The 140,155-nt window shown below is 44.8% G+C and overlaps 1 protein-coding gene across 4 annotated transcripts; it reads left to right on the plus strand.

Annotated features, from left to right (window-relative positions):
* Nucleotides 1–5,900: 5,900 nt before the first annotated feature.
* On the plus strand, nucleotides 5,901–103,644 carry GRB2 (growth factor receptor bound protein 2). 4 transcript variants are annotated; one of them, XM_040330762.1, is made up of 7 exons: nucleotides 5,901–5,998; nucleotides 78,878–79,129; nucleotides 82,961–83,058; nucleotides 97,554–97,610; nucleotides 99,595–99,717; nucleotides 102,644–102,812; nucleotides 103,070–103,644. In XM_040330762.1, the coding sequence occupies exons 2-7, from the start codon at nucleotides 79,052–79,054 to the stop codon at nucleotides 103,253–103,255; spliced, it is 711 nt and encodes a 236-aa protein (XP_040186696.1). In that variant the 5' UTR covers nucleotides 5,901–5,998; nucleotides 78,878–79,051; the 3' UTR covers nucleotides 103,256–103,644. The 4 variants fall into 4 exon arrangements, with proteins under 4 accessions (XP_040186696.1, XP_040186695.1, XP_040186697.1 ...); XM_040330761.1 differs by having other exon boundaries at nucleotides 5,902–5,998; nucleotides 102,644–102,848; XM_040330763.1 differs by lacking the exon at nucleotides 97,554–97,610 and having other exon boundaries at nucleotides 5,902–5,998; nucleotides 102,644–102,848.
* Nucleotides 103,645–140,155: the final 36,511 nt, after the last annotated feature.

Genomic DNA, 140,155 nt, shown 5'->3' on the forward strand with positions numbered 1-140,155 from the left:
GAATAACATGTCATAATTACCCGGAGCACTGTCATATTCTTGGAGAGGTTATGGTTCTGCGGTATGGTGCCTGCCCTCCATGCGCCACACTCTGGGTTCAACCCCCGGACGGTCCATGGGGCCCAGCGTCACTTGACGTGGCCATCTCTCCCCCATTTTAAACCTCAAATCTACCCTTTTTTTTTTTTTTGCCCAAATTCACAATACTTCCACAAAATACTACTAAATCACACCTTTTCACAACAAAAATACGCACAACAACAATTCGCACGCTCGGGCCACGTGGCTCACAAACAAAATTCACCTCCTTTTTTTACACCCAAATACACCTTTCTTTTAGTGCTATTGGATCATTTATTTTTTTGCGCTATAAAAAAACATGCTATAAAACTGCACTCATTACTGTCTAAATGTGACTGGCAGGGAAGGGGTTCACACCAGGGGGTTAAATATGTTGCCTAGTGAGTGATTTTATCTGTAGGGGGAGGGGACTCACAAGGGGAGGAGACCCATGTCTGTTCCTCTGTAGTACTGGGAACACATATCCGTGTCTCCTCACCTCACAGGACTGTGGATGTATCCATGGTCCTGCCGTCATTGTGGGCAATGGCAGGTGGGTGCCCGGCGGACATCGCGCCCGCCGGACACCGGGTCCCGAGCGATGCCGCGCCCACCCCCCCAGGCGGCCGGGAAGCCCAGGGAGATGCCATCTGTGGACGTCATATGACAATGGGCGGGTAGGAAAGTGCCTAAAAGAGGTGGTGACATGTCGACAAAAAAAAAAAGAAGGGGGGGGGGGCATACTCCATGGACCACAGGGTAATTTTTCTGCAATCGCCTTTCTTTGTCTCCTATCTACCTGTCACCTGCCCTCTGAAGAGCGATCACTTTTCAGAGGGCCAGCAAGGTCTGGTGTCGGTGCAAGCGTAGATGGGTTTTTCAGAGGCCTTTTCCACATGTTTGTATCCATGACTTATAGTTAGGGTGACCACATTTCCAAACTGCCATACAGGGACACCCCCCCCCCCTTTCTAAAAAAAAGATAACCTTTTATAAAAAAACATTGTGCCCCCCCCCCCCCCATGGTTTTTACCGGTTCATCCTGGGACCTGTAGTTCTTCACTAGTTGGGGGGGTCGCATCTTCAGCTCTGAGGGGTTCATGGTGGGACCTGTAGTCCTTCACTTTTGGGGGTCACATTCCCCCCAAAAGTGAAGGATTACGAGTCCCAGCATGAACTCCTAAAATACAAAGATGTGACCCCCCCCCCCCCAATTTGAAGGACTACAACACCCAGCATGAAACCCCTGAGATCTAAGGGTGTGATCTCATAGATTTCACAGGTGTATGCTGGGACCTGTAGTTCTTCACTCTTTGGGGGGCAGGGGGTCTCACATCTTCAGCTGGGGGGGGGGGGGGGTCATGCTGGAACCTGTAGTCCTTAACTTTGGGGAGGTCACACCCCCCTAAAGTAAAGGACTATAAATCCCAGCATGAACCGATGATATCTAAAGATGTGACCCCCATCCCCCTAAATTTTGAATCTCCCAGCATGAACCCATGAGATCTAAGGGTGTGACCCCATAGATTTCACAGATCTATGCTGGGACCTGTAGTTCTTCACTAGTTTGGGGGGGTGTTACATCTTAAGCTCTGAGGGGTTGATGCTGGGACCTGTGTCAGTTTCATTCCGGGACACTGTATTGTCCCAGAGTGAAGGTGCCCGGGACAGACCTGCAGAATGCGGGACTGTCCCGGGCAATCCGGGACACGTGGTCACCCTAGGCCTGCTGTGCTGATAATCAATGTCCTGATTATCAACACAGACCCCCCCCCCCCCCTAAAAGGGAGAGCCGCAGATCAACTCTCCCTGTCAGCGTAAACGGAGGAAAGCCGGTAAATGGCACTTCCTGGTTCACGCGATGATCAGCTGTGATTGGTCACAGCTGATCATGTGGTAAGAAGCCTCTGTCAGAGGCTCCATACCACGATTGGAGTAACACACCGCACCTCCGTTCGCCACACTGCGCGCCCCTCGCCGTCTCTGTTATCCTGTTCGCGTCATATGACTAGGGTGACCACATTTACAAACTGCCATTCAGGGACACCCCCCCTTCCTAAAAAAAGATAACTTTTTATAAAAAAAAAATTGTGACCCCCCCTCCATGGTTTTTACCGGTACGTCCTGGGACCTGTAGTTCTTCACTAGTTTTTATTTTAATTCTGCACTGATTGTCTTTGAAATTACCCCTGCCCCCTATTAAATCCAATCTGGGGACAAAACCAGGGACAGACTTGGTCCGGGGACAGTGTCCTCAATCAGGGGACTGTCCCCTGAAACTGGGGATGTCTGCTCACCCTACTATGTATACATAAAACAGACTCGCTGTAGAATAACATGTCATAATTACCCGGAGCACTGTCATATTCTTGGAGAGGTTATGGTTCTGCGGTATGGTGCCTGCCCTCCATGCGCCACACTCTGGGTTCAACCCCCGGACGGTCCATGGGGCCCAGCGTCACTTGACGTGGCCATCTCTCCCCCATTTTAAACCTCAAATCTACCCTTTTTTTTTTTTTTGCCCAAATTCACAATACTTCCACAAAATACTACTAAATCACACCTTTTCACAACAAAAATACGCACAACAACAATTCGCACGCTCGGGCCACGTGGCTCACAAACAAAATTCACCTCCTTTTTTTACACCCAAATACACCTTTCTTTTAGTGCTATTGGATCATTTATTTTTTTGCGCTATAAAAAAACATGCTATAAAACTGCACTCATTACTGTCTAAATGTGACTGGCAGGGAAGGGGTTCACACCAGGGGGTTAAATATGTTGCCTAGTGAGTGATTTTATCTGTAGGGGGAGGGGACTCACAAGGGGAGGAGACCCATGTCTGTTCCTCTGTAGTACTGGGAACACATATCCGTGTCTCCTCACCTCACAGGACTGTGGATGTATCCATGGTCCTGCCGTCATTGTGGGCAATGGCAGGTGGGTGCCCGGCGGACATCGCGCCCGCCGGACACCGGGTCCAGAGCGATGCCGCGCCCACCCCCCCAGGCGGCCGGGAAGCCCAGGGAGATGCCATCTGTGGACGTCATATGACAATGGGCGGGTAGGAAAGTGCCTAAAAGAGGTGGTGACATGTCGACAAAAAAAAAAAGAAGGGGGGGGGGCATACTCCATGGACCACAGGGTAATTTTTCTGCAATCGCCTTTCTTTGTCTCCTATCTACCTGTCACCTGCCCTCTGAAGAGCGATCACTTTTCAGAGGGCCAGCAAGGTCTGGTGTCGGTGCAAGCGTAGATGGGTTTTTCAGAGGCCTTTTCCACATGTTTGTATCCATGACTTATAGTTAGGGTGACCACATTTCCAAACTGCCATACAGGGACACCCCCCCCCTTTCTAAAAAAAAGATAACCTTTTATAAAAAAACATTGTGACCCCCCCCCCCCCCATGGTTTTTACCGGTTCATCCTGGGACCTGTAGTTCTTCACTAGTTGGGGGGGGTCGCATCTTCAGCTCTGAGGGGTTCATGGTGGGACCTGTAGTCCTTCACTTTTGGGGGTCACATTCCCCCCAAAAGTGAAGGATTACGAGTCCCAGCATGAACTCCTAAAATACAAAGATGTGACCCCCCCCCCCCCCAATTTGAAGGACTACAACACCCAGCATGAAACCCCTGAGATCTAAGGGTGTGATCTCATAGATTTCACAGGTGTATGCTGGGACCTGTAGTTCTTCACTCTTTGGGGGGCAGGGGGTCTCACATCTTCAGCTCTGGGGGGGGGGGGTCATGCTGGAACCTGTAGTCCTTAACTTTGGGGAGGTCACACCCCCCTAAAGTAAAGGACTATAAATCCCAGCATGAACCGATGATATCTAAAGATGTGACCCCCATCCCCCTCAATTTTGAATCTCCCAGCATGAACCCATGAGATCTAAGGGTGTGACCCCATAGATTTCACAGATCTATGCTGGGACCTGTAGTTCTTCACTAGTTTGGGGGGGTGTTACATCTTAAGCTCTGAGGGGTTGATGCTGGGACCTGTGTCAGTTTCATTCCGGGACACTGTATTGTCCCAGAGTGAAGGTGCCCGGGACAGACCTGCAGAATGCGGGACTGTCCCGGGCAATCCGGGACACGTGGTCACCCTAGGCCTGCTGTGCTGATAATCAATGTCCTGATTATCAACACAGACCCCCCCCCCCCCCTAAAAGGGAGAGCCGCAGATCAACTCTCCCTGTCAGCGTAAACGGAGGAAAGCCGGTAAATGGCACTTCCTGGTTCACGCGATGATCAGCTGTGATTGGTCACAGCTGATCATGTGGTAAGAAGCCTCTGTCAGAGGCTCCATACCACGATTGGAGTAACACACCGCACCTCCGTTCGCCACACTGCGCGCCCCTCGCCGTCTCTGTTATCCTGTTCGCGTCATATGACTAGGGTGACCACATTTACAAACTGCCATTCAGGGACACCCCCCCCCCCTTCCTAAAAAAAGATAACTTTTTATAAAAAAAAAATTGTGACCCCCCCCCCCCCCTCCATGGTTTTTACCGGTACGTCCTGGGACCTGTAGTTCTTCACTAGTTTTTATTTTAATTCTGCACTGATTGTCTTTGAAATTACCCCTGCCCCCTATTAAATCCAATCTGGGGACAAAACCAGGGACAGACTTGGTCCGGGGACAGTGTCCTCAATCAGGGGACTGTCCCCTGAAACTGGGGATGTCTGCTCACCCTACTATGTATACATAAAACAGACTCGCTGTAGAATAACATGTCATAATTACCCGGAGCACTGTCATATTCTTGGAGAGGTTATGGTTCTGCGGTATGGTGCCTGCCCTCCATGCGCCACACTCTGGGTTCAACCCCCGGACGGTCCATGGGGCCCAGCGTCACTTGACGTGGCCATCTCTCCCCCATTTTAAACCTCAAATCTACCCTTTTTTTTTTTTTTGCCCAAATTCACAATACTTCCACAAAATACTACTAAATCACACCTTTTCACAACAAAAATACGCACAACAACAATTCGCACGCTCGGGCCACGTGGCTCACAAACAAAATTCACCTCCTTTTTTTACACCCAAATACACCTTTCTTTTAGTGCTATTGGATCATTTATTTTTTTGCGCTATAAAAAAACATGCTATAAAACTGCACTCATTACTGTCTAAATGTGACTGGCAGGGAAGGGGTTCACACCAGGGGGTTAAATATGTTGCCTAGTGAGTGATTTTATCTGTAGGGGGAGGGGACTCACAAGGGGAGGAGACCCATGTCTGTTCCTCTGTAGTACTGGGAACACATATCCGTGTCTCCTCACCTCACAGGACTGTGGATGTATCCATGGTCCTGCCGTCAAAAAGTTATCTTCCTAAAAAAAGATAACTTTTTATAAAAAAAAAATTGTGACCCCCCCTCCATGGTTTTTACCGGTACGTCCTGGGACCTGTAGTTCTTCACTAGTTTTTATTTTAATTCTGCACTGATTGTCTTTGAAATTACCCCTGCCCCCTATTAAATCCAATCTGGGGACAAAACCAGGGACAGACTTGGTCCGGGGACAGTGTCCTCAATCAGGGGACTGTCCCCTGAAACTGGGAATGTCTGGTCACCTTATCTTAGAGGCCTGTCTCATTTACATCCCTTGTGTGTTCTTATGTGACAATGTGATAAATGAAGTTCAGGGATTGAGCATAACATTGTAGATTACATATTTCCCTCACACCCATAATAGATAATGGTGTGATGAATGGACGGAGATCAGGGTCTATATACGAAGTGCCAATCTTGCCCACACATAACATGGCCGCACATCGGCTTCATTCCCCGACCCCTAACGCAATGACGCCATACGCTGCTACGGCCGCGGGATCTGACGTCGCCCCGGAAGTCTCGCGGGAGGATCTGCCCCGGGGCGGAGCGGAAGCGGGCAGAAAGAAGAGAAGGGAGAGGCGGCTCCGCGGAGAACGGTAAGGCCGGTAGCGGGACGGTACCTCCCGGGGTTGGTAGTTGTGGGTGGTGAGGGTGAGGAGAATTGGGGGGTACCATGGCGGAGGAGGAAGTGCTGAGTAGGCACGGCGGTGGTGTGTCAGTCTGGAGAACATCTGTTGGGTGGAGTTGGAGGGAGGGAGGGTGTGTGATGGGGGCAGATGTTCCCTATTGGGGAGAGATGATCAGAGCACATACATTGTACGGTGTCAGTGACTGGCCTCCATCACACTGTCCTAGTCATCTATGGAGGATGGACATTGATCAATCACTAAGACACAATACAGGGAGGGACCAGGGCTTTGCCCTACAAAGTCTGATCCCAAAAATATAATCAGTGATCAATGTATAGTCCAAGGATTATTAGATCACTATTTGTAGCGGAGTCCTGTCTTGTGTTACTATGACAATATCGCTGTGTGTTTCCCCATGTCCTGTGCACACTGACTCCTGAATGGGAGGGTGTGTGTCATTATAATCACCTGCTTCACTCTCTGTGTTCTGATCAGGAAAGTAGCAGGGTCTACATCCTTTTACACCAGGGATCTGTAGGAGTGCTGCATCGGGGTCCCTTATACATCACAGTCCCCCTTTTATACCAGGTTCCCCTATACATCACAGTCCCCTTTTATCCAGGGTCCCACATACATCAGTGTCCACTATACACCAGGGTCCCCTATACATCACAGCCCCCCTTTTATACCAGGGTCCCCTATACATCACAGCCCCCTTTTATACCAGGGTCCCCTATACATCACAGCCCCCTTTTATACCAGGTTCCCCTATACATCACAGCCCCCTTTTATACCAGGGTCCCCTATACATCACAGTCCCCCTTTTATACCAGGGTCCCCTATACATCACAGCCCCCCTTTTATACCAGGGTCCCCTATACATCACATCCCCCCCCTTTATACCAGGTTCCCCTATACATCACAGTCCCCCTTTTATACCAGGGTCCCCTATACATCACATCCCCCCTTTTATACTAGGGTCCCCTATATATCACAGCCCCCCTTTTATACCAGGGTCCCCTATATATCACAGCCCCCCTTTTATACCAGGGTCTCCTATACATCACAGCCCCCCTTTCTACGTCCAGTTGCCCAATAATCGGCTCCCCCTCTCCATTTATATTGGCAGCGGAAACCGTAGGCAGCCTCTGTTGACCTTAAAAGAGAAGTATGGGAATTACATTTTTTAAAAAATTTTATTATCATGCTTGCCTATTTGGATGCAGCATGAATCTCTCGAAGACTGCGAACTGAGCGATCAAACACTGCTGATCGCTAAGTTCTCAGAGCTCCAGGAGCAAAGAGCTGGTGACTGTCGTGTACCGATGTCTGCTCTGTACCCCCCCCCATGTGCGCTTACTGGAGCGCTGAGGGGGGCGGGAGCGGCTGGCTCAGGCTCTCAGTGGCTTGTAATGGCACTGTGCAGTAGGCTTGCTTTTGTAGGCTGACAACGGTAAGCCACAGCACAGCAACTGTATTTGTTCTGGCCACACCTTCTGCACCGCCCCTGACATATCTGGTGGTGATCACAATGAAAATGAGCCATGCACCCATGTCTGTGATGTGTGAACACAATGGTGGAGTGACATTTGCGGGAAACATGCTGTAAAAAAAGTTTTAACCACATCCCTAGGTTGAAGTGGCGATGTCTGAATGATGCCTGCAGGCTTCATTCAGATATCTTTGTTTTGAGCTGGCAATTCCCTGTAATGTAAAAGCTGCCCTAGCAGCTATTCAGCCGCTGGATTGCTCTTACAGGCAGGGGGGCTAGATTACCATAAAGATGTCCAGGGACCAGCCATCTGTATGACCCTGAAAGGCCAGATGCGATGTCATGAAGTCACTTCCCTCGATGGCAGATGTAGACACTGACAGTTTTTTTTTATCTCATGCTTTCAAGGTAGAGGGGGTCTTACTGACCCCAGATGTCTCCATAAAGAGGACTGGTCATGCCTTATTCCTATTACAGGGGATCTTTACATTTCCTGTAATAAGAATCAAAGTGTTTAAAAAATAGTAATTAAAGAGTATAAATTAATAATAAAAAAATATATATATATATTTTTTTAAAACCCTCCCATCCCCTCATAGGTTGCGTCTGCATATGTACACAGTGTTCGAACCATAGGTGAGGTATCAAATAAAATGGTGTCTTTTGCGCAAGCCAAAATGAATAAAGAGAAATCAAAACTAGGAAATGTGTTCAATCACATAGGGTGCTGCTCAAATCTAAATGCGTACAAACACTAACAAATAAATTGAAACAAGAAGAGCAGGTGATGAGCGCAATCCTAAATGCACTAAATTGTGAACAAAAAAGTATTATTATACCGAATCTAATAAAAGATATATAAGTGACACAACCGTGCCAAAACGAATACAAACCGTGGAGGAATATGCATAAAGTGGTCAAACCTAAATGAGTACTAAAACTTTATAAGTACTAACAACTAAAACAATCTGTGAAAAAACACAGAGTAATAAGTGTCCAATAGCAGTCAAGCCAGTGCTGCCAAATGCAACACACAAATGTTTCACAGGTAGGTCTTCTTAGATGGTGGGCTCACAGAGCGCTTACCTCCCCCTTGTAGGTCTAAAGCATGAAGTAACTGCAGCCAAACTTGATGGATCCTAGATGCTGCGGCGTCCTGGTATCTACAGTGTAACTTCTGGTCTCCAACAAAATGGAGGCTCGCCATGGAATGCAGGGATCAGCAGGGAGGAAACGGAAGAATAGAAGCTCCCATCGTGAAGTACGTTAAAATAGAGAATTTATTTAAAAAAACGAAAACTGCTTACAGGCATAAGTTTAAAAACGCGAGTCACGAAAAATCCGGTCGCAAGTCACTTCCGGTCACGTCTAGATGCGTTGCGTCACGTGACTTCATCAGGGGTCCGTCACGAACGTACCTCACCTGCACAAGACCTCCTCTTTAAAGCGGAGGTTCACACAAAAAGTGGGGAGGGGGGACAGATACCTGTCTGAGACAGGTATTTGCACCACTTCCGGGTTCTGACTCCTGCGGGGAGTCCAGCCTCGTGATGTCACACCCTCACTATCTTCTGGGAAACACTGTTCCCTGGAGAGAGCGGGGACCAGTGACGGTGTGCCGCGATCCTCGCACATGCGCAGTAGGGAATCGGACAGTGAAGCCACAAGGCTTCAAGACCTGATTCCCTCACCGAGGATGGCGGCCGGAACAGCCGAGGCACGAGCGATTGCTTAGCCTCGTCTGCTGACATCACAGGCGTGCTGGACAGGTAAGTGTCTATTTTTTTAAAATTCAGCAGCTGCCGTATTTGTAGCTGCTGGCTTTAAAAAAAAAAAAAAAATGGGTGGACCTCCGCTTTAACTTTAAACTGGTAACCTGTAAAAATGTTTAAAGTGTAGCCTATTTTTTTTTTTTCTCTTTATTTTGGGTATAAGGGGTTTATTCAGAAGCAGCAGTAGATGGCGATCTTTTTGGAAGGTTTACTAATTGAAAATGTTGGACGGATAGGTCTGACAGAGGAAACCTGTCATTATAAACACCCGAGCAGCAATTGCTTAACCTCCCTTAAATGGTATTTGTCTCTCAGGCATGTCGATCCGACGGCATCAATAATTTGAGAAGCTGACTTTCCAGATCTGTCTACTTGTTTTAGATCCATAGCTTAGAATGTGTTTAAAGAAAATGCAGGTGAAAGTACAGAAGATTGTTTCTTTTTTTTTTTTTTTTTTTTACTTGTAATGTGTTGAACAGTTTGACTACTCCAGGAAGAGTCAATTGCTGCCATGTCATAGCCACCGCCTCTTCTGGGAGTGTCTAATTATGGTCTGTGATGGCCTAGCTCCTTCACCCCTCCCCTCTCTTTCCTACATGAGCTTGATTGTAGCAGATGGGGAAGGAGAGAGAGAGAGAAAATATTATACAGCTAATGAGAAACCCTCTGTATCTCTGGTGGGGGCAATGATCAAGGCAGGGTTTGATAAATTTGCATGGAATCTAGGAGCCAGCTAAAAAAGTTATGAGCCAGAAAATGCGCCCCGTCCCGACAAGCTCGCGCTCAGAAGCGAACACATACGTGAGTAGCGCCCGCATATGTAAACGGTATTCAAACCACACATGTGAGGTATCGCCGCGATCGTTAGAGCGAGAGCAATAATTCTAGGCCCAGACCTCCTCTGTAACTGTAGAATTTTTTAAACGTCGCCTATGGAGATTTTAAAGGGTAAAAGTTTGTCGGCATTCCACGAGCAGACGCAATTTTGAAGCGTGACATGTTGGGTATCAATTTACTCGGCGTAACATTACTTTACTGTTGTCTTATTTTTTAATTAAAAAACTTGTATTTTTTCCCCAAAAAAGTGCGCTTGTAAGGCCGCTGCGCAAATACGGCGTGACAGAAAGTATTGCAACGATCGCCATTTTATTCGCTAGGGGGTTAGAATAAAAAATATATATAATGTTTGGGGGTTCTAATTAGAGGGAAGGAGATGGCAGTGAAAAATTACACATTACACATGCTGTTTTACTTGTAATGCCAACAGTCACCACCAGATGGCGCAGGTCACAAAAGGAAGCTTGGCACTTCACAAAGCCGCGGCCTCAATTACCGGCCGTCGCGATCGCGCGGCGGGGGCGCACGGCCTCAGGTTAAAGTGGTTGGACCAGGATTATGGTTGAAGTTACAACCGTGATATTATTGTTGATAGTATTGTACTTTTCAGCAGCCGATTTGGTAAAAGTGATCCGAGCAGCTATACAGCCGCTCAATCACTTTCACAGGTGGTAGAAGGGGGGTCCTTCCTGCGCTGCCTTTACTGGGGTTACCCATCCTATCAGGGAGCCCAGCACTGATGAAGACCACTCAGATCACATTCACTTAGAAGAGTGGAAGGGACCACAAGTTCCTGTCACTCTTCTCTGCCATCAGAAGCCGGAAACAACATATGATTTAGTCAGTTCCGATTTCAGCTTGTTTATTTACAAGCTGTTACTGGCTTCTACAGCATTTGATCCAACCGATCTCTGTTTGATCAGGTGCTCTGGAGGGCAGAGGAGAGATTTGTGGTCTAATAACTAGAGGTCGACCGATATATCGGCCAATATTTTGCCTTTTTGAAGATATCGGCATCGGCCGATTATTATCAAAAATAGGCCGATTATCTGTCCGCCTGCCCGCCCGCTTGCTCGCTCGATCACCCGCCACTGACTTTTTTTTTCTATTTTTAGTTTAGGAAGTCGGCAGCCGGTAACAGCCAATCGGCGGCCGCCGCTGCCGACATCCTCCACTGTAAAAAAATGTCCCCTGACGTGCTGCGTGCCATTGCCTCTGCCTACAAACCCCAGAATGCAGCGTGGGCCGGTAACTGCTGGCCCGCGCTGCATTCTGGGGTTTGTAGGTAGAGGCAGGGCACGCAGCACGTCAGGGGACGTTTTTTTTCAGAGTGGAGGATGTCGGCAGCGGCGGCCGCCGATTGGCTGTTACCGGCCCGCTCTGCATTCTGGAGATTGTAGGCAGAGGCGGGGCAGCACGTCAGGGCCAGGGACAAATGGAACTTTTTTGTGCTGGGCTAGGAGATGGAACGGAGCCTGGAGCGCTCCGCTGGTGGGCATTGATTAGGTGGCAATGAATAACATTGGGCTGTACTGGTGGGCACTGATGTGCTATGCACTGGTGGGCACTGATGTGATATGCACTGGTGGGCACTGATGTGATATGCACTGGTTGGCACTGATGTGATATGCACTGGTGGGCACTGATGTGATATGCACTGGTGGGCACTGATGTGATATGCACTGGTTGGCACTGATGTGATATGCACTGGTGGGCACTGATGTGATATGCACTGGTTGGCACTGATGTCATATGCACTGGTGAGGTGGCACTGGTGGGCACTGATAGTCTGCAATAATGAGGTGGCACTGGTGGGCACTGATGTGGAACTTATGGATACTGATAGGCTGCACCCCACCTCTCCAACCTAAACAATTATCTCCTCCCCACCTCTCCACCCTAGGTTTTTTGAGATAAAGGGAAAAAAAAAATCGGCCGCAAAATCGGCAATACATATCGGCCATCGGCCGCCCCGATTTCCAAATATCGGCATCGGCCAGAGTAAAACACATATCGGTCGACCTCTACTAATAACCCAGATCTCTTAGTGGACCTGTCATGGCCCATGCTATCACAAGGGATGTTCCCGCACGTATACGTAGACAGAAATTTGAACCACACATATAAAGTATGCTGAGACCAATAATTCTAGCACCAGCCCTCCTGTGTAACTGGTAACATGTAAAAGCTTTTAAAGCACTGCCTATGAATAATTTTAATGTATGTAGTTCAGGGCGCAACAAATGCCGGAAATTGTGTCCTGGCGCCTGGGCTTTTATCAGCCAATTCACTGTCTGCACCAGGCCTTTCTGCATTTCTGGGTAGGTGGCGCATGCCAATGATTCTTGGCTGGGACCCACCGATCGTCGGAGCGAGGGATAGAAGAGAGATCTGTGGTGTAAACAATTTTCACGCAATATATACTTATTGGGATTTTATTTTTTTGCCAAAGACATGCAGAATACATTTTGCCCAAAATTTATGAGGAATTTTTATTTATTTATTGGGATATGTTTTGTAGCAAAAAGTAACAATCATTGTTTTTTTTCTCAAAATTTACGCTCTTTTTTTTTTTTTTTTTTGCTTATTGCGCAAGAAAAAAAGAAAAAGCCCAGTGGTGATCAAATACTACCAAAAGGAAGTTCCTCTTTGTGTGAAAAATATGGTCTAAATTTAATTTGTGTACAGTATTGCATGATCGCACAATTGTCAGTTAAATTACAGCAGCGCTGTATAGCAAATCACAATTCCAATTGCGTGCGCAAGTTTAAAGCATGACACGTTTGGTATCTATTTACATGGTGAGATCGGGTCCATCTATGGGTATGCTGATCCTACTCAAGTTGATCCATCGATTGGCTTGGGTATAACCAGCCTGTTGAATTTTTTACATGCGATTACTGCCAGCACCAGCAATAACCATTGTGTTCTGCCGGCTGAGAAGTCCTGCCTGTTTTAACACCGTAAATGTCACACCACCAAACCACAACAATGTGCTTTGCATGTGGTTGCGGCACAGCCGCTATTCACTTGGATGAGTACTGCCCGCTGAACCCAACAGAAGGTTTATTTTTTAGGGCAGTTGCAAACCCTTGCAGGCACACCATGTGCACAACCCCCTTTGGCTGGTTGTAAAGGTTCCATTTTTTTTAAAATGAAAATAACAAACATGTCATACTTGCATGCTCTGTGCAAGGGTTTTGCACAGAGAGGCCCCACACCTCCTCTTCTGGGGTGCCCCACTGGCACTCCTGGCTCCTACCCCCACAGAGAGCCGCTTTCCATGGGGGCACCTGTGTGGGTGGGCTCCAAAGTCCCACTGCTGCGTCTATTGACACAAACACTGGGACTTGGCCCTGCTCCGTGTCACTGGATTTGAATGACAGCAGCAGGAGCCAATGGCTCCTGCTGCTATCAATTTATCCAATGAGGACAGAGACAGCGGCTCAAGCTGCTGGGCTTGTGCACATTGCTGAAACGGATGCGTTCAGGTAAGAAAGAGGTGGGGGGCTGCAGCAAAGAAGGGTTTTCACCTTACTGCTTAGAATGCATTAAGTGAAAAACCCTGAGACTTTACAATTCCTTTTTAAAGAGGATTTCCAGCCTGAGGGGAAAAAATAAATAAAAGTCAGCAGCTAAAAATACTGTAGCTTCTGACTTTTAATATAAAGACACTTGCATGTCCAGGTATCCCGCGATGTTGGCACCCTGAGACGATCTGTCCATCAGCTCCGGGGCGCCGGTATCTTCACTAAGGGAAACAGGCAGTGAAGCCTTGTGGCTTCACTGCCTGTTTACTGCTGCGCTTGGCAAATCACGCTGCACTTTCTGAATGTTCCCACTGTTTTCTGGGACCTGTGTGTCTCCCAGAAGGCAGCGCGGGGGGGGGGGGGGAGGAGGGGCCGGAAATGGCAAAGATCGCCGCACAACAAATGCGGTAATCTTATCTGGAAGTGGGAGCGAGTACCTGTTTTTGACGGGTATCCGATCCCCCTTTCGCCCTAAAAGGTGCCAAATGTTCCAGTGGAGGGAAGGGGTGGGGGAAGCAAACAAGCGGAGCTTTCTCTTTTGGGTGGAGCTCTGCTTTAAGGAGGGCATTCCGGAGGCTGTAAAAATACTGCATCTGTTTTTACAACCCGTGTAAACAAGCCCTTATTAATTCATAATGTTTGAAGCTTGAGGACCAGCATAACATCCATGTGAATAAAGGAGAAGTTTGGGATTAAAAGGCCCCCCAAAAAAACGACATGGGGTCCCCTCCATGCTGCAGCATGCCTGTTGTAGGATGGAGAACTGGGCGATCGCATGAACACCCCAATATTGTCAGGATGCTTCCTGAGCTTGGAGCGGCTCTGCCCCATTATATTGCCCGCTATCAGCTGACTAAGTGCATTTCTGTGACCCACAAGAGAAGTATGGCCAAACTTCTGTTTTCATCTTTGCCACATGCAATGTCAGCAAGTGCAGCTTCTGTTTCTTGTAGGAAATATTTCCTGTACCAGCAGTCTACCACACATTTCCAGCACGCAAGGAATTTCACTTAGCCAGTATAACCAGTGACTTCTGTCTGATACCCATGTCTTGGTAGTATCCTCAGTGGGGACCCAGACATTCTTCGCATTTTACACTTGTATTTGGCTGTCTGTGTCCCCATTAGAGGTGTCGCCTCACTTCCTGTAGTGAAGTGCACCCGTGCCCAAAGTATTGACTATTTCTGAACAAGTGGTAAAACCAAATAAAATAGGCTATCATTTACCTCTGTAACTAACTATAAGGAGAAAATATTTAGGTAACTGCAACAGCCGCTGCCACAACCGAGATATCCATCTTTCCTGTGAGCGGTCCTTTAAACGATGACGGTGGTCTCCGCGGTGGATTCGCCACAAGATCACTGTTATCGACGGTGGGAAAGGGGGCCCCTCCCACCGCTCTCCCACGCCCTCCGCCGCTTACCAGAGCCGTCGGCAGCGACGGATGCATTCGGGTCCTGCTCGGCTGGGATACGAGTGAGGGCAAGATGGCCCCCACCCGTCTCCATAGCCTAGCAGGGCGTAAGCGACGTCAAAACATCACTTCCGCCCATGCTTCTTAAAGGCATATTATCTTGTTGTAATTTTTTTCAAATGACAATTTTTTTTTTTTTTTGCATTTTAGTCTAAATATGAGATCTGAGGTCTTTTTGACCCCAGATCTCATATTTAAGAGGACCTGTCATGCTTTTTTCTATTACAAGGGATATTTACATTCCTTGTAATAGGAATAAAAGTGACCCATTTTTTTATTTATTTTTGTGTAAAAATAAATAAGAAAACAAAACATTTTTTTTTTTTTAAAGCGCCCCGTCCCGACATGCTCGCGTGCAGAAGCAATCGCATACGTGAGTAGCGCCCACATATGAAAACGCTGTTCAAACCACACAAGTGAGGAATCACCGCGATCGTTAGAGCGAGAGCAATAATTCTAGCCCTAGACCTCCTCTAGCTCAAAAGATGCAACCTTTAGAATTTTTTAAACTACGCCTAAGGAGATTTTAATGGGTAAAAGTTTGACACCATTCCACAAGCGGGCGCAATTTTGAAGAGTGACATGTTGGGTATCATTTTACTCGGCGTAACATTATCTTTCACAATGTAAAAAAAATTGGGCTAACTTTACTGTTGTCTTATTTTTTTATTTAAAAAAAGGGTTTTCTTCCCAAAAAAAAAGTGCGCTTGTAAGACCGCTGCGCAAATACGGTGTGACAAAAAGTATTGAAACGGCTGCCATTTTATTCTCTAGGGTGTTAAAAAAAAAATATATATAATGTTTGGGGGTTTAAAGTAATTTTCTAGCAAAAAAAACTGTTTTAATCTTGTAAACACCAAGTCTGAAAAACAGGCAAGGTCCTTAAAGCGGGAGTTCACCCATTTAAAAAAAAAAAAAAATTTCTCCCCTTAGCTTCCTGCTCGTTCGGTCTAGGGGAATTGGCTATTTGTATTAAAATATGAGCAGTACTTACCCGTTTTCGAGCTGCATCTTCTTCCGTCGCTTCCGGGTATGGGTCTTCGGGAGCGGGCGTTCCTTCTTGAGTGACAGCCTTCCGAGAGGCTTCCGACGGTCGCATCCGTCGCGTCACTCGTAGCCGAAAGAAGCCGAACGTCGGTGCGGCTCTATACTGCGCCTGCGCACCGACGTTCGGCTTCTTTCGGAAAATCGTGACGCGATGGATGCGACCGTCGGAAGCCTCTCGGAAGACGGTCAATCAAGAAGGAACGCCCATTCCCGAAGCCCATACCCGGAAGCGGCGGAGAGGATGCATCTCGTAAACGGGTAAGTACTGCACATATTTTAAAATAAATAGCCGATTCCCCTAGTAAAAACGAGCAGGAATCTAAGGGGGAAAAGTGCCCTCTAAGGGTGAACCCCCGCTTTAAGTGGTTAAAGTCACTGATCGCCGCCGTTAGTAGTATTAAAAAAAATGTAATTCCAGTACCATAGTTTGTTTTCTAACTCTCATGAAAACAAATCAATATACACTTAGGATTTTTTTTTTATCAAAAAACATGTAGCGAAATACATTCTGGGCAAAATTTATAGGTACATTTAGATTGTTTTTTATTATATATGTTTTATGGCAGAAAGGAAAAAAAGATTGATTGTTTTTTAAGATGTTTTGTCTTTTTTCCATTTACCGTATTTATCGGCGTATAACACGCACCCTAACTTTAAGAGGGAAGTTTCAGGAAAAAACTTTCCACATAACACTCAGGCACAGTTTACCCTCTATTTTCAGGGTAAAAAAAGTGAGTGCTATACGCCAATAAATACAGTATATTGCAAAAAAATAAATAAAAAAACCCAGTGGTGATCAAATACCACCAAAAGAAACCTCTATTTGTGTGAAAAAAGTGATATAAATTTTGTTTGGGTACAGCGTTGCATGACTGCACAATTACCAATAGTGCAGTGCGAATAGCAAAAAATGGCCTGGGGGTAAAATCTTTCGAAGCGCAAGTGGTTTAGGAGGAATATTTTTGTTTAAAGGTAATATTTAGCTGTAAGTGCCCCTTTTACATGGGATCTCTAGACTCTTTGCATGCATTCCTGGCATGTTGGTGAGCTTAGGAGGCAGCATCCAACCTCACTGGGCCGGATTCAGATAGGAGATACGACGGCGTATCTCTGAGTGCGGTCGGTCGTATCTATGCGCCTGATTCAGAGAATCAGTTACGCATAGATATCCCTAAGATCCGACAGGTGTAAGTGTCTTACACCGTCGTATCTTAGGCTGCATTTTCAGGCTGGCCGCTAGGTGACACTTCCGTATGTTTACGCGAGGAATATGCTAATTAGGTAGATACGGCGATTCAGAAACGTACGTTCGGCCGGCGCAATTTTTTACGTCGTTTGCGTTAATGCTTTTTTCGGCGTATAGTTACCCCTGCTATGTGAGGCGTAGCTAATGTTAAGTATGGCCGTCGTTCCCGCGCCGCGTTTTGAAATTTTACGTCGTTTGCGTAAGTCGTTCGCGAATAGGGCTGTACGTCATTTACGGTCACGTCGAATCCAATTCGTGCTTGCGGTGTACTTTAGAGCAATGCACACTGGGATATTTTACGGACGGCGCATGCGCCGTTCAAAAAAAACGTAATAAACGCGAGGTCAAGTAAAATTTAAATACAACACGCCTCCAACATCCCCATTTGAATTAGGCGGCCTTACGCCGCAACACATACGTTACGCCGCCGTAACTAAGGGCGCAAGTTCTTTCTGAATACAGAACTTGCGCTCAAATTTACAGCGGCGTAACGTATCTGAGATACGTTACGCCGGCAGATAGATACACAAATCTATCTGAATCCGGCCCACTGCCTGCAGGCTGAAAACTGTACTGAATGGTAGTCTTGTTTGGGGCCCTGTGTGTTCAGGCCAGGACGTATGCCCAGAATGCTGGTATCCTGCAAAGGGCCCAAACTGTATACATTGCTTAGCCTGACCCGCATATAATAGGATCTATTACATCTGATGAATCTGTTTAAAATATTTAATGTGGTTGGTGACTGCAAAACATGGACACAAACCGTGTCAGCCAGGTTAAAGCAATATAACAGCTAGCATTGTCAGGTCGGCAATAGCAAAGTATCTCAGGCAGGTAAATGGCAACCAATTTGTGCCAATTTCCCAAAATAAAGAGGAAATCTGATTGGCTCTTAAAGCACACTTTAAAAAAAAAAATGTAATTTTAAATCTCATATTTATCTCTCATTTTTACAGTTGCATATATACATTTCAAAACTATCGACCAGGAGTAGTCATCATCTATGAATTTCTTGTTGATATCTCTGATATATTTTACATATTCCTTCCTGGTACGTGCATGCCCAATGTCACAACATGATCATCAAGAGCACAATGTAATGTGGTGACTGCATTCGTTTCCTTTAATTTTGCGGCTAGGAATTGTTGTTAGCAAATAGAGATAACATTTCTGGATCAACAGGTATTATCTCTTATGTAAGCTACAACGTAGTAAAGATGAATACAGTATTGGGTTCTGTTCACACTACATCGACCTGAAAGTCACGTGACTTTGCCAGGCAACTTGAGTACTATTTTGAAGCATCTTTCTCTTGTGCGAGTATGCAGAGATGAAAGCATACAGGAAAATGTCATGCACTGCCTGGGTAATCTTCCTGTAATATCAGATCCAAATCGCATCAATATAGATGAGGATCTGATTTGGAGGCAACTTCCATTACAGTCTATGGGTACAAATCTGATAGAAATCGCCTTGAAGTAGTACAGGAACTTTTTCTACAGTTGGAGCGACTTTAGTAGTGCTTATTAAGATTGCTCTCGTTGACTAAAATGGAATTTCACATGTCGGGCTACTTGGGGGTCTCGGATCCCAAATTGCGGCAGTGTGAACTGAGCCTTAGTAGTGAAACCTATGTGGTAACCATGGCTCTCTCAATAGATAGGCGTTCGATACAGTTCCCCATAAACTTTCAAAATAAGGTCCGTTGGCATGGACAATAGGGTGAGTACTTGGATTGAAAACTGGCTACTGGGGGCGAGTCCAGAGTGTAGTGATAAATAGGGAGTACTCTAAATGGTCCGGTGTGGAAAGCGGGGTCCCCCAGGGTTCTGTCCTGGGACGAATCCTATTTAATTTATTAAATGACCTGGAGGATGGGGTAAACGGTTCAATCACTCTGCACATGCTCAGTTTGGTGTGTATTGCAAGAGAGTTTTTTTTTTTTCTTGGAAGAGTGCATGTGATCAGCACAGGGCCAATCGGCACTGTCCAGACAGAGGGCCAGGGGTCCTACAGCGTCAGGACAGTCAGAGTAGAATAAAAACTCTTCCTACAAGCTTTAACCAGACACTGATAGAAGTCACACGACTGCTATATACTGCGGATGAGAAAAGGTTCCCTCGGCAGAAAAAAACTCTCATCGAGCATTTTTTGTACACAGTTTAGAAGAGATTAAGATAGTTGGTTTTTCTGCCAGAAAGCTCCAATCAGAAATGCAAACCTGAAGGTTTTTTTTCTTCTGCTTCTAAACATGGAGCTTAAAATATTCCTGTAATCATCCTAATGTGCCTGGACACATAGGATAACATTGAGCTGCTTCTGTAGGCAGAACACAAAACTCCTGTAGAAGCAGCGATTTTTACCACTTTGCACCCGCGCTGTAGCCGAAAGACGGCTATAGTGCGGGCCTCCAGTGCTGGGAAGGGTGTCCATAGATGTCGTCCTGTAATTGTGCCGCCGCCGTGCCGCGCTCTGATCGTTGAGTCCTACTGACTCGGCTGATCACATAACAGGGTAAAAGCAGGGTACACAGCTGATCAGAAGTAAACAGAAGCCGGTTATTGGATTTTTTTTCTCCTCAAGATTAGCGTGAGGAGAAAAGAGTAAAGCCAATAAAGGCTTCTGTTACAGGGAGATCGGTACCAATCGGTGCCCACCAGTGCTGCTAAGCAGTGCCTCATCAGTGTCACCTACAGTGTTCATCCGTGCCGCCTGAGTGCCGGTGTCTTGCCGAAAAAAGCCCCCCGGCGGATTATGCCCCCCCCCCCCGTACTGCGCAGGCGCTTGCCTACGAAAATTGCCGAACACGTACCTCTAGACGGCGCCTGCGCACACTTCTGACATCCAGGCTCATTCCTTACCATTCCCGTGGACACGGTGGATGTTAAAAAAAGACCACTTACAGCGAGGTCCACACAAGCGCAGCATGTTCTGCTATTTTCGGAGGAAAGCGCCGCGCCTGCGCAGTACAGGGGGGGGGCATAATCCGCCGGGGGGGACACTCATCGGCAGAACACTGGCTCATCAACGCACATCAGTGAAAGAGAGCAAACCATGAAAAAAACAATTGTTTGGCGTTTTCTACATTTTCTGTCTTTTTTTTTGTTTCTTTAGCAAAAAATGAAAAAACCCAGTGGTGATTAAATACCACCAAACAAAATAAATTTCTGTGAAAAAAAGTAACAATTTTGTTGGGGTACAGTGCTGCGTGACCGCACAATTGTCATTCAAAGTGTGAGGGTGCTGAATATTGACCTGGGCAGGAAGGGGGTACAACTGCCGAGTAAGCAAGTGGTTAAGCCAGTGTGCATGGAGCCTAAATTAAAAAAGATAATTTGCTTTGGAAGGTTTTGTCATCTTCCCAACTGTTCTTCGTTGTGGGTATTAAGAAATGTAGACTATGCTGCTGTATGGTTATGAAGAGCTTATGTATCTAGTGAATAGTATTTAGAGAGCCGAATTGTTTCAGGACATGTTATTAACAATCCTTGTAGATAGTACAGAAATAATTCTCAGCTGTTGGCCGGATATGGTTTGCCATAGTGATATTTCAGAGATAATGGAGCACAGGAACATCATTCTGGATCTCCCTAATCACCTACATCAGTGACTGTCAGCTTATGAGCTAAAGGGGCCCCAACTGCTGTTCCTGACAGCACCAAAGGGCCATACATCATGTACAGTACATGTAATGCTTGAGAGGACCGCAGACCTAATAGAGGAAATGAGGGTCAGAGAGTGAGGACATGCTATATGTTTGGCTGCAGAAGACAATACGAGACTGGGAACATGTTACATGAGACTAATAGAAATCAATGCTAATACCCCAATCAATGTTCCCACTACAGCCTGCTGAAGTCTGAGGGCTGCATATCATATACCAAAGAGCTGCACGTTGGGCACCAGGGACCTACATGCACTGCAGCCAAGTGGTTAGGACATTTTGTATTCTTTGGTGAGGAGGCACACGCCCTGATTTGCCATAATGATGTGAGAGTAACCTGTAACCAAATGGTACCAACCAATAACATCACATAATAATGTGAGAATAAGCATAAAATAAAGAGACATTGGTTGTCTAATATACATTTTTTTTTTTTTACAGTGATATGTCATACACTTTTCCTCTATCATAGTTGCAGATATAAATTGTCCCGTGGCTGTCCCTGCTTATTTAGCTTGCAGGACGCCTAATCTCATAGTGTGTTATCTAAAGCTGATTGCATCTCCTCAGTAATAATTGATAAAGATGGCTTTGTGCATGTGGCTCAATACTGTCACATCTTTATTGAACATGTATAATAAAAAAGGGAAAACTTCCGTGTATTACTAGCCTCCAGATTCACCATTTGTTTTTATTCTTGCAATAGTTTTTATTTTTTATTTTATTGGATTTTCAAATAACAGATAAAGAAATGGGCACATGTATGGACCTCCAGTAATTTCTACTGTAACTTTATTGCTTTCAGAGCTTCCAGTGGATGTGGAAATGCTTGGATGGCTTAGATAGCTGACAGTTGTCTTAAAGGTTTGTTAACTCGCATGTCTAATGCCGCGCACACAAGACCGTTTTTTTATGACGAGAAAAATGCAAATTTTTTAATTGATCATTAAAAACGATCGTGTGTCGGCTCCAGAGCATTTTTCTCGACGAGAAGAATGGGCATTAAAAATTTAGAACCTGCTATTTTTTCCGCGTCGTTTTTCACGCCGTGTAGGCTTTAACGACGTGGAAAAAAATGTGCACGCTCAGAAGCAAGTTATGAGAAGAAAATTTGCTTAATTAGCCCAAAGGGTGGCGCCATCCGAATGGAACTTCCCCTTTATAGTGCCGTTGTACGTGTTGTACGTCACCGCGCTTTGCTCGAGCATTTTTTTTTTTCACGATCGTGTGTATGCAAGGCAGGCTTGACAAGAATCACGTCTATGACATGAAAAACGGTCGTGTGTACGCAGCATTAATTTATATTATCCACTCTGTCTTCTAATCATATGTGTGTGTGTGTGTGTTGTATAAAAAAAAAAAGCCGTATATACCTTATCTGTGAGCGCTGATTAGGGGTCACATGACGCGCCACATCTCTCATCACTCTGTCTGACAGATGCAGAGGGAGGAGCCGAGTTTCCCCGCTGATGTCAGTCTGGAGGGGAGGAGGAGAGAGCCGGCGCATCACGTGACCGCTGGTCAGCGCTCACAGATAAGGTATATACAGATTTTTTTTTTTTATAGAACACATTCACACAGGGGGCCATATCATAACTCAGAGTAGATTTTATAAAGTAAATCATGTTATTACAGGGGGGGGGGGGGCGCGGCAGCTTGTACGGGGAACTGTACAAGCTGCTAAGACAACCGTACTTCCACTTGGTCCAGAGGCAGCTGAAACTATGCGGTATGCTGGGAACTGTAGTTCTGTTCCCCCTATATACCATCACACACTGTAGTTCCATAGATGATTGGGATGCACTGCCCTAGACTGAACAAGCTTCAGATCTGGAATATATGACATTTTTTGTAAGCTCATCAGAGTTGAGCTTTAGGTTAAAAATGTTATGTTCGCTGATTGTATGCTAAACTTTTGCTTTTAACCTCAGGACTAGAGAGAGAGGATACTTGGATATCTATTCAGGTAAAACAAGTCTATTAGCCTTAATCAACCCAAACCAGGTTTTGAGAAAGCACTGTAAGGCTAGGTTCACACTGCTGGAATTCAACATCGCGGTAAAATCGCAGCCACGATTTTGCCGCGATTTCAGGGAATGCCAGTCTATAGAGCTGAATTTGCATCACACACGGATCAAAGTCGCACAGGACCCTTTTTCCCGCAGCTTAGATTCGCACTGATGTGAACTGCACTAATGGAAAATAATGTTATTTTAATGACTTGCGAATTTGAGAAATAGTGTGAACCAAGCCTTAGAGTGAAACGCATGAATGGTCCATCTATCCCCCACTATTTCATATGTGGTGCTTTTATGTTCTGTTGATTATACATTTTATACAATAAAGCTTTCATCTAAATTCCCAGAATCCGTAATTGTTTAAATGAGCTTGCAGCCTGTGTTGCATCGGAGAAGGAGTCGGATGTGGCAACTTACCTGCGGCAGTGACAATATACACAAGGCTATTAATCAAGTAGTAGCAAAGAGTAACTGATAATTTGCGCGAGCGCTTGTACTCGCACAAATGCTCCTGATACCTGGTTGGCGGGTAGAGTCAGTGGCCGGAGAGTAGGGGCGGAGTCAATGGCTGGAGAGTAGGGGCGGAATCAGTGGCTGGAGAGGGTGGGCGGAGAGCGAGTCCTATCAGTGCCCATAGGTGCCACCTATCAGTGTCAGCCACCTGTCAGTGCCACCTATTAGTGCCCATTAACGCCAGCCACCAGTCAGTGCCCATAAGTGCCGCCTATCAGTGCCAGCCACCAGTCAGTGCCCAAAAGTGCCGCCTATCAGTGCCAGCCACCAGTCAGTGCCCATAAGTGCCGCCTATCAGTGCCAGCCACCAGTCAGTGCCAGCCGCCTGTCAGTGCCACCTATCAGTCCCCATCTGTCAAACTGGAATTGGGGAAAAAAAAAGCATCGGCGAGTACTTGGGGGAAAAAAAGTATTGATACTTGTACTCGGTCTTAAAAAAGTGCTATCGGGACAACCCTGGTAATATTGTAAATTGTTACAGGATAGACTTGTAGACACACATGATAGTCACTTTAAAAAAAAGAACATGGTAACTATCACACAGGTTACCATTAATATAAAGCTACACCTCACGCTGGTGATGTCACTTAGTGTTTATTCAGCCAAGCTGGCTTCCTATGACAGCTCCTGACTGTTGGTCACACTCCTCTGACGAGTTTCGCCCTGATTGGCTTTATTCATAGAAATCCTATGAATATTTATGGTGTTTTATGGAGTGAGGATGAGCTCAATTTCGATTGGTGCATAAACACCAGAGCTTCAAGCGATGCTTATTCTTTCAAGCTTGTAGTATGTAGGCTACTCTTTGTATCGTCTCTCAGTCAGTGCGGTCTGCTTGGACCCTGTATTGGCTTTCAAATTCATATCAAAAGCTGATTAGACAGCAAATGGCAATTGAAAATTGCTGAGCTGATTTTTGCTTTCGATCTTAAGTACTCAAATTACTGATAGATGTAAGTGGACGTGTTTTTTGCCTTCTAGTGCTGGGATAATTTATTACAAGTGCAGTTATTCATATTTTAAAAAGCCCTAAGTGCAGCTGCTGGTTATGGAAATAAAATAACTTTTAGTGCTTACATTGTGGACCTAAAAATACAGGGGAACCGATATATTAGGGGCGATGTGCAAAGGAAAAAATGTCTCTATGATGCAGCCTGGCAATCGTAATTTAGTCAGTAGTAAATTCGCTATCAGAGCCTTGTGTGCGATCGTTTTGTTGTTTGCTCCTGCCAGTCGATCTGAGGATTTTTAACTTCCTTCAGCAAGGTTGCAATAATCACATGACATCACAGCAACATTGAGGCCAATTAGAAAAGTAGTTTTGGGTGCAGGCTCTGGCATCTTCACTGCTCCAAATTCTGGCTGCTCTGGTTTTGATAACAAATGCCCCCCCCCCCATGTTTTCTGAGCTGTGCAGTTGGCTAAGATCAAGCCAACAGATCATGGAGAACCCTAGATCTTGCTGCTGGGAGCCCTGTTGAGAAATACACTCAGTTGTGAAAGTCTGCATGCATTATTTTTAACTTCCAGAGTATTTTCAGTGAATTAAAACATTGGTTTTGCTTTAACGACCCCCCCCCCCCCCCCCAAAAAAATCCTCCTTTAGTATGGGTTGACACATATGCAGGGCAGGGAACACATGCCAATCACATGCGTTCTTGATCCGCAGACGAAACACACAGCTCTTATGCAGATGCATAGAGGTGCCATTAATTCCTAATGGCATCCCCACACATCAGAAAATGTGGTGTGTGTTTGGATGAGTTTATAAATAAAGGGATGGGTACTTTTCCCCTGTGTTTCCTGCAGGTACAGCAGCCCATTCAAACACGGCACGCAGGAGCCGCACATATGTGAACCTAGCCCAGACCCCTTCTTCCTCACCTATATAATCTGCGTTCAGGGCAGTGTGCAAGTCCCAGTATTTTCATATATACCTATAGAGCCGTGGCTTCAGCTAGCCTGTCATTGGGTTGTAGAGGTTGGCTGTATGATCCACCGGTCACTCCCAGGCAGAGAAATATGCCCAAAAGGACGCTGGATGGCCCCATTGCTGCTTTCTGCAAGAGGCTTCATTTGTTTCCATACCTCTTCCAGATCTATACCTTCTCCTGAAAGCCTGTTTTTATTGGTTGTACTGATCCCTCATTATTTCCTTATATTTTTCAGCTTTTTTTGCAGATTTCTTCTTCCCGTCTGCTTATATCTTATCCTAGCTTTAAGTGAACAGTGTCAAAGTTCCTCACTATGCAAATAAAGGGAAAATAAACCAACTTTGCATGCAGGAAGCAGAATTATCCAAGTGCAGCAGATTATTAAAGAGGTTATATTGTGCCAGTAGGTGACTGGGGTGAGCACATGTGATATCAGCAACAACCATTGACAGTGGATATAGAAAAGAATCGCCCCCCTTTAAAATAATCACATTTTGTTGCTTTAAAGCCCGAAACGAACACAGACACAGTTTTTGTTTTATCCAACTGTATTTAATAGTGCAGCTAATAACACCAACATATCAGAAAAAATTCAATTCAAAAGAAAAGTTGGAAAAAGGATCGCCCCTTTTGTCAGTATTTTGTTGAACCACCTTTTGCTTTAATTCCAGCCTTTAGTCTGTTGGGATATTTCTCTACTAACTTTGCAATATTTGCCCACTCTTCTTTGCAGAACTGCTCAAGTTCAGTTAAAAGAGAAGTATGGCTTCGATGCTACATCTGTCCCCCACCGCCTCTTTACTGAGAACCGAGCCACCGAACATCGCCGATGGCTCGGTTTTCACATCCCTAAGAGTAGAGCTGCTCATTGTCAGTCAGCGCCTCTCCTCTCTGCTTCTCTATGCTCATTGGAGAGCTGAGCTGCAGAGGGGCGGGGAGCAACCACCTCAGTGGCTCGCTGAGACTGCCATCAATCAAGCCAGCTGGCGGATCCTGACTTGGAAAGTCAGGATGACGTGCTGCCTCGACTGATGGCAGGGACGTCAGCGTAGAGTGGACTTCAAATCGCTCTCCGCTGAAAACGGGTCACAGGAGTCCAAAATGAATTGAACTCCTGTGACCCAGAGGAGAAGCCCAGCCTAAAAAGCTCAGACTGGACTTTGCCTTTAAATTTGATGGTGACCGTTTGTGGACTGCAGTTTTTAAGTCATTCCACAGATTTTCAATGGGATTTAAAGGGGTTGTAAAGGTTCGTTTTTTTATTTTCTAAATAGGTTACTTTAAGCTAATGCATTGTTGGTTCACTTACCTTTTCCTTCAATTTCCCTTCTAAATGTTTTTTTTCTTTGTGGTCAAATGGAAAAAAGGGGGGATAAATTGTGGTATGTCTATTTAGGTGGTAATGATGAGAAAGAAGAGTGTCTTATATAAAAGACACTTGAAAAGTTTACTTGAAAAAACAGGCAAAAGTCGCATTTCCCGACATGTTTCGCGGGTTCCGCTTCCTCAGGGGAAAACGACATCCATTTTTATAATTATAACTAAATAGAAAACATATTAAGATTAGCCATACAGGGTAAAACATTCACACCATATGGATACAATATTGTGTAGACAAAAGAAAAAACATTCTTAGTATAATATATTTGAAAAAAAGGGGGAGAAAAAAACATAGCAGGTGGTCCAAGTGCTCAACAAAGAAACAGCAAAGATGTGCTTACCTACAGGTGCCCGTAGAAATCGACACCTAACGACCCTCAAGGGCATGGGCTAGAGTGCGCAGACCCTCGGATGGAATCAAGGGAAATACCAAGGTGGGTCCCAACAGGACGCTCTATAGGGTTAATGCGTAAAATGGCGGATTAGGAGGTTAAAATAAGAAAAAAATTGTATAAAGAAGATGGAATTAAAAGGATGGAGGGAAAGCAGAAGCAGGAGGAAAGAAAACCTTTTAACAGTATCTATTAATATATGAATGGTTCCCATCAGGAGCCATATGTACAGTCTTTGGGACAATGTCTCAAAAAGATTGCTTACATATAAAGATACAATGAAAAAAATGATGAGGCAAAGAAGCAGTTGGTACGCTTATTCTAAACCTTCATCATCCTTGGGGCGCCGAGAACGAGAAAGAAATCGTTTGCGCACATACTAAAAGAAAAAAGTTGAAGTTTAATTATTAATTAGATGCCCCTTACCTCCTTAAGGGGCAAATAAAGCAATAGGAAATAAGAAATAAAATATAGAAAAGGGGTATGAAAAAAGTGATGACTGGGAAATAAAACATGAGAATTGAAAAAGAATTTTGTATAAAAAGCAAATGAAAAATCTGCTGGTATATAGCCATTATTTGTTTTCTTTGTCTGAATTTTTCACTTCCTCCTCAGTAAGCTGTTCTAAATGACTTTCCACCGCTCAAGTGATGGTGGAAAGCTTACTGAGGAGGAACAAGAAGTGAGAGATTCAAACAAAGAAAAAAAACATTTAGAAGGGAAATGGAAGGAAAAGGTAAGTGAACCAACAATGCACTAGCTTAAAGCGGGAGTTCACCCCCAAATCAACTTTCTGACATTAGTTCCAGCATACTGCTAACATCTGCAGTATGCTGTTTTTTTTGTTTTTTGTTCTGCTACTTATCGTTTTATGAGCCCTTGTTATCCGGCTCCGAGCGGGGAATCCTGCGGGGAGTAAGCGTTCCTAAGCGAAGAGGAGTTGATTGACGGTCGGCTAAAGCGCGTCACGGCTTCCGAAAATACCCGAAGTGACACTCGGGTGTTTACGGCGCCTGCGCAGTCAGCTCTACACGGCAGGCGCCGTTTAGTGCCGTAAACACCCGAGTGTCACTTCGGGTATTTTCGGAAGCCGTGACGCGCTTTAGCCGACCGTCAATCAACTCCTCTTCGCTTAGGAACGCCTACTCCCCGCAGGATTCCCCGCTCGGAGCCGGATAACAAGGGCTCATAAAACGATAAGTAGCAGAAAAAAAAAAAAAAACGCATACTGCAGATGTTGGCAGTATGCTGGAACTAATGTCAGAAAGTTGATTTGGGGGTGAACTCCCGCTTTAAAGGAGCCTATTTATAAAATAAAAGACGGACCTTTACAACCCCTTTTAAGTCTGGGCTCTGACTAGGCCATGCAAGGACATTCACCTTTTTTTTTCTTTCAACCCACTGTGTGGTAATTTTTGCTGTGTACTTTGGGTCATTATCCGTCAGTAGATGCGATAACATTTGCGCAAACCAATCAATATATGCTTATTAGGATTAATTTTTTTACCAAAAACATGTAGCAGAATACATATTGGCCTAAATTGATGAAGAAATTCGATTTTTTTTACTGGATATGTTTTATAGCATAAAGTAAGAAATATTGTTTCTTTTTGCAAAATTGTTGGTCTTTTTTTTATAGCGCAAAAAATAAAAACCACAGAGGCGATCAAATACCACCAAAAGACAGCTCTATTTGTGGGAAAAAGGACATCAATTTTATTTGGGTACAAAGTCACACAACTGCGCAATTGTCAGTTAAAGTGGTTGTAAACCCAACCACACAACTTGCACCTGCGGGTAAGCCTAGATTAAGGCTTAACCTACACGGTTAAGGAGATATTCGCAGAACACACTGCACCAATGTCTACAGCGCAGGCGTGCCGTAGATAACGGCGCAGGCGCACTGAGCATGCCGGTTTTCTAAATGGGAAAATGCCGGGACCCGAGCGCATGCGTGTGACATCATCGCGGCTCCGGCCAATCACAGAGCCGAGTGGAGATACCCGGAAGGCACTCGAGGAGAGATGGCGGTGGAGGGGAAGGAGTGGTGCTTGCATACTAGCTCATTATGCCCTTTTCTTGCTGGGTTTTTTTTTTTACAGAAAATTTTTTTTGGGGTTTCCTTCCTCTTTAAAGCAACACAGTGCTGTGTCGCAAAAAAAATGGCCTGGTCATGAAGGGGGGGGGGGGGGGGTGAACCTTCAGTCAGCAGCTACTAATCCCGTAGTAATAAACATACACTCGCCTGTCTAAGGGTCCAGCGTTGTTCTCGCATGGGCCGGTTTCTTCAACCGTCTTCGGTCCCCAGCACCAGCATGTTAACTGTGGGCAGTAAAAATTCTACTTCTGTCATAACATTCATGTGATTTTAGCTATAGACTGCTGTGAAGTAACAGGATACCTTGTAGTGCTTTATTTTTATATAATGTGATAATTTACACAGTGCTATGTCAACCCTTGCCCTCAAGGAACTTACAATCTAAGGTCCCTAACTCACATTCATACATACACATGTGGGAGGAAACCAGAGTACAAGGAGATAACCAAGACAACCACAGAGAGAACATGTAAACTCCATGCCGGTAGTGTTGTGGTCGGGATTCAAACTGACGATGCTTGTGCTGCCAGGCAGAAGTGCAAACCACTTAGCCACTGTGCTGCCCCACTTTTACACATTGTATACAGTGCAAGCAATCATTTGTTCATCCTTTCTCGGCATTGCGGAGTTGCATGCAGTGCGCCTGTTTTTATCTCTGAACATACACTAGAGCTCACCCACAGCTCTGATTTTGGCAGGTACGTAGGGACAGGGGCATGGACCAGGATGCAGACAGTGTGCTCGTGTGAATGTAGTAGTAAGGTCACATTCACACCTGTGAATGGACCCAACAGCGTTTACTGTTAGGCCCATATATATTTGGGCACTGGCCCAATTTTCATACTTTTGGCTCTGTATGCCACCAGAATAAAAAATGAATTTGAAGTGCAGACTTTCAGCTTTAATTTAAGGGGGTTGGACATAAATATCACATACAAATTTTAGGAACTGTGACTATTTTTATACACAGTCCCTTTATTTTCAGGGGCTCAAATGTAATTGGACAAATGAATATAATCATAAATAAAATGTTTATTTTTAATATTTTGTTGGGAATCCTTTGCTGGCAATGACTGCCTAAAGTCTGGAACCCATGGACATTACCAAAGACTGGGTTTCCGCCTTTCTGATGCTTTGCCAGGCTCTAACTGCAGCTGTCTTTAGTTCTTTGTTTGTGGGTCTTTCTGCCTTTAGTTTTGCCTTCAGCAAGTGAAATGCATGCTCAATTGGGCCATTGCAGAATATTCCACTTATTTTCCTTCAAAAGCTCATGGGTTGCTTTTGCAGTGTGTTTAGGATCATTGTCCATTTGTACTGTGAAGCGCCGTCCAATCAACTTTGCTGAATCTGGGATGACAGTATTAGGTAGATTCAGAAAGAGTTAGGCCGGCTTATCAGTAGATAAGCCGACCTAACTCAGAATCTACGCCGACTTATGTTTAAGTGTATTCTCAAACAGAGATAAGCTTAAACATATCTAAGATACGACGGCTTGCGCCGTCCTATCTTAGGTTGCAATATTGAGGCTGGCCGCTAGGTGGCGCTTCCATTGCGGTCGGCGTAGAATATGTAAATTAGTAGATACGCCGATTCACGAACGTACGCCCGGCCCCCGAAGTACATTTACGCCGTTTCCGTAAGGCATTATCAGGCCTAAAGTTATTCCATCTAATAGATGGAATAGTAATGTTAAAGTATGGCCGCCGTTCCCGCTTCGAAATTCAAAATGTTTACATCGTCTGCGTAAGTCGTCCGTGAATAGGGATTTACGTCCACGTCGAAATCAATAGGCCCGTGCGGCGTACTTAGCGGCAATGCACACTGGGAAATGTAGGCGCCGGCGCATGCGCAGTTAAAAAAAAAATGTCAAAAATGTAAGGTCAAGCCCCATTAACATAAAACACGGCCCCCTTACACACATTTGAATTAGGCGCCCTTACGCCCGCCCGCTTTAGGCTACGCCACCGTAACTTAGCAGGCAAGTACATTGTGAATCATGTACTTGCCTTGCTAACTTACGGCGGCGTAGCTTAAATGCCTTAAGCTACGCCGCCGCAAAGTTGCGGCAATGTATGTGAATCTACCTATATATCTCTAAACATTGCAGTTCATCTGGCTGCTACTGTCTTCTGTCACATCATCAATAAACACCAATGACCCAGTGCCAATGGAAGCCATGCATGCGCATGCCATCACACTGCCTCCACCAGGTTTTACAGATGATGTTGTCTGCTTTGGATCATGAGCTGTTCCAAGCCTTCTCCACACTTTTTCTTCCCGTCATTCTGGTACAGATTAATCTTTGTTTCATACATCCAAAGAATGCTTTTCCAGAACTGGTCTGGCTTTTTCAGATGTTTTTTTGGCAAAGTCTAATGTGGCTTTTCTATTCTTCAGGCTTATGAATAGTTTACACCTTGTGGTGAACCCTCTGTATTTGCTCTCGTGAAGTCTTCTCTTGATAGTAGACTTCTTGAGAATGATACGCCCACCTCCTGGAGAGTGTCCTTCACTTGTCTGGATGTTGTGAATGAGTTTTTCATTATCAATGAGAGGATCCTGTGACCATTTACCACTGTTGTCTTCTGTGGATGTCCAGGGCTTTTTATGTTGGTGAGCTCACCGGTGCATTCTTCTTTCCTCAGAATGTACCAAACTGTTGATTTGGCCACTCCTAATGTTGCTGCTATCTCTGATGGATTTCTTTCATTTTTGAAGCCTTACAATGGTCTGTTTCACTTGCATGGACGCTTAATATAGGTTCACAGCAATAGATTCTAAATGCAACTACCACACTTAGAATCAACTCCAGACCTTTTACCTGCTTTATTGATGAAGAAATAGTGAAGTAGTAGCACACAATTTGGCATGAAACAGCTTTTGATTCAATTGTCCAATTACTTTCAGTCCCTTGAGAGGGGGGTGGCTATTAAGAGCTGTAATTTCTAAACCCTTCCTCCGATTTGGATGTACATACCCTCAAATTAAACCTGCGAGTGGGCACTTTCAGCCCATATCCATTATATAACTATATCTTGAATATGTTTTGGTAAATAATACCTGAAAAAAAACTAAAATTGTACGTGTGTCTAAATATATATGACCTAACTGTACACGTGAGAACTCCAGTGGGGGGGTTCCCGATAATTAGTTGTGTTGGGCTATTGAAAGCAGTGGATGGCAGCTCCCACAGCCAACTTGTGCCTGCTCCTATACGGTTGCTATGTAACGATCTCCTGTGAATGATTGGCCCTGGACATGGACTGTCTGCAACCAATCCTTTGCATGTGATCACTGTATAGCATTTACATGCGAGCGGCTGTGATTAGCTGTGGGTGCCGGCAGCCTTACATTGCTTTCATTGGGGCTGCCTCCCACAGGTAATCGTTGGGAACTCCCACTGGAGTTTTTGCATATAAACGCTGTTGTGCCCATTTGCAGGTGTGACAATAATCTACACTCACCGGCCACTGTATTAGGTACACCTGTTTAATTGCTTGGTAACACAAATTGCTAATCGGCCAATTGCATGGCAGAAACTTGCTGCATTTAGACATCTAGACATGGTGAAGACGACTTGCTAAAGTTCAAACCGGGGGAAGAAATAAGATTTAGGCTTCTTTGAACGTGGTGGCATGGTTGTTGGTGCCAGATGAGCTTGTCTCTGTATTTGAAAAGCTGCTGATCTACTGGGATTTTCATGCACAACCATCTCCAGGGTTTACAGAGAATGGACAATAAAGAGAAAATATCCAGTGAGCAGTGGCTGTGTAGATGAAAATGCCTTGTCGATGTCAGAGGAGAATAGGCAGATTCGAGATGATAGGCAACAGTAACTCATATATCACTTGTTACAACCAAGGTATGTAGAATACCATCTCTGAATGCACAACACATCAAACCTTGAAGCAGATGGGCTACAGCAGCAGAAGACCACACCGGATGCCACTCCTGTTAGATAAGGAAGCTGAAGCTACAATTCGCACAGGCTCAGCAAAATTATACAATAGAAGATTGGAAAAACATTGTCTGGTCTGATGAGTCTCAATTTCAGCTGTGACATTCAGATGGAGGGTCAGAATTTGGTGTAAACAACATGAAAGCATGGATCCATCCTGCCTTGTATCAACGGTTCAGGCTGGTGGTGGTGTAATGGTGTGGGAGATATTTTCTTGGCACACTTTAGACCAATTAGTATCAGCTGAGCTTCATTTAAACGCCACGGCCTCCCTGAGTATTGTTGGTGACCATGTCCATCCCTTTATGACCACAGTGTGCCCATCTTCTGATGGCTCCTTCCAGCAGGATAATGCACCATGTCGCAAAGCTCCAATCATCTCACCACATGACAATGAGGTCCCTGTACTCCAATGGTCTCCATAGTCGCCAGATCTCATCCAATAGAGCACCTTTGGGATGTGGTGGAATGGGAGATTTGCATCTTGGATGTGCAGCCGACAAATCTGCAGCAACTGCGTGATGTTATCATGTCACTATGGACCAAAATGTTTCCAACACTTTGTTGAACCTATGCCACAAAGAATGAAGGCAACCTAGGAAGGTGTACCTAATAAAGTGGCCCGTGAGTGTATATAGAGAATTACTTTCTCCTTGTAATTTTCACTTCTTTTCAGCTGTAAAAACACTTCCTTTGCACCCTTTGTACACACACACCCTTTTTTCTGTGTGTGGGGGGCAAAACGTAGCTTTGCCATGCCTGTAGTGAAGACCCAGGAGTGGTTCTTAACCTTGTGCTGCTCTTTATAAGATCCACCTGTCTGCCTGTCCTGCTGACACCCAGCGTTACAGGAAAGCCTGGCACAGCTAAATGCTGGAGAAAACATGAGCGGTAACTAAAGAGTCAATGGCGTTTTTACAGTCCAGGAAGTAATTGCAAGAAAATAGTGATAAATATCTCCGAATGAGGAAATGCGTTTGCTCTGTCCGAATTGAGCCGTATTGCACAACCCTGAATGCTGGATAGACTTTCTTTGGAGCAAAGTAGAAAGTACCTAGTTGTTGTTCACAAAGGCTTTAAAGTGACACTAAACTCTGAATTTAAAACAACATTCTATTCAAGTCCATCTTCCTAACTTAGAAAAGTCCCTTTTATTGCTCTCAGCCTCCTCCAAATTCTGATGTGGCTTCCAGTGGTTAGAGGGTGGCTAGGTTCATTCTCCATGTTCCCACTGAATGTTTGCTCCCATTATGGGACTTGTACTGTGCATACAACACCACAACCGCGGTGCTTGTTCCAAACAAGTGGATGTGAGGGGGCAAAGGAGAAGTTTGGAAGCTCACAGGGGACATTAAGCACTTACCGATCACAATAAGTATATACCGTGTTTCCCCGAAAATAAGACCGGGTTTTATATTCATTTTTGGCTACAAAAATCACACTAGGGCTTATTTTCAGGGGATGTCTTATTTATTTACGGTATGTACAATAATCTACATTTATTCAAATACAGTCATGTCATCATGACGATCTTAGAGTGGTTGTAATCCCAAAAAGAAAATGTATCCTGATCCTTTAAAGCATGATAGCCAGCACAGTGACCGCCGTAGCTCTTCTTCTCCGCTCTGAGCACTGCAGAGGAAGGGAGCGCTGACGTTGAAGAGAAGATCTCCAGCCGGTCACGTGAGCGCCCAGCGGCACTGTTAGTAAGGTATTTTCCAAAACAAAGTTACAAAAAGGAGACACACTACACATTATATAATCTCTTTACAAAACGGATTACATGTTTTTACGACGACTTTAACTAGGGTTTATTTTTGGGGTAGGGCTTATATTGCAGCCATCCCCAAAAATAACGCTAGGGCTTATTTTTGGGGAAACAGGGTATACTTTGCAGTTTGCAAGTGGTTTACAGGAATTATGGCTGAAGCTGTCAGCCATACCGCGGTTTTTGTTTTGTACAGCTGGTGGCTGGCTTTCTATTGAAAGCGTTCCAAGCTGCTGTAGCGCTTTCAGAAACTGCGGGAAGGGACTCCCTCCGCTAGCCGTGTTTCCCGAGCTTTATCATTTCCACCGGCTCGACTGAGAAATTATCTGATAGAGCGACAGGCTGGTCACAGACGCAATAAAAGACTAGATCATCTTTGCTCACCTCTATGGCCGTGTACACACGGGCAAACATGTACGATGAAACCGGTCCGCCGGACCGTTTTCACCGCACATGTCTGCCCGGGGCTTTCTGTACGATGGCTGTACTAACCATCGTACAGAAATCCGCGCGTAAACAATATGCGGGGCGTGTTCGCGGTGTCGCCGCGGCGACGTGGGCGGCCCTGCCAGTTAAATGCTTCCACGCATGCGTCAAAGTCATTCGACGCATGCGAGGGATGGCGGGCGCTCGGACATGTATGGTAGGTCTGTACAGACGACCAAACATGTCCGAGCGGGCAGGATTCCAGCGGACTGTTTAAAACAAGTCCAGGAATATTTGCCCGCTGGGAAAAGGCCCGGCGGGCAAATGTTTTGCTGGAATCCTGCATGCTCGGGCCTACACACGACCGAACATGTCTGCTGAAACTGGCCCGCGGACCAGTTTCAGCAGACATGTTTGGTCGTGTGTACGGGGCCTATGGCATTGGAGGACTGGAGCAACATCATGACGTCACTTTCTGATCCAGGGTGGTAAGCAATGTATATTGTCTGCAGTTGATTTCGGAGAGGCAATGCTGTGTCAGAGCAATACAAACCTAAGTAGATATTCTGTGTCCAGTTTGATGCATCCAAAGGCTTAGAAAGCATTTTACATAAGTAATATTTAATGCAGTATTACCACAATACCCTTTTACTGCAGCTGCCAACTATGATTGCACAGAAGGTTTCAGCAACATGTTGTGTATGGAGAAAATGTCTGCAGAAAAACATGGCTTTCCTTTCCATGTGGTCACCTATTGGGAGCTGGGAAGCAATGAGGGCAGGATTGATGTTAGTCAAAGGCATCGAGTGGCTGATCATGCAGAGGAGATCTGTGACCTATACTAAATCTGAAATGGTCACTAAAGAGGACATCAACAGTAGCCTACATTTTACTGTCTTTTTCAAAGTTGAACAAAACAAAACATCCAGCTATTTATTTGATAAATGGGAATAATGTGGGCCCCTTTAAGGCAGCTGCTCTGTTAGATCTGCCTGTCAGATTTTCAGATGGGCCTAAACTGCAGCTTGGTGCCAATCAATGGGCAGGCAGATGTAAAAGGAAATGCGTTCATTTACATCTGATTACTTCTGAGTTCATCTAGGTCTGAAAAAAATAATATAGCGATGATGGATTGGCGGTAAAGGGATTTAAACGGACACATATGCATTTACATCCACCTGCCCATAGACCTAACAATTTTGTTAAAGTGGATGTAAAGCCACTCTCATCCTTTCTAAACTACTGCCATAGTGCTGATCTATAAGGATATAGATGCCTCCTGCATGTATCCTTACCTGTCAAATGTTTCCCCTCTGCCTGTTAGGGTTTCCCATTGAAGAATAAGGCCAGGACTCAGGAATTAGAACAGGGGCCTCCCCCAGAGGTTAGAAGGTGGATTCTCGGGGTCAAAGGTCATATGGACAAGTCCGGGAAAGCGTAAACTGCAGATTCTGTGGGTGGGTCTGTTGTCTGGAGCTCTGTGGGTGGAGTCATGATGTCAGTAGACTCCCCGCCCACCTCTACACTTCCCCTTGTCAGCATGCATTTTCTCCTGTGTATTTCCTTCACTGAACGTCTGCTATGATCACTAATAAGAATGAGCTCCTTCATGTTCGCAAAGCCCACGTGCAGAGCCCGCCAGGAAGTTGGCACTGCACTGCGCTAATCACAGGCAGTGAGACATTGTCCCGATGCACGGCTGCAGAGATCGGGAAATGTCTCACTGCCTGTGATTAGCGCAGCGCAGTGCCGACTTCCTGGCGGGCTCTGCATGTGGGCTGTGCAAACACGCCGGAGCTCATCCTTAATCACTAACATCCAGTCAAAACCCAGAAAAGTCACCACATGACTTCAGCATGCCCAACCATGCTGAGGTGTGGAGCAGCCAATCCTGTGAGAGCTGGAAAAAAAAGAGGGGATCTGAAGTACACAGAATGCCTGTCCCAGGCTCATGCATTAGATATGTAAATCCCCTTACCACTCACAGCAAGGGGGAAGAACTGACTACTATTTCTCTGTTGTCCATTTTTATCTCACTGAAAAAAAGATAAGAGGACTGCTCAGAGCTGGATTAACTCTTTGTGGCAAGACGGGACACAGATGACATGAAATCCTATACTGTACAAGGTACAAACCTTAAAGTGGTTGTAAACCCACTTTTTTGACTTTGGCCTACAGGTAAGCCTAAAATAAGGCTTACCTGTAGGTATAAAGAATATCTCCTAAACCTGTACGGTTTAGGAGATATTCCCCTCGCAATGCGCCGCTGATTGCAGCGGCGCATGCGCAGGGGGGATCCTCGGCTGAAGGGCCGGCCGGGCCGACCCATGCCGGAAAGGAAATCTCCCGCGCGCATGCGCGGGAGTGACGTCATCGCCGCTCAAGCCAATCAAAGCGCTGGAGCACCAATACCCGGAAGACACGCTCGGCGTGGACCGGGTAAGTTCCCTACCTCATTCCGAGGTAAGTATTTCATAATGAGCTAATATGCGGTGCATACTAGCTCATTATGACTTTTGCCTTGCAGGTAAAAAAAAAAATGTCAATGCGAGTTTACAACCGCTTTAATTTAAATGTTTTTTTTTTTCGGGTTTTCATCCACTTTAAGCTTCAGTGTTGCCCCATTCCATCCCATTCTGTTCCAATTCAGTAGGTGATCTGCTCACAGATTCTCTACAGACCAGAATGGACTGCATAAAGGTAAAAAACCTTCCGCCTTTCCAATTACGTTAAAGGATATTTCTTTTTTTTTTTGCTGAGTTCCCTTAAGAAAATATCCGGTTTTGCAATAAATACTGGCAAAAAAAAATATCCCAAAATTAAAATCTGTTCCCTGCAAAAGAAGTAGTATTGTACCAAGCGTGAAGATGTTTGATAGAGAGGTAGAAATAAGCAGAACAGTGATTTTCTAGAGATGATTATACATCATTCTTTTTCAGTTAGGTGATTGGGTTCACTCCACGTTTTTGCTATGCCTACCTTCACTTAAGTAATGTTGGCAGCAGCTCCATAAACTAGAAGCGCAGTGTAGCTTTTGCCAACTCTGACCTCGCTCCATGGATTTTTGCCATTGCATTCCCTCAGGAACTCTTAAAAGGGCAAGTCCACTCAAAAATGATCTTTCCGTTCTAGATTGGGTCTGGTAAACAGTGCGTGAGCCCATTTTTCCTGTTTACAGATGAAATAACTTTATAATGAGGTGCAAATGTAGGAGTAGCACTAGACCCGTCAGTCCTGGAATACTAATGGGTTGTTTTGCACAAGCCCAGTTTGTGTAGAAAATCTGCCAAATATATAATCTAAAGCTGAAAACCAAACAAAACAAATACTATCCAAATAGAAGGCCCATTTGGTGCCCTGTGTATATTTCGCCCAGGTCTGTGCAGTAATCCTGCATGAAACCACAACTTGACTTTTCCTCTGTGGGGAAGCTTCCAATAATAAAGACCGGTCACTGCTGTGTTCTCTCCTTGTGCACGGTGACTGGTCTTATATCCACCTCTCTGTAGATTTCTGCAAGCACCTAGTAGTACCGGTAGGTGGACCTGCTTGGTCCCTTCCACAGTTCTCACCATTCAGGCTACTTGGTATCGCAGTGATGGTATCACAGTAACATTTCAACGTATTATCATTGTTTGCAAATGGATTTGGTGCACACAAAGTGCTTTTTTATATGCTTTGGAGCTCTTGAAGAATGTATTTGAGGTTTTTTTTTTGTGCCTGAAGTTTGACTTTGAGCCCAGGTTTACACTTGTCTGCGGGAGTGAAACCGTGCGAGTTCAGCTGAACGCGCACGATTTTACTCCCGTTGGCAGTCCCGATTTCGGACGCGATTTAAGAGACATCTGTGCAGGTTTCTGCACAGATATCAATGTAAATCGCGGCCCGAAATCGCAAAAAGTAGTACAGGAACTACTTTTTGAAATCGGTGCGGCGTCGCACCAATAAGGACGGTGCCATTGCCGGCAAATGCCGTTGATTTGAGATGCGATTTGACATGTGAAATCGCATCTCAAATCGTACCCAGTGTGAACCTGGGCTGAAACAGACTTGTATGTAAAGCCGCGTTCACACGACCATTTTTCATGTCATGGGAAAAACAACGTTTTTCTCGACGTGATTCTTGTCAAGCCTGCCTTGAATACACACGATCGTGAAAAAAAAAATGCTCGCGCAAAGCGCGGTAACGTACGACGGCACTTTAAAGGGGAAGTTCCATTCAGATGGCTCCACCCTTTAAGCTGATTTTGCTGATTTTGTGTTAGTAAAAATTTGGTGAGAGACGATTCGCGCTTTTCAGTCTTTGTGCTTTTCTGTCTGTCACAGCGTGACGATTGTGCTATCTCCATTACAAACGGTAGTTTTACCAGAACGAGTGCTCCCGTCTCATAACTTGCTTCTGAGCATGTGCGTTTTTTTCGCCGTCGTTAAAGCCTACACACGACCGTTTTTCACGACGAGAAAAATTAGAGCATGTTCTAAATTTTTTTATTTTTCACGTCGAGAAAAATGCTCTGGAGCCTACCACACGATCGTTTTTAATGACCAATTAAAAAAATTGCATTTTTCACGTCAAAAAAAACGATCGTGTGTCCGCGGCATAAGATATAGAATTTAGGCCAATCTCTCAATTGGCAGACTTTAACCCAACAAAGAGGTGGGCAGATGCCATCACAATATCCACATCAGCCAATCAGAGAAAGCTTTGCATTCATTTATAAAAATACAAAGCTTCCTGTGAATGGCTGAGCAGTGCAGTTTGTTTCAGAAGTGGGATGGGAAGTTCACATACCATTGCTGGATACAGTGCTGTATACTATGTGGCCACATACTATTTATACCATGCCCACAGTGGGTGCATCCTTAGTGAAGGAAATAGATTGTTTGGATCAGCTTGGTCCAAATGAACTATTTGAAGTTGAATGAAAGACTTTAAGGGTTACAGTCAGAGCTTATAAATCCATTGTTTAATTGGGTGGGGGGAACTTTTGTTGTAATGTACAAAAAATGCATAGCTTACTTGCACATTGTCGCAACAGGAAATGAGAGGAAATTGCTCCAAAGTGAGGGCAAAAACCAGTCTTAGACAAGTGTAACGAGTGTTTCTCAATTGAAGATGATTTTCTCTTGATTTCTGTTATTAATTTCGATATCATAGCATTTCTGTCCTGGTGACAGGTAATCAAAGGCAAATGGGGAAGAAGGAATTTCCCCAGCAGTAATAAAGACAGCAGTGTCTGTGGTCTCCTGCACTTCTTCACTCTATCCAAAAAGAAGAAGTTTGGCTTTAAGCTGCACTTTAAAAAACTGATAACACTTTAGCAATCCAGTATAGTGTAGTAATGCGTGTTTCATTAAGGAACCCAATCATTGAGCGGACCTCCAACTTATCCACCCCCTCAGATGAAAAATGTACTTAATAGTGATCAATTGATCCCACACTTGAACAAACTAGGACACACAGTCAAGCCGGGACCCTACAAAATGATAGCTGTGATCAAATTTGGGTCCTGAACCATAGTTTAACCACTTAAGGACCGCCTCCTGCACATATACGTCGGCAGAATGGCACGGCTGGGCACAATCACGTACGGGTACGTCCTCTTTAAGTGCCCAGCTGTGGGTCGCGGGCGCGCGCCCACGACCCGGTCCGAAGCTCCGTGACCGCGGGACCCCATCGCCGCTGGAGTCTTGCGATCGGTCCACGGAGCTGAAGAACGGGGAGAGCTGTGTGTAAACACAGCGTCCCCGTTCTTCACTGTGGCGCCGTCATTGATCGTGTGTTCCCTTTTATAGGGAAACGCAATCAATGATGTCACACCTACAGCCATACCCCCCTACAGTTAGAAACACAAATGAGGTCACACTTAACCCCTTCAGCGCCCCCTTTTGGTTAACTCCCAAACTGCAATTGTCATTTTAAAAGTAAACAATACATTTTTAATGCATTTTTTGCTGTGAAAATGACAATTGTCCTAAAAATGTGTCAAAATTGTCTGAAGTGTCCGCCATAATGTCGCAGTCACGAAAAAAGTCGCTGTTCGCCGCCATTTGTAGTAAAAAAATGTTTTTTTTATAAAAATGCAGTAAAACTATCCCCTATTTTGTAAACGCTATAAATTTTGCTCAAACCAATATATAAATGCTTATTGCGATTTTTTTACCAAAAATAGGTACAAGAATATGTATCGGCCTAAACTGAGAATTTTTTTTTTTTATATATATATATATTTTTGGGGGATATTTATTATAGCAAAAAGTAAAAAATATTGCATTTTTTTTTAAATTTTCGCTCTGTTTTTGTTTATAGCGCAAAAAATAAAAACTGCAGAGGTGATCAAATACCACCAAAAGAAAGCTCTGTATGTGGGGGAAAAAGGACGTCAATTTGTTGGGAGCCACGTCGCACGACCGCGCAATTGTCAGTTAAATTGCCGAATCGCAAAAACTGGCCAGGTCCTTTCGCTGCCTAAAGGTCCGGGTCTTAAGTGGTTAAGAAACACTGGTTCAGGGGTTTGATTAACTCTTTCACACGGAGCGGACCGTTTCTCGGTCCGCTCCGTGTGTCCGCCAAAGCTCAGCGGGGATCCCCGCTGAGCTGTCGGCGGATAGGGCGGTCCCCGCACACAGTGCAGGGACCGCCCTGTCTCTGCTCCGCTGTCCCCTATGGGGAACCTGATGCAGACGGACCGTCTGTCCATCTGCATCAGTTCCGCTCCGCCGAACGGAAGAAAAATAGGGTTTCTTCCGTTCGGAAAAGCGGAACCCGACTGACGCGGACGCTAGCGGATGCTCCATCCGCTAACGGACGCGTCCCCATAGGGATTCATTACAAGTCCGTTAACGGACTTGTAATGAACGGACAGACGAAGCGGACGTCTGAAAGGGGCCTAAGGCTCTGTATTAGAATAGAATTAAAGGTTTCTTGTTAAAGGGGTTGTAAAGGTACACTTTTTTTTTCCTAAATGAGGATTTCTCAGAAGAAATAAGGACATTTAAAAGCAAAATGGAAGGATGAGGTAAGTGGAGGACTGCACTAAGGTAAAGGAAGCTATTTAGGGAAAAAAAATTGTACCTTTACAACCCCTTTAAGTTTGATTTAAACCTTTGTAATGAACGACAGAAATTCAATATTCAGTAAAGCACTGTCGTATCTAGAACATATCTCTGCACGTGTTTTATTACACAGCAAGTATTGTGACAAAATCCTGGCTGTGGCTGCTGAGGGCTTACGGGCCTATTTCCTGTATTTAGGTGAAGGCTCAGTTCCTCTCTATTCTAACCGCTGCATTGTCACTCTCTGCATTGGTTCCAGATCGGCATACAGCCTTGTGCCGTGACATTACAGAGGGTGTAACTGTAATGGAGGGGTAACCCAGGCATGTCTGTCAACATTTAGGATATGGCTAGGCCCCACCCACTTTTGCATGTTTGATTAAGCATATGGCCCACCTATTCCTTTCTTCTCAAACACGCTTTTTTGCCACCTGTTATGTATTGAATGATGGGAAATGTAGTTTCCTTGGGAAGGTGCAGATGCTAGCACAATGCATTCTCTGACCATCTCTTGTGTTATTTTTGAAGTCTCTGACTATTGAATCAGGTCTGCAGTTTCTGACCAAATCTGGTATCATGTCTGCAGTCTCTGATCATCTCTTGTATCATGTCTGCAGTCTCTGACCGTCTCCTGTATCATGTCTGCAGTCTCTGATCATCTCCTGTATCATGTCTGCAGTCTATGACCATCTCTTGTATCATGTCTGCAGTCTATGACCATCTCCTGTATCATGTCTGCAGTCTATGACCATCTCCTTTATCATGTCTGCAGTCTATGACCATCTCCTGTATGATGTCTGCAGTCTCTGACCAAATTTGTTATCATGTCTGAAGTTTCTGACCATCTCTAGTATCATGTCTGCAGTCTTTGACCAAATCTGGTATTATGTCTGCAGTCTCTGATCTTCTCTGGTATAATGTCTGCAGTATCTGGCAATCTCTTGTGTCATGTCTGCAGTCTCTAAATATCTCTGGTATCGTGCCTGCAGTCTCTGATCTTCTCTGGTATAATGTCTGCAGTATCTGGCCATCTCTTGTGTCATGTCTGCAGTCTCTAAATATCTCTGGTATCGTGCCTGCAGTCTCTGACCGTCTCTTGTATCGTTTCTGCAGTCTCTGATCACCACTTGTGTCATGTCTGCAGTCTCTGACCATCTCTGGTATCATGTCTGCAGTCTCTGACCATCTCTGGTATCATGTCTGCAGTCTCTGACCATCTCTGGTATCATGTCTGCAGTCTCTGACCATCTCTGGTATCATGTCTGCAGTCTCTGACCATCTCTTGTATCATGTCTGCAGTGACTGACCATCTCTTGTATCGTGTCTGCAGTCTCTGACCATCGCTTGTATCATGTCTGCAGTATCTGACCATCTCTTGTGTAGTGTCTGCAGTATCTGACCATCTCTTGTATTATGTCTGCAGTCTCTGACCATGCAGTCTTGTATCATGCTCTTAGTCTTTGACTATCCCGGTTGTGTGTCTGTTCTCTCTGACACTGAATATTCACTGAATTTTATGTGCAGCCCTTTAGTGATGTCAAGGGCCAGACTTGTGGCTCCCCATATCAAGAAAGTTGGCCACCACTGACCCACATGATGCAAAGTATAGTGAGATATAGGAGAACAGGACTACGTTTAACCCTTTGCAGGTGTAGTCCAGTGTTCTGCAGGTTTGTTGTGTTGTATGCACCCCACTTCTGTAAACAATCATTAACTTGTCAGCTTGAACAGGTCAGTCCAGTCTCGCACCTCTCTCTATGTAAATACTCACAACAAACGTCAGGTTTCTATGATGTAAATAAATGAGACAAAGATAAATCATTTCAGATCCTTTTTGTAGGTCTATCCGCATGGCACATCATGACTTGGCAATATTTGCCCACTCTTCTTTGTAGACTGTGAGATTGCGAGGGCATCTCCTGTGCACAGCCCTCAAAGAATTAGTGTAGGGGTGTGCACTCTTATGCAACCATAATATAGATTTTTTTAATTATTTTTACTTCCCTCCGCCTAAAAGATTTCAGTTTGTTGTTCAACTAAATTGTACAGTTTATAGGTCACATCCGCTCATCGGATTCCTCCCCCCTCCGGTGCCACAATTGGCACCTTTCGGGGGAGGGGGGACAGGATACCTGTCTTTGACAGATATCCCTTCCCACTTCCGGGACTCTGGGCCACGGCCCGTGACGAAAGCACGGGGCTCCCTCCCCCAGCCGCTGGGCCAATAGGAGAGAGGACCGGGCTTTGCGAATGCGCAGTAGGGTTCCCGGCAGAATCACGTGACTGGACCAGGTTAAAAATAGGTAGGTACGCTGATCTTTTTTTATACAGGATAGTTAGGAGGAGGGGGAGGGAACTTTTTAGGAAACGTTAGCCTTATCTTCCAATTTGACGTAGTGTGATGAGCAATGTAGGTACTTCTAGATGTAATGCCCTGCTCATTAATGAGGTCATTAACACTGAGAGCCATCTATGATCATGATTTATAGAACACACAGTACAGACATGCAGTTCTTTATTGCCTGTGTTCTTTGGTGGGGGTGGGGTGGGGAGCTGTTGAGTTCTTTAACCATTTTATGACCAGCGTTAATTGATGCATAGATGTCCAGAGCAAATTTAGCAGCATCAACATTTTTAACTTGACGATCATTCGGACTCGTTTACACTTGTTTTAACTTTAACACACGTTAAAGCGCCTACTACTTCAACATGTGTTTTTGATGCTTCTATGAAGCTTTAATAAAGCGTGGCAAATGCCCTGTGTGTGTTCATTTTCTGTTTGTTCCAAAAAGGCCCAGTAGAACCCCAGCCAGTTCATTGGAACCCCCCGCTCAGCAGATCCCCAGCTCATTGGTACCCCCGCTCAGTAGATCCCCAGCTCATTGGTACCCCCGCTCAGCAGATCCCCAGCTCATTGGTACCCCCGCTCAGCAGATCCCCAGCTCATTGGTACCCCCGCTCAGTAGATCCCCAGCTCATTGGTACCCCCGCTCAGCAGATCCCCAGCTCATTGGTACCCCCGCTCAGCAGATCCTCAGCTCATTGGTACCCCCGCTCAGCAGATCCTCAGCTCATTGGTACACCCGTTCCACAGATCCCCAGCTCATTGGTACCCCCATTCTGCAGATCCACAGCTCATTGGTACCCCCATTCCGCAGATACCCAGCTCATTGGTACTCCCGTTCCGCAGATCCCCAGCTCATTGGTACTCCCGTTCCACAGATCCCCAGCTCATTGGTACCCCCGTTCCGCAGATCCCCCAGCTTATTGGTACCCCCGTTCCGCAGATCCCCAGCTTATCGGTACCCCCGTTCCGCAGATCCCCGACTCATCGGTACCCTGTTCCGCAGATCCCCGGCTCATCGGTACCCCCGTTCCGCAGATCCCCGGCTCATGGGTACCCCCGTTCCGCAGATCCCCGGCTCATGGGTACCCCCGTTCCGCAGATCCCCGGCTCATGGGTACCCCCGTTCCGCAGATCCCCGGATCATGGGTACCCCCGTTCCGCAGATCCCCGGCTCATGGGTACCCCCGTTCCGCAGATCCCCGGCTCATGGGTACCCCCGTTCCGCAGATCCCCGGCTCATGGGTACCCCCGTTCCGCAGATCCCCGGCTCATGGGTACCCCCGTTCCGCAGATCCCCGCTCATGGGTACCCCCGTTCCGCAGATCCCCGCTCATGGGTACCCCCGTTCCGCCGATCCCCGGCTCATGGGTACCCCGTTCCGCAGATCCCCGGATCATGGGTACCCCCGTTCCGCAGATCCCCGGCTCATGGGTACCCCCGTTCCGCAGATCCCCGGCTCATGGGTACCCCCGTTCTGCAGATCCCTGGCTCATGGGTACCCCTGTTCCGCAGATCCCCGGCTCATGGGTACCCCCGTTCCGCAGATCCCCGGCTCATGGGTACCCCCGTTCCGCAGATCCCCGGATCAAGAGTACCCCCGTTCCGCAGATCCCCGGCTCATGGGTACCCCCGTTCCGCAGATCCCCAGCTCATCGGTACCCCCGTTATGCAGATCCCCAGCTCATTGGTACATTTATTCAGTAGATACCCTGCTCAGTAGTACCCCCTGCTCTTGTAATGCCCCACTCAATAAAACCCCCTGGCTCTTTAGATCCCCTGCTTAGTAGTAACCTGCAGCTCTTCTGAACCCCCAGCTGAGTAGTAACCCTTAGCAATGCTGATTCCCTGCTCAGTAGTAACCCCCAGCTTTGCTGATTCTGTTTTTCTGATCCTCCTCTCTCCGGTCCCCACTCACCTCCTGCTATATTGCTCCCATGTTGCTCACCACATGTGACATCTGCTGGTTTCTCCTGCTGCGGTCCCTCAGCTCTGCTGATCCACTGCTGCCCAGTCCTCCCTCTCCAGTCCCCTTTACCTTCGGCTATAGAGTTCCCATGTTGCACATCGTGTGTGCTATCTGCTAGTTGCTCCACTCCAGTCTGGACCCTGTTCACCTTCCTACTGCTCCACACCGCACACCAGATGTGACATATGCACCGGACAATTCAAGAATATATACACATAAACCAGAAGTGACTGCTGATGACGTCTTTCCAGTTCACTTTTTGGTTTTCCAGTGCATCCTGAAAGATCTCATAGCTGTAATACCACCAAAACAAGCAAAGCTAACTGAATAAAAGCCTTCCAACGCTGCAGGTGCTGTTAGCGAGCTTTTTCATAGAGATCTATGGGGGCTTTGAAGCATGTGGGGCAGCGTGTGGACAGGACTGTAAGCAAATCATTTTATTTAGTGACAGGTGCTTTGCTTCAGAGTGCTTTAAAAAAAGTGTGTCAGATGCCACATTTAAAGCATGTGTAGAGCCCATATGGTTTTTGTTTGGTAAACACTTCATAAAAATCCTGCTTATTTATAGGCTGACAAATGCACAAAAACAACACATTTTTCTATTATTTAACCACTTCTGGACCGCCGCACGCCAATATGCGTCGGCTGTTTGAACAGGGATAGGTTTGTTATGCCAGCAGCTAGCTAGCTGCCATAACCCCGGTATTCTCTTCTTCAGCGGGCGGTCCGGTTTCCATTAATAGTGGTCTCTGCGGCGGATTCGCCGCAAGATCACTTTTATCGAAGGCGATTGGGTCCTTCTGCTGGCTGGGTATGGAGACGAATGAAGGAAAGATGGCCCCCACCCGTCTCCATACAATCGCAGGGCGGAAGAGCTGTCAAAACGTCACTTCCGCCCATAGCTCTTAAAGGGCCTTTTTTTTTTTTTTTTAAATGACAATTTTTCTTTAGTGCATTTTTGTGTAAATATGGAATGTGAGGTCTTTTTGACCCCAGATCTCATATTTAAGAGGTCCTGTCATGCTTTTTTTTCTATTACAAGGGATGTTTACACTCCCTGTAATAGGAATAAAAGTGACACAATTTTTATCTTTAAAAGAACAATGTAAAAAATAAAAGGTAAAATAGGAAAAAAAAATATTTTTTAAATGCGCCCCATCCACCGAGCTCACGTTCAGAAGCGAACGCATACGTGATCAAACTACACAATAATTCTAGCCCTATACCTCCTCTGTAACGCAAAACAAAACACAAAAAAGGGTAAAAGTTTGTCGCCATTCCACGAGCGGGCGCAATTTTGAAGCGTGACATGTTGGATCTCAATTTACTCAGCGTAACATTATCTTTCACAATATAAAAAAAAAAATAGGCTAACTTTACTGTTGTAAAGAGTATTGCAATGACCATTTTATTCTCTATGGTGTTGGAAACAAAATGTATAATGTTTGGGGGTTCTAAGTAATTTTCTAGCAAAAATTATTTTTTTTAACTTGTACACAACAAATCTCAGAAAGAGGCTTGGTCCTTAAGTGGTTAAATGTCTTATTTTTTTTCTAGCATTGTATTGTATCTGACAATGTTTCAAACCTATATTATGTCAGATGTCTCTTCAGCCTGAAGGTGGCAGTGTTCCTCTGGCCTTCATGGGTATTTTGTGTAATGTATGACGTAGGGATCACATGACCAGGGACTACTGTAATTGGTTCCTAATCCACACACTTGCATGACTTGTCAAGCGACTTTGGACATTGAATGTCCTTCAGAAGTAGCACCCCATGTTTTTCAATGACAACCTATCAAATATGTGCGACTTAACCACTTAAAGCGGTTCTCCACCCTAAAGTGGAGTCCCGCTGATCGGAACCCTCCCCCCCTCCGGTGTCACATTTGACACCTTTCAGGGGGAGGGGGTGCAGATAACCTGTCTAAAGACAGGTATTTGCACCCACTTCCGGCCCGGCATTCATGAATGCCGGGCAAAAGACGGGCATTCCGTCACATCCCGTCGCCCCCCCGTTGTGTGCTGGGAACCCTCGGCTCCCAGCACACAGCGGGAGCCAATCGGCGGGCGCGACTCGCGCATGCGCCGTAGGGAACCGGGCAGTGAAGCCGCAGCGCTTCACTTCCTGGTTCCCTCAGCGTGGATGGCGGGGGAAGCAGCAGAGAGACGAGCGATCGCTCCTGCTCTGCTGCGATCGGCGCTGGACTCCAGGACAGGTAAGTGTTCTAATATTAAAAGTCAGCAGGTGCAGTATTTGTAGCTGCTGGCTTTTAATATTTTTTTCCCATGGCACATCCGCTTTAGACCCGGACCATTATGCAGGTAAATGACCTGGCCAGTTTTTGCGATTCGGCACTGCGTCGCTTTAACTGACAATTGTGCGGTCTTGCGACGTGTCTCCCAAACAAAATTGGAGTCCTTTTTTTCCCACAAATAGAGCTTTCTTTTGGTGGTATTTGATCACCTCTGCGGTTTTTATTTTTTGCGCTATAAACAAAAATAGAGCGACAATTTGAAAAAAAAAAAAACAATATTTTTTACTTTTTGCTATAATAAATATCCCCAAAAATATATATAGAATTTTTTTCCCCTCAGTTTAGGCCGATACGTATTCTACTTATTTTTGGTAAAAAAAAAAGCAATAAGCGTTTATTGATTGGTTTTGCGCACAATTTATAGCGTTTACAAAATAGGGGATAGATTTATGGCATTTTTATTAATATTTTTTTTTTTTTTACTAATAATGGCGGCGATCAGTCGATTTTTTTTTTGTGACTGCGGAAACATCGCACACCTTTTGACACATTTTTGGGACCATTGTCATTTTCACAGCGAAAAGTTGCTATAAAAATGCACTGATTTCTGTGAAAATGACAATGGCAGTGAAGGGTTAACCACTAGGGGGGCGCTAAGGGGTTAGTGTGCCCTAAGGGAGTGATTCTTACTGTAGGGGGGCGGGGCTGGACGTGTGACTTCACTGATTGTCGTTCCCTATAACGGGGAACAGAAATCAGTGACCCTGCCACAGAGAAGAAACGGGGAAGGTGTGGTTACACACACCTCTCCCCGTTCTTCAGCTCCTGTGACCGATCACAGGACACCGGCGGCGATCGGTCCCTCGGGTCGCGGAGCTTAGGACCCGGCTCGCGAGTGCGCCGCCCACGGCTGGACAGGTGAAGGGAAATGTACCTGTACGTGCCTGTGCCCAGCCGTGCTATTCTGCCAACGTATATCGGTGTTAGGCGGTCCTTAATTGGTTAAAAAAGGTTCCTGCACTATTTTGGTCTGACTTTCATGCGACTCAAGTGCCATAGACTGCAGTGTAAACCCTTAAAAGTTGTATACGTAAAACGTATGCATGCGACAGTTCTGCAACAGTGGTCCGTTATCAATGATCAAAGTCGAATCCAAATTTGCACTCCTAAGTCACACAAGTGTGAATGGAACCTTTGTACATGTTAACGCAACCCAGGAAGGCAGAAGTATGAATAGACTTACAGAATCACAGCCATGCAGCTAGCATTTTCAGAAAGAGAGCTCAGCAATGGCAGCCTCCATCTTTCTCTTACTGATATCTACAATTGTTTTTTGCTTTTGACTTTTTCTCATTTGGCTTGTCAACAGTGAGTCAGGTTTTTTCCTTTATGATAAAGTTGCTTTCAGCTTCACTGGATTATTTAGTTTTCATTCAATATACTGTAGCTCAATATAATTTGTTTGGGAATAAGAAGGTTGAAAAACCCCAGACAGACAGCTAATGGCAATGTTCCCCACTTTGGTGGGGAAATAAAACAATCCCTGCAAAGTGATCGATGTATACTGCAAGGATTTGAAACAAATTTTGTTGTAGATTTGTACCTATTTTGTTCTGAAGAAATAGCTGTTCTTTCCAGACGCGTTCTTGAATTTTCGTGCCGTTCACACTACAGCGACTTGGGATCTCGACTTGTGTCGCCCGACATGAGAAATTCCATTGAAGTGAATGAGAGCCAGCTTGAGCCGCGTACACACGATCAGTCCATCCGATGAGAACGGACCGACGGACCGTTGTCATAGGTTAACCGATGAAGCTGACTGATGGTCCGTCGTGCCTACACCCATCAGTAACAAAAAAACGATTTGTGTCAGAACGCGGTGACGTAAAACACGACGATGTGCTGAAAAAAACGAAGTTCAATGCTTCCAGAGAATGCGTCGACTTGATTCTGAGCATGCATGGATTTTTAACCGATGGTTGTGCGTACTAACGATCGGTTTTGACCTATTGGTTAGGAATCCATCGGTTAAATTTTAAAGCAAGTTGGCTTTTTTTTAACCGAAGGTTAAATAACCTATGGGGCCCACACACGATCGGTTTGGACCGATGAAAACGGTCCATCAGACCGTTATCCTCTGGTTAACCTATCGTGTGTACGAGGCCTTAATGTACACTACTGAAGTCGCTCCGACTTCAGAAAAGGTTCCTGTACTACTTCAAGGCAACTTGTGCCCATTGATTTCAATGGAAGTTGCCTCCAAAGTCGGATCACTTGTCTTAACTGAAGCAACTTTACAGGAAGAGAAAATGGTTTTCTCAGGAAAACCCCTCCCTCCCACAGAGCTGATTATTGTTTGATTGGCCACTGGCAAAGTCGTCTGTCCTAGAGGCAACTTGAAGTCCAGTTGTACGTCGCGCTGAAGTCGTCTCGCAAAGTCGCACTGGGAAGTCGTGTTGCCCCTGTGTGAACCGGCACTTAGGGTCAGTATTCATTATTACCACCTGAGCAAATCTCGGTGTTCTAATAAGTAAAGCTGTAGTGTCTGCATCCTTTATTAGATAAATCTTAGGAAGTACTCACTGATAATGAAGTTCTTATTGCAGGTGCTGCCTACATTTTGCTTGTGTCTTGGTGCAGTTCTTACCATGAGAGCTCACTTGCTTTGCTGTTTGTTTTATGTTTACCTCCAATAGTAACCGTTCTAGGGAACTATTGCTCTGTCTTTCCATTTACAGAGCCTGTACTGTTAGCATTGACTATCCTGGCAGAAAGTGGGCATGCAATTCGAACAGATCATGTCTTACACACTACTAAGTTTTTTTCATTAAACCCAGCAGGTTGAATGAAAAATAAATTGACCACTCAGTCGGAGCCGCTGTACAAACCATCTGATGCAGCGATCTCCCCTGCTGTGCCATTGCGTTCTGACAAGGGGAGGCCGGCTAAGAGTGTGCCGTTCGGGAGACGGTCTGCAGACCTTCATCAGTCATGACCATTTTGAGAGAACCAGAGGGGGACGGTTTTTTTTTTTTCTTTCCCCAAATTTTTAGGACTGGACTTTACTACCAATTTAATTGAAACCGTAACAAATACTGCTTACCTTTTTCCTTAAACCCCTTTCACACTGAAGAGTTTTTACAGCGTTTTAGCGTTAAAAATAGCGCTATTAAAATGCTCTCCATGCATCTCAATGGACCCTTTCACACTGAGTCCTGCAAACAGCATATTTAGAGCAGCTTTTAGGCGCTGAAAAAAAAAACGCTCCAAAAACGCTCCTCTCCATTGAAATGAATTGCAAGCGCTGTAAAAACGACTTATCCTTTCACACTGAGGCACTGCAAAAACGCCCTAAAACGTTAGGGTCTTAGCGGTGCTTTACCAGCACATTGGGATTGCAGATGAGGCTTCGCTCGAATAACACTCGAAAAAACGCCCCAGTGTGAAAGGGGCCTTAAAGTGGAGCAAATACTGTAGCTGTTGGCTTTTAATATAAGGACAGTTGCCTGTCGAGGGGGGGGGCACCCAAAGCCAATTCATCTATCGACTTTGGGTGCAGGTGCTGGTGTTCTGACGAGAAATGACTCCTGTCGAATAATGCCCGCCCTGTACTGCGCAGGCGCAGCGCTTGCGCAGTATGGAGCACAACGGAGCCACCGAAAGTCTCCGAACATGAACAGCTGTTGATCAGCTGTACACGGCACCTGCGCAATAAAGACGACATTGTGCCACACGCTTTCGCACGCTCCCGATGCTCGTGCGACTCTGCAAGGGGAGGGTGTATTATTCATTGAATTTTGCAAGGGGCAGATGCATACAGAAGAGGCCGTATTGTATCATGATGGGCAGAGCTCATACGATGGGGGTTGATTTCTGAAAGGGGCGTATGTATTATTGAGAAATCCACCCCCAATATATCAGCTCAGCCCATCATTATTAAATACAGCCTCTTCTGTAGGCATCCGCCACTCACACGCTTTAATCAACATTATATCCGCCCCTTGCAGAGTTGCACGAGCATCGGGAGCGTGCGGGCGCGAGTGGCACGAAGTCGTCTGCTGAGTGCAGGAGCCGTGTACAAGCTGTTCATGTTTGGAGCTATTCGGCGGCACTGTAGTGCTTCGTACTACGCAAGCGCTGACATGCGCAGTACAGGGTGGGCATTATTCGACGGGGGACCTTTCTCGTCACAACGCCAGCATTGCAAGTAAAAGAAACCAGCAGTGAAGTCTTTAGACTTCAAGGCCCGTTTCCTACTGTGCATGCGCAAGTCGCGCTGCATTTTCTGGGTCCCAGAAGGCAGTGGGGGAAGGAGGAGAGGCTGACCCGGAAGTGGGAATGGGCACCTTTCAAAACCAGGCACCTGCTCCTTCCTCCCCCCTAAAAAGTGCCAAATGTGGCAGTGGAGGGGGGGGGGGGTTCTTTTTTGGGTGGAATACCACTTTAACCACTTGCTTACTGGGCACTTAAACCTCCCTCCTGCCCAGACCAATTTTCAGCTTTCAGCGCTGATGCACTTTGAATGACAATTGTGCGGTCATACAACACTGCACCCAAATGAAATTGCGATCATTTTTTCCCCACAAATAGAGCTTTCTTTTGATAGTATTTGATCACCTCTGCGTTTTTTTTTTTTTTTGTTAAAAATAAAATAAAAAGACAGATTAAAAAAATAAAATAATAATCCTTCATTGATGTACGCTGATGAGGCTTTACTGATGGGTTGCATTGGTGGGCACTGATGGGCTGCACTGGTGGGCACTGATGGGTTGCACTGGTGGGCACTGATGATAGGCAGCACTGGTGGGCACTGAGAGGTGGCACTAAAAGGCATTGATAGGTGGCACTGGAGGGCACTGAGAAGTGGCACTATTAGGTGGCAGTGATGGGCACTGATGGATGGCGGTAATGGGCACTGGTAGGTTACACTGATAGGCAGCATTGCTAGGTGCCACTGATTGGCATCACTGGTGGGCATTGATAGGTGGCACTGTGGGCATTTATAGGTGGCACTGTGGGCACTGGCAGGTAACAATGGCAGGTGGCACTGGCAGGCGGGTTTTCATGGGCACTGATGAGGCTGATGTGTCTGCTTCTTCCTTGGGAACGATTACCGATCATGTGATGTAAACAAAGGATCAGCTGTCATTGGCTGACAGCTGATCACGGATCGGTAATCGCCTGAGTCTCAGTGACTCGATTATCACAGCGCGTGCCCTGCAGGGGGCGCACGTTGCGTGTGAAAAGGGGAGGATGTCTATTGACGTCCTCCCGGCAATTGGAGTCCGCGCTGTCGTCTATAGCGTCTATCAATCATCTATAGCGCGGATGGGAAGTGGTAAAAAATCCTACTTGGCTTTCCCATTCTATGTATGGAGGGTGATGATCATGATGGAGAGTAAAACAAATCTAAACACCTAAACAAAGTTTTGATACGTTGACATGTGTTAGTAACTCTGTACATATTATTATAATTACTTGGTGTAGTCAGGTGTATTATATTGTGTGGGGGGGGATTGGCCTTTCATTTGCTGTGAAATTGTAATGGCTATTTCCTGATCAAAGGGAAATTGTCACAAAATAGAAAATATATATTTTTAAATGTAGCTGTATATTTCTTACTAATACAATAACCTACTACCAAAGAACAGCCCTAAATATATTTTCCTGGTTCTGACGATTGCAGTGATACCAAAATGTCCGTTAGGACTACTAAAATGTTAAATTGTTATAGAATCCCACATAGTGTTTTAGTGGTTATTTCAGGGCTTTGAGTCTAGGCGCAAATCCAGGGCAGTGGTGGAGATATCTAAGTGATGGCTGCAGCTACAGGCATCATCCAGATATCATTTTTTAGAGTCAGGGATTCTGAGCACAATAAGAACCATCATATCGGCTGTTCAGCCACTTGATTGTTTTTAGCGACGGTGCTTTTCTGGCTTCTTCCGTGTGATCGGGGATCTGGAGAACGAATCGGCCGGCACCAGAAGAGAGGCATAGACATTTCCGAGGGACAGATGGTCCCAGGCAATCTCTATGATCCTCGGAGGCCCGGGTGCAACGTTATGACGTCACATCTGGGCCGCACAAATGACCAAAGCCAAGGTCTCGGCTAGAAAAACATCAGATCATCAATTTTTAATCTGATGCTTTCCGGGCTGGAATTGAGATGTGGGGTCTCATCTCTCCATAAAGAGGACCTGTCACAATAGATTCCTATTACAAGGGATGTTTACATTCCTTGTAATAGGAATAAAAGTTATTAAAAAAAATTGTTAAAGGGAAAGTGGAAAAAAAATAAAATAAAATAAACAATAATAAAAAAAAAGTCAGAAGAGAACGCATACCTAAGTCGCGCCTGCATATGTAAACAACGTCCAAACCACACATGTGAGGAATCACAGCGAACGCTAGAGCAAAAGCAATATTTCTAGCACTAGACTTCCTCTGTAACTGTAAACTGGTAACCTTTAAAAAAAAATTAAACCATCGCCTTTGGAGATTTTTAAGTACCGAAGTTTGGCATCATACCACGAGTGTGTGCAATTTTAAAGAATGACATGTTGGGTATCTATTTTCTCGGCGTAACATTATCTGTCATATTATACACAATAATGGGCTGACTTTACTGTTTTTTTTATTTTATTAATGAAAATATTTTTGCCCCCCCCCAAAAAATCGCTTTTGAAAAATGACTGCGCAAATACCATGTGACATAAAAAGTTGCAATGATCGCCATTTTATTCCCTAGGCTGTCTGCTAATATATAATGTTTGGGGGTTCTGAGTAATTTTTACATGTTGGAGAGAGTTGTAAGAATTCACATGGTATGGAAGTGATTAAAAAATTAGGAGACTATTTTTTTTATTTTTTTTTTACTAAAAGGCCAGAGAGCGCAGGTGTGGGTGGGAGGCGGGCACCCCAACATTCTTTCCAGGGACAAACCACAAGGATCTGGGACATCAGTGGAAGCCAGGGACTGTAGGCAACCAGACAATGCCCAGCATCCCCACATCGCTCTGAAGAACTACAAATACCAGCACGTCCAACTAGCAGATACTATGCTGAGTGCTGTGGAAATCCACAGGTTGTTGCCACACCGAACACGTCATCCACAGTCACTTGATTTCTAATGCTCTATACAATAGACAGCTCAGGCACTTGGTTTTGGATTTAATACCACTTTATTGCTAGCTGCATAAGGATTATAAACAGTTCATGTTGAATGAGAGAGTTCTGCTTTAATAAGGCAAGCAGCATAATATATGGTGAGAATGAAAATAAATAATTAGTTGGTTTTCCTTTGTGAAGCGATGTGGTATCCGTAAAGAGTGAACATTTGAGGCTGCAGTTTCCTTCCCATTCTCTATTCTAATTATACTACTTAGGTAGTTAGTCCAACTCTAAGCCCCTGTCCACACCGTGATCATAGCTGGGTGCAGGGTGGATGCAAATTAATGATTTTATTTAAAATAAATTAATGATTAAAATAAATAATTTTAACCAGATTTTTTTATTTCTATCAAATAGATTTTTAATGCTTTTGGAGTAAAAATCATTTCAAAGATAGTTTTCTATTTAAAAAGGAGGTCCGGCTTAAAAATAAATGAAAAGTCAGCAGCTACAAACACTGTAGCTGGTGACTTTTAATAAGGACACTTACCTGTCCAGGGTACCCGCGATGTCGGCAGCCGAAGAAGCCAAGCAATCATTCGGGTCTCGGCTGCCCCGCCGCCATCCTCATGAGGGAATCGGGATGGATTTCCGCTTTAAGATACAATAATAATTTAGTTTATTCGTCATGAAACGGAGCTTAGTTATGTAGCACGAGGCTGTGTATTCTGCAATATTTACATTTTTGGTAAACTCATTCAATGAATCCAAGCTGAGATAACATGCACTGCATTGATTAGGGCTGCAACTAACGCTTATTTTCATAATCGATTAGTTGGCCGATTATTGTTCCGATTAATTGGATAATAGCCTTAAAAAAATTGGCATTTTTAATTTTTTTTGGGCCAATTTGTTGTTGGGCAGATTACAAAACACAAATTGCAGCAAAAACACATTACATGCTTTTCTGCAGCTTCTCCATTGAAGTATATTGAACCAAAAAAAAAAAAAAAAATAGCACCGTTTTGCATTAAAAAGTCCTTGCCCTTTCCAAATACGCAGCAGCTGAAAAAAAAATCATGGATGTGAACGTGTCCCTTAGAAAAACATGGAACTGAACTGTAGTGCGTTTCTGCAAAAAGCATAAAAAACGCAGAGGTGTGACCCCAGGCCTGAGATGTTTAGTAACATAATGGGGTTAAAAAAACAAAAATAAGTACAAAAAGAGCAAATAATCGCTACTGTAAGGGGTTATTTTTTTTACTGTGGGACAGTGAAAGAAATATTTATTTACAGTAGCGATTTGCTTTTTTGTACTATAAAGGGCTAATTTTAGTTTTTTTAACCCCATTATGTTACTGCCCGATTAATCGATTACAATTTTCATAATCAATTAATTTCATAATCGATTAGTTGTTTCGGCTCTAGCATTGATGCATTCACACAATTTCACAGTAACCTCGACATAAAACAACGTTTTGGAATATTCCTTCATCCCATTATTTTGCAAATCTGTGTACACTACAAACTGTATGATTGAATCGGTTCTGATATCGCGGTTTTACTAACCTGACAGCTTATTATTCTAAATAGGAAACCTTCATTTTGTTTGCAAATATTAAAGATTCTAACTACCAGCAAGAATGAGTCCTTACATTTAAAAGCACCTGTCATTTAAGATCCATCATGGCAGCGCCTACTAGCGGGCATCCACTCACCTACCGCTGCCACGTCACTTACCTTGCTGTGTCACTGCCGCATCACCAGCCGTCCCAATAAAGTGAATGGAACTGTGGGTGAGTCAACATGGGGGCTGGGGGGGAGCCTCTGGGGCAGAGATGACAGTTGGTCTTTAAAAAATTATGATTTAAATGGACTTGATTTAAAGCAGAGTTTTTACTACAATAAAAAGTTACAAATACTGCAGCTGATGACTTTTAATAATCAGACACTCACCTGTCCCGGAGTCCAGCGATGTGGGGGAAACAAAGCCCCACTTGTCTCCTCCTCCTCTCCACAGTGCTGGCATCACTACTGTGGGCACCCGACTGTGGCTTCACAGCCGGGCACACACTGCGCATGAGCGAGCCACGCTGTGCATCGTGATTGGCCGAGCAATCATCTAGGACCAGGGAGGAAGTGGGAGCGGAAACCCTCTAAAAAGAGGGTTTCCGCTCCCCCCCCTTAAAAATGACACGCCAAATGTGACATGGCAGGGGGTCACCTTCCCTTAAAGCGGAAGTTTAATTTTTGGGTGGAACTCCGCTTTAAATCAAATCCATCCTTCTGGAAAATAAAAAAGTATCACGGACAGTACTAAATTTTCTCTATCACAATTGCACTAATACGGCTACCATCACGTCAAGTATGTTGAAAATAACCCAAATCTGTGTATATTATTTAGTCTGTAGGAAAGTTATAGAGTCCACAAACTATGGTAGATATCTGAAAGTCGATCAATCCTGATGTACTGATAGCCTCAACTCATTTCCTGAGGCCATAAAACACCAGGACAGCACAAATACCCCCCAAATTACCCCTTTTTGGAAAGTAGACTGTCCAAGGTATTTAGTAAGAGGCATGGCGGGTTTTTAAGTTTTTTTGTCATAATTATTTGGAATTTTTTTTTTTTTTTTTTTTTTTACATACTGTCACCAGTGCAGTGCAGCATCATCATATAACTGGTGTGACAGTGATCAGGAATATTGACCGGTGACAGACAGTATTTAAAAATAAAAAAAAGGTGAAAAATAATTCATAAATCCTTTTTTTTTTCCTAACACACTGTGACCAGAGCAATAATGTGTTACTATATTGACACTGTACTCTAGGGAAGAGTTTTTTTACACATTATGGTTGCATATACCAATGAATTTTATCGGTATAAGCAATAATTTTTACTGAATAAAACAAATTCATCCAGTGTCTTTTGTTGTGATTAGCTGTGATTGGTCAAAGCTATTTAAATAGTACAGATGGAAGGAAGCCATCCATTGTTTATAATTGTCATGTGATCTGCTGCGATAGGTCACAGCATGCACATGACACTGGCAGCGGGCCGGTACAGTGATCAGTCATGGGCTGTGTCTGGTGACAGATCGCGCTGCTGCACAGCCCTACGACCACATGGGAGGCGTGTCCTGGGATGACATCTTATGTGGAGGCACACTAGAATTAAGTCCAGCAAGGTGCATGACACCTCCTGGGCTTAGCTTTATTATTTATATCTGACAGGTTTATAGTGATTCTGAGCTCTGCATCTTTAAGGGGAGAGTCGCTACAGCTGCTATTCCCATCACTCCCCACCCCTCCTCCTGCCTATTCACAGAAGCCATGATATCATGTGAACACATTCACAAAATACCACGGCTTCTGAGAATGAGCAGCAAAGGGAAGGGGCAGGCATGGCAACTCTGAGTGCTTCTCTCCTCAGATCCCCAGGGAGTGTCTCTCCAGCAGTGCAATAAACCTGTTAAATGTAAATAATAGGAATAAGCCCAGCAGATGTCATGCAGCTCCTTGGGCTTAACTCATAGTGTGCCTTCACTGTGCAAAGAAGCTGAATTCTCCTTAAAAGTCTGAGTGCAAAAATGCTAATTTCTGCCCCAAAAAAGCTTTTTCGAGCTTGAAGCAGTAGGCATCAAGTAGCACAATGCTGAGGTGTGAATGGGCCCTTAGCTCATGAACATGTTTTATATCGCCACAGCCCCTTGGTCCTTTTTGTAGATAAAATCTATTTCCTTTGCCTGTGTTTTGGGATTGGGCAACATTTCGTTCAACCTGAAGTGACCACAAACCAAAAGGCAGTTATGTAAAGGTGCCCGCTTGTACCGTGTGTGATGTTGTGGAGGTTTTGCGCTCTGTTGTAGTACTTCCCAGTAAGTTCAGTTCACTCTTTAACCAATTCAGCCCCGGAAGATTTGGCTGCTCAATGACAGGGCCATTTTTTGCGATTCGGCACTGCGTCGCTTTAACTGAAAATTGCCCAGTTTTGCGACCATTGTACCCAACAAATAGAGCTTTCTTTTGGTGGTATTTGATCACCTCTGTGGTTTTTATTATTTGTACTTTAAAAAAAAGGCGACATTTTTGAAAAAAACACAATATTTTGTACTTTTTGCTATAATAAATATCCCCAATTTTTTATTTTTTTCCAAAAAAGCATATTTTTTCCTTCGTTTAGGCTAATGTGTATTTTTATACATATTTTTGGTAATAAAAATCGCAATAAGCATATTGATTGGTTTGCGTAAAAATTAAAGCGTCTACAAAATAGGGGATAGATTTTTACTAGTAATGGCGGCGATCTGCGATTTTTATCGGTACTGCAACATTGTGGCGGACACATCAGAAACGTTTGACACATTTTTGGGACCATTGGCATTTATACAGCGATTCGTGCCATAAAAATGCACTGATTACTGTGTAAATGTCAGTGGCAGGAAAGGGGTTAACACTAGGGGGTGATCAAGGGGTTAACGGTGTTCCCTAGTGTGTGTTCTAACTGTGGGGGAGGGGACTCACTATAGGAGATTGTGGTTCCCAGCTTGCAGGAACAATCGCTCCTTTCCTCACAGAAATGGAGAACACACACACACGTCCCTGTTCTGCCTCTCGTGGCCGTCGGTCATCATTACCATATCTCACGAGCATCGGCGCCCCTGCAGTGCAGCAGGCACGTGCCCTTTATCCCGCTTAAACGGACCGACATACAGCTACGATGGTTCGTGGGATCGTGCTGACCTGCCGCAGTATAATAACGGTGGCTGGTTGGCAAGTGGTTAAGGGCTTGTTTGGCCATTTTTTATTAAAACTGAAAAGTTTACACAGACAATCCATTCCCCAGGCAAGGGTTTCCACCATCCACAGGAATATAAATGATATTCAGCCTCTTTGCTCTCTCTAGCAGCGCCACTGCTCAGGCCTGTTGCCTTGGTCCTCCACACCATCTTAAAGCGGTTCTCCACCCTAAAGTGAAGTCCCGCTGATCGGAACCCTCCCCCCCTCCGGTGTCACAATTGACACCTTTCAGGGGGGAGGGGGGTGCAGATACCTGTCTAAAGACAGGTATTTGCACCCACTTCCGGCCCGGCATTCACGGGCAAAAGACGGCATTGCGTCACATCCCGTCGCCCCCCCCCCCCCCCGTGGTGTGCTGGGAACACTCGGCTCCCAGCACACATCGGGAGCCAATCGGCAGGCGCAGCGTGACTCGCGCATGCGCCGTAGGGAACCGGGCAGTGAAGCCGCAGCGCTTCACTTCCTGGTTCCCTCAGCGTGGATGGAGGGGGGAGCAGCAGGGTGACGAGCGATCGCTCGTCATCTGCTGCGGACGCCGCTGGACTCCAGGACAGGTAAGTGTCCTAATATTAAAAGTCAGCAGCTGCAGTATTTGTAGCTGCTGGCTTTTAATATTTTTTTTTTGGCGGAACATCCGCTTTAAGGCTTCATGTACACTGCTGCTGGTAAACGGACGTTTTTTTCAGCTGCCCCTAAATTCTCCTCTATGTTATCTTATCAGTACATGTACCCGGGGTCGTTTATAATCGTTTCTAGGCGGTCGAGTTTAGAAGAATTTTTTGGAAAGCGTTTAGGACGAATGTTCAGGGACATTTGAAACGCCAAATGCCTGTAACAGCTTGTAAACATGGTAACTCGCGTTTAGCGACATTTCGTTTACAGGCTTTTAATGGAGGTACATTTTTGGCTATATGAACAAAAAAAATCAAGGTTTGATCTGGGTCAGTGCCAGGGTTAGTGTTTGGATCAAGTAACAGTCAAAGGTCACGATAAGTATATTGTGGGCAGATTTTTTTTTTTTTTTTTTAATTGGCGTCGGTGTGTTTTAGGTAGAAAAAAAAATGCACACTATTGCTTCTGGGCTGTACTACAAACAACAAATTACACACATATGTGGTATTGCTGCAATCATCAGGAGCAGAATTTATTTTGGGTTGTTCTTTGGTGATAGGTGATGGTAGTAACAAGAAATATACAGCTAAATAGTCTTGTAAAGTGGGAGAATTATTATTTTTTCCCCTTTTTAATGCCAATATTCTGTTTGCTTTGTTAGCAGCAGCTTGGCATTGCATGTCATTGCAGAGCCTGTTATCTACTAGGACCTTCCAGGTCCTTTTCCATCCTAGATTCCCTCCCCTAGTGAGTAAATTGCATTCATATTTTTGCCATTATTTTACATTTTCCTACATTGATCCTCATTTGCCATGTAGTTGCCCACTAACTTGTTCAGATCTTTTTGCGAAGTTTCCACATCCTGCGGAGAAGTTATTGCCCTGCTTAGCTCAGTATTAGAGATTGCACTGTTCACCCCATTCTCCATGTCATTTATGAACAAATTAAGTAATATTACCTTGTCTAAGCTCCGACAACTGCTTGGACAGGTCAGAGTGCTGCAGCATGGTGGGTTGTATAAATGCCACTGTTTAGAACATTCCTATGTTTATCCTGGTGAGTTAGGTTTGTGATTTGAGTCTCATGTCGGTTAAAGCGGAGTTCCACTCAAAAATGGAACTTCCGCTTTAAGTACTGTGACCCCGTGGCATGCCACATTTGACATGTCCTTTTTTGGGGGGAGCAGGTATACAGTTTTGACAGGCACCCAGCTCCCACTTCCTCCCCTGGTGGCACCAGAAGGAAGTTCACCTCTCCCCCCATTCCTCAGTGCAATCTTCTGGGACATGTCACAGGTCTCAGAATATTGCCCGGCCATTCACCACACGCAGCGTGGCTCGCGTATGCACAGTGCGGGAAGCCACAGCCGGGCACCCACACTTACAATGCCGGTGCTGCGGAAAAGAGGGGGAGAGGAGCAAGGCTTTGTGCGCCCGCTTCGCTGGACCGTGGGACAGGTGAGTGTCTGAATATTTAAAAGTCAGCAGCTACACTTTTTGTAGCTTCTGACTTTTAAATGGGTGAAACTCCACTTTAAGGCTGCATTCACAAAGGGAGAAAGAAAGGCGCACCAGCCTTGTGTACTACCATTTGACAATTTATTGAATAAAAAATGATATTAAAAACTACTCACAAACAAATGGTGATAAAAGGCTTGTCACAAACGATGAAATAAAATACCCCTCGAACACACTCCGGAATATAGGGGGGGGGGGGGTTTCGAGGTACGTCACTGCTGGCTTACGCGTTTCGAGGCGTCAAGGGCCTCTTCCTTGTCGCCTGAGGCGCGACGCTCAAAAACGCTAGAGGGGGAAAAAATACATTATTCCCTAAGGAGATGCGCATCTCCACTCCAAAACGCCTGACGCCAAACGCCTGAAGCTCAAACAAGTTCCGGACCCTTTTTTGTCGCGCAAATCGGGCGGTTTGGGTGTTTTTGAGCGTTTCTATTTCCCATAGAAAGTAATGGAAACGCTCGATTCAAGCGACTAGCGCGACAACGAGCATTTGCTACGGGCGTTTTGTCGCTTTAATCAATAGAACATTTCACCCAGGCAGAAGATAAAAAAAATCTACCAACATAGCAACAAGTGATGAAAAGATGATCATTTTTTCCTATTGACTGAAATAAAAAACGTTGAAGTACAATAACGTTGGACGACGCTGTATGCAAACACGCAAATAAGCATGAATACGCGCGACAAAACGCCGGTAAAAACGACCAAACGACCTGTGTGAATGCAGCGTAAAGAGAGAGTGCTGCCCTCTGTGTGTATGGTTTGAGATGGATAAGACTTCTGCTTTGCACAATGGGAAGCTTGTTCCCTGGCTACTCTTATTTGATACCCAAATATTAAACTTTGAAACAAACTTCATGTGGATTGAAAGTTGAAAGGATAACTATAGAATTTTTTTGCATGCGTTCCTTCGTTTCATGCTCAAATTTGAATATTTCGGGGGGTGATGCTTTATGGCCTTTAATGCTGCCATTACACTATATGCACCATTTTTCTTTATTCTGGTATTTCTTCTGCCAGTAACCTGTAGCTACAGGCTAGATTTTTTCAGTTGTTCAAACCCATCCTGCCGACGTAACACATATATGGGGCCCCACTGCACTGGGCTTTTTTCTGTGGGGCTGTATATATGCACATATCTACCTTTAGTGCTCCAGCGCCCTCCAAGCACAGTGATCGGTACCCGTACTAATGATCCGGAGCCAAAACTCCCAATTCCAGGTCTCCTGACCGCTGTGGTAGCATCTGATTGGCAGCCACAATGTTTCGCTCTCTTCTGTGAATGGAGAGAAAAGATACCATGTATTTGTCTCTTTCCTTGCGGGGGGGGGGGGGGGGGGGAGTGTGTGTAAAGAATAAATCAAGGTTTGATCTAGGTCAGTGCCAGAGTTAGTGTTTGGATCAAGTAACAGTCAAAGGTCAGGGTAAGTATATTGTGGTCAGGATTATTTATTTGTTTAGGTAGGAAAAAAATGCACTCTATTGCTTCTGGGCTGTACTACAAACAACAAATAACACACATATGTGGTAATGCTGCCATCATTAGGAGCAGAATTTATTTTGGGTTGTTCTTTGGTGGTAGGTAATGGTAGTAACAAGAAATATACAGCTAAATAATATATATATATATATATATATATATATACATTTTTTCAATTTTTGGCCAGTTTTCCTTTGATAATAAAAAGTCAGGAGATATCCATTACCATTTACCACCAAATGAAAGACCAATTTGTCCTTAAAAAAAAAAAAATGTGGTATAATGTTTTGAAACATATCTGCTTCTGGGTTCGCAGTCTCCAGCTCTGTGACTGGCCAGAGTCGTGATGGCATGAAGTAACGGCAAGGGTGGTGGTTTCTTCAGAGCACATGCACCAGTGATGTCACTGGCGGCATGCACAGTGAACATCTCCTAAACCAGGGATCCTCAAACTACAGCCCTCCAGCTGTTGTGGAACTACACATCCCATGAGGCATTGTAAAACTCTGACATTCACAGACATGACTGGGCATGATGGGAATTGTAGTTCCTGAACAACTGGAGGGACGTAGTTTGAAGACCCCTGTCCTAAACGGTGCACGTTTAGGAGATATTTACACTACCTATAGGTAAGCCTTATTATAGGCTTAGCTATAGGTACAATTTAGTGATGGACGTTTACTTCCACTTTAAGTAGTGGATGTGCCTATATTATATTTAAAAAATAAGGGTATAGTTTAGTGTCACTTTAATTCTGAGACCCAAAAGCAGCACATCACAAATTTTTGTGCTGAGATAAGGATTTTGCCTACATTTCACAAGTCTGAGGTGGGTTAGTATGACTTCCCTGACTGATATCCTGTGTGTCTGCTGACTGTGGGTTTTGTGTGTGTGTGTGTGTGTGTGTATATATGTATATATTAGAGCTGCACGATTCTGGCTAAAATGAGAATCACAATTCTTTTGATAAAGATCACGATTCTCACGGTGTAGCATCTACTTTCACATTATAGAAAAACATTGGGCTAACTTTGCAGTTTTTAGTTTATTTTTTTTTATTATTTAAAATGTATTTTTTCAATAAAAAATGTGTTTGAAAAACCGCTGCGCAAAAACGGTGTGACAAAATATTGCAACAACCACCAATTTATTCTCTAGGGTCTCTGCTAAAAAATATATATATATCATGTTTGGGTGTTCCAAGTAATTTTCTAGCAGAAAATAATGTTTTTTTTTTTTTCTTGTAAGCAACAAATGGCAGAAAAGGTCTGGTCTTTAAATGGTTAAACGTCCTTCATCTACACGCCGTTCTTTCCTTTGATAAAAGAACAAAAAGATACTTTGTTTCCACTTATTCCAGCGTTGTATTAAAACTTGGCAGGCTGCTTGGATTTTGTTTTTCCAGCTGTGAGGACTCTCTGCACTTGTTAGAAAGATTGTGACATTCTGTTGTGAAGATTGGGAAGGGAAAAAGATCGCCATTTAGATTCTTCACAATTAATTGTGCAGCTCTAGTGTATGTGTGTGTGTGTGTAATATATATATATATATATATATATATATATATATATGTGTGTGTGTGTGTGTGTGTGTGTGTATATATATATATATATATATATATATATATATATATAGTCCCGGATTCACATACATCGGCGCACAGAGGCAAGCACAGTATTCACAAAGCACTCGCCCCCAAATCTATGCTGGGTTTCCTCTGCGTAAGCCATCGTAGGTGGAAGTGGGCGTGAGCCATGCTAATGAGGCGTGACCCCATGTAAATGATGAACTGAGCGTCATAAAGTTACGAATAACGTACGGCGCATGCGCCGTCCCGTGGACGTATCCCAGTGCACATGCGCAGAATCACGTCGGAACTACTCCCTAAGATACGACGGATCACTGCCTACGACGTGAACGTAACCTACGCCCAGCCCTATTCGCGTACTACGTAAACAACGTAAAATACGACGGCTCTGTTCCCTGGTCCATACCTTTGCATGAGTTGCGCCTCCTATATGTGGAATAACTTAAACGCGGGACGTACGCCTTACGCAAACCGCGTATATTATGCGCCGGGCGCAACTACGTTTGTGAATCGGCGTATCTCCCTCATTTGCATATGTGCATAGAAAATCTATGGGAGCGCCCCTTGCAGCCAGCGTAAATATGTGCCCACGATACGCCGGCGTAGGAAAGTTACGTCGGTCGAATGCAGCCTATTTTCAGGAGTATCTAGTTTTGTGGGCACGGCACATAGATAGACTTACGCGGCGTATCTCGTGATACGTCGGCGTAAGTGCTTTGTGAATCTGGGCCATAATGTCTAAACCGCTGGCAACAAAAGTGAGTACACCCTTAAGTGGAAATGTCCAAATTGGCCCAATTAGACATTTTCCCTCCCCGGTGTCTTGTGACTCATTAGTGTTACAAGCTCCCAGTGTGAATGAGGAGCAGGTGTGTTAATTTTGGTGTTATCGCTCTCACTCTCTCATACTGGTCACTGGGAGTTCAACATGGCACCTCATGCAAAGAACTCTCTTAAAAAAAGGATTGTTGCTCTACCTAAAGGTGGCCTATAATACAAGAAGAATTGCAAGACCCTGAAACTGAGCTGCAGCACGGTGCCAAGAGCATACAGTGGTTTATTCAGGACAGGTTCCACTCAGAACAGGCCTCGCCATGGTCGACCAAAGAGGTTAAGTGCACGTGCTCAGCGTCATATCCAGAGGTTGTCTTTGGAAATAGACGTATAGTGCTGCCAGCATTGCTGCAAAGGTTGAAGTGGGTGGGGGGTCAGCCTATCAGTGCTCAGACCATACGCTGCACACTGCATCCAATTGGTCTGCATGGCTGTCGTCCCAGAAGGAAGCCTCTTCTAAAGATGATGCATAAGAAAGCCTATAAACAGTTTACCAAAGACAGGCAGACTAAGGACTTGGATTACTGGAACCATGTCTTGTGGTCTGATGAGACCAAGATAAACTTATTTGGTTCAGATGGTGTCAGGCGTGTGACGGCAAGCAGGTGAGGAGTACAAAGACAAGTGTGTGTTGCCTACAGTCAAGCATGGTGGTGGGAGTGTCATGGTTTGGGGCTGCATGAGTGCTTCTGGCACTGGGGAGCTACAATACATTGAGGGAACTATGAATGCCAACATGTACTATGACACACTGAAGCAGAGCATGATCCCCTCCCTTCAGAGACTGGGCCGCAGGGCAGTATTCCAACATGATATTGACCCCAAACACACCTCCAAGACGACCACTGCCTTGCTAAAGAAGCTGAGGGTAAAGGTGATGGACTGGCCAAGCATGTCTCCAGACCTAAACCCTATTGATCATCTGTGGGGCATCCTCAAATGGAAGGTGGAGGAGCGCAAGGTCTCCAACATCCACCAGCTCTGTAATGTCGTCATGGAGGAGTGGAAGAGGACTCCAGTGGCAACCTGTGAAGCTCTGTGAACTCCATGCCCAAGAGGGTTAAGGCAGTGCTGGAAAATAATGGTGGCCATACAAAATATTGACACTCTGGGCCCAATTTGGACATTTTCACTTAGGGGTGTTCTGACTTTTCTTGCCAGCGGTTTAGACATTAATGGTTGTGCGTTGAGTTATTTTGAGGGGACAGCAAATTTACACTGTTATACAAGCTGTACACTCACTACTTTACATTGTAGCAAAGTGTCATTTCTTCAGTGTTGTCACATGAAAAGATAGAATAAAATATTTACAAAAATGTGAGGGGTGTACTCACTTTTGGGAGATTGTGTGTGTGTGTGTGTGTGTGTGTGTGTGTGTGGCCACAGGTTTTTTGGCCACATACCGGTTTCCTATGACGCTACCAAAGAATTGAGCAGTTAGGAAGATATTTCAGGCAGGTGAAAAATATTATTATGCACAAATGAATGCAGCTAGGAACTTTTGTTCTTGGATAGAGCTATACCTTTAATGCATAATTAAACGGCTGTTTTAAAACATTGTTGCCAGACAGGTTCTTGTTTGCAGAAGAGACTCTGCGCTGCTTGCAGGAATGTTCTTCTAAATGTACACTGAGCCACGCATGCGTAGCTCAGTGTAAAGTCCCAGCATCCATTGGATGCTGGCCTGGGTTGAATGATCTCCTGTGTGCATGCTGCGGGAGTTGCATAATTCTAAGCCAGCCAATCAGTATGGCTCAATATTACTTGTCAAGAACTTGAGTGTGTATATATACACATGCTGGATGTGTGAAGCATTCACCTTTCAGGATTTCATTTTACATCCCTGCAGTCATCATGTCCTGTAGTTCTGAAGGGTAGAGTGGAAATGAAATTTGCAAAATGATGTTGTCTAAATATGGCCGGTATTTCATCCAGTTCTTGCTGAACAAGAGAAATCTTAACGTGTATGGCTAGCTTTAGTGCTCTGCCCTAATCAATTATTCATTTTGTATACTAATTCACTACTAAAACACTAAGGAACTCCAGGTTTGTGGTAAACCAATGCTGGGGCATGCTTCCTCCTGCTGATCAACAACATTATAGATTTTACTCCTTCACACCACCAATGCTGGTCATTTTGTCTTTCACTGACCAACAATACTGAGACATTCCTCCTTTCACTGACCACCAATGCTGGGGCATTCCTCTATCTATCCACCTACCACCAATGCTGGGGCATTCCTCTATCTATCCACCTACCACCAATGCTGGGGCATTCCTCTATCTATCCACCTACCACCAATGCTGGGGCATTCCTCATCCACTGACCACCAATGCTGGGGCATTCCTCATCCACTGACCACCAATGCTGGGGCATTCCTCATCCACTGACCGCCAATGCTGGGGCATTCATCATCCACTGACCGCCAATGCTGAGGCATTCCTCTATCCACTGACCACCAATGCTGGGGCATTCCTCTATCCACTGACCACCAATGCTGGGGCATTCCTCTATCCACTGACCACCAATGCTGGGGCATTCCTCATCCACTGACCGCCAATGCTGGGGCATTCCTCATCCACTGACCGCCAATGCTGGGGCATTCCTCTATCCACTGACCACCAATGCTGGGCATTCCTCTATCCACTGACAGCCAATGCCGGGCAATTCCTCTATCCCCTGACCGCCAATGCCGGGGCATTCCTCTATCCACTGACCGCCAATGCCGGGGCATTCCTCTATCCACTGACGGCCAATGCCGGGGCATTCCTCTATCCACTGACTTCCAATGCCGGGGCATTCCTCTATCCACAGACGTCCAATGCCGGGGGCATTCCTCTATCCACTGACGTCCAATGCCGGGGGCATTCCTCTATTCACTGACCGCCAATGCTGGGGCATTCCTCTATTCACTGACCGCAAATGCTGGGGCATTCCACTATCCGCAGACGTCCAATGCTGGGGCATTCCTCATCCGCTGACGTCCAATGCTGGGGCATTCCTTAGCCGCTGACCTCCAGTACTGGGGCATTCCTCATCCACTGACCTCCAATACTGGGGGCATTCCTCATCCCCTGACCTCCAGCGCTGAGGCATGCCTCATCCACTGACCGCCAATGCTGGGGCATTCCTTATCCACTGACCACCAATGCTGGGGCATTCCTCTATCCACTGACAGCCAATGCTGGGGCATTCCTCCTTTCACTTGACCACCAATGCTGCGGCATTCCACTATCCACCTGACCGCCAATGCTGGGGCATTCCACTATCCACTGACCGCCAATGCTGGGGCATTCCACTATCCACTGACCGCCAATGCTGGGGCATTCCACTATCCAACTGACCGCCAATGCTGGGCATTCCTCATCTACTGACGGCCAATGCAGGGGATTCCTCATCCGCTGACGTCCAATGCTGGGGCATTCCTTAGCCGCTGACCTCCAGTACTGGGGCATTTCTCATCCACTGACTTCCAATACTGGGGCATTCCTCATCCCCTGACCTCCAATGCTGAGGCATGCCTCACCACTGACCGCCAATGCTGGGGCATTCCTCATCCACTGACTGCCAATGCTGGGGCATTCCTCATCCACTGACTGCCAATGCTGGGCCACTGGAGGGAAGAGAGGAAAGAACCCTGGTGCCGCACATCCATGGGTCCTATGGTGGTATGAGAAGAGACAGGCCACGCCCCCAATGGTCTTTTTACGTCTGTCCATCAGAGCTTAGTCATGCCAATGCAGGGGCATTCTTCTATCATCTGACTGCCAATGCTGGGGCATTCTTCTATCCACTGCCCATGCTAGTGTTGCAATGCATACTAGCACAGCTCTCAAAAATTCCACTCCTCGCCCGCCTCGCATTTGGCAAGTGGAATTTAGCGGAGGAAGAATGAGGAGCAGGGGCTGACCAGGCTGACAGTTTCCTGGCTGATCGGTGTATGTGGCCGCGGAGGGGTGGTTCCCTGCACAATTTTAGAAGATATCCCCTGTATCAGCATGTGCCAACATCATTGGCACATGCGCACCAAAGCAATGGCTTGGTGTGCCGTTGCTTCAGCTGATGTGCCACTACCGAAGACGTCCCAGCAACGCATTGCGCGGGAGTGACGTCATTGCAGTCCCAGCCAATCACAGTGCCGAAATACCTGCAAATAACTCAGGCGCAATGTCGCCGGCCGGTAGCAGTGTGCGGGGACCGCTGTTGGGGGGCTTCTATCTAAAGTGAGTATTTCATAATGAGCTAGTATGCTATGCATGCTAGCTCATTATTCCTTTGTCTTGCAGATTTTTTTTTTGAGTAGTGGGTTTACAGCCACTTTAATATTGTTAGAGAAGTTTAATATTTATTTTTGGAACTTAATTCTGCATAAAACATTTAACAGTGTAATTTCATGAGATAATTTTACGAGGGCGTGTATAGTGGTGCGGGGCAGGGCAGGGGTAGAGTTGGGTGGGGCAACTGTTGGCGAGTAACTCTTAAGACCTGGCTAGTGGCTCAGGACTTGACGTTTTGAGTGCTGTACCAGCACATTATGTCTTTTCTTTGCAGGGGAGGGAGAAGGCATAAAATGTAGTAAGGGTTTACTTCCTCTTTAATACGCTTGCTTACATACTCCCGCTCCTTGCATGTTCTATATGTCCTCAATGGTCTGTTGGTAAGTATAGCATATACTGTAGGGAAGGAGTATTAGAGAGGAAGTTAGAAAAGTGGGGGAGGGGGGGAGAGAGCACCATACTCACTCTCTGGTTTGCACTGCCTTCCCATTGGGCAGAGATATGAGTAGAATATGAAGACATTTTGTGATTCTCCCCTTAGATTTCAGACACAGGTTCTTTATAGACATTGGGGTTTATATACCGTGTGTATATATATATATATATATATATTCTGCCTAGATACTAAACACCTACATGTTTTTTCATTTCTGTGTACGATCGGCCCTGTTCTGTGCGTCTTTTCTTGCCAAACAGTCTGAGCACGCCTGATAACTTCTCTTGTGTTATCTTCAGCTGCATGTCTTGCCTCCTATTGAGCAGTGTGATATACATGCAGCTCATTCACTGCAAACCCAGTTTTGTTGTAACATAAGTGAAACCAATGCTTACTGATCTACCTATACTGTGCAGGAAACATTACCACTAGAAAGGCTCACCACCAGTTTACTTTGCATGTTCTTATCATTTCCTATTGGCCCAATAAAGGCCAACGCCTCCTTTTTTTCTGTTGGCGCCCTTGTGTGATAGCAATAAAGTTAATAATAAAACAAAAAGCAATAAAAGCACATTAAAAGAGAAGTATGTTTTTTTTTTTTTTATTAATCATATATACCTAATTGGATGCAGCATTGGTCCACGGAGCCTCTAACGCCTCTGATCGCTCGGTTCTCACAGCTCTCTGCTCCGCCCTCCCACGCTCACTGGAGTTCTGGGATGGGAGCGGCTGGCTTAGGGTCTCATCGGCTCGCCGAGGGGCTGAATCGGATATCGGTCCAGGCATGTGGGTGGATCCCAACAACATGGTCGGGATCCTTCCTGAGCCTGGACCGACTCTGTGATGTCAGCGGACAGCAGACTTCAGCAGGGGTGCAGAACAGACTGCTTTCCTGTTATCCATAGGAGAAGTACAGCCAGATGAGCTTTGACCGTACTACTCCTTTAACACATTCAGCAGGTGCAGCGATCTATGAAGATGGTGATTGTGTTATTAGGTGATGTATTGTGTTTGTGTGCACTAAAATTAACTTTAGTGTATATTTGTACAAAAGTTTTTTCTTTTGATAAACGTGTGCTAAATTGCAGCATAAAAAATTGCAACTCCGCCATTTTATTCTGCATGTTTTTTTGCTTTCTGACAATATATCATATTTGGGGGGGTTTAATTAAAGTGGATTTTGGCCCCTTACCTGAACCCTCATTTGATCCAGTGCTGTGCACATCTACAGCTCTTCTCTTTCCCCTCACATCCATGTCCTCACCGGCTTTGCTGGGCACCGTGAAACATTGGCTCCCAGTGCTGTCAATCACAGCCAGTGACGAGGGAGGAGGGTTCCAGTCCTGCTGTCTGTGTCAGTGGACACAGCAGGTGGGCTCAGGAGTGAGCACGCAGGAGTGCCCCCCATGGGATGCGGCTCCCCATGGGGACACTGGACTGAAGGAGGAACCAGGAGCACCAGCGGGACCCGAGGAGAGGTGGTTCAGGCTGCTCTGTGCAATTCCATTGCACAGAGCAGGTAAGGAAAGAGATGTTTGTTAATTAAAAAATAAATTTCCTTTTCAATCACTTTTAATCTTCAGGTCTAAAACATGCATTTTAACAAAAGCAGAAGAAATGTCTCTGTTGGAAAAGTGGTTGAAGCTTTACTACCTTCATTCTTATACATTTGTTTAGCCTGCTTTCCTATACTGATATTGCCAGTGTGCATTAGAAGCTTCAGCAAGTCAGATAGAGCCTACTTCAGTTCCTGGCTGGTTAACGTCAAGCGTCATCTACCTCTTTCCTCCACTGTCCTTGTCCTGCTCATTTCAGTTCTCAGCATGGTATGTGGAAATGAGGGTAGTCTGCATGCAAATACAGTCCACAAACAGTGAACAGGTAACGCCAACTCCTCCAGACTGACAGCCACCCATCAAGGCATTATGATATTTGCATAACTCCTCCCAACATCCAGCCCCCTCCTTTAATTAGAGCTGGGGGTGTTTAAGTGGAGTAGTGAGGCAGGGGGCTGTGATATATTCAGGAAGCTATTACAGCGCCCTTCTGGCCCCTCCCACCAACCATAATCTGCCTGCATTGCATAGAGAAGCACACCGAGTGATGTCAGCAAAAATAAGGCTTGTATTTAAAATGGAGCTTTTTAAAAAAATGTCATTAGCATGTTTATGAGGGATAGGGGGGCAAAGGAGAGGGGGGAGAGACCAGATTAATTTTTTATATGTTGTAAGAGAAGTAATGTATTAGTCATTATGTTGTAGGAACCTTGCCAAGGGAATGAAGAGGGAGAGAAAAATTGCAGCTCTTCTTAGTTCACCATGAAATGATGAGGAAGTAATTCAGCTGTATTTCCAGAGAACTGAGCGCTTTTTTTTTATGATTTCATCCTTGTTGGCTTGGAGACACCCTGATAAGACGCTAATCAACAGATCAGGTTGAGTTACAATTCAGCAAGCCTGCAGTTACTATATTCAGTCTATATTTAAGGCCTGTTGCACACTGGACATTACATTAATGCTGCTTTTGGGGGCATTTTTCCCCCCACCTCCTAAACACCCCTGTATGTTGGCCTATGTGTCGAAGCATACATAGGCACTTTCACCCGTTCCTGCCCAGGCCAATTTTCAGTTTTCAGCGCTGTCACACTTTGAATGACAATTGCGCTGCCATACAATACTGTACCTGAATGACATTTTTATTTAAAAAAAATCCCACAAATAGAGCTTTCTTTTGGTGGTATTTGATCACCTCTGCGTTTTTTATTTATTGCGCTATAAACAAGAATAACATAAATAATGAGATTGAAAAAAAAAAAAAAAATTTTTTACTTTTTGCTATAATAAATATCCCATTTTTATTTTATTTTTTTAAACAACATTTTTCCTCAGTTTAGGTCGATATGCAATCTTCTACATATTTTTGTTAAAAAAATAATTGCAATCGTAGCGTATAATTGATCGGTTAGCATCTACAAAATAGGGGATAGATTTATGGCATTTTTATTATTTTTTTACTAGTAATGGCAGCGATCTTTATCGTGACTGCGTCATTGCGGCGGACAGATAGGACACTTTTGACACTATTTTGGGACCATTCACATTTATACAGCCCTCAGTGCTCATAAAAATGCACTGATTTCTGTATAAATGTCACTGGCAGGGAAGGGGTTGACTCTAGGGGGGGATCAAGGGGGTTAAATGTGTAACCTAGGGAGTGATTCTAACTGTAGGGGGAGGAGACCGATCGGTTGTTCCTCTGTACTGGCAACACACCATCGGTCACCTATCACCTGACAGGATGTGGATCTGTGTGTTTTCAACACACAGATCCACGGTCCTCCTCTGTAATTGGGCAATCGCGGTGCCCGACGGACATTGCGGCTGCCAGTCATGCGCATCGGCTCCCAAGCGACGCGGCGTGCGCAACGCACCCCCCTAGACGGCCAGGAAGCCAAGGACGTCATATGACGCCCACCCAGGATGGGAGATCCCTCCTGCAGACGTCATTTGACGATGGCTGGGATGGGAAGTGGTTAAAGGCAGAAAAAAAAATCCCACTGCCAGCGCATACAGGAGCAGCAGCATTTGGCAGGAAAAATGCTTGTGTGTAAATGCGAAGCTAGGCACGTTTAGCGATTGTACGTTCATTCATTTCAGTGGCCAGAATAAATTATTCAGGCCAATTAAATAAATGAATGCTTGAGTGCACAGTGCGCCTAAATGCCTTACACACGTTTACAAGCATCAAGGGTTTTAGCTGCCAGGAGGAAAGGCTTCATGGCCAAACGTCATGTATGCGTGAGGTCTAAGTTTTAGATGGGGAGTCTTCCACTCTGGCAGGGATAGAGCTTTTGGCCATGATTATAATAAATGCAATAACTGACCTAAAGGTGCCCTGACGCACTCACAACAGCCTGCTATCTCCTGTAGTATAATGGTCTAACTCTTTACAGCAGAGCTTAACAAAACCCAGGCGCCAGGTCATCATGGTGACTGGAAATTGCATCCTGGCACCTGGGCTATACCCAGTCTGGATTCCCCCCATGTTACGCCCCCCAAACCCCTCCGCCCGTGGGTGCATGGACTAAGGTCGGGCTGGCTAGTGTGCTGTCAAAATAGCCAATTCATCAAGATCTCCAATTACGTCACTTCTGGTTACTGTAAACCGTGAGTAATTGGAGATTTCACTCCAGTACACGATATTATGAGCGGATATTGTTAGTCCGCTCTGATACTAACCAACAAAATGTGCGCCTCCACGGCGACAACAACTTTTTCCTCGTTACCTGCTGTTGTGTCAATACGGCAAAGTCTTTGTGTACTGGAGTGTACACGCTTGCCGGTGTTGTGTCAAAACGGCAAGTCCTCGAATTAATGACGGTTTACAGTAACTGGAAGTGACTTAATTGGAGATCTTGATGAATTGGCTATTTTGACAGACCATCGGTAATTGAGGCTATGGCCTGCTGGAGCCGGATACACGCTCCTTTGTGCCAACCGGCATCACCTTCTGGTGGGCGGGGCTGTGATGATGCGTGCCCATGCTTGCTCTCACTGCCCAGCTCCTTCACAGTTTGACAGCTGGGTGCTGGGGTTGTAGGCTTTATCTGTCGCCCTTTACCGCCGGTGAGTGAATGGGGAGTGCAGCCTATCAGTACCACCATCAATGCCCACCAGTGCAGCCTATCAGCGTACATCAATGAAGGTGAAAAAATTACTTATTTTCAAAATTTTATATCAAACTAACAAAAGTTTGATTTTCTGTCTTATTTCGTTGGGCACCGTGCGTGAGCAATTCCTATTGCCTGACGCCCAGTACAAACAGTTCCAGGCGCCGGACAGCCAATTTAACCATTTAGCACAAATCACTGTCATTGTACGTCGGGAACTTTGATGCTAAATACTGTTGTTATGGCAGCAGATAGCTGCCATAACCCCGGTATTTCAACGAAGGCAAGCGACTGGCTTTCATACAAAAGTGGTCTCTGCGGCGGATGTGCCGCAAGATTGCTTTATCGGGGGTGGGAGAGGGGCCACCCCCCTCCCGACGCAGTCCGGTTCCGGTCATCTCTGCCGCTTACAGGAGCCGTCGGTAGCGACAGTGACGATCGCAGCCTTCCGCCTGACAGGCATGGAGCCGAGAGACTGAAAGATGGCCCCCGCTCGGCTCCATAACATTAAATGGCAGAAGTGACGTCAAATGTCACTTCCGCCCAATGATCTTATAAGGTGAATTTTTTATTTATTTTTTTGCATTTTAGTGTGGAGATTTTAAAGGGTCAAAGTCTGTCGCCATGCCATGAGCGGGCGCAGTTTTAAAGCATGACATGGTGGGTATCAATTTACTCGGTGTAACATTATCTTTCACAATATAAAAAATAAATTGGGCTAACTTAAGGCCCCTTTCACATTGGGCAGTGGCGGTGCGGTGACGGTATAGCAGCGCTATTTTTAGCGCCGCTGTACCGTCATATTTACCGCGATATTCGGGCGCTAGCGGTGCGGTTTTAACCCCCGCTAGTGGCCGAAAAAGGGTTAATACCGCCCGCAATGCGCCTCTTTATGAAAAATGCTGTCCAGTGTAGTTGCATTTGAGCTTCATCATTCATTGTTTTGTGCAACCTGAAAAGGATCCTTTGCTCACCAGTATGATTGTGTAAAATGGGGCAGACATGAGAAGAGGCAACAGAGACATTTATTATTGTAGCCAGAGATTTATGAAGGGAGATGTTTGGTAGTTCAGGAGCATAGAACAGAGCTGACAATATTGCTTGGAATGTAAAGGCAGCAAACATATGTGTGCGCAGCCTATTGCATTAAGGTATGCACCCCAAAGCTCAAACATACATGGGTGCATGTGTATATGGGTGGGTGTGTGTGTATATGTATGTGTGTGTGTGTGTGTATATTATATATATATAATCAGTAGGACAAGGACAGTGTTAGGGTATTAATTTTTGTATTATTACTCTTTTACTATTTAGTTTTTATTATTTTTTGTATTTTTTTATTTTAGGATTACAATATTTTTTATTTTAGGATTCCCCCTGGGGGGCTTTGGTGAAATATCAGGGGTCTAAACAGACCCCTGGTATCTCACTTTTGAGACAGGGAAAGAGGACAGAGATTGTCCAGTCCCTTTTTCTGCAGCCAAGCAGCACCCCCTGCTGCTTGGTGTGCCTGGGCACACCCTAATCACCCTGTGCTGCGCAGATTCCCCAGTCCAGGGTGATTGGGTGGGCCTAGGCACATCTGGCACACACTGTGCGCACACCTATGGCAGCAAAGACATGGTGTTATCAGCTCAAACTGTGGAAGTTTACTGCACATACCAGAAATACACTTTAAAGCGGATGTGCCATGGGAAAATAATATTAAAAGCCAGCAGCTACAAATACTGCAGCTGCTGACTTTTAATATTAGGACACTTACCTGTCCTGGAGTCCAGCGCCGATCGCAGCAGAGGACGAGCGATCGCTCGTCTCTCTGCTGCTCCCCCCGCCATCCACGCTGAGGGAACCAGGAAGTGAAGCGCTGCGGCTTCACTGCCCGGTTCCCTACGGCGCATGCGCGAGTCGCGCCGTGCCCGCCGATTGGCTCCCGCTGTGTGCTGGGAGCCGAGTGTTCCAAGCACACAACGGGGGGGGGGCGACGGATGTGACGGAATGCCCGTCTTTTGCCCGTGAATGCCGGGCCGGAAGTGGGTGCAAATACCTGTCTTTAGACACCGGAGGGGGGGAGGGTTCCGATCAGCGGGACTCCACTTTAGGGTGGAGAACCGCTTTAAAGCAAAGCGGGCTCCTGGAGGTGATTTCAGTTAATGCATGCTACATTTCTTATCAGAACCGCAGTAACTATTGGATTGGTGCATTTACCTGTTAGGAACCCTTTGGCTGGGCTGAAAATAAAAATGTCTTTGCTAAGCTGACTCCTTATTATATATTACAGCCTAAATGCATATACCATTTGTGGCATTTTGTAATTAAGGCATTCTTTCTTTCCTTCTTTCATAAAGGCCGCAAGCGATTCCGCCGTCGTCTTATCTCCGGAGCATCAACCAGCTGTGTGTGGTGCGGCAATCAAGACACTAGTTAACTGCGCTACGTGACATTGAGGAGGTTGGGCAGCGGAGGGGTCCCGCCTTTCTGTTTCAAAGGCCCCCCCGCAGGTCAGCGACGCTGCGATAACCATGGAAGCCATAGCTAAATATGACTTTAAAGCCACAGCTGATGATGAGCTAAGCTTCAAACGAGGGGACATACTAAAGGTGAGCAAGAGAAGCAATCAAATAGTTAATTGTAAAGAGCGACTACCGTGTGTGTGTCTGCTTTGTCATCTAAGCCATTCTGTTTTCCTTAAGTATAAAGTAATGTTTGCATTACATTGTGATGTTTCTACATGCAACAATTGGTCACCTGAAGAATGTATTGCCAGTTACGCCTCTCTAGTCCTGTTGCCTTTATCTATCTCTTTTATTGTTCACAGCTAAAAGCCTTTTTGCAGAATTTCACAAACCACATCCACTGTAACTTCCTGGATGAGGCTTCTTGTCAGTCTGTGCAGTCTGCTGCTTCTTTTTATATCTATAGTAAAAGCTTTTCAGCTTTTTTCCTAATTCTGTTCCATATTGCCCATCTGTACATGATTGATTTATAAATCAGAAATTACAGTCCATTAGAGTAGAAAGCTACGTGTTCAGATCAGGTGTATGTATTGGAAATTGACAATTGTAAATGTGGGAATATAGTTAAATGATTTGTGTTTCTGTTTAATGCAATATAATTTCATATAACATCAGATTTCATCATACAGTACAGGACACAGCACTTCACAGACCATGGGTTAGATGCAAGCTACCTTCAGGTAGATGGGCACAGATTTGCTAGACACATACAGAAAAAAAAACTTGCTAGGGTTGCCTTAAAGCAGAGGTCTCCAAACTTTCTAAACAACCTTTGGTCTTAAGGGGGGCCAGACTGTGGCCAGTGGGGGTAGAAAACAATATCAGTGGAAAGAATAGTGCCCCATCGATGGTGTCGGTGGGAAGAAAAATGCCTCTTTATTGGTGTCAGTGGGAGGAATAGTGCCCCCTTGATGGTGTCAGTGGCAGGAATAGCCCCTCATCAGTGGAAGGGTGCCCCATCAATGGTGTCAGCAGGAGGAAAAGCACATCATCATTGGTATCCATGGCAGGAATAATTCCCCACTGTTGGTGTCATCAGGAGGAATAATGCCCCATCATTGGTTTCAGCAGGAGGAATATTGCCCCATCATTGGTGTAAATGAGAGGAATAGTACCCGTCATTGTATCAGTGGAAGGACTAGTGTCCCTTCATTGGTGTCAGTGGAAGAAAAAGTGTCCAATCACTGGTATTAGTTAGGGTTGTCCCGATACTGGTATCGATATTGGTACCGATACCGAGCATTTGTGCAAGAACTTGTAACTCCGGTGCTTGTAACTCTGCTGCACCGATCACCCCCTTACTGTCCCTGTATCCTTCCCCAGTCCTCCTCTGTGTTGTCCTCCATGCTCCTCCAGTCCCCCTCAGTGGTCTGGTCCCCCTTCCTTTCCGGTCCCCCTCTGTGCTCCGGTCCCCCTCTGTGCTCCGGTCCCCCTCTGTGCTTCCGGTCCCCCTCTGTGCTTCCGGTCCCCCTCTGTGCTTCCGGTCCCCCTCTGTGCTTCCGGTCCCCCTCTGTGCTTCCGGTCCCCCTCTGTGCTCCGGTCCCCCTCTGTGCTTCCGGTCCCCCTCTGTGCTTCCGGTCCCCCTCTGTGCTTCCGGTCCCCCTCTGTGCTTCCGGTCCCCCTCTGTGCTTCCGGTCCCCCTCTGTGCTTCCGGTCCCCCTCTGTGCTTCCGGTCCCCCTCTGTGCTTCCGGTCCCCCTCTGTGCTTCCGGTCCCCCTCCGTGCTTCCGGTCCCCCTCTGTGCTTCTGTCCTCCTCCGTGCTTCAATTTGAATAAATATTTAAAAGGTTAAATTGTAAAAATAATAAAAAAACAAACATACTGATACCTCCACTCCTAACCCCACCCCCCCAAAAAAGAAAGCATTGTAAAAAGAAAAAATAAACAAAAAAAATAACAATTTAATTTTTTTTTTTAATAATTAAGATTGTAAAAAAACTACTGACACAGTCCATGCGCCATCAGTGCTGCCTATTAGTGCCACTGTCACATGACATAAAAAAAAAAGTATTGTTAATCAGTGTCGGTGAGTACCTAGTACTCGGTATTAAAAAGTGGTATCAGGACAACCCTAGTATTAGTGGAAGGAATAGAGCCTCATCAGTGGAAGGAATGGTGCCCCATCATTGGTCTCAGTGGGAGGACAAGTGCTCCATTGTTGGTATCGGTGGTAGAAATAGTGCTCCATTGTAGGTGTCAGTGGTAGAAATAGTGCTCCATTGTAGGTGTCAGTGGAGGGGGTAACAGTGCCCCAAGGGCCGGATAAAGTTTGGAAACCACTGCCCTATTCTTATAACCCCCACTCACTCAGTGAGACTTCCGTTTTTTGCTAGTGGTGTAAAGTGATGTACCTGTAACCCCTGGAGAAGTGTTTTTTTTTTTTTTTTTTAAACCATATTTCTCTCTAGATCTGATTGCCTATAGCCTTTGGCTATCTAACAGTTTCCAGATCAGTTAACATAATTTTGTACCTCGGGTACTGTACCTGGACCCCACTACATGGGCCTGCTTTAGGCACTCACCTTGGCACATGGTTAGCTGAAGGGGTGCTATACAGGTCCATGGTCATAGTACATGTCTGTGGTTCACAGATATTTAAGACCCCTTTGGAGGTATGTCTTCTGTGATGATTGAAGCCTGGACCTCTATTAGGAACAGCCTCTTTGATGAGGTAAGACAGGATTTTCCTGTATGTGAACACCAATTTCTGGCTTTTAGTATCACAATGCACTCTCAAGAGTTTTCACCTTAATGCATTCTGTGCATTAAGGTGAAAAACTTCCTGTGATGCTACTGCCCCCCCCCCCCCCTCCCCAGACCCCCCCCTTTTACTTGCCTGAACCCGATCTTTCCAGCAATGGGGATGAGTACACCATCTCCAGCCAGTGTCTCTGGTCCTGATTGGATAGATTGATGGCAGTCATTGCCTCCCACTGCTGTCGATCAAATTCAATGACACGGGAGCTAGGGAGAGGGGACGAGTCCTGCTGTCTGTGTGTCGATGAACGCAGCAGCAGGACACGGGAGCGCGCCCACACGAGTGCCCAGAGGGAGAGCGGCTCTCCTAGGCCACTGAGGAGGAGCACCACTGAGGAACCTCAGAAGAGGAGGATCGGGGCCACTCTGTGCATAACCACTGCACAGAGGAGGTAAGTATGACATGTTTTTTTTTTTTTTTGTAAAACAAACCTTTACATATCCTTTAACTTTTTTCAGCTCGAACTGTTAAAATTATGAGCTTTTTGATCTCAGCATAGACCTAGTATTGGGAGGCTGAGGTAACTGCGTCATACTCCCAGATGATGCATTCCTGCCAAAAATGTGCACAGCATATTGCTGCCTTCCTGCTTCCATCTTGTACACGTCGCAGCCACAGGAACATGGTCAGTGCCTGGGTTATAGGGGCTCCTTTTTCAGACATGCAAAACCTATTCAGCATACCTTGGTTGTAATGAGTGGTCATTTGAGTTACTGTTTGTTGCCTTTCTATCATCTCAAACCAGTCTGCATATTCTCCTCTGACATCAACAAGGCATTTTCCTCCACACAAAAAAATTTGAACTATCACTATTTTATTTTCTACGGTGTCTCCGGCAGTGAAAGTTTTATCTATAATATATCTATAATACCTGTCTCGGCCTGTGATTGGATAGTAATAGCTAATGATGAGGCCACCTCTGTGCTGTTCCTTCCTCTCCCAGTCTGAGACCTGCTACGCGGGGGATTACAGAGAAATACTGAGAAACTAGTTTAAACATATAGGGATTTTGAATGAGTACATTATTTTAGTAGAAGGTGGATCTTTTATTTAGTTCAATTCAGTGCATTGTAACTTTTTGTTTTACACTCGTGATATTTTATGAGGTAGTGGCTTTCTCTAATCATTTTATTTTTGTTGTGTGTGATCCACTTTCAGGTTTTGAATGAAGAATGTGATCAGAATTGGTACAAGGCTGAGCTTAATGGCAAGGATGGTTTTATTCCAAAAAACTATATAGAAATGAAGCCACACCCGTGAGTATTTTTTAAGGGCAAAGTAACGATATCGGATGGAATTTGCTGCAATTGGGGCAGAATCTGAGCAGTTGTGTATAGTAACCAATCGGCTTCTGCTTGTTCAGTTAAGCTTTGAAAATGACAGATAGAAGCTGTTTGATTGCCATTTATAGCTTCTTCAGATTCTGTCTGCTGCATTGTTAGTAAATCCCCCTCATTTCATACAAATGTGTGCCATGTAATAGGTGTTTTTTAGAGACCAAAATCATCTTATTGGATCATCCTGGCAAGCTGTGCCTGTGTTTTCTGCTTCATTCACAGGATCCCCAAGCTAGTTTAGTCAGCACAGACATTAGGCGCTGTCTAATTACCACCTGGGCCTTGGCGCCATCTAAATATATATAGTCCTTTCAAGGCTTCTGCTACATTATCTGTAAAGCTTATCCTGATCTTATTTTAGCTGACATCCATGCTACACGAGAAAGCTAGGACTTGATGCCACTTAAAAAGCTACCAATGGTGCCACCAGATTCAGGGTGGCGCAGGGACTCTAGGAGGACCTTCTTAAAGCGGTTGTTCCATTACAAAAAAATTTTTTTTTAAAAGTCAGCAGCTACTAACACTGCAGCTGCTGACTTTTAATAAGGACACTTACCTGTCCTAGCCGCCAGCGATGTCGGCCCCCACCGAGGCCGATCCTCGATCCTAGCAGCTCCAAGCGCCACCATCCACAGTAAGGGAAACAGGCAGTGAAGCCGTACGGCTTCACTGCGCATGCGCGAGCAGCCTGGCGCTTTGTGAATTGGCCGGCTGCTTTCTGGGACACACACAGTTCCCAGAATGCAGCGCGCCCCATTCACATGAAGACACCCAGTGTAGGAGGAGGAAGAGAATCCACCGCGGAGGATGAAGAGGCAGATTCGGCACTTCCGCATAGCAACAGCTATTTAGGGTGGGTACGTTTTTTTTTTTTGGTGGAATTTTTTTCAGGTGGAACCTCCACTTTAAGATGGCACCAAGTCCTACACTAGTGCAAGGCCAGAGAGGCACAGGTGGCATCCAGGCTGAATACTTTTTCACTATGGCCCCATTGGATCCCTCTCCAGACCTTAGTGCTTTTTAGAATGGGAGGACATGCAGGGGCAACACATGGATAACACCTTACCAATGCCTATAGAAGATTGAGCACATTTAAACATTTTAATGCAATTTTTTTCAGTCATACCTGCAAAAATTTTAAGTTAGCAACTACATAAACTGTAGCTGCTGACATTTAATAAGCAGACATTCATCTGTCCAAGGACCCAGCACCCTCTTCACCAGTCTTTGGGTTCCTGGCGCTGGCATGTTAACTGTGGGCATCCAGCTTTTACGCCTTGCGGCATTAGAGCCACGCTGCGCTTTGTGAATGGTCCTGAAGCCTTCTGGGAGCTGGGACATGTCCCAGAAGGCTGTGAACATGGAGGGGGAGAAGAACCTCTACTCAGGTCGCCCAGGTGATACAAGCAGAAGTAGGAGCAAGGTACCTGTCAAAACTAGGTACGCTAAATGTTACAAATATGGCAGGGTGGGTGGGAGGAGGAAGAGCTAAACTTCCTCTTTTGGGTGAAGTTCTGTTTTGAGAACCCCTTATATGTACACACATCTACCCAGACATACAGTGGGGATCAAAAGTTTGGGCACCCCAGGTAAAAATTTGTATTAATGTGCATAACGAAGCCAAGGAAAGATGGAAACATTTCCAAAAGGCATCAAATTACAGATTAGACATTCTTATAGTATGTAAAAAAAAGTTAGATTTTATTTCCATCATTTACAGTTTCAAAATTACAGAAAACAAAAAAATGGCGTCTGCAAAAGTTTGGGCACCCTGCAGAATTTATAGCGTGCACTGCCCCCTTTGCAAAGCTGAGACCTGCCAGTGTCATGGACTGTTCTCAATCATCGTCTGTGAAGACCAGGTGATGTCAATCTTAAAGGTTTTAAATGCCCAGACTCATCTGACCTTGCCCCAACAATCAGCACCATGGGTTCTTCTAAGCAGTTGTCTAGAAAACTGAAACTGAAAATAGTTGACGCTCACAAAGCTGGAGAAGGCTATAAGAAGATAGCAAAGTGTTTTCAGGTGTCAATATCCTCTGTTCGGAATGTAATTAAGAAATGGCAGTCATCAGGAACAGTGGAAGTTAAAGCAAGATCTGGAAGACCAAGAAAAATATCAGACAGAACAGCTTGCAGGATTGTGAGAAAAGCAATTCAAAACCAACGTTTGACTGCACGATCCCTCCAGAAAGATCTGGCAGACACTGGAGTTGTGGTACACTATTCCACTATAAAGAGATACTTGTACAAATATGGTCTTCATGGAAGAGTCATCAGAAGAAAACCTCTTCTACGTCCTCACCACAAAAATCAGTGTTTGAACTTTGCAAATGAACATATAGATAAGCCTGATGCATTTTGGAAACAAGTTCTGTGGACCGATGAGGTTAAAATAGAACTTTTTGGCCGGAATGAGCAAAGGTACATTTGGAGAAGAAAGGGCACAGAATTTAATGAAAAGAACCTCTGTCCAACTGTTAAGCATGGGGGTGGATCAATCATGCTTTGGGGTTGTATTGTAGCCAGTGGCACAGGGAACATTTCACAAGTAGAAGGAAAAATGGATTCAATAGAATTTCAGCAAATTTTGGATGGTAACTTGATGCCATCTGTGAAAAAGCTAAAGTTAAAGAGAGGATGGCTTCTACAAATGGATAATGATCCTAAACACACTTCAAAACCCACGGGGAAAAACATCAAGAGGCGTAAACTGAAGGTTTTGCCATGGCCATCACAATCTCCTGACCTCAACATAATTGAAAATCTATGGATAGACCTTAAAAGAGCAGTGCGTGACAGACAGCCCAGACATCTCAAAGAACTGGAAGACTTTTGTAAGGAAGAATGGGCAAAGATACCTCAAACAAGAATTAAAAGACTCTTGGCTGGCTACAAAACGCGTTTACAAGCTGTGATACTTGCCAAAGGGGGCAGTACAAAATATTAACTTTGCAGGGTGCCCAAACTTTTGCAGACACCATTTTTTTGTTTTCTGTAATTTTGAAAGTGTAAATGATGGAAATAAAATCTAACTTTTTTTGACATATTATAAGAATGTCTAATCTGTAATTTGAAGCCTTTTGGAGATTTTTCCATCTTTCCTTGGCTTCGTTATGCACATTAATACAATTTTTTAACTGGGGTGCCCAAACTTTTGATCCCCACTGTAGATGAAAGGGGGGGAACTACTGTTGCAGGAGGTGTTGAGTTCAGTGCAGTTTTTTAATAGCCTTTTAAATGCAGGTAGAGGGCATCAGGAAAGACTATACACTCCTTAGACTTGATATATCAAACTTCTGCTATGCTACAGGGCAGATTCAGTGACATAAGGGGGATAATGACATTCTAGCATGTCACCCCCAAAGACCTATTGCCAACACACATGCCAGGTGACAAAGAATAGAGAGTTCTTAGACTACCAGAGTCGTAACAATTGTACTGAATATGTAAAAAAAATAGCTTTTGTCTCTATTTGGAAATTATATGTGTACCCCTCTATATGCAGTAAAAAGGGTGTACAAGGTACACCTATGGAACCTAGATAAAATCAATAAACCTAGATAAAAGTCATAAAGAAAAAAGCTAATTATTGTTCTGGAAATGTTATAGATTAGTGGTTCCAAATTAACTGTTCTGTTTATTCAATTGATTGAAGTTTTTATACACATGATTACGTAGGTATCACATTAATCACTTGCTTACTAGGCACTTCAACCCCCTTCCTGCCCAGGCCAATTTTCAGCTTTCAGCGCTTTGAATGACAATTGAGCGGTCATGCAACACTATACCCAAATTACATTTTTATCATTTTTTCCCACAAATAGATCTTTCCGTTTGGTGGTATTTAATCACTGCTGGGTTTTTAATTTTTTGCAAAAAAATATGAAAAAAGCCAAAAATTTTGAAAAAACAATACCGTTTTATAGGTAGTTATAAAATTTTGCAAACAAGGTAATAGGCTCATGACAGGTGGCACAGGTGGGCACCGGCAAGTGGCACTGGTGGGCACAGATACTTGGGTGATGTGACACCCTCTTCGGGATCACTGTCCCTCTGACAAAAGCTGGTGATCCACTTCTTTTTTTTTTTTTGCTCACGCTGTCAGCTCGAGCAGAAAAAAAAGCTGATTACTGATCTTTTGTTTACATCACATGATCAGCTGTCATTGGCTGACAGCTGATCATGTGGTAAGGGGCCGGGATCGTTACTGCACTACTTTTGCCGATTTCAGGTGCAACTTCAATAGACATCTGTGTGGCTTCATGCACAGATGTCTATCAAGTAGCAGTTGAAATTGCACTGACCTTGCTACTTTGAAATCGCGTTACTTCAAGTGAAGTAGTGCGATTTCAAAGTAGCATCAATGTGAACCAGGGCTTAAGCAATACCAGACCAGACCTAATTGCACTCCCTAGGGAGCTGTAGCTTAATCTGTATGTTAAGTGCCTATATATTTTCTTTTTACAACCAGGACTGATGCCATCTATCTAAAAGATGTTGATTGTTCATAAGGACAATGCATGCCAGCTGAATGTACAACAGAAACTATTACAACTTGATCAGTGATTTCAGTTCTCTGTAGCAATGAACCTCACAATGACATACAGAAATCTGAGCACTTAGGATGTGGTGAATCCATATCATACAGTGAATCTTTGACATGTGGGGTGTTTGGGACACCTCCATGGACATTTGTGCTGAACATGGTGTTAAATACTACCTGAAATGCTGACGCTAGAGGTTCAACAAGTGATTTTTATTTTTTTCTTGATAATTGGAACTGGGTATTTGATGGCTCAGAATGATAAACTCCCCCCTCAATACCTCTATCTAGTTTAGAGCCCTAGCATTATAAGCCTATGTTTGGAGGATATAATTCCCATATTACCGATAATAGGTCTGCTCACCAACAGCCTTTTTTATGAAGGTGAGGAATAGGTATGACCATGGTAAAGATCATTTGCTGTTCTATACTGCGAGGAACACTAGTACACTGCCTTGAAAAAGTATTCATACCCCTTGAAATTTTCCACATTTTGTGATGTTTCAAACAAAAACGTAAATGTATTTTATTGGGATTTTATGCAATAGACCAACACAACGTGGCACATAATTGTCAAGTGTAAGGAAAATTATTAACGGTTTTCTAAATTTTTTACAAATAAATATGTGAAAAGTGTGGCGTGCATTTGTATTCAGCCCCCTTTACTCTGATACCTCTAACTAAAATCTAGTGGAACCAATTGCCTTCAGAAGTCACCTAATTAGTAAATAAAGTCCAGTGTTTAATTTAATCTCAGTATAAATACAGCTGTTCCGTGAAACCCTCAGAGGTTTGTTGGAGAACCTCAGTGAACAAACAGGATCATGAAGGCCAAGGAACACAATGTGGAGAAGTTTAAAACAGGGTTTAGTAATAAAAAAAATATCCAAAAAAATAAATAAAAATATCCCAAGCTTTGAACCTCTCACAGAGCACTGTTCAATCCATCATCTGAAAATGGAAAGAGTATGGCACAACTACAATCCTACCAAGATATGGCCGCCCACCTAAACTGACAGGCTGGGCAAGGAGAGCATTAATCAGAGAAGCAGCCAAGAGGCCCATGGTATCTCTGGAGGAGCTGCAGAGATCCACAGCTCAGGTGGGAGAATCTGTCCACAGGACAACTATTAGTCGTGCACTCCAACATGCGAAAATGTTCAATGCTCTACAGTGGTCTGACGTCAATCCGGCCAGCCAGAGTCACACCACGCATGCGCGTGCGCCACGCATGCGCATATGGAGCCACGAACGGCTCCTACATGCAATAATGAAATTGCTGTGTGTAGGGAGATGCCCCCCAAGGAAAGGGAGGGGAACATATGGAAGAGTGGCAAGAAAAATGCTATTGTTGAAAGAAAGCCATAAGAAGTCCCATTTGCAGTTTGCGAGAAGCCATGTGGGGGACACAACAAACATGTGGAAGAAGGTGCTCTGGTAAGATGAGACCAAAATTTGACTTTTTGGTCTAAAAGCAAAACGCTATGTGTGGCGGAAAACTAGCACTGCACATTACCCTGAATACACCATACCCAGTATGAAACATGGTGGTGGCAGCATCATGTTGTGGGGATGCTTTTCTTCAGCAGGGACAGGGAAGCTGGTCAGAGTTGATGGGAAGATTGATGGAGCCAAATGCAGGGTAATCTTAGAGGAAAACCTGTTAGTCTGCAAAAGACTTGAGACTGGGGGCGGAGGTTCACCTCCAACAGGACGACCTTAAACATACAGCCAGAGCTACAATGGAATGGTTTAGATCAAAGCATATTCATGTGTTAGAATGGCCCAGCCAAAGTCCAGACCTAAATCCAATTGAAAATCTGTGACAAGAATTGAAAATTGCTATTCACAGATGCTCTTCATCCAATCTGACAGAGCTTGAGCTATTTTGCAAAGAAGAATGGGCAGAATTGTTCCTCTCTAGATGTGTAAAGCTGGTAGAGACATCCCCCAAAAGACCTGCAGTTGTAATTGCAGTGAAAGGTGGTTCTTCAAAGTATTGATGGTAAAAAAATATTGAAAAACATTTATAATTTTCTACAATTATGTGCAACTTTGTGTTGGTCTACCACATAAAATCCGAATAAATGCATCAGACATTTTGATTGTAACATGACATAATGTGGAAAATTTCAAGGGGTATGAATACTTTTTTTTTAAGGCACTGTAGATACAAGAATGTCCATATATAAAATATTTATTTAACGGTATACGAGGTGGTATCAAAATGTTTACAAGAAAGTACTTTATTTACGTTTAGACACCATCACCTTCATAATAGTCCTCTTGCACAGAAATCCAGTGCTCCCAGCGTTCCTACCACTTCTGGAATGTGTCTTGGAAGTCATATTTTCGAAGTGTGTCAAGCACCCTCTGCGATTCACGCTGGATCTCCGCAGTGGTGTCAAAACGGTAAACTTTTAGCTGGATCTTTGGGAAAAGGGCGAAATGTGCAGGACCCACATCTGGCCAGTAGGGTAGGTGCAGAAGTAAGATCATGTTGTTTCCGGCAAGAGATTCATGTTTGTTGTAACTTGCTGTCCATGATGAAATGGCAGACATGGTAACGCTCGTGGTCAAAATAGCACCAGCTGCACAGCTCCCGATGTACACAGGACTTTTGTCTTGTCTTTTGGCACACTGACTTATGAAGGTAGGTGCTCCCTGTGACTGTGCATGCAGCCTTGTGCTGCCATCTGTTGGCGTGTTGTAAAACTAGTCTCAAACCTTTTTGATACAACCTCGTATTGTTCCCAAGTAAGATCTGCTGTTTGAGAGGTATTTTGATGTATTTTTTCCACAAGAGAGTAAACCTATTAGTGGTTGATGATATATATGAACTTGTATAACATGAATTTAGAACTACTCCTCTCTCCCTCAAAAATGTTTTTTTTTTTAAGTTTCATATTTATGAGTTATGCCACGGTAAAAATTCCATGTCCAGGACACAGCTTCACCGTGGCCTTAAATATGAGGTTTAATCTGCTTGTAGTTTACCTTCCCTATTTCCTTGTTTGCCCACTCGTCAACATGTTAATTTTTTTAAACAAAACCTGTTTTTAATATTTACCTTATTTTAGATCCAAATATGTTATCAGTGGTTCTCTGTGCAATGCAGGCAAATCAGGGCTGGTGGGAGGGGAATCATGTGGTTCATATATATCATCAACCAGATGGAATTTTTATCATGGCATAACTCATAATTATGAAACTTAAAAAAAAAAAAAAAAACATTTTGAGGGAGAGAGGAGTAGTTCTAAATTCATGTTATACAAGTTCATATATATCATCAACCACTAAATTCGATCTATTCCTTTAGTGAAAGCAGCACACAGTGCACATAAAAACACTGGCTAGGCACACAGTTAACCCCTTTTGATCGCCCTAGATCTTTAACTCCCTCTAAGCCAGTGTCATTAGTACAGTGACAGTGCATATTTTTAGCACTGATCACTGTATTAGTGTAACTGGTTCCCACAAAGCGTCAGTGTCTGATTGTCCACCACAATATTGCAGTCTCACTAGAAATCACTGAGCGCCGCCATTACTAGTATATAAAAATAAAAGTTCCATAAATATATCCCATAGTTTGTAGACGATACAACGTTGCTGTAAACCAATCAACATACGCTTATTGAGATTTTTTTTACCAAAAACATATAGCAGAATACACATTGGCCTAAATCTATAAAGACATTTTTAAAAAAAAATTCCCCCAAATTGTCGGTCTTTTTGTGTTTATATCGCACAAAATAAAAACCGCAGAGGTGATCAAATACCACCAAAAGAAAGCTTTGTTTGTGTGGGGGGGGGGGGAGGCCATCAGTTTTATTTGGGTACAGCCTCACACGACCATGCAATTGTTACTTAAAGTAACGCAGTGACGTTTTGCAAAACGTGGTCATGAGGGGGGTGAATCTTCCGGAAGTAAAGTGGTTAATTGAAAAGTGGCCGCCACTGCAAGTATTCTTCTTCTGTTTTTGTATTATTTGTACTTCCAAGGACAAAAAGAGGTCATTGTTAGTATTGTATTTTTGACTGTTTCGGGATGCCCCAGAATGACATAGAAACAATTATTACGTACATATATGGCCCTGTCAATGTCACTAGGCTATTAGGTAGGTATGAGGAAGTCAACTCCCTGAAAAGAACCAGCAAACCTGTCAGCCAGGTTAAAATGAAATGTCCGGCATGCTGTTATTTTTCTAAGCCAGAAAAATCTTCTCTGATCCTAGACATAGGGACTTGACTTCCTGGACATAGGGACTAGACCACGTTTCTGAAGCTAAGAGCAGCCCACCCATAGCCTCTCTGCCCAATAAGATTTCTCCTAATGGTTTAGCTGTAATTTTAACCATTTAAAATCTGGAATATTTCGTGGTTGTGCTCATTTCAGTCCATGCAAACCCAGCTTGATCTTACGGAAGAGCACATACAGATATCTGTGTTGCACATATGTGAGTTGTGTAAATTCATTTGAATGGGCTGCTAATATCACTTTTATCATCATTTTATTTTATTTTATTTTTTTTTTGACGCAGCGCACCACACCGCATGCCATTGTTTTATCACATGGTGTGATGATCTATGACACAGCTGCATTACATTCATGTGTTGAGATGCCATCAAAAATTATTGGCACAGAAACGTAGTGCACTACATTGTGGTAACGCATGATAAAATGTGGGGTTCACTTACCCACTTGCCGACCACCCCACGTACATGTACTGCAGGGCGGTGGATCTCCTGCACAAAATCATGTACCTGTACATGATTTTGCTCTTTTGAGTCTGTGGCACGCACGCTGTGATTGGACACTGCGGGAGCCAATTGATCGTTTCCGAGAGAGAACTAGTACTGCTAGTAGGGAAGACAAAGATGACGTGCAATAAAAGTGGTTATCGGCTGCTTTCCATAGTCTATATGATGCACATTGTCTTCCGTCATCTAACACGTTTCAGAGAGAAATTTTCCTTCATCAGGGTGGGAGACGAGGCTTCTTTTAGTCAATTGAACAATTCATCACAAAGCTTCTGCCTGTAGGAAACATTTGCCTGAAAAAGCCAAAGTGTGCATGGAGACATTTGCTAACATGGAGGAGAGTTTCTAGACAGAAAAAATGAGAGCTCCAAAAAGCTAAAAAGCCTGTAAGAGCTTATTCTTTGAGCTGCAGTGTACTTGAGTCCTTAGTGTTTTTTCACAACAATGAAAGAGAGCATGGGCAGGATCCTGTGTTGGGTTGAGGACAGTTTGTGCAGTCCAGTCATGTTCCTCCACCGTAAACTCGCTCATCCATGTCTTTATGGACCTTGCGTTGTGAACTGGTCCAAATCATTTGGTGGAGGAGGGATTATGGTGTGGGGTTTTCTTTATCGTACACCACGGGACACATAGCCATATTCATTACATAATGGGTTGTATGGTCACCAGAGGTGATTGGACACTGGCACAACCAATCAGAGACAGTTCCCCTCCATATAGCCCCTCCCATCAGGGGAGTACCTCAGTTTTTTCACCAGTGTCTAAGGATTTGACGCGTGGAGATGTGCTATGGGTAGCTCGACTAAAGAACCCTCTGGGGGCTAAAGGAGCTAGACCATCGGGTCCATCCAGGACGCTAAAGTATTACGCCGAAAATGGATGAGATCTGGGCCTCACGCATGAGGCATCGCCTGTAATGTCTCTCTTCGGAGGACTGGGCTCTGAGGTTCCAGCACTTTCGCTATTGCAGTTAAAAGGCCTAGTCAGAGTATTTTACAAGGCCCAGGGAAGAGGTCTCCTTTAAATAGGAACCCATACTCCTGAAGGTTGGCACACAAAACCTGCCGAGATGGGAGAAGATTGGTACTGTCTGTAAAATCAGCAGTTAAACCTGTGGCGGGGATAAAGGTAAGGGGAAAAGGAGCCTAAGATTTTTCTTAAGGATCTTTTTTTTTTTTTTTTGAGGGGTGTCTTCTCAAATAGAGGGAGTAAAGAGCTGAGTTTACTCACCTCACTTCATAGAAGTGTCAGACCCACAGGCACGCTTTCTGCTGCGCTGTTCCTATCCCTCCAGAGTCCTGATAAGAGGTCTGTAAAAGCATAGAGAAGCCCTTCATGCTTCCAGGCATGCCGCCCCAATAGATTTAGGGGCACGCGCTTTATCGGGAGAGGGCGGATGTAGCCGGGCACGCGCACGACGAGATTTGAAAGATGGCGCCCAGATAGGGGCCAGAAAGCAGCCAGAAAGCCAGCAGCTCTCCCTTGGTACACGGCAGCAGTTTTTTCGTGGGACACGTAAGCTCTATGTGGTTGGTGGGCATCACCAAAGAGAGGCACCTACTCTTTGCATGAAACTGTGTGTGTTAGTTGCATACTTGATGTAAAATGCTAAACTGAGCACAGTAGTATATGCATCTTGGTACCTCGGCTTCATGTGTGTGTGTAAAGACAGGTGTTACAATACTTTTGGTAATATAGGGCCAGATTCAGGTACAATTGCACCCGTGTAACTTAAGCCGTTTACGTTACACCGCCGCAAGTTTTCAGTGTTAGTGCCCGATCCACAAAGCACTTACCTGGAAACTTGCGGCGGTGTATCGTAAACACGTCCGGCGCAAGGCGGTCCAAATCGAATGGGGCGGGTACCATTTAAATTAGGCGCGCTCCCGCGCCGGACGTACTGCGCATGCTCCGTTCGTGCATTTCCCGACGTGCTTTGCGCGAAATTACGACGCCCCGACGTGTTGAGAATCGCGACGTGCGTAACGTACTTACGCCGGGAAAACAAAAAAATTCAAAAGCGACGCGGGAAAGATGGGCATACTTTAACCACTTTAGCCCCGGGCCTGTTTTTCAGAGTCGGTTTTATTTATTTGGGGGTTTTCGGATTTATTTTTATTTATTTTACAATTTTTAACACTGAAATAAAAAAAAATAAAAAAATTATCACTTTTATTCCTATTTCAAGGAATGTAAACATCCCTTGTAATAGAAAAAAGCATGACAGGTCCTCTTATATATGAGATCTGGGGTCAAAAATACCTCAGATCTCATATTTAGGCTTAAATGCAAAAAAAAAAAAAAAAAAAAAAATGTGAAAATGTAATTTTTTCAAATGACCAAAAAAAATTTTTTTGCTTTAAGACGCTGGGCGGGACTGACTTTTTGACATCACTAACGCCCAGCAGAGCTATGGGGACGGGCGAAGGAGATTTTTCCTTCACTCGTAACCCCGCTCAGCTGCCGAACGGTCCCGATCGCCTCCGCCGCTACCGACGGCTACGGTAAGCGGCGGAGGGCACGGGAGAGGGGGCCCTCTCCCGCCACCGATAACTGCGATCTTGCGGCGAATCCGCCGCGGAGACCGCCGTTATCGTGTACCGGACCGCCCACTGAAGAGATGAATATCTCGGTTGTGGCAGCAGCTGCTGCCGTTACCGAGATATTCATCTTTAAAGTGATGACGTATAACGACGGTGGGCGGTCGGCAAGTAGTTAACATGGTGGAGTAATTTTACACCATGTTAATAGCAGCCCTATCTTTGCGACGGGAATCTAAGACCTGTGCCGACGTAACGACAGGAAAAACCTTTGTGGATCGCCGTAACTGCTAATTTGCATACCTGACGCTGGTTTACGACGCAAACTCCCCCCAGCAGCGGCCACGGTATTGCATCTTAAGATCCGACAGTGTAAAACAATTACACCTGTCAGATCTTAGAGATATCTATGCGTAACTGGTTCTATGAATCAGTCGCATAGATACTCTGAGAGATACGACGGAGTATCTGAGATACTCCGTCGTATCTCTTTTGTGAATCTGGCCCATAGTGTATGTCGAGATACTTCCAATTACTGCATACCTTTGATTACAGTATTTATGATTCGTTGATATTGCAGCCTTTTTTTGAAGGCTACATAACCAGCGAGCCTATGATATCATTTATCCGCGTATAAGAGTTTATCTGTTGCTATAACAATGCCCTTGTGCAGAATGTTTTTTGCTAAAGGTGCCAGTAAGCAACCGTTGGCCAGCTTTTACCGCCGTATTGCAAGATAGATAACGGCTGTAGATTATTGATATTAGCAACTTTGAGCTTTGTTATTTATGGACAGTTTATATTGATGGCCTACTGCACTTGAGGCCTGTCATACAAGTATTACACATGTCAGTTATTTATCACAAACACTGCTTTCACATTTGAATATTTATTTGCTAACATAGAGGTTTGTACTTCAAGAGATTATGTGCTGGAAAGCAAATGATTGGCACAAAGAAGTCCTCAAATACTGCAGCACATAGCATGCAGCTCCATCTGCCTGCACCCCAAGTTTGTATTCTAATCCAGAAACATAGGGACTAGGTTATGAGGAAGCTCTGCCATACTGCTACATGAGTTGGGCACATGGCCCTCTCATTCTTTTTAGGCCTTACTACTGGCCTATCACTGTGAGTGCTGACATTACTGGCCAAGAATACTTTAAAGATAGTAGGAGGTGAGAAGCTGAGAGGAGAGTTGTACTGTATACCAGGGTGCCCTATAATTCCAATCATTGGGTTCCCTGAACTGGAACTTGGGCAAGAACATACACGCGCTTGAGGGTGTCTGTCATATGTACTGTCAGCAGCAGAACTTATTTTACTTTCTTTTGCTTTGGTATATTTAATTAGTTTTTCTTTAAATTTGGGTATGACAGATGAGCATAACTAATAATGGGAGATTTCATCCATGCCCCATGCAGGGCCGTGTTTTACTGGCAAAGGGGTGCACAGGTATTGCATGCATCTCCGTGGCAGCACTCCCATTCATGTTTATTGGTACACAGCATATGTATGGGTAAAGCTGCTGTGTCCTAATATGGTATCCATTTGTGTGCACATCCCTGAATGTACCCAGGGCAAGTTTGGGGACCCGTATGCATCTCAACCCACACAGATGTCATGTTGGGACATAGTGGCTGCCTCCCATTAGACATGAATGATACTGCCAGCACGGGGCATGCAACCCCTGTGCAGGTAAAATATGGCCCTGCAGGGGCATGGATGTAATCTCCCCATGTGAACAGGGCATAAAACGGTAACTTATTACAGAACAAAAAATATGAAAAGTTGATGTTTAATCCGCTTATATTTTTCTTTTGCTTGGTTAACCACTTGCCAACTTCGCTAAGGATGAGCACAACACAGTCGTCTAGTTCTGGGAAGGCGTCATATGACGTCCTCCCAGGACCGTGGCGCGCTCTGTAATCGCTGTGTCAGAAGGACACAGCTGATCACAGATCGGGGGAAAGAGCCAATCACAGCGTGAGAGGAGAGACATCAGTGTCCTGATAATCAGTGCTGCCTATTAGTGCCCATGAGTGCTGCCTCACCAGTGCTGCCTATTAGTGCCCATCAATGCTGCCTCATCAGTGCTCATTAGTGCTGCCTCATCAGTGCCCATCATTGCCGCTTATCAGTGCAGCCTCATCAGCACACATCAGTGAAGGAGAAAAATCACCTGTTTTGCAATTTTTTTTCTTTTTTTAACAACGAAGAAACTTTTTTTTTCTAATGTATATATTAGATATATATTGATATTTTTAAATTTCTTTAGCAAAAAATAAAAACCGCAGTGGTGATTAAATACCACCAAAAGAAAGCTCTATCTGTGTGAAAAAAAAAATGATAATTTAATTTGGGTACAGTGATGCATGACCATGCAATTGTCATTCAAGGTGCGACAGTGCTGAAAGCTGAAAATTGGGCAGGAAGGGGGTAAAAGTGCCCAGTAGGCAAGTGGTTAATCCCTCTCCCCTTCATGAGCATGCTAATTAAATTTTCATTGCACGTTTTCATTGAATGATGTCATCACTGAGTGTCTGCTTTTCTGTGCAATGTACGCAGGTCACGGCTGATGGGAGGGGCTGCACATAGCTTCCTGAAAACAGCTGACTGCCCTAGGTAAAGCCCACATGTGATGCTGAGACTCCATGATTGACAGAACTGAAGGGAGTGGGCCAGAGAAAGTTCAGCTGGGCAGGAAAGTGCTAGCTAGATGATGCTGCACATGCTCCAGATAGGAAACTAGGCTGAATCTGACTTGTTCCAGCTTCTAAACACAGTAGTGTTGATTTTTTCCTAAAACTGAAGAGTACAAAATCTGGTGCAGCTGTACATTGTCGCCAATCAGCTTCTAACTTGTTTAATTAGGCTTTGACCAAAAAAAAAAAAATGGAAGCTGAGTGGTTTCTATGTTGAGCTGCACCAGATTTTGCACTCTCCAGTAAGGATGAGCTCCGGCGTGTTCGCAAACCCCACGTGCAGAGGCCGCCAAGAAGTCGGCACTGCTCTGCGCACAGTCAGTGAGACATTGTCCCGATACGCGTTGGCTGCAGAGATCGGGAAATGTCTCACTGCTTGTGATTAGCGCTGTGTAGTGCCGACTTCCTGGCAGGCTCTGCACGTGGGGTTTGCGAACACTCCAGTGCTCATACTTACTCTCCAGTTTTATTTAGTAGCTCATCACGACTAAGTGGGGTGAAATCAAAGTAATATTTTCAGTACAGAAGAGCCTGTTAAACATTGCAAGCCTTGAAGGCAAGTCTGGAGTTAAGCTTTAACATATTAGCACAAACCCCAGTATACGCATAGATTTAGTTACTTATATCCTCTGAATTCTAAACCTGGCCGTACACTGTACACATTTTGGTTCCTGATGAACCAGCCAAAATTAAGGAATATGTCTTGTTACCTCCACATTTCATATTCCTGTCATGTGTCTGTTGTAACATGTAGCTTTGCATTGCTTCCTTTGTGTGAAATACCTTACCTGGTGATCCTGCCAGTCCCCCTGCTTTCAGATTTCATGTTGACCACACTAGGCATAGAAGCACATCCTTCCCAGTTTTTTTGGCTGTGCTGGAAGAACAACCTGCCTGTTCCAATAGTCAGACTTGTGCTGTCACGCGCCCCCCCCCCCCCCCCCCCCCCCCCCCCCCCCTGCACAGCCATTCACTGAGAAGATCAGTGTACTGCTGTTTATAGATTTTACACAGTGTCCCAACTTTTTGGGAATTGGGGTTGTAAAATATTTACAATTTTAGTCACAGGAACATCAAGATCATTGCAGATGGTCTTTTTGCTTTTACCATTGACATGCTGGTCTATAATATTTTTTTTCTGTTCTCCTTAGACAACTCTCTATCTTTTGATTTATCTGTGCACTGTTCACTGTGGTGCACACAACAATGCCATACAGCAGGGTGCTATTTTTCTCCATTTAACCCCTTCCCGCTGACCGGCCCTTTAAGAGTTTAAAATGCCGGGAGGCGGGCATTCCGATCATGTGACCGCTGTGATTGGCTGTCACATGATTGGAAAGCTCCTGATTGCCCAAAGGCATTAGAAGCTTTCCGGATCCCACACAGAATTGCTTACATTTGGGCGGCATATATGTGGCCTCTCGCCGTTAAATTCTACCCGCCGAGAGACGGCATATATGCGTACGGCCGGTGGGAACAGGATAAATAGGCTGACCGACTGACTGGTTATAGGATTGAACATGTGTATAATGAATTACAAAAAAATGACTAAAATTTCATCTGTGATCCAATTATTTAGAAACTTTTCTAGGACTGCAAACACATTTTTAAGGACATTTTTTAATATCTGTACGATAAGCAGTGATTTTTCTCTTATCACGCTTTTTGTTTTATTCTGACATACCAAAAGTATAAGACCATTGCTTTTAATTTAATACTTTTCAAGAGGAATAAAGCATTGTTTTAATGAGCTTTAAGGCTCTTTAAGTTATTGTGTTTTACATCTAACTGCATACATATAGAAATGTTTACGGACCGTCCAAATTTTTTTTTTCTTATTAATTTTGATTAGTAATTGTATTTTTAACTTCACGTATGATAATAATGCTGCTCTTTTTTTCTAGTTGGTTTTTTGGCAAAATTCCACGTGCCAAAGCAGAGGAGATGCTTGGAAAACAAAGACATGACGGTGCCTTTTTGATCCGAGAAAGTGAAAGTGCCCCGGGGGACTTCTCGCTGTCAGTCAAGTGAGTAGGTTTTATCCACTTCTGGAACAAGTGTCGGAGGTTAACGCTAACCAGGAAATTCACAGTGATTTATTGTATGGTGTTAGCAGCTTGGCTGCTTCTTCGCTCCAACAATTTGCACAGCACTTTACAATACAAAGTGGGACAGTAAAATTACAATACAGTTCAATGCAGAAGGAATAGGAGGGTCCTGCTCATTGAGTTTACAATCTAAAGAAGGGATAGGCAACCTACCTGGACCAACATGGAGGAAATCAAAGATCCACAGGTAAAAGGGGGGGGGGTCACCCTTAAAAAAAGAAGCACAGAATAAAAACACAGCATAGGGCCCTGCGCCCCCCCATCCAACCACCAGAGTGTCCTGTGCTGCCCTTCACATCATTCCCCCCCCCCCCCCCCATTCAGTAGTATCTTCTTCCTCTGCATACCATTGTCCTGCCCCCCCTCACATAACCCCCCACTGTAGTGTACCCTGCTTAAACCCCCCCAATAGCAGTGTCTTCTGGCCCTTCACTTCGACAACAACCCCCCCCATCCCACTGTAGTGTCACTTGCCCCCCATAGCAGTGTCCTCTGACCCCTTCACATCACCTCCACTGTAGTGTCCTCTGCCCCCCTTTACAACACCCCCATGTAGTGTCTTCTTGACCCCCCCCCTTTCACAAGTAATTTCCTCTGCCTGCCCCTCACCCTATAGCAGTGTACTTTGCCTCCCAAGGCAGTGTCCTCTGCCTCCCTTATAACAGTGTCCTGTGTCTCACTCAACCTTCCCCCATGTAGTGAACCGTTAACTCAGATTCTTTACTGAGATACGTCCCGCTCTCTGCTCCCGTGTCGGAGGCAAAAGGACCAGGAAGGCAGGTGAAGCACCCGCAATGCAGGGGTGTGTTCCCTATCTACCTGTCTTCTGCCCTCAGTCGACTGGTTGATTGATTGATTGATTGATTGATTTATTGGATTTGTAATGCGCCAAATACTGACCCGTCAGGGAAGCGTCTAAGCGCAGAAGACATACCTGTAAATAGATAAATCAAGTCAGGGAAAGAAAATAGAAGGAAAAGAAAAAAGGAGAGCACAAAAAAAGCAAACTACCAAGGAACAACAGGGAAAACTAACGTGACTCAGCCTGCTTTTCCCTCAAAAAAACAAGTTTTTATCCTTTTACGAAAGGCCATAATGGAGGGGAGAGAACGGATAGAATTGGTTGATTGGAATCAATGGCTTGCTGACCCCTGATCTAAAGGAAGGGGGAGGCGGTACAAAAAGTAATAGCTGCAGGAGACTTCCCTGAATAAATTCGTTTTCAAAGATCGCTTAACCGGTTAAGACCCGGACCAACATGCAGGTTAAGGACCTGGCCCCTTTTTGCGATTCGGCACTGCGTCACTTTAACTGACAATTGCACGGTCGTGCGACGTGGCTCCCAAACAAAATTGGCGTTGTTTTCTTCCCCACAAATAGAGCTTTCTTTTGGTGGTATTTGATCACCTCTGCGGGGTTTTTTTTTGTGCTATAAACAAAAATAGAGTGACAATTTTGAAAAAAAATCAATATTTTTTACTTTTTTCTAAAATAAATATCCCCAAAAAAGATATAAAAACATTTTTTTTCCTCAGTTTAGGCCGATGCGTATTCTTCTACCTATTTTTGTTAAAAAAATCGCAATAAGCGTTTATCGATTTGTTTGTGCAAAATTTATAGCGTTTACAAAATAGGGAATAGTTTTATGGCATTTTTATTAATAATTTTTTTTACTACTAATGGCGGCAATCAGCGATTTTTTTTCCGTGACTGCGACATTATGGCGGACACATCTGACACATTTTTGGGACCATTGTCATTTTCACAGCGAAAAGTGCTATAAAAATGCACTGATTACTGTGAAAATGACAATGGTAGTGAAGGGGTTAACCACTAGGGGGCGCTGTAGGGGTTAAGTGTGACCTTGTGTGTTTAACTGTAGGGGGGCGGGGCTGGGCGTGTGATGTCAGTGATCGTCGTTCCCTATATCAGGGAACAGACGATCACTGACATTACCACAGAGAAGAACGGGGAAGGTTTGTTTACACTCACAACAACAAAAACCTGGGGAATGCCCAGGGAAAAACCAAGCCTACTTACCGACCAGCTAGCAGACAACCAATTAACCTGTCTAACACTATGCGTTAAAAACAGGGGTCTAGTCCGCACGCATTTGCAAACGCATGCGTGAGCCACAGAGCCGCGCCAAGGCACCCTGTAATATCTGTGGTCCTAACACTAAACAATGAGTGTCCCCACAGTGGAGGCACATGCATTTTAATGGATAGATAGGGGCAGGTGGACTGAAGGGGAGCCACCCCTTCTTAAAGGTACAAGAGCACACCAAACACCCAGCATATAGCACAGTGGCTGCAAAGGTGTTGGTGCACTGCTGGACACTACAAGCACCATAGGTGAAACACAAACATGTCCACCGCCCCCATCTCACACTCACCTCTCCCCTTTCTTCGGGTCCCGAGGGCGCGGTCACGGAGCTTTGGACCGGGTCGCGAGCGCGCCGCTGGCTTGGCTCTTAAAGGGGACGTATATATACGTCCCTGTGCCCAGCCGTGCCATTCTGCGGACGTATATATCGTTGTGCGGCGGTCCTTAAGTGGTTAAAGGTAGACATTGTGGGAGCTGAACGGACATATTGGGGTAGGAAGTTCCAGAGGATGGGAGAGGTTCAGGAGAAGTCCTGAAAGCAAGCATGGGAGGAGAGGGAAGGACGATTTAGACAAAACAATATCTGCAGATGAGGTTGTTGATGTAGCTGGGGGGCAGTGTTGTGGATGGCTTTGTACGTTGTGACTAGTATTTTGACTTTTATACGTTGGGCTAGTGGAAGCCAGTGAAGGAATTGTATATGTTCCCTTGTTTATTGTGTTTTTTTTTTTTTTTACAGGTTTGGCAATGATGTACAGCATTTCAAGGTCCTGCGAGATGGGGCAGGGAAATACTTCTTGTGGGTGGTAAAGTTTAACTCCCTGAATGAGCTAGTGGACTACCACCGGTCCACATCTGTGTCCCGGAACCAGCAGATCTTCTTACGTGACATCGAGCAGGTGCCACAGGTACACGGGGGAGACAGAGCCACAAGTTTAACACAGGTATATAGAGGGGGGCATAAGGAGAAAGGTGTACATTTGTTTCTCTATAGCTTTGGAATTTAAGGTTTTAATGATGTAAATGGGTTTGGCTTTCAAACCCCCTTTATGTAAGATCTGTTTTGCGTGTACAGAATTTAAGCTAAACCTGTTTGATTCAGATGATTTAGAACATGTGTTTAAAAGAATATACATAATAACCTCTGAACTTTCCATCCCGACAGCAACCTACTTATGTGCAGGCGCTGTTTGACTTTGACCCCCAGGAAGATGGGGAGCTTGGATTCAGACGAGGAGACTTCATCCAGGTCGTGGACAACTCAGACCCCAACTGGTGGAAAGGGACATGTCACAGCCAAACTGGCATGTTTCCACGCAACTATGTGACGCCAGTAAACCGCAACCTGTAACTAGAGCCGGCACAGAACCAGGAGCCAAGGAGGAGCACAGACAAGCTTACCTGGGTGGGATTGCTGGGGGACTAGGAGGCAAATGAATAGAATTTGGGTGAATGGACAATGGATAACTAAATAGAAGAACATGGACAGGCAACACACTGACCTAGAAGAAAGTAACCTTAGTCTAATAATTCAGGGAAGCGGCTTCATGACATGACAGGGGTATAGCAGACTTGAATGGGGTGGAATTTTTATGGGCTGACAGAAATGTGATTTAGGGGAAGGGAAGATACTGGCACTAAACCTAAACCGTGATAAGACAGTCCCTGACATGCGTTGACTAACCCAGTTGTCTGTCTGTGCTGTAAACAGTTGCCTCTCAGCATTTTTTTTTTTGAAGCAAGAATGTCCCCTTGGCTCTGTGTAAGACTTAATTTGGGGCGGGTGGGTGGGTGAGGGATGTTCAAAGTCCGGCAAGTTCATGGGGGTGGGGGGTGGGAAGTTACAAATGTTTGATTTAGAATGCCAAAAGTTACCTTTAAATTAAACAGAAACAAGAGACTTTTTTTTTTAAATTAACAAATTCCCTTTACTGCTGCTGTTCCTCCCTTGTTCTATGTTTCTTCACACCAGTTCTTGTTTATTGTGCATGTGTGTTTTTGCAGCGCACTCAATACAACACGCACCTGTAAAATAAAGTGTACAAAAATCCAGCCATTTCTCTCTATGCAAATCTTGGCCTCTTGGTTTCTTTCTAAAAAAAAGTCCTTCCTCGTGACCCAGGTTAACCCCGGTGGGTTATTTAATAAGAAAAATGCAGTGGGATTGACGCTTTTGCTTATTGAGCTAACCTGCATCGCAAACCCCTTTTTTTCCATTCCATGTGATAAAAGGTTCATATGATCTGAGCAGACATTATTCAATCATATTTTCTTTAAGTAATGTGGAATCAATAATAAGGCTTTGAATATAAAGTGTGTGATTGCCTACAATTGAAGCCTTTGATTGATGAGGTTTGCTGCCCTGATGGTAAATAAGTAACCAATATAAGCAGAAGCACTAAAGATGTTCAACAAAGATATGTTTCATTCCATATGTTCAAAATCATGTTTTGTTTTGTTAATGGATAGATCAGGCCTGTTCTGATCTGCTGGTCAGGTAAATTGAAAAGTCCAACAGATGACTCCGTTCACATACACACGATTCACATACAACTGCAGGAAACCTAAATGTTTAAAGCTGAACATGTGCTAAGAATGTGTTGCAAGCTTCAGTAAAAGTGCAAGCCGAGGTGTTCTTTTTATCATGTTGAGCCTTATACTTTTATTACTTCAGCTGTAAAATGTTGCAATAGATATTAACCCTCTGAGAGGGCCTACAGGCAAAATGGATGTGATAAATGAAGATTACTCACGCTATGTCTGATCCTTGTGTAATGATAATATAATTGATCAGGATAGCAACAGTTAAAGGCTTTCTCTTGCTGAAGTACTAATGCATTGACCTAAGTGTAGTAATCCCTACAGTACAACAGCAACTGCTTTCTGTCCCTCTCTCTTGACCCCTTTTTTTTTTTCGGTCTTGGTCCATTATTGTCTCTCTCCTTCAGACTTATGTGAACCAGGTTAGGAACGCACTGGGACCATTTGATTGTGTATTTGGGGATTTGTGTATATCCTGCATCCTGGCAGATGAATAGTGTGTGTGTGTATATATATAAATATATATAAAAAAAATCAAAGCAGTGTTTAAATAATTAAGAACAGCTCCTGTATTTAATCCTCAATGCATCATATGGTAGATAGTTGTTAACTGTTAATAATAATAAAAGTTATGTGTATTCTTCATCTGCCTGTTAGTGACCTCATTTTATTTTTAGATTAAGATGGTTAGCTGTATTTGAGATAAAAAATAAATATATATATTCAATTACATTTTTTCATTACTGGCAAACTTGGTGCTCACCCATAGGACTGTTATTCTGTTATTTTTTTATAAAAAGCCCAAATGACTTCTCATGCCCTTTTAATCTCTGTGTAGATCCCCCTTCCCTGCATGTTATGATTTGTGACCGGTTTTTACATGGAAATCCATTTTTCTTTAGGTCAGTGATGGCGAATCCCAGATGTTTTGGAACTATATTTCCCATAATACCAAGAAAAAGGTGCTCCAGGTGTATGATGATAACCTGAGGTGGATGTCTCGTAGAGTGCCAGCCCTGGCCCGCCTCCATGGGAAGCTTGTAAGAAAAGAAATGGCTGCACATCAAGGAATTCCGATTGCCTTTTATTGTTCAAAGTGATAACACCAAAGACACCAACACGAGGTCACATAGACATGTTTCACACAAACATCTTGTGCTTGATCATTACTGATTAAGCACAAGATGTTTGTGTGAAACACTAGTATGCGTGACCTTGTGTTGGTGTCTTTGGTGTTATCACTTTGAACAATAAGAGGCAATCGGAATTCCTGGATGTGCAGCCATTTCTTTTTTTGCACATTTCCCATAATGCTCAACTACACTGCAGAGTGCATGGGCATCATGGAAAATATATTTCCCAAACATCTGGGATGCCAAGATTTGCTATCACTGATCTAGGTGAAAAGGCTGTTTTCTCAGTTTAGACTCAGTGCTCTATCCCGACAAAGCTACAATGCCTTGAAAAGTATTCATACCCCTTTAAAAAGTTGCACATTTGGTCATGTTACAATCAAAAACGTAAATGTATTTTATTTGGATTTTTTTGATGGACCAACACAAAGTGGCACATAATTGTAAAGTAGAAGGAAAATTATAAATGTTTTTTCAATTTTTTTTACAAATATCTGAAAAGTGTGGCGTGCATTTTTATTCAGCCCCCCTGAGTCAATTCTTTGAACCACCTTTCACTGCAATTACAGCTGCAAGTTTTTTTGGGGATGTCTCTACCAGCTTTGCACATCTTGAGTGTTACATTGTTGCCCATTCTTCTTAGCAAAATAGCTCAAGTTCTGTCAGATTGGATGGAGAGCGTCTGTGAACAGCAGCTTTCAAGGCTTGGATTTAGGACTTTGACTGGGCCATTCTAACACATGAATATGCTTTTGATCTAAACCATTCCATTGTAGCTCTGGCTGTATGTTTAGGGTCATTGTCGTGCTGGAAAGTTAACCTCTGTCCCAGTCTCAAGTCTTTTGCAGACTCTAACAGGTTTTCTTCTAAGAAATGTAAAGAGGGAATTGGGATTTTGTATGAGGCAAGTGGCTGCTAAAAAAGGTAATATGTACATAGTGACCCAATGAGTTTATTATCATAAAGAGGGTATGGAATCGCACTATGAAGTACATTGAAAGCCACCATATATGTGATTGTTTGATGAAGTACAGTTCATAGACACATACAATAAAATATAAAAATACATATTCCAAACAGTTCATGTAATTGTAACCCTAAAAAATGAAATAGCACCACATTCCAGTTGCCAATGTATGGAGTATATACTCTGTTTAAGGGGATAACAAGTATTGTAATTAGATGCAATGATAAACTAAAGCAAGTTTGCATCCTGTCAATGCTCAACGTGTTTCATGTGAAACCACTTCATCAGGAACGGATGCATCCGTTGATATGGGACTAAGAAACAGAGTATGTAATGCTGCAGTTGAAAGGAACAGCTAGGGTAAGTTGTCTGTCCCAGGAGTTGAGGAAACTACACTGCTCACAGAGCGAACACCCAAACACAAGATCTCCAGGGAATTAGATTCTTCATATAGTGTAAGTGATAACACAGAGTGTGGCTCCAAGGGAGTCTTGTGTAAATGTATCAAGCGATAGATTGCGCACGGACTGTAGCATGGCCCATGGTGCAGATAAAGGCATTGGCAGTAGAGCGTGCTTATAGGCATCCAGCCCATCTGCAGGTAACCTCCAGCTTCACGCTAGGCATGATAGAGGAGAGGCTTCCCTGTCCCTGCTGAAGAAAAGCATCCCCAAAACATGATGCTGCCACCACCATGTTTCACGGTGGGGATGGTGTGTTCAGGGTGATGTGCAGTGCTAGTTTTCTGCCAAACACAGCATTTTGCTTTTAGGTCAAAATTTTCAATTTTGGTCTCATCTGACCAGAACACCTTATTCCTTGTTTGCTGTGTCCCCCAAATGGCTTCTCGCAAACTGCAAACAAAACTTCTTATGGCCTTATTTCAACAATGGCTTTCTTCTTGCCACTATTCCATAAAGGCCAGATTTGTCGAGTGCACAACTAATAGTTGTCCTGTGGACAGATTCTCCCACCTGAGCTGTGAATCTCTGAAGCTCCTCCAGAGTTACCATGGACCTCTTGGCTGCTTCTCTGATTAATGCTCTCCTTGCCCGGCCTGTCAGTTGGACGGCCATGTCTTGGTAGGTTTGCAGTTGTGCCATACTCTTTCCATTTTTCGGATGATGGATTGAACAGTGCTCAGTGAGATGTTCAACACCTAACCCTGCTTTAAACTCCACAACTGTATCTCTGACCTCTCTGGTGTGTTCCTTGGCCTTCATAATCCTATTTGTTTACTAAGGTTCTCTAACAAACCTCTGAGGGTTTCACAGAACAGCTGTATTTATACTGAGATTAAATTACACACAGGTAAACTCTATTTGCAAATTAGGTGACTTCTGAAGGCAATTGGTTCCACTAGATTGTAGTTAGGGGTATCAGAGTAAAGGGGGCTGAATACAAATGCACGCCACACTTTTCACATATTTATTTGTAAAAAGAATTGAAAACCATTTATAATTTTCCTTCCACTGCCTTTGTGTTGGTCTGTCACATAAAATCCTAATAAAATACATTTACGTTTTTGGTTGTAATATGGCAAAATGTGGAAAATTTCAAGGGGTGCGAATAGTTTTTCAAGGCACTGTAAGTAACAGCCACAACCCTCTTTACAGTTGACCTCAGAGAGACCTCCATTGTTGGGAAAGAGAAGGGAGGTGTCTAACCGATTCTGCTACTTCTTAGGGATGTGGTAATGTGGGGTACTGAATTTATAAAATTCAAGTAGAGATCGAAATTGGGTGTTTGGTAAGAAAACTTTATGCTGTTCTCCCTGAAACACAGGGACTTTGCTCTGAACGCACTATGGCTAAACGTAGAAGAGGAAAGTTTCAGACTAATTGTGACAAATGTGTTTTTATGAAAGACACAGGAATTCTGAAACCGGTTATACCTCTCTGCGCAGGAGTTAAAATGATAAGCTAGGCCACATAAAACCCCTCCTCTACCCAGAATGCGTCATTTTTTTTATTATGCATCTCCGAACATATTCTTATAACAATGAGTTATGCTCCGCCTCCAGGTGATGAACACTGATAAAAAAAAATGTTTTTGTGCTAGTGCCCTTAGACTACTGAAGTGTTTCTCCACCTTGTCAGAATATTTGCAATTTTTTTCCTATTACTGGTATTTGTCATGATCTTCTAGTAATTATTTTTTGGTGGCCAGCTGCAGAGTCCTAGGACTTGCTCTGGTAGCATTATCCAGATTGATCTTTGTAATATGAGAGGCTATACCCAGATCCCATTATGAAGAATAGGGATGGCCTGTAAGTTAGTAACTGGCACTGGAACCTGCAGATGCTACTCACCTTGGCAGGCAGTTTTGATTGTGTCTTAAAGTGCTCTACAGGTCCAAGGCAATGGTCCGCTGTAGTGGAGCCCAGAGTCTGATGACCCCTGTGTGGGTATCCCTGGCATGGGTGTAGTAAAAATTGAGCAAGATTGTGCCCTCATCTCTGCATCTCTAGTCTTCACACTGAGAGTGCCCTTGTGTATGGAACGTCAGTGTGCTGTATTCCCACCCTGCTGGGCTTGGCAAGTGAGAACGGTGCTTTGAAGAGGCTGGCCGGTGCTCTTCTGCAGTCGCAGGTGACAAGTGTCTGATCAGTGGTGACCAACTTCCTGGTTCTAGGGCAGTCTTCTGGCACGTCTTGGTCTGACCCTCCATGCAGGCACCACCTTTTCTATGCGGGCACTGCAGGTTATCATTAGCTTCACAACTGTACTACCCTACTGGGCTCCACAAGCCATTGGGTGTTGTAAACACAAGGCTTCCCTCTCCATAGCATGGATCAAGCTCATGAGTATGCTACTAAGGGAAAGTCACATTGCAAGCATATTCGACCTCAGACACAAGGAGATGGGGTCCTAGGTCTTCCATTGGATTTTTCTTGGGACTTTTCCTATATGCCCTTTTGGGCTTTGCATGACCTCTTTGGCTGAATCCAGGCAGGAGGAGGCACAGTTCCATGGCATTTCCCAGCCTTTAAAACAAAGAATTCTCACAGATGTGGTACATAGCAACCCGAAGTTGCAACAACAAGATGCGACAGTTCCTTAGGTTTTCTGGTTTAGCGTACTTGAAAGTGCCAAAAGCTGCTCTATATCCTCATATGCAGGTGGATTTTTACGAAGACTGTCCTCAGCCTGAAAAAAAATCTTTGTTTCCCTAAAACAGTTTGCACATCATTACCATATGAGGCAGGATTTCTAATATAAGAAGTGGTCACCCCCTGTGGTGGATTCTGCTATATCTTACCTAAACAAGACCCTAGCAGGGCCTGTGGACAAGGTCACAGTTTTTGCTGCCTTCAGGTGACTGGATACTGGCAAAAGCTGTGCTAGAAAGGCCCCCAGTGCACCCTCCTATAACCCACCCACTCCGTGGGACTTCAGCTTTTTGCTAATGTCCTTAAGTGATTGACCTCCTTCTCCTATGGAGAAATTTCTAAACTTTTTTTTCACTGCTTCCACTATCATTTCTATCAAGATCCTGCTGCTTATTGCCTCAGGACTCACTAGCAGTTTATGGATCTGTTTCCTTCGATTGCACATCTTGAGCACTGGATTCTGCATTAGACACTCACCTGGACTCATGGTGCAACAACTGTAGTTAGCCACTGGGTGCTATACAGATCCAGGGCCATGGTACTTTCCGATGGCATTCAGACCCTGAAGACCCCTTCAGGATTATGCCCACTGTGGTGGGTGAGGTTTGGTCCCCTCTGGGAACCTGGAATGCACATAAGACAAGACACGGTTGCCCTGAATTTATTTTCTATTTTTACATCAAGGGTGTTATTTATTTAGTGCAGCTGATCTCAACCAGGGTTCTGTGGAACCCTAGGATTCCTCCAGAGATGATGTGACCAGTTAACTCTCATGTGATGGTGGCTGCATAATTCCAGATGCATCAAAGATTTTTTTAGTTGACGGTACGGGTGGCATTTTTCAAACTGACTACATATGTAAAAGGTATATTTCTCACTGATCCTCAAATAATTAGTTTTACATGGGGTTCCCCAAAGCCTGAAATTTATTTCAAGGGTTCCTTTGGGGTTAGAAGATTGAAAAAGACTGACTTACTGTGTTATCCCCTCTGTAAAAGTTTCTATTACATTTACTTTTACAATTTGGCAGGTTTCCTACTCAGCATTGATGTTTGGATGGTGATGCAGTTGCAATACACTTTCCAGTTAACACACACCTTCCATTTCTGCTGAGAACACAGACGGCACATCAGCGAATCTCCCAACTGCTTACCTTCCAGAGACACAGCAACGGGCTAGGGCCTGGTTTATAGTGGCTCCTCTTTCTGTCTGCATCCATTTAGTGAGTACCCCACAGGCAATCCCCTCACTTAGCAATGGCAGAGAAAAGAAAGGCCTAATCGCACTTGTGCTACAGACGGTACAGAGGAAAACCAGCAAAACGCTCAATGTATTAGCTGTTCCCCTTCACTGAGGCAAGAACATATATTGAGAGCTTTCTTCCTCTAATTCTATCTCCCTCTCAGGCCCACAGCAGGTGACCTGAGACTAGGATAGATTTTATTAGAACTTTGATTTCTTTGAACAACTCTGACAGTTACAAAACTGAAAAATACTTCTAACCCACAAAAAAAAAATACTTAAACCTATTACTACCATGACTACCACCTCTTATCACTAAAAGAGTCTCTTTTGTTCCACCCAGGCATCCTGCTCTAAGTCAGAACTGTGCCTATCCTTTTGCCACACGCCTTGGACCCCAAGGCCCTCCAAGCCTACCCAGAAGCCCTCTTGACAAGGAAAATACCTCTAAATCTATCCCTATGGCATTTGCAGGCATGCGTGGTAGTTCCAGAACATTGCATCACTCAGATTAGAGGGAAGCACATTTCTGGCATCTGTGGACATTCAAGATGCCTATCTTCGCATTCCCATCTTTCATGCACACCAACACTTTCTATGCTTTGCTAGTTGATACGATCAACCTTAAAAAGACTGTCCTCTAGCATTCCCATCATCTGGTGTATTTGGTGCTGATCTAGGACCCATTTCACAACTGGATTTCCCTGGGAGGTGTAACGATAGACAAAAGCTAGACAGGCTGGGGTGGGGTCTACAATTCCCTGACTGCCCTGTAAACCTGGTCTCTGTGTCGAGTGCCTCTGAAACATTATCAGTCTCTGATGGGCCAGCATGTTCAGGCAGCTCTGTCAGCTTCTGTGCATAGTATTGCATGTCTTTAGGAGGATCTCCAGTCTGATCTTTAGGTGTTTTACTCATAACCTCCTTGTTCTTCTCCACACCATGAGCATGCTCTGGAAGGCCCACCATGGCGCCATGTTGGTGATCCTGCTGCGAGCCCTCTCCTTTATTTCCACGGGTCATCATTCCACCTTGACCACTGCAAATCAGTCCAGGAGCTGCTGCAGTTGTCCGGGGTTGCTCTGGAACCAAACAGGGAGCTTACAGTGCTGGAGACCAGAACAATTCAGAATGAAGTTCGGGAGCTCTGTGAAGAAGCAGCTGCTCACATGCCGTGCTTGGCCTCGCCCCACTGAAGTACATCCTTTAAAGGAAGACCATCTATACCTATGAGCCAACAAGAGAAACTATAGCAAGTAGCAGATATTAAATAGCAGCCTGTAAAAGCAGAGCATCTATTCTTACCTTTTTGGCAGCCCAGGTCTTCAGTCTTCTGCTACTGTTTGGCCACTGCAGGTATTGGATACCTTAAAGCATATTACTAAGGCATGGTTCCTCAACTAGGGATCAGCAGAAAGTCTTCAGGGGTTTCACCACTGGCCACAATTTCAGCCGATTTATTTCTGCTCTGTAGTGGCTTCTTGTTTCCCCTGCTAGCTGCAATGTAGAGTTTCGCTGGGCAGATGAATATCATACTGCCAGTATTCCTTAAGTTCCTGACATCACCAGTGTGCTTTGCGCATGTCCACACAGCAACACTACTTGCTCCTCCTCCTGCTGCAGTCATCACTCAAACTTATGATTCTGCCTGACGCCCATCATCAGATTTATTCACAATTAACTTTCCTTTTATTGGGGGTAACTAGCTTATTTTAGCAGGTTGTATAGGTATGTGCTCAAGGTCTCTCTGCACAGTTGCAGCAGGAGTCCTGGGGTCAAGAGGTCAATCTATTTTTAGATCTTGGGGGTCAAGAGTTCAATCTGTTTTAGATCTTGGGGTCAATGGTTCAATCTATTTTTAGATCTTGGGGGTCAAAAGGTCAATCTATTTTTAGATCTTGGAGGGTCAAAAGGTCAACATATTTTCAGATCTTGGGGGTCAAGAGGTCAATCTATTTTTAGATCTTGGGGGTCAAGAGTTCAATCTATTTTTAGATCTTGGGGGTCAAAAGGTCAATCTATTTTTAAATCTTGGCGGTCGAATGGTCAATCTATTTTTAGATCTTAGGGGTCAAATCTATTTTTAGATCTTAGGGGTCAAATCTATTTTAAGATCTTGGGGGTCAAAAGGTCAATCTATTTTAAGATCTTGGGGGTCAAAAGGTCAATCTATTTTTAGATCTTGGGGGTCAAAAGGTCAATCTATTTTTAGATCTTGGGGGTCAAAAGGTCAATCTATTTTTAGATCTTAGGGGTCCAAAGGTCAATCTATTTTTAGATCTTGGGTTCAAGAGGTCAATCTATTTTTAGATCTTGGGGGTCAAGAGTTCAATCTAATTTTAGATCTTGGGGGTCAAAAGGTCAATCTAATTTTAGATCTTGGAGGGTCAAAAGGTCAACATATTTTCAGATCTTGGGGTCAAGAGGTCAATCTATTTTTAGATGTTGGGTTCAAGAGTTCAATCTATTTTTAGATCTTGGGGGTCAAGAGGTCAATCTATTTTTAGATGTTGGGTTCAAGAGTTCAATCTATTTTTAGATCTTGGGGGTCAAAAGGTCAATCTATTTTTAGATATTGGGGGTCAAAAGGTCAATCTATTTTTTTAATCTTGGGGGTCAAAAGGTCAATCTATTTTTAGATCTTGGGGTCAAGAGGTCAATCTATTTTTAGATCTTGGAGGGTCAAAAAGTCAATTTATTTTTAGATCTTGGTGGTCAAAAAGTCAATCTATTTTTAGATCTTGGGGGTCAAAAGGTCAATCTATTTTTAGATCTTGGGGGTCAAGAGGTCAATCTATTTTTAGATCTTGGGGGTCAAGAGGTCAATCTATTTTTAGATCTTGTGGGTCAAAAGGTCAATCTCTTTTTTAGATCTTGGAGGGTCAAAAGGTAAATTTTATTTTTAGATCTTTGGGTCAAGAGTTCAATCTATTTTTAGATCTGGGGTTCAAAAAGTCAATCAATTTTTTTTTATATAAAAAAAAATGTGTTTATTGTAAAGAAGCAAAAGGGCACAAACATTACAAATAAATAGCCAAAAGAAAAGGGCCATATATATTACATTGACAGTTGTACAAAAATAAAGAACATTTTACAATCTCAATATTATTACTAAAATAGGTACCATGTACAACTTCCATCTCGCCCTTCCAAAGGGAAAAACTAAGATATAAAACAATAAAATAAAAGTATAAAAAAGGGAAAAATAAAAGCAAAACTCAAACCCGCTCAACCTGACGATACCTGCAGATCATTTCTCAAGTCACTAACCAGTCAACCCCCTGTCCAGTAACCTTAAGAACTGACCAGATCCTAATGATCCGCCCATCCAAGTCATCAGCACTGTAGCAGCCTGTTAAGAACTAGTTGTGGAGGACCTACTTCCGGGGAACCCAACCAGCACTGCCAAATTCGATCAAACTTTCGTGGTGATTTTCTATGAGAGTATGTATTCTTTTCCCTTATGAGAATCGTATTCACCGCCTGGATCCACTGCCGGCTCGCCGGAACTCGGGTATGAATGAATGAAAACTTATATAGCGCAACACATGCAAACTTAATCGCCTCTGGGGTAGATAGCCAATATCTCGCTACGAGCTTTCTTGACAAATAAAGCAATCTAATCAGGGCAGTATAGGTAGGAGGAGAATACAAGTCCTCGTCCAAACCTCTGAGCAAGCACACCAGCGGATTCACAGGCAACTGAACTTGATAGATAGAATTGATTATCGCAATCACTGCATTCCAGTATCTCAAAAGTTTGGGGCATCTCCACAACATATGGAAAAAATCTCCCGGATGAGCCTGACACTTGGGACATATGGGGGTGTCACGCCTACCCCAATGGTGTAGTTGTACCGGAGTCCTATACACTCTGTGGAGAATGAACAAGTGCAACAGTCTTTGCACCGCTGACACTGACACCAAGGGACCAGCCTGCAATATTTGTTCCCAACGCTCCCCATCAATGGACCCAATATCCTTCTCCCTACAGGGCAGAACATCAGATGCTTGTACATGGGCTAGCAGCTGTATGTAGGTTCTGGAGATGATACCCTTCTTCACCGGTTCGTCAAAGACAGAACCCAGGAAATTGGATTCCTCCAAATGCAGGGATGAACAATTTCTCTGGGATCTAACCGCGTGTTTCAGCCTAATGTATGGATAAGGGGAATCACCCAATAAAGGGAACTCCTCCCTCAGCCTCTCGTAAGATTTAAGGACCGCCCCATCTAAGATTTGGAACAAATATTTGACTCCTGCTGCCTCCCATCGCGAGCAATCACAAAGTTTAACAAGCTCAGCATAAAACCTGTTTCGCCAAATGGGTGTACTAGGTAAAAAACCTGCGATTCCTATTCTCCATTTAATGTTACTCCACAGTTTTTTAAGAAGACAGACTGTAGGGCATGTTGCAGGAGCATCAGGGAAACCCATCTCAATGTGAGATAATGCAGAATACGAAGTATCAGGGTCTATGAGCAAAGTCCTAGAGGGGTCTGTCACAGTCGGCTGATTCCACCCTGTAAAATGTTGCATTTGGGCTGCATAAAAAAAGGGCTGGGCATGAGGAAAAGCCATTCCACCCTGATCCTTAGGATACTGTAGAGTGGTAAGTTTTATTCTGGCCACCCGATTGTTCCAAATTAGGGACCTAAATTGGGAGTCAATACGTTGGAACCAGTACTTTGGAATCCACACTGGGGCATTATGTAAGATATACAGCAGTTGTGGGGCCCAAAGCATCTTAGTCAAATTCACTCGTCCCGTAACAGATAAGGGTAATTTACACCAGGCGGAGCATTTAATTTTAAACTTTTGTAAGAGAGGTTTAAGGTTGAGGGACACATAGTCCATCGGGTCTTTGGTTACAACTATCCCTAGATATTTAAAAGAATCCACCACCTGTATCCGGGATATACTACCTGGCAACTCCGAGGGGGGATCATCCAGCGGGAGGAGCACCGATTTATGCCAATTGATGGCAAAACCAGATAACTCCCCAAACTCCTCGATAAGTTGCAATGCCACAAGCAGGGATGCTTCCGTATCCCCCCAGGTACAGCAGCGCATTGTCTGCGTACAATGATAGCTTATCCTCTCTATGTTTCCGTCTAAATCCTACTATGCCAGGTGTCTCCCGTATCCTAGAGGCCAAGGGTTCCAATGCAAGGGCAAAAAGCAGGGGCGACAAAGGGCACCCCTGCCTAGTCCCCCGAAACAAAGGGAAGGACTCCGACAACATATCATTTATTATAATCCTCGCTGTTGGGGCTGCATACAAGAGTTTTATACATTTTATGAAACCCTGCCCCAGTCCGAATTTATGAAGCACAGCCCAAAGATATTTCCACTCCACGCTGTCAAATGCCTTGGCAGCGTTGAGGGAAAGAATCGCCCTGTTTCCCGGATCTATTTTTAGATCTTGGGGTCAAGAGGTTAATCTCTTTTTAGATCTTGGGGGTGAAAAGGTCTATCTATTTTTAGATCTTGGGGTCAAGAGGTCAATCTATTTTTAGATCTTGGGGTCAAGAGGTCAATCTATTTTTAGATCTTGGAGTCAAGAGTTCAATCTATTTTTAGATCTTGGGGGTCAAAAGTTCAATCTATTTTTAAATCTTGGCGGTCGAATGGTCAATCTATATTCAAGAAAAGCCTCCTGATGTTTAACGCTGTGGACCTCGCAGGCATAAGTCAATCTATTTTTAGATCTTGGGGGTCAAAAGGTCAATCTATTTTTAGATCTTGGGGTCAAGAGTTCAATCTATTTTTAGATCTTGGGGGTCAAAAGGTCAATCTATTTTTAGATCTTGGGGTCAAGAGTTCAATCTATTTTTAGATCTTGGGGGTCAAAAGGTCAATCTATTTTTAGATCTTGCGGGTCAAAATGTCAATCTATTTTTAGATCTTGGGGTCAAGAGGTCAATCTATTTTTAGATCTTGGTGGTCAAGAGGTCAATCTGTTTTTAGATCTTGGGGGTCAAAAGGTCAATCTATTTTTTAGATCTTGGGGTCAAGAGTTCAATCTATTTTTAGATCTTGGTGGTCAAAAGGTCAATCTATTTTTAGATCTTGGTGGTCAAGAGGTCAATCTATTTTTAGATCTTGGGGGTCAAAAGGTCAATCTATTTTTAGATCTTGGGGTCAAAAGGTCAATCTATTTTTAGATCTTGGGGTCAAGAGTTCAATCTTTTTTTTAGATCTTGGTGGTCAAAAAGTCAATCTATTTTTAGATCTTGGGGGTCAAAAGGTCAATCTATTTTTAGATCTTGGGGATCAAGAGGTCAATCTATTTTTAGATCTTGGGGGTCAAAAGGTCAATCTATTTTTAGATCTTGGGGTCAAGAGTTCAATCTATTTTTAGATCTTGGGGTCAAGAGTTCAATCTATTTTAGAGTTCAATCTATTTTTAGATCTTGGGGTTAAAGAGGCACATTTTTAGATTTTTGTGTACAGAATTCTGTAGATAAAACAAATTGTACAGTTTTGATAAAAGTTAATTAATGTCCTTGCTAAAGGTGTAGGCTATTCACATGCCTCCTGAAGCCTGATTAAAAACTCCCAGAGATTGCATCATCTCGTCCTGCCATGTTGCTAGGACATCACAGCTATTAGACCCCTTTCACACTGGAGGAGCTAAAGGGCTAAAAATAGCATCTGGTAAGCGCCTGAAAAAACTCCTCCCCTGCAGCCCCAGTGTGAGAGCCTGAGGGCTTTCACACTGGAGCGGTGCGCTTGCAGGACGTTAGAAAAAGTCCTGCAAGCAGCAACTTTGGAGCAGTTTAGGAGCAGTGTAAACACTGCTCCTCCACCGCCCCTGCCCATTGAAATGAGGTGGCTAACGCGGCCCATTGGCAGTGTGAAAGGGGTCTTAGTGTTTACCGTCACCATCACAGGAGTGAGCTTTTTCTCTGATTCAAACCTCCTCACATGCTCTCGCCAGCACTGTGGAGCTGCATATGCACTTAGGCTACAGCACCGGAGAGGATGGTAAGCAGACAGGTAGGGGGATTTAATTGCAGAAGAGACATTACAATAAAAGCCTGCCTGTTCACTGTATCTTACGGCACTTCAGGTTCACTTTATCCACTTGCCACCCACGCTATAGCCGAAAGAAAAAAATATGGTTGTGACCCTCGGTTCGGAACTGCGCATGCGCAGTTCTGATCTGGAGCTGGCCAAGACCATCCAAATGCCTGCTAATGTGTGTTCGGGCAGCACTGGTGGAAGGGCGGGTCTGACAGAAGCAGTGCCTGAACGTCATGTGATGTCTTCGTGCAAGAGCCTCTTGTGCAGGTCTCTGGGATGCGAGCAAGGCAAGCCGGGAGCAGGAATGTCAGTGCTGTTTGGAGTGGAGGGACCACCTGGCATGAAGAGAGACTGTCACTGTGACTCAGGAGAAGCCGTGTCATGTCGGCGAAGTGTCATCATCATCTGTGCTGCTGCACACTGCTGTCTGTGTTACTGTAAGAGTCAGTTTCATCTGTGTGTGCACCTGCCCATTCTAATGTCTTGCCCTGTCCCTGAGCTATTTAACCACTTCTCGTACGCGCTATAGCTGAATGACGGCTACAGCGCGGACCCCAATTGCCAGGAGGACGTCAATAGACCAGTCCTTCCCTGCGCGCGCTGTGATCACCCGAGTCACTGAGACTCGGGTGATCACAGATTCGAGTAAGGGGCCGGTCCCGGCCCCTTACCACGTGATCAGCTGTCAGCCAATGACAGCTGATCAGGTAATGTAAACAAACCTCGGTAATCGTGAGGAGAAAAAAAAGCCGATCACCGGTTTAGGTGAAAGGGACATTGGTCCCGAAGAGGAAGGAGGCACATATGCCTCGTGTGCCAATCTAAACCCCCTGCCAGTGCCACCTATCAATGCCCACGAATGCCACCTATCAGTGCCCACAAGTGCCACCTATCAATGTCCACCACCATTGGTGCCAATCAGTGCCACCTAGCAGTGCTGCCTATCAGTGCCTATCACTGCCACCCATCAGTGCCCATCACTGCCAGCTATCAGTGCCACCTATTAGTGCCCTTCAGTGCGACCCACCAGTGTCGCCTATCAGTGCCCACCAGTGCCACCTATCAGTGCCTATCAATGCAGCCCATCAGTGCAACACATCAGTACAGCATCAGCGTACATCAATGAAGGAGAAAAATTACTTGTTTGCAAAATTTTATAACAAAATTTAAAAAAATATAATTTATTTAAAAAAAAATCAGTCTTTTTAATTTTTTTTAACAAAAAATAAAAACCGCAGAGGTGATGCTATTTGCCTTAATATCTACCTTAAAGGGTCACTAAAGGATTTTTTTTTTTTTTGCTGAAATTACGGTTTACAGGGTATAGAGACATAAAAGTTAACTGATTCCTTTTAAAAATTATTACACATAGATAAAAAATCAATCATATAATGTTCCTGTAGGTTAGTTTCACTTTTAAACTGTTTTCATGTTCCTGTGAACTAGAGAGACACACAGAACAAAAACAAACAAATCCAGGGCAGTGTTTTGTTTTTAAAATGAATCTGATTGGTTCTGTTAAGTTTTAGACACACAGTAATGACAGCTTAGACCTACAGTGAAAATCTCCCAGTACGATGGTTATAAGGAAAAAGACAACCAGGAAGTGTGGAGATCACAGCAGAATTACACCTACTTCAAAGCAAAAACGAACAATAAGGACATGAAACCAGTACTGCAGTAAGGTAAAGGAAGCTATTTAGCTAAAAACAAAAATTCCTTTAGTGATCCTTTAAATCATATTGCTAATTGTATATTATGCTTGTTTGTACCCTAAATACTGAAATTTGCACCTAAAACTGTAGTTTTGTAACTTTTTGAAATGGCAGTAAAAACTTGGCTGTGCCAGTAAATTTTGGGTGTCGTGTCAGTAAATTTCAATCTGGTAGGTTGGCAACACTGGCGCAGGGTTCCCCTTAATATCCATACCAAACCTGAAGGGCCTGATATGGAATTTGGGGGGACCCCCACGCATTTTTTTTTTACATTTTGGTTCGGGGGTCTGGTAATGGACTGGGGGGGGGGGGGGACCCATGTTGTTTCTTTTTTCAATTACTTTTATCTGTATTGCCGGGACCCAACAAATTATTAATAGCCGCGAGCAGTTTTAAATGACTTTTTTTCCTTGTGCAGGGACTTTTCTAAGCACGGGAAACATGCGCTACTTTACAGGAATACTATAGACACCCCCAGGTACGAAATTTAAAGGAATATTTCACTTTTATTGTTTCACTTTAAAGGGTCACTAAAGGAAAACATTTTTTTTAGCTAAATAGCTTCCTTTACTTTGCAGTCCTGGTTTCATGTCCTCATTGTTCGTTTTTGCTCTGATGTTGCTGTAATTCTGCTCTGTTCTGGACACTTCCTGGTTGTCTGTTCCCTGATCACCACAGTACTGGGAGATTCTAGTTTGTTTTCCAAACCAATACTGCTCTATGGGTCTGTCCAGCACAGTGGCATCAAATAACATGCAAAAACTAAGCTAGATGCAAAAACGAAACTGAAACTAGGAGGTACATTATATGATTGATTTTTATCTATTTTTAATCGTTTTTAAAAGGAATCAGTTAACTACTATGTCTCTATGCCCTGTAAACAGTCATTTCAGCAAACAAAATGTTTTCCTTTAGTGACCCTTTAAGCATTATTAAAATCACAGCTCCCGAAAAAACTGACGTTTTTAAAACTTCCCCATGTCCCCTGGGGCAGGACCCAGGTCCCAAAACACTTTTTATGACAATTACTTGTATATAAGCCTTTAAAATTAGAACTTTAAATTTTTCCCATAGACTTTAACAGGGTGTTCCGCGGCTTTCTAATTTGCCGCGGACACCCAAAATTGTTTGCTATTCGGCGAAAGGGCTGACAGCCAATGTTCGAGTCGAACATAAAGCTTATCCCTACTCTTAATAAATACCTTGTACTGTCTACTTTCCAAAAAGGTGTCATGGGGGGGGGGGGGGGGTTCATTTGTACTGTCCTGGCATTTTTGGACCTCAAGACCAAATTTTTGGACCTCAAGAAATTAGATTTGTGTCGGGATTGATCATATATATATCATAGTTTGTATAACTTTGCTACAGACTAAATAATATACACCGATTTGTGCAATTTTCACTAAAGAAATGTAGCAGAATACATTTTGGCCTAAATGTATGAAGAAAGATTATTTATTTGCAAATTTTTATAACAGAAACAAAGAAAAACTTTTTGTTTTCACAATTTACGTTTTTATTTTTTTTGTTTAGAAAAAATGAAAAACCAAGTGAAAAAAAAAAACACAAAAACATATTTTTTTTAGGGTACAGTGTTGCATGACCACGCAATTGTCATTCGAAGTGCGACAGCGCTGAAAGCTGAAAATTCTCCTAACTTTTTTAGCTGGCTCCTAGATTCCAAGCAAATTTGTCAAACCCTGGTCTAAACTAAACAAAGGGCCAGATTCACAAATGAGATACGACGGCGTTTCTCCTGATACGCCGTCGTATCTCTGTTTCTATCTATGCGACTGATTCATAGAATCAGTTACGCATAGATAGCCAGAAGATCCGACAGGTGTAATTGTTTTACACTGTCGGATCTTAGGATGCAGTACCGCGGCCGCCGCTGGGGGGAGTTTGCGTCGTAAACCAGCGTCGGGTATGCAAATTAGGAGTTACGGCCGATCCACGACGGTTTTTCGCGTTCGCTACGTCGCCGCTAGTATAGTTTCCCGTCGCTAAGTTACACTTTTTTTGGTGCCTTAACTTTAGTCAGCAAGTGTATTGCTGTCTAAAGTATGGCCGTCGTTCCCGCGTCGAAATTTAAAAATCAACGTCGTTTGAGTAAGCCGTCTGGGAATACAGAAGTACGCTACGCGTGTCGCTGTTCAGAAAAATGACGTCACGGCACGCAAAGCACGGCGGGAGTTAGGAAACGGAGCATGCGCAGTAGGTCCGGCGCGGGAACGCGCCTAATTTAAATGGCACACGCCCATTTGAATTGGCCCGCCTTGCGCCGGAGGCCGCGGGCGTAGGTTTTCATCGCAAGTGCTTGGTGAATCAGGCACTTGCGATGAAAAATTGCGGCGGTGTAACTTATCTAGGATAAGTTACGCCGCCGCGATTCTACGTGAATCTGGCCCATAGTTAACACAATTTTCCTGAGGTCCCTCTGGCAGCTCTTTTGATTATAGCAGAAGGGATAGCTGCAAACTTTTAAAAGAAAAAAGAGAGATTGGTTGGGGGGCGTTAAAACCATGCGGTTGAACCCTCTCCCCCCCACCACCACTCCCCCTTTACCTGCAAAGACAGCAGATAGGTGTGTACATATGCCGTGGCCAAAATGCTATTCATTGCAGCACAGCAAAAATAATGTCCTCTGTCGCTTTCAGTGGGTGGTACAGCTGGCTAAATGCAACATCTGAATTGGGATCGTCCAGAAGTCACGTGTAATGCACACATTTGCGATGCACTAGTGCAGGGTTCAAGGGTTTAAAGCAGGCAAAGGACCATGATACAAAGTTGTTGTGCAATAAAAATAGGCGTGTAGTAATGTGGACAGCAAGTTCTTGCAAAGCTTCAAATCACATTTGTCCATGTCTGCTCCGCCCATGCGGAGCAGGCACAGACTGCTCTTCTCTATGGGTGGCCGCATGTAAATGGATCAACTGTCTGTGTACACCTGACAGCCATCCAATCCGCTGCATGGAAGGGGAGCGGGTTCCCATCTGTCTCTTTTTGGTGTATCAGATCAGGTTGGATGGAGCCGGGTGTAAACAGACACATGTCCATTTACACCCACCGCTCCATAGAGAAGAATTAAGGTTCCAATCGGGTCAGCCTGTCCATTTTTCAGGCAGGCCCGATCGGAATGTTCGTGTGAAATGGTGTCTTAAGAGAGCAAGGCACTATTCCACTGGTCATCCTCTAGGTCAGTGTTTCTCAACTCCAGTCCTAAAGGCGCACCAACAGGTCAGGTTTTCAGGATTTCCCTCAGATGAAACAGCTGTGGTAATTACTAAGGCAGTGAAACTGATCAAATTGCCTATGCAAACTGGAAATCCTGAAAACATGACCTGTTGGGGCGCCTTGAGGCCTGGAGTTTAGAAACACTGCTCTAGGTTACCAACATCACATGCCCACTTAGTCTTAGCTTTGCAGGGGTAACCCTCTAAGTAATGGCGAAGGTAGCATCTCATAACAGGGGAGATGAACTCTTTAGTAATGCTTGTTACCACAGTGCAATAATGTGAATTGGCCCTACAGAACCATTCTGCTTCAGTTTAGGAAGGTTAGGCAGAGATGTTGATAAGGAATCATGCACACAGGTGCATTCTCCTTTACAGTGTAAACAAATGGGCCCAATTTAGTGCCCGAGAACCCTGGGTGCTGCCTGCAGCTGCCCATAGATATGAATGAGTAAAGGTGGCTGTACGCATTTTCTAACCGTAGGTGGTTGGTTTAGTAATTGAGATAAAAACATGGCATTTCACTGGTAAGCTTTAGCACTATACCAAGTGATGAGGAGTACCGACTCACCTAGAGTGAGAGGTGGGGCACCTCCATACTTCACATGAAAAAATCAATATAGTAACAAGGTAAAAAAAAAATGGTCACAAGATGGCGATACTTAACTGTGAACACACCACTTAGGACCCTGTAAAGGGTTAAAGAGTCGGTCAGGTGCGACATCACAGGATATCCTATTAAGGAAACACCATTCATGCTATTTAAAGTGAGGAAATGGTTGGCAGGCTACCTTATTATTCCCACATGCCTGAGGACATGATCACACTTTGTGGCTGATGTATCTCACCGCTCAGCACCACCATTTTACTTGGAAGCTTATGCATATGCAGCAACCTGTGATCCAGATACTAAGGCTACCATACTGACCCGCGGCTCCCATCGAGTCTACTACACTGACCTGAGGTTCTCACCGAGGCTACCACACTCACCAGAGGCTCCCATCGAGGCTACTGCAATGACCTGAGGCTCTCACCGAGGCTACCATACTCACCTGAGGCTCCTATTGAGGCTACTACACTGACCTGAGGCACTCACTGAGGCTACCACACTCACCCAAGGCTCCCATTAAGGCTACTACACTAACCTGAGAATCTCACCAAGGCTAATACACTCACCCGAGGCTCCTATGGAGGCTACTACAATGACCTGAAGCTCTCACCGAGGCTGCCTGTCAGAACCTGTACTCACCGAGACCGAGATGCTGAGGGCGGCTCACCTTTGCGACCCTGTGCAGACCACTCCCTGGAGTTGGGACAGAGGAGGGACGGCACAAGGAGGCACCGGCGCCGGGAGCTGGCAGGAAGACTTGGTGCAGCTGACAGAAGCAGGGCAGGTGCAGAAGACTGGAGACAAGCGTTGGTCAGGCAGGAACTGGTAGGTGAGTCTGGTAGGGTCCACAGGAGATGAGGGCAAATCCGAGTCACAAGCCGAGGGTCAAGGGCAGGAGAGTTCAGAGGGAGTCCATGAGAGCAAGCCAAGGTCAAGGGGCAGGAGACAACAGCAATCCAGGTAACGTTAGCCAAAGGGTCAGAGGTTCCAGGTGAGAGGAGAGTCGTCAGGAATTTCGGGTCAAAACAGGCAGGTACGGCAACAGGTAAACACATAGGAGCTGAAGACAAACCAGCAACCTGTTCAGGGAAGGCTGCTGGTTTAAATAGGAATGTCCGGCCTCTGATTGGCCCCAGGGTTGCCGCATACGTGCACGTGCGCGCTTCCACGCACACGGCGCGCTGCCGTACCGCGCATGCGTGCGCGCAAACCACGCACAGGCATGCGCCGAAATGTCATTCTACTGGGCATGTGCGGGAATCTGTCAGAGATGGAGCTAGTACCCTGACAGTGCCCCCCCCCAAGGGGCGGACTCCGGACGCCCAAACTGGTCATTAACTCCGGGTGTTCCAGGTGAAAGGCCCGAATCAGGCGAGGGGCATGGAGATTCCGGGAAGGCTCCCAAGAGTTATCTTCAGGGGGATATCCCTTCCACTTTATAAGGTATTGCAACTGCCTTCCTCTTTTCCTGCAGCTCAAGATAGCCTCCACCTCAAATTCTTTTTCACCCTCAATCTCCACTGGTGGAGGTGGCAGTTCTTCTCTACCGTTGAAGGGGTCAGACACAACGGGCTTAAGCAGAGAGGCGTGAAACACAGGGTGGATCTTGTAGGACCTGGGTAAAGCCAACTCAAAAGCTACTGGGTTGATTTCTCGCCTGATCTCAAATGGCCCGATGAACCTTGGACCCAGCTTCCGAGAGGGAATAGGTAACTTGAGGTTAATGGTGGATAGCCAGACCTTCTCACCCACTTTGAAGACAGGGCAATCCTTCCTCCCCTTGTCATGGAACCTCTTATAGTCCTGCTGAGCTTGCTGCATGCTTTCCTGTAACTTCTGAAAGTTTTGCTGGATGCAGGTCACACGTTCCTGGACCGCTGGCACAGATGTTTCCGGGATGGAGTCCGGCAAAAAGGAAGGGTGGAAACCGAAGTTAGCCCAGAACGGGGTTTGGTTTGTGGAAGAATGTATGGAATTATTGTAAGCGAACTCGGCTGTAGATAACAAGGAGGACCAATCGTCTTGGGAGACTGAGCAAAAGCATCGTAGATACTGTTCTAGCGTTTGATTAGTGCGCTCTGTCTGGCCATTACTTTGAGGGTGATAGGCCGAGGACAGACAGATCTTCACTTCCAAAGCTCTGCAAAGTTCCTTCCAAAATTTGGATGTGAATTGAGTACCTCTGTCAGATACTATGCTTTTGGGCACTCCATGGAGCTTGATAATCTCTTTAAAAAAGATTTTGGCTGTGTCTGCCGCGGAGGGTGTACCCACCATGGGCAAAAAATGCGCCATCTTGGACAGACGGTCCACCACGACTAGGATCGTGGTAAACCCGGCTGAAGGAGGCAAATCGACAATAAAGTCCATGGAGATGTCAATCCAGGGCCGTTCTGGGATAGGAAGGGGTTTCAGCAGCCCCCAGGTCTTCGTGTTTGGCCCCTTACTCCGCTGGCAGCGAATGCAGGAAGAGACATAATCCTTGCAGTCGGACCTCCATTTAGGCCACCAGAAGGAGCGAGAGATCAGTTCGGAAGTTTTACGGGTACCAAAATGGCCAGCCAATTTACGATCATGGAAGGTGCTGAGGATTAACTGTCTTGCCTCTGTTGGAACAAAAATCTTCCCACGAGACCACAGCAGGTCGTCCTTTTTCTCCAAGGAGGAAACCTCATGATCAGGGCACCGTTGGCATGCGGTCTTTAGAGCAGTCAACAAATCTGTTTGAGGGAGAAGCAAAAAATTTTGAGGTGACAGGATCGTGCTGGGCTCGGAAGTATCGGGCGTCTCTGGAAACATCCTGGAGAGGGCATCAGCTTTTCCATTTTTTGCGCCAGGACGATAGGTAATATGGAAATTGAAGCGAGCAAAAAAAAGAGCCCAACGGGCTTGTCTGGGCCTAAGGCGTTTTGCAGACCATAAGTATTCCAGGTTCCTGTGGTCAGTGAAAATGATAATGGGATGAGCTGCCCCCTCCAGCAGGTACCTCCACTCCTCCAGTGCAAATTTTATGGCCAGTAGTTCTCTATCGCCTACGTTGTAATTGCGCTCAGGGGGACTTAGTTTCCGAGAGGCGTAGGCTACTGGGTGAAGAAGCGACTTCGGTCCCTGTCTCTGGGAAAGAATAGCGCCTGTAGCAGATTCCGAGGCGTCCACTTCTAGAACAAAAGGTAACGTAGAATCCGGATGACAAAGTACAGGTGCCGAGGTAAAGGCCGTTTTGAGTTTGATAAAGGCCTCCTGAGCCTCTTGTGGCCACTGGAAGCGGTGCCCCTGGCGGGTCAACTTGGTGATGGGAGAAACAATTGATGAAAAACCGATGATGAATCGTCTATAAAAATTGGCGAAGCCAATGAAGCGCTGAACGCCCTTTTTGTCTGTTGGAGGTGCCCACTCCTGAATAGCACTGATTTTCTGGGGATCCATGGCTACCCCATGCACAGAAATGATAAATCCTAAAAATTGCACTGATGTCTTTTCGAACTCGCATTTTTCTGATTTGAGATAAAGCCGGTGTTGTCTCAAGATGGTGAGAACCTGCCTGACATGTTGCCGATGTAATTCTTTTGTGGCTGAAAAGATGAGAATATCGTCCAAGTAGACTACGAGGAAGTCATCTAAAAATTGTCGAAAAATGTCATTGACTAGATGCTGGAAGGTGGCGGGCGCATTACAGAGCCCAAAGGGCATGACCAGATACTCGAAGTGCCCGAATCTGGACCTGAACGCAGTCTTCCACTCATCTCCTGCCCTTATTCGGACCAAATTGTAGGCGCCCCGGAGGTCCAATTTAGAAAAAACCTGAGCTGATCGGAACCTTTGAAAGAGCTCAGGGATTAGAGGCAGCGGGTACCGGTTCTTGATGGTAACTTTGTTTAACTCCCTATAATCAATGCAGGGTCTAAGCGATCCATCTTTTTTCTCGACAAAGAAGATCCCCGCCCCCGCTGGCGAGGAGGAGGGACGGATGAACTTCTTACTTAAATTTTCTTCAATATAGACCTTGAGGGTCTTCAACTCAGTCTCTGACAAGGGGAATATGCGCCCAAAGGGAATTTCAGATCCGGGCAAGAGGTCAATGGGGCAGTCATATGACCGATGTGGTGGGAGACAATCGGCTTGTTTTTTGTCAAAGACATCCTTGAAGTCTAGGTAGGCTGGAGGAACATGCTGTAGGTCTTCATGTGGAGTAGCTAGCGTGGAGCAGGCGACTGGAGCGGGTGCGAGACAGTGCTGGGAACAGTAGGTGGAAGGGAAGCTGACTTCTTTCTTGAGCCAATCAATGCAGGGCAGATGAACTTTTAGCCAAGGGAGACCCAGAATGATAGGGAACATGGGGGACGGGATCAAGTCCAAACAGAGGAACTCCCGGTGCCCAGAATCTGAGATGGCACAAAGAGGAAGGGTTTCCTGGGTAATCAATCCGGAACGGGGAAGAGAGCCATCAGCCAGATGAACTTGCAGCTGAAAATCCTTGGTACGGCAGGGGATACGCAGCTTTTGGGCCAAGGATGAGTCCAAGAAGCAGCTGCAGGCCCCGGAATCAATTATCGCCGGCAGACGTGTTGCCCCTTCCGGGAGCTGTAGGGAAAGAAAGAGGATAACATAAGTCTGAGGCAAACTGGTAACAGGGAAATTGATAGCAGATGGAGGTTTCGACTTACAAGGCCTTACTGGGCAAGTGCGCAAAAAGTGTCCGGCGGCTCCGCAGTACAGACAGAGGTTAGATTGACGCCTCCGGAGTCTTTCTTCTGGAGTCAGAGGGGCCCGTACTATACCAAGCTGCATCGGCTCTGGGTTGGGTAATGAGGTGTTTGGTGGAGCTGGGTGAGGCGGAGGTACTGGAGCATATCTTGGTGGAACCCAGTTAGGCCGGTTGGACTGGAACCTCTCCGAACGACGTTCTCGAAGGCGCCTATCCAGCTGAGTGGCGGTTTGGATTAAATCCTCCAGAGAGGCAGGGGGTGCCGACCTTGCAAGCTCATCCTTTAGGTTCTCAGAGAGGCCCTGGCGGTATTGGTACCTGAGGGCCAACTCATTCCAGCCTGTGTCAGCAGACCACTTTCTAAATTCGGCGGTGTAGTCTTCCACCGGCCGTCTCCCTTGATTTAAGCTGTGCAGAGTACCCTCTGCGGTGGCTGCACGTAGGGGGTCGTCGTATAATTTCCCCATGTGGGTGAAGAAGGTGTCCATAGAGTCAAGTATTGGACTGCGTTGTTCCATTAAGGAGTGTGCCCATGCTTGAGGCTCCTCAGAAAGGAGAGAGATTACGAATCCAACCTTAACAGCTTCGGTCGCAAAAGTTCTAGGTTGCAAGGCCAGGTAAAGGGAACAGGCATTCTTGAAAGCCCGATATTTCCGGCGGTCGCCTGAGAATCGCTCGGGCATGGAGACCCGGGGTTCGGGATTACTCCCCATCATGGCAGGGCTTGCAGGAGCTTGGGCAGCAGAAGGTCCGGGTGAAGAGGCTAGGGCCGCAGTGGATGGACCTGGGGAACCGGCCAGTTGTTGGAGGCGGCCATCAATCTGGAGGTAGCCTTCCTGAAGCTTCTGGACTGCCTCTGTTAAGGCGGAGACCTGTTGGCACAGCGTCTCAAAGGGTGAGCGCGCCCTGTCGGTCTCAGACATCTGGCTGGTTTGTACTGTCAGAACCTGTACTCACCGAGACCGAGATGCTGAGGGCGGCTCACCTTTGCGACCCTGTGCAGACCACTCCCTGGAGTTGGGACAGAGGAGGGACGGCACAAGGAGGCACCGGCGCCGGGAGCTGGCAGGAAGACTTGGTGCAGCTGACAGAAGCAGGGCAGGTGCAGAAGACTGGAGACAAGCGTTGGTCAGGCAGGAACTGGTAGGTGAGTCTGGTAGGGTCCACAGGAGATGAGGGCAAATCCGAGTCACAAGCCGAGGGTCAAGGGCAGGAGAGTTCAGAGGGAGTCCATGAGAGCAAGCCAAGGTCAAGGGGCAGGAGACAACAGCAATCCAGGTAACGTTAGCCAAAGGGTCAGAGGTTCCAGGTGAGAGGAGAGTCGTCAGGAATTCCGGGTCAAAACAGGCAGGTACGGCAACAGGTAAACACATAGGAGCTGAAGACAAACCAGCAACCTGTTCAGGGAAGGCTGCTGGTTTAAATAGGAATGTCCGGCCTCTGATTGGCCCCAGGGTTGCCGCATACGTGCACGTGCGCGCTTCCACGCACACGGCGCGCTGCCGTACCGCGCATGCGTGCGCGCAAACCACGCACAGGCATGCGCCGAAATGTCATTCTACTGGGCATGTGCGGGAATCTGTCAGAGATGGAGCTAGTACCCTGACACTGCCACACTCACCCGAGGCTCCCATCGAGGCTACTACACTGACCTGAGGATCTCACCAAGGCTACCACACTCACCAGAGGCTCCCATCGAGGCTACTACACTGACCTGAGGCTTTCACTGAGGCTATCACACTCACCCTAGGCTCCTATCAAGGCTACTACACTGACCTGAGGCTCTCACCGAGGCTACCACACTCACCCGAGGCTCCAATTGAGGCTACTACACTGACTTGAAGCTCTCACAAGGCTACCACACTCACCCGAGGCTACTAAACTGACCTGAGGCTCTCACTAAGGCTACCACACTCACCTGAGGCTCTCACTGAGGCTACCACACTCACTCGAGGCTCCTTTTAACTTTGGGAGACAACGTTGGCAGAAGGACAATCCCACACATAGAGAAGAATGCGGTCTGGGTGTTTGTACCCATCTGTGGCTGCTTCAGTAAATTTGAGTTATCCCCAGCGGGCAATAGCACCACTTACTTGTTAGACTGATGTGATTTAATGGTTACAAACACTGCCAGTGTAAACTGGATCAGAAAATCTTCTGCACCTGTAGGCAATGTCCCTTCGTTAATGGCACTGCACAAGTTTAGCCTCAACCCACCAGGATTTCCATGTTTTAGTGGATGTTTAGCCTCAATCCACCAGGATTTGCATGTGTTTACATGCACAAACATAGACTGCCATAAGCCAGACCTATAAACTGTCACTTACACCACACAGGACTGCTGATACTTACACCGGTGACTGGCATTATCGGTTTATAGCCATTAGATCTGGTTCATCCTAGCTGCTATGCACGCTTTCCATGCATTATATCCGACATTTGCCTGGACATCAGTGTATGCTGTGACATACAGTTCCATGCCCAGCTGATCCAGTCCATTTGGGGAATTAAGAAGCCCAGATGTCCACTATGAGTTGGACGGCCATGTAAGGCCTGACACCACAGGAGTTACGTGGGACTCCTTCAGGCCTCACACACCCTGCTTTTCATTCTTGAGCTGGCATAGTCGGTACCCTAGATTTTATGTGCTTGATTTTGGATGTTGCTGTACACCGGGGCATGTCTTTTATGTAAGACAACGTTGTTGACTTTTTAATTATTGTCAATTGCCTATTAACTGTCTATTTTTTTTATATACTGATCAATATAGTTTTTTCAAGGAGAAACCGCCGGCTGGCTGCCCTATTCCCTCCTCACACGTTTTGAGGTTGGTTGTCACGTCATCCATGTTCCCTTTCACGTTGGGTGCCAAGCAAGGGTCACATAAGAGGCCGACCCCAGGGTGGGGTCTTCTGGGCTACACTAAGCACTTTGAATAGGATCACTGTCTTAGGCCTCGTACACACGACAGAGTTTCTCGGCAGAATTCAGCGAGAAACTCGGTTAGAGCCGGATTCTGCCGAGAAACTCTGTCGTGTGTACACTTTCGGCCCGAGGAACTCGTCGAGAAAATAGAGAACATGTTCTCTATTTTCTCGTTGTTCTATGGGAGAACTCGGCCCGCCGAGCTCCTCGGCGGCTTCAGGGCTGAACTCGACGTGTTTGGCACGTCGAGTTCCTCGGCCGTGTGTACGAGGCCTGACACATTGGGTACTAGCTCCCATTGCTATAAGAGACAGACCTGCTCAAGGAGAGAGTGAAAACAACAACTCCTGCTAGAAGCTGTCACATGTACAAACATGACAGGTTGGTAGAGAGACCTTTGTTTTTGTTACCCTTGGTAACCACTGTATCTTCACACTGTATGAACTCTTGTACTGTTATCTTCATGCCTCAATATGTTTAGTGACCCAAGCTGTAGACCATGGGGTTGATTTACAAAAGGCAAATAAACTTTGCACTTTGTAAAGTGCAGTTGCTCCGTGCGGTTCGTGTTGTCCCGAATTGAAATATGGATGAATTTTTTTATTATTCGGATGTATCCTAATTACTGAAGTACAATAGTAATAAATCGGAATTAACGAAACTCGTTAATCCTTAGAGAAAAAAAAAACCCGGGGGGCATGGGAACAGGAAGGATGAGGAAGACATATACATAGGCAGCAAAATCGGCAGAAAAAAAAACAAAACATCCATGTAAAACAGGGATCCTCAAACTATGGCCCTCCAGCTGTTGCGGAACTAAACATCCCATGAGGCATTGTAAAACTCTGACATTCACAGACATGACTAGGCATGATGTGAATTGTAGTTCCTGAACAACTTGAGGGCCATAGTTTGAAGACCCATGCTGTAAAACATACTTACGGGAATGCCCTATCCATTCACAGATGACAAAGGCTTCCCAGAAACAGAATGACAATTGGCCAAGGACCCAAGGAAACCCCGAAAGAACTGATCTGACAGAGGATGGAGCTGGCGTCCCAATGGCTCCTGGCATCCTCCTTAAATACCCTCAAGAACAGATGGAAAAGGAGCCAAAATGTGACGTTATGCGGACAACGCTGCTGCGTCACCACCGACGGTAGGCTGGAGGAGTCAGATGGAGACAAACCACTTGGCAACGGCGGGGCGCCGAAGGTCCGGAGGTGATCACACGTATATCACCATGGAGACGACGCCCCAGCGTCCTTCAGACTATAGCAGGTTCCTGAGAGCAGATGTGCCTTACTTGTTTTTCTGGATATTCAGCATATTCAGCAGGCTTGACAGGATGGAGTCCAGCAACAGTACCAACAGCTTCTTGTGTGCACATGAGTCCCCCGGGCCCCTTAGGTATGGACCACTGTCCCTTTTATCATACACAGAACCAATGGGTTGGATCCAGTGGCGGCTGGTGCTAAAAAAATTGGGGGGCCCAAATAAACTAAAAAGAATTAGAAAAAAAACATCAAACGCTGCCACTGTGCCATCAAATGCTGTCACTGTGCCATCAAATGCTGCCACTGTGCCCACCAAATTCTGCCACTCTGCCCACCAAATGCTGCCACTGTGCCAAATGCTGCCAGTGTGCCAGTGTTCCCAATCCTGCCAGTGTGCCCAATGCTGCCAGTGTGCCTCAAGTGTTGCCACAGTGCCCCAAACGTTGCCCGCCGTCTGCCCGGCCCTGACCTTGTCTTGGGTCGGCAGCAGGTGATGGCGGCGAGCGGTGTCCTCCATTTCTTCCTCGATGAGGAAAACTCTTCTCTCACCCGCTCCTCCTCCTCCTCTCGTCCTTCCAAGCCTGCTGCTTCAGCCAATCAGGTGACCGGTAACCAGACCTGGAAGCGATTCCCTAACACAGCACTGTTTACCCAGGGAACGCACAGCCTGTGCGCCCTCTGGTTAACCATTTGGAAGCCAATTAGAGCCCACAGGCTTCAATGAATCAAAAAAGTGTATTGAGAAATGCAAAATGCACCTGGAATATGCAAACTGCAACCGCATAGGTGTGAATCAGGCCTAAAGGGATACAGACCCTGCAGCTTTCCTCATTAGAGCCCTGTAGGTGCAGCAGCTGGTTGATAATTATAAAACCATTCCCATTATACTCACTTTCCACATGGACACATAAAAACACACATGGATTTCTTCAGAATAACAAAAGGTAGTAAACCTGCAACAAAGGTTATTATAATCCTTGTAATGTACATAGATCACCCAGAGGGGAATGTTTTTTTTTTATCAGTAAGGCCCCTTTCACACTGGGGCTTTTTTCGGGCGTTATTAGAGCGTTTTTCAGGCGCTTCGGCGTTAAAAAAAGTCTGTAAAGCGCCTGAAAGAAGCCTCATCTGCAATCCCAATGTGAAAGACCGAGTACTTTCAGAGCCCTTTCACACTGCCAGCACCCAAAAAACGCTGGTTACGCACCACTAATACCCTAAAGTTTTAGGGAGTTTTTGCAGTGCCTCAGTTAAAAAGGGCAAGGAGTTTTTACAGCGTTTTCAATTCATTTCAATGGAGAGGGGCATTTTTGGAGCGTTTTTTTTCAGCGCCTAAAAGCTGCTCCAAAGATGCTGCTTGCAGGACTCAGTGTGAAAAGGTCCATTGAGATGCATGGAGAGCGTTTTATGAACGTTTTAATAGCACTATTTTTAACGCTAAAACGCTGTAAAAACGCTTCAGTGTGAAAGGGGTCTAAAAGTAGAGTTACTCTTTAACGTTTGTGTGCATGTAACACTATACACTAGGGTTTTTCCGATACAACTTTTTTGAGACCGAGTACAAGTACCGATACTTTCATGTGACAGTAGCAGTATTTTTTTATTTTTTTTTTACAATTTTTTTTTTTTTTACAGTGATTTATTTTTTTATTTTTTATTTTTAGGGGAGGGGGGAGAGTGGGTTCTCAGTGTGTTTTTTTTTCTTTTTTTAATCAGCCCTGTTGGGGGTCTTTGGTGAGATATCAGGGGTCTTAACGGACCTCTGTCATCTCCCCTTTAAAACAGAGAAAGGGACTGAGGACACAGATTCCCCAGTCCCTTTCTCTGCAGCCTCAGAGAAGCTTCTCTCCATTCAAGCTCCTCTCCTCTCTGCAAGCTCCTCTCCATTCATAAACTGAAGCATCGTGAACACAGGTTACGATGCTCAGTTATGTGAATGGACAGAGTCAGTGATCACTGACTCTGTTCATTCGGAAAAGGTAGGAGCCGGATTTAGCGGCTCCTACCACTGCTCTCCATCCTGACAAATTGAGGGGGGAGAGCAGCACGGAGGGGGGAAAGCCAGCACGGAGGGGGGAGAAAACAGCATGGAGGGGGGAGAAGATAGCACGGAGGAGGGGAGAAGGCAGCACGGAGGGGGGAGAAGACGGCACGGAGCACGCAGGGGGGAGAAGTCAGCACGGAGGGGGGAGAAGACAGAAGGGAGGGGGGAGAAGACAGCACAGAGGGGGGAGAAGACAGCACGGAGGGGGGGAAAGACAGCACGGAGGGGGGGGAAGACAGCACGGAGGGGGGGGAAGACAGCACGGAGGGGACAGTCAGCGGTGATCGGTGCGGCTTTGGGGGGAGTTACAAGCACCGATCACCGCTGTATAACTTTAGCCAAAACAGCTGAAAGGAAGGCAGATCAGTGCTTGCAACTCCCCTGCCGCACCGATCACCCTGACTGCCCAGGTTTTGGGTGAACCATCGGAGCATTTCCCCCAAATACTTGTACTCAGGGAAATGCTCGGTATCGGTACCGATACCGATACTAGTATCAGTATCAGGACATCCCTACTATACACATACTGTAGCTGCGTACATCCTTTAATTATATGTGAAGTGTGTGCAAGGCCAGCATCCCTTGAAATGCATATACAAAATGGGAACATTTTACTTTTTTTAGCCATGCCAACCCAGCTTATAGAGCCACAAATAGAGCTTATTTTGGTGGTATTTGATCACCTTTGCATTTTATTTTTTTTGCGCTATAAATAAAAAAAATGACCAACAATTTAGAAAAAAAAACCACACAATTTTTTAATTTCCCAATAAAAAATATGTAAAAAAATCGAATTTCTTCATCAATTTAGGCCAATATGTACAGTATTCTGCTACATATTTTTGGTAAAAGAAATCCCAATACGTGTATATTAATTGTTTTGTGGCTTTCTCCTGCTCTGTTCTTCTGTTATCAGAATGATAACTTCTGACATGTTCTCCGTCAACTGAGATAAAACCAGGCTGAAGCCTCTGCCTGTCTCTGGGGGGGGGGGGTGCCTTTCCTCCAATCAGCTGTCTTGGCTGTATGCCCAAACTTCACTGCAGTGCTGAACAGGAAGAGAAAATCTGTAACACAATCTCAACTTTCTAAAGAATATATAAAGCTGAAGATAGCAGATATACATGTAAAACTTATGTAGGGAGATTTGTTTCATCCCTGTGTATCATCTGAGTCTGTTCACTTCACTGGGTATATGTGAGGGTTTAAATTCACTTTAAGGAAAAGATCCACATCATAGCAATGATTCAAACCCAGAGGCATTCTAGTTTGGAGGTTAAATATCCACCACACCTCTTGCTCGAGGAGTTTGAGGAGTTTGCAGTGGATATCTCTTCCTCCTGGAGACAATTTAACCCTTTTTAGACCAAAAGATGTCATGTTGACATAGGGAACATATTTGAAATGTTTGGAAACATTGGACAAATTTTTGTCACTAATATAGGAGGCGTCATAAAAATGTTTGCAAATCCTGGCTCTAAAAGGTCTTGACGTGCAGCCCATGTACTGTTTGTTGCATTCCACAGCATGCAGTTTACATTCCACATCATAAATAATGTTGTTATTGCTGCAGTTAATCAAATCGCAAATCAAAAATGATTTCCCAGTGGCACAAAAAATAAACGTTTTTATATTGTTTGGAATGTTTATCGCAAAAACTTTAGGTATTGTTTCCACTTGTAACCATGTTTTCTTACGACATGAAGAATACTATAGGCTAGGAGAGCAGATACTCCCGAAAGTGTTAGCGCAGCGACTAGATGTGCAACTCGCCGACACTATGGGGACACGATCTTTAAGGCCCTTTTCACACGGACGGATAGAATGGTGCTTTTAGCTGCAGATTTTACCGCAGCTAGAAGCACACAATGCTTTCCTATGACACCCTTCACACACTAAGGTTACCTGCGGTTTTGTTACCCGCGGTTTTGTGCGGATAGAAAGCTGTGATGCCCCGCAGCTATCGGCATATAACCGCAGGTAACTGCAGTGCACTGTGTCAGCTGTGCCAGAAGCCAAACTTACTGCCCTATTGATTAGGGTGACAAGACATCCCCGGTTTCTGGGGACAGTCCCCAAATTGAGGACACTGTCCCCGGACAAAGTCTGTTCCCAGTTTTGTCCCTGAATTGGATTTGAACAGGGGCTGGGGCAATTTCAAAGACAGTCATTGCAAACTAAAAAAAAATCTGAATTACACACCCCGGCTCTTTTCTGGTGATCCTGTGCTGGTCGGAGCGGAGGGAATATTTCTCCTGTTTCGGGTGCATGCCCATTCAGCTCTGCTCACGTTATCCTGCATTGGCTCAAGTCTTGGCCAACCGCCTGCCTGCTTACCTCCTTGCCTTCCTTGGCGAAGTGATCTTCCTCCACTCCCCACCCAGTAGTAGCCGGGGCCCGGAGAGTAATGCCGCGTACACACGATCAGTACATTCGATGAGAGCGGAACGATGGACCGTTTTCATCGGTTAACCGATGAAGCTGACTGATGGTCCGTCGCACCTACACACCATCGGTTAAAAAAACGATTGTGTCAGAACGCGGTGACGTAAAACACAACGACGTGCTGAAAAAAACGAAGTTCAATGCTTCCAAGCATGCGTCGACTTGATTCTGAGCATGCGTGGATTTTTAACCGATGGTTGTGCCTACTAACGATCGGTTTTTAACTATCGGTTAGGAACCCATCGGTTAAATTTAAAACAAGTTGGCTTTTTTTTAACCGATGGATAAATAACTGATGGCGCCCACACACGTTCGGTTTTGACCGATGAAAACGGTCCATCAGACCATTCTCATCGGTTTCACCTGGCCCTGATATATTCTCCCACTGGTATTATCGATCGTATGGTGTGTGCCGAATGGCAGCTGGAGGCTAGGAGTAAAGAATTACCAGCACACTCCTTACAATAAGTGTGGGTACGGTATGTACCAAAATTGAAGGGGTTGTAAAGGTACAATTTTTTTTCCTAAATAGCTTCCTTTACCTTAGTGCAGTCCTCCTTCACTTACCTCATCCTTCCATTTTGCTTTTAAATGTCCTTATTTCTTCTGAGAAATCCTCACTTCCTGTTCTTCTGCCTGTAACTACACACAGTAATGGGAGGCTTTCTCCCTGGTGTGGACTGTCATGCTCGCCGCCTCCCTTGGACTACAGGAGAGTCAGGACTCCCACTAACACACAGCTCCTTTCTCTATCTGCAACATAGAGAGCATCCTGACTCTCCTGTAGTCCAAGGGAGGGAGCGAGCATGATACTCCACACCAGGGAGAAAGCCTTGCATTACTGTGTGGAGTTACAGACAGAAGAACAGGAAGTGAGGATTTCTCAGAAGAAATAAGGACATTTAAAAGCAAAATCAAAGGATGAGGTAAGGGAAGGAGGACTGCACTAAGGTAAAGGAAGCTATTTAGGGGAAAAAAATTGTACCTTTACAACCCCTTTAAGTGTTTACCAAAGTGAGCATGGACATATACGTGATATGACGCAGCTGGGCCACCCTACCGCAGTAAAAAGGTGGTGGACGGTCCGTAAATGGTTATACAGTGTTATCAGACTAGACCTGTATTACTGGAGGACAGCTTCCCCTGGAAGGGTGGTGGTTGGTGGTGTACTGAAACGGCACAATAGTGCTGCTGAAAAGAGTCTTGTGTTCCTAACCTGATTACCGGAATTAAGGCCGGTGTTATCCCTCTATTGACCTTACTTGCCAGTAACCTCTCCCTTACTCTTCCTAACAAGTCACTCACCTACCACTTACTACAGGCGCAATCGAAATAATGTAGGTACCCTATTTTATAATAAGGTGACCAGAGTTTTCTAATAAAATCCGGGGACAGATTTTTTTTTTTTTAATTGGCAAATGGTAAACTATTTTATAAGCATATTTTCTTCAAATTATATATGCAGTGCGTGTGACATGTATTTATGGGATGATTGTATAATATTTACAAGATTTCTCACATTTCGTCCATGAGATAAAAAAAAAGATACTTCTTAGATTTATTTGTGGAAATGACTACCAAATGTTAAGAAAATAAGATTCAGAAAATACTTTTCAATGCATATTTTGTATTTTATTCTTACCAAAGAAGCGCAGAGGTGCGCAGCGCTATGTACAGAGTGCAGAGTTCAGAGGTGCGCTATGTACAGAGTGCAGAGTTCAGGGGTGCGCTATGTGCCGTGTTTAGGGGTGCACCCATAGAATCTTAGTCTGTCCCTGCTAAACCAGGCAAGATTCTAATCATCTGCGGATGGCTTAACTGACATCAACAGTGACACTAATATATGGTGGTGGGTAGTATGTGCAGGAGAAGAGTGTGGAGTATATGGTGGTGGGTAGTATGTGTAGGATAGTGTCAGTAGAGCAATAGACAGTGTCTCTTTTTTTTGTTTATAATTTTATTTTGTATTATTTTTTACAACTTTATTTTTGTATTATTTTTTTACAAACATTTTGTGAGAGCAGTGGATGGTGTCAGTAGAGCAGTGAATGGGGTCAGTGGTTTCTTTATTTTTTATTATTTAATTTTTTTTATATTTTATTTATTTCATAGTGCTTGGGTTGGGGGTGGGGGTATGGGGCTGTGGATGGTTATGGCTGAACAATGTCAGTAGAGCAGTGGACAGTGCAAGTAGTTTTTTATTTATACATTGTTTACAGTTGTATTTTTTTTTTTTTTACAATTTAATTTCTTATTTATTTTCTTTTGGAGGGAGGAGATTGGCAGCAGTTTTTCATTTTATTTATGTTTCTACAATTTTTGTTATTATTTTTACAGTTTTTTTTTTTGTGCTTTATTTTTTTGGGGAGGGGGGGGGGTTGGTGCACAGTGTCAGGGTTTTTATTTTTTATTATTCTTACAATTACATTTTTAAATATTTATTTATTACAATTATTTCTTTCTTTTTTTTTAATCAGCCCTGTTGGGGGAGCTTTGGTGAAATATCAGGGGTCTAAACAGACCCCTGACATCTCCCCTTTGAAACAGAGAAAGGGACTGAGGACACAGATTCCATAGTTCATTTTCTCAGCTGCCTCAGCTGCACTGAAAATAAATGAACAGGACACAGAGGCTCCTCTCCATTCATAAACTGAAGCAAACAGTTTACGATGCTCTCTTATGAATGGACACTATCAGTGATCTCTGACTCTGTTCGTTCAGAAAAAAAGGAGCCAGTGAATGACATATTTCCTGGCTTCTTCCTTTGCTCCCCACAGATCCAGGACGAGGGGGGACCGAAGGAGCACAGAGGGGGACCAGAGCAGAACACGGAGAGCTGAAGGAGGAAACAGAGAGCTGGGGGAGAAAACTGAGAGCCGGAGGACACAGGGAGCCGGAAGAGGGAAGTGAGAGCCAAAAGGAGGACATGGGGAGCCGGAGAAGGGAATGGGGAGCAGTAAGAGGGAACGGGGAGCCAGAGGAGGGAACGGGGAGCCTGAAGAGGACACAGTTAGACGGAGGAGGGAACGGAGAGCAGGAAGAGGACATGGGAGATGGAGGAGGGAACAGAGAGCCAAAGCAGGACACGGAGCCGAAGGGGGACACGGAGAGCCGAAGGGGGACATGGAGAGCCGAAGGAGGAAACGGAGAGCTGAAGGAGGACACTACATGGGAATAGGTTTCCAGACCCCCTCTCTCGGGTTGGGGGCACCCATGCATTCCCACGCTGAGAGAACGCAATTTGCTTGGAGGCCCTGACTTTCTGCTGTGTCA

The sequence above is a fragment of the Rana temporaria genome, chromosome 12 (genome assembly GCF_905171775.1).
Source record: "Rana temporaria chromosome 12, aRanTem1.1, whole genome shotgun sequence".
Lineage (NCBI taxonomy): Eukaryota > Metazoa > Chordata > Amphibia > Anura > Ranidae > Rana > Rana temporaria.

Coding starts and splice junctions, on each gene's coding strand:
- GRB2 (XM_040330761.1), top strand. CDS start 79,052: ATGGAAGCCATAGCTAAATATGACTTTAAAGCCACAGCTGATGATGAG. Junction 79,130..82,960: donor AACGAGGGGACATACTAAAG/GTGAGCAAGAGA, acceptor ATCCACTTTCAG/GTTTTGAATGAAGAATGTGA. Junction 97,611..99,594: donor AAAACAGCTGACTGCCCTAG/GTAAAGCCCACA, acceptor CTTTTTTTCTAG/TTGGTTTTTTGGCAAAATTC.